This window comes from Telmatherina bonti (genome assembly GCF_933228915.1).
Source record: "Telmatherina bonti genome assembly, chromosome: 22".
NCBI classification, from domain to species: domain Eukaryota; kingdom Metazoa; phylum Chordata; class Actinopteri; order Atheriniformes; family Telmatherinidae; genus Telmatherina; species Telmatherina bonti.
In genome coordinates this window covers 15,829,028-15,971,595 of record NC_136631.1, presented here as the reverse complement: position 1 = coordinate 15,971,595, position 142,568 = coordinate 15,829,028, and the positions used below count along the sequence as shown (strand labels likewise).

Here is a 142,568-nt window from a genome sequence, read left to right as displayed (position 1 = left end):
TTTATAATGCATATTTATTTTTTCCTCTACCTGCAGCATTGCAGTTAATAATATGAAACATTTGTTTTACATTTTGTGCTTCCTCTTTTGCACAAGACTGTAAATAAAGGTGACATGTGTATATGGTTCAAAAACTGCAGCAGAGCTTGGACTTACTAACAACAATAGGAAGGGCAGAACGTCATAGGGGCTGCGCCAAACAAACTGACATGGTTATCTCCACCCTCAATAACATTACCCACCTCGGCTATTTTCACCTTTAGCTACTGTTATGTCCAAGATTACAAATAAAGCAGATGAAAGGAATAGAAAAGAAGAAATAAAATTATTTAGGGTGAACATAAATGGGAAAAAGGATGGCTTTTTTTCTGACAGTGTTTGATCTATAGATATATTCAGTCCTTACAGCATTTCAGGGGAGCACAGTTTGTCTTGCAGCCTTTCCGTACTCTTATTAAAGTGGAAAAGAGGAATCAGTCTCACATCACCTTTATATCCTTGGTCTGTTTCCCTGAGATCAATGACAGTAATTGGTTTGAAGTTGAGATCCCACAGCCGGACGCAGCCGTCCCGACCCCCAGTAGCGAAGCCCTCTTCACAGGCATTCATGCTGAAAATCCCTGACTGGAGGAAATGACAGGCTGTCAGTGAAGATCTGCACAGTAAATGAACAGCGACAGAACCAGTCCCAACTACAGCCCGCATAGTGCTGATGCTCAGCCAGGGCTTTAACAATTACAAACCTGCTACTCTGCTACTGTGCTCTCAAGATAAGATCAAACTGAGGAATGGGGGAGTTGCCATGTTTTATTTTATTATTATGGTAACGCTCTACTCAGTTTCATTTGTCTTATGGGTACAGGATGCACAAGGAGGACCTTTTCTAAAGCTCTAGATGGGCATTTCACAACACAAAAAGCTGGAATAAACATGTACTGTAGTTATTATCCCATCCCCCATTTGCCTACCCCCTTACCCAGCTGTTGATCCCATAGATATCATTTAATCCTGTGGAGCAAAAGGCTGATCCTTCTCTACTAAGCAGAATCAAATGAAGCAAATGTCCGTGGCTACAAACCTGTTTTAAGTTTATTAGATTTTAACTTTGATCCTTACATCAGGTGGGTGTGTAAAGGCAGCCTATGTAAAAGTGCATAAAAACACCCTACCATACAAACGTACCCCATGAGCTCCTTGAACTGTCCTCATTAGGTTGATCCCTTTCCAAACGTATATGTCACCATTCAAGGCACCTGAATATGTGACTTCATCCTTGGCGCAGGCAAGGCAGAGGATGGTTTGGAGATCTCCTGTTTTGCCAAAAACGCCACGTTTGGGTGTCAGAGCATTACCGCATAAGCTCCAAAACTGCAACACAAACAGAAATGGTGAAAGAGTGTTGTGGCTAATAATCCCCTGTGTAATCCTGTCCTGAAAGAGCAAATTGACAATTACACAGAATTTGGAAACAACCGAGTGTGAATAATCAGGTTATGTGTGTTTGGACACACACACATAATTAAAAACAGCCCTCAAGAACCTTGAGAGAAAGCAAAGTGAATCAAAATCAAAAGACCCCCTTTTCCCTGCATTTGATACTTAGTGCTCTTGCTGGGGGTCAGTGCTGCAACCACTTGATCAGCATGCACAGACAGACACACCGATGCAAACACGCAGGCTCATTATTTATGAACAAGGTCATTGGGATGCATGGTCACGCCTTCGTCTGAGGGCTAAATTCATCTAACACAGGAGGAGAGAACGAAAGAGAGACACTCTGTCTGCATGGAGATGAGATCACAGGGATGAAGCTTAGGGGAAGGCGTCTTGAATACTGGAACACAGCCGTCGGCATGTAAAACTGAGACACATTCATCATGGAAAGCAGCATGAAAACGGCAGTTCTGACACACCTACAGTGCATCTGAATCAGGGGGGGTGGTTACTGCTACATGAGCTGTCACTTCCTTTATTACACACATATTTGGAATCTTACACCTGCATATAAATGCATGTAGTGTTTGTTTTTCTTTTCTTTTTGCCTTTCGGTTTTTGCTTTTGTCACAACATAGGAATAATTGATGAGCGTCTTGAAAGCCATAACAAAATGAACGAACAAAACTCCTTGACAGCCACAGCCTGTCGCACACTCACTAATATCCATTGCCTTGACTGATAATGCTGCTTGCTAACAGGAGGGATCGATATCAGAGACGGGGATCAAAAGCTGATACAGCCCTGTCATCAAACATCTAAAGGCTTGTATGCAGTTTAAAAGAACTTATCAAATCTACAGCTCTTCACTAAGATTTGATAAGTTCTTATATTTGCATGTTGTGTGTGACATTGCATGTGAGGCCAGTGATGAAGGTTAAGTAGGTAAGATTAAAAGAGTGTTTGTTATCTAGGAGCATGTACATGCAGGTGGAAGTGTGTCAAGTGCTGGTTTGGTGCCAGGGGGTTTTGTTGAGCACCCTGTTGCGGAAGCAGTGGGGATGGATACAGCGTGACTGCACAGCCCTCTCTGCCCACAACTGATAAGGAAGTGAGACGGGGCAGTAGTTAATCCCTTCACTGCTGAACCAAGAAGAGATGGGGATGCTGAAGGTGGTTTATGATGAGGCTTAGAGAAGGACAACAAGGCATGTAGAAGAGAAGATACATGAAATCAAAATCTGGTTAGTAGTGTTTTCTCTGCACTTTTTTTCATATTTTCATATGGTACAGTGGCCCTGACACAGTGTAAGAGGTCATTGGCTTAATTACCTCTATTATAACATCAAGAAACCCATTTAAATTGTACTAAACAATAATAGTGCAGTATTTCATCAGCTACTGCTGCACCATCTTTTGCAGCAGCAGATTACAGTGACCCTGAACATTGTTAAGACACCTGCAGTGTTTTTGGTACCTTTGTTGGAAGTGGATTTCTTTAAAACAGCTGCCAACCATCCAAATGGTATCAAACTCAGCTCACCTCTGGGTGCAAATAATATTTTTGATGACCATTTTAAAAAGCATAGATACAACTGGTGATTTGTTGGTATAATTTTTGCACTGTTCAAAGAATACAGTGTATGAAGGTTTAGTGTAACTATAATTCTATTGGTACTCTTCATACATCATAGTAATCATCAAGCTAATACTAAAATTTTCAGTGTTGACATCATTTTTTAAACATAACGCAGGTAATCATTTGCACTTATTTTGCTAATTTTTCTCCTGGTTGGACTGCAAGCTGTCCAGGGTTTACCCCTAGTGGCTTGGACAGGCTTCTACCATACTGCGACTTTTGATTGGATAAAAAAGGGTTATAGAAAATGAATGACTGAATTAATTAACTAATGATGTGAAGCAAGTACTGTCTCTTAAACTGGTAATAAAATGTTTGACAGAAATATTTCACATAACTCATAATTTTCATCTCTTGAAATCTTCCTGTCAAAATTGGGAAAATTATGTGGTCTCTTGAAGTCTGGAAGTAATGTTGGATGGCGGTGTCTTCATCGTTGTTGCTGATGAAAATATATCTGATGTAACTCAGGCCGAAATCAGTGCTAAAGACAACACATTTTAATTAAGTTCTCTTTAAATGTACAAGTTCTTTTCCCCCAAATAAAACAGAGGCAACTCATTTTGCATCTGTGACATTTGTGTTAAATGAACTGTTGTGCAGCACATTGAACAAAAATAAGACAAGAAAGAAATTTGTATAGGAGCATGTTGCAGTTGTTGTAAACTAATAAAATGACCTAATGAGCTAACTTTGTGTCTAGCATAAGAAACATTTTACAAAGTAGTAAACTAGATTTTAACTAAAATATTACTTGGCTATCAAATTTCACACCCTGAAATTTATAATCATGCAGTTCACACTTTTCACACATGTTAATTCAACACATTCATTTTCTCATGCAGTGAAAAATAAAATCTGTATTTCTCCCCTACTACAGTAACATCTTTCAGTCCCTCTACTCTGTCAAAGGTAACAGCATCTGTGAGCTACTTGTACAAGTATAGAGTTGATCCTGTATTGCATTATACAGTGGAAGAAAACATTCAAGGCGTTCTATCATTTTGTAATCTTGATTTATGCAAATCCAATCAAAACACTGTATAGACATTGTATTTAACTTGATATGGTGGTGGTTTTTGGGTGATGCTGGGATCATGGATTCATCATTTAATCAGAGCAGAACAATTGTTTTGAAATATTTTAATGTTTACTGGGTGTTGAGACAAAGTTTTAAGGCCGCTTTTCAGTAAACAGTTTCAGGTTTGCTTTACTGTCTGACAAAAACAAAAATGGAATATGTTATACTGGAAGCTATATTGGGAATTTAGCTACATTAATGTACCGCCAAACCTAAGTTAAGAGCCATGGATCACATCCTTAAATGGCATCTCTGCTGGATTACTGTGTTGTAATAAAATGAATAAAAATATGCTCTGTTTCAGTAAACGCTGTATTACCGTCATAATAGTTACATTGAGATTTGATACCTCTGTCAATAAGGTACTCTGAATAAAAGGATTTCTTTGCAGATGTTTAAAATGCTTGGGATACCATAATTACAACAGCCAAGCAAGTATTTATGCTGGCGAAGTCATTTTTACACGTTTTCCTGTTTCTTTAACAGATCTCCCTTAGCAGGACACAGTTAAAGCATACACAATACAACAGCATAGAACAAGATAAGACAGATAACAGTCTTCCCCTCCAGATCAAGTTGACTGTCTTAAATCATTTTCAAATTAGGTCTAAAATAATTAATTTTCTTATTTATTGTGATTTCAGGACTTTTCTAACAATATGGCTTGCACAATGAAGTGAGACTTTTAAATAGGTCAGAAATCATAATTGATTATTAGATGGCAGTCCTTTAACAGGCCTCAAATAAGGAAGTGAAGGCTGTACAAAGTTAGGGTAGGGAATTATTAGGGCAAGGGTCTTATTATAGCCCTTAAATAATCAGCTACAGCGTGGCAGAAGAAGAGCAGACTAAAGTCTCTGTTGTCCTGAGAAAACACAAACAGCTATGAGAATCTGTGTGAGGAGGAAACAGTCCTCGTCACAGAGGTTGTGTTTCCCTCAGCCTGCTAGTGAGTGGATTACTGGGGCTAAATCTCCTGCATGCTCTGAGTGCTATAATCGCTGAGCGAGCACAGGCCGGGGGAGCAGATGTCACATGGTCCACAGGGTGAAGGCTGGGGAATTATGTGGGACAATTGCTGGATTGCCTTGGCATCAGAAAACCAGAGGGGAGGAACAGGGGATAGGAAGAAGAGGAGTAAAGGATAGACTGAAGGATTCAGCGGGGACTGGGGGTGGGGTGTAACGACTAGAGGGAATTTCTACGTTGTTGTGGGGGGGGGGGGGGGGGGGGGGGTAAAGTTCAGGAAGGAGAATTACTAAGAGAGGGGAGGCAGGTCAAGCTGGATTGAAATAAGTGAGTCATCGCCGAGATGTTATACGACAGAGAAATGCGTACAGTAGTCCTTTCTCACTGCATCAAACCCATTACAGTATACGGCACTGTTTAGCCTTGCAGAACCAGGGGGCATATTTCCTATCTAAGCACAAGTCATTCTTTCACCAATGTTTGAGAAATAATCCTCTGTGAACAGAACCACACATCCCAAGGGATGACTAGATGAAGATACCCCGCAGCAACTCATAGAAGAGTTATACATGTCACTTTTGTTTCTGAGATGGAGCCAGAAAGGGAAGTGGGCACAGCTGCAGTTTGTACAGTAGGTTTTCAAAAGCTGAATGAAAACAGATGAAAGGGAGGGGAAGACAGAGTGGCACAGTCACGGTCCCCCTGTGAAAAGAGAACATTTTCTCTCTATGCAGTGCAGATTACTACAAATTTTAGGAGAGACACTCTGAGTCATTCCATGTCCTACTTATGCTAAGTGCCTAATAACCATGGACTCTGGAATAAAGTGAATTTGCATAAATCTATTTTAGGACTTTGATATGGCTGTGAAGATAAAGTAGAGAAGGAAGAGAAGAAAGGGACATACAGCCACCAATTTCTTCAAACTTTCTAAAATTATAATGCATTCTGATGGTATGCACAAGAACTCCAGCAGCCTGGAGTTGACTTACAATCCCTGCATGTAAAATGACCAGAAAATGGCAGTACCTTGATATGTTTGACACCACAGCTTACAAGCTTGCTTGGCTGGTACAAATCCCATGATATGTCAAATATCTGTGGGAGGAAAGATACAACACATTAAACTATTGCTGGAGCACAAATTCCACAACATTACAGTTGACTTGCAATTATTAAGAAAAATGTAAATGGGGGAAATTAAAAGTGCGTGTTTCTGCATGTGTTAATACTGCCTGTGTTATAATGTGTGTGGGCTGAATAAGAAAACAACAGCTGTCTGTATTTCATCTTTTTAAAATTCCTTTTCATTAGCCGTGCAGCCTCTCAGATGGGCTCTGGAAAGCTCACGATCAATCAGACCTAACGTGTTTATGTCCCCATCGGGCAGGCACTCCATCTTGCGTTTATAGCTAATTGAGGTGGTCGATATTGAGCTTGTGACAGAGACAGGAGAGGAAGAAAGCATTTACCCTGTCTGTATGACCGGGAGCGGCTGCCAGAACCTTTCCTCTCCTCCAGTCCCACACACAGATTGTGTTTTTGGAGTCCAAGCCGACAGACACCAAACACTGCAGAGAGACCAAAGAAAAACACATCACAAATGAAAGAAATTCTGCTCTCTTACGCTCATTCCTGCAATTTAGCTACTTCCACAGTAGCATGATAGACCACAATGAAAGGGCTAATAATGGCTACCAAGCAGAAGAGAGCAGTTGTCCAGCCCCTGGCACTTCTACTGAGCACATTTGAGTGCTTTTTCTAGAGGAGCCACCTATAGCTGACTGAGTAGGCAGCATTAACAGCAGTGGAGCAGAAGAAGAGAAATCAGCTCTCATGAAACTCCTGCTCTGCTCTGTTGGTTGCTTTGCATGGCAATTGATATCCTCTTTGATCTGGTGAGAAAAAACCCAATATTTGGTTATTTATAGAGGTGTTTGGTGAGACATCCACACAGTTTTAACGTACATTTAAAAAAAACAAAACAAAAAACTTCTGCTAATGATGAGCAGAGCAGTGAAACCATGAAGGGTAAGTGGTACGGCTTTATGGATGTTCTGTCAACTAGTCCATCTAAACAGCTACTGGGTGGATTGCCAGTAAATTCTGTGACATTTAAGTTCTCCAAAGGACAAACTCTAACGAGCTGGTGACTCTCCATCTGGTGTGAGGTACTCAAACTTGGAAACAGAGACTCTGTCCAGTCACAAATATTTCAAACTCAGGGTGGTTCTTTTGGCTGCTGTGGAAATTAACATAATCTCACTTAAGATGCAGAAAGTCTGATTTGTTTATGAAAAAATGCTGATATTTTGCCAATATTTACCAATTGGTAGCATGAAAAGCACATTTATAAATTCTGTTCTCTGAAGCTTGGAAATAAGATATCGTATATGTTAAATCAATTTTTAGTCTTCTACAGGAATCTGTGTCTCTTTTCTAGGAGAGTAGGGGGGTCCATTTCTAGCATGATTTTCAAACCTTTAACACTAAACTTTAGGAATGTGTCCCACAAATCTTAGACAAAATGGACTAATTCCAGGCTTGGGGGATTGTCAGACAGACATGATTTTGTGCCTGTTCTTATTATAACAAACTACACATATGAGGACAGGGGTGGCCAAACTTATTTGTTTACTTACAACTTACTTTCTCGCTAAAAGAACTAAAGATTGAGTTCAAGGCTCTGATGGTATCCATCAGATGAGGCTCTGATCCATGCTTACCAGACAACTAAATTTGACCTGTATGTAACCTTCTAGGGAAACTATATTCATTAGCTATAATAATGTGCTAATATTAGCAAAGTGTTGAGATGCATAAAATGTACAATTGTAGACTCATATTATCTCATTTGGTTGTGACTTTGCCATTTATGAGCTACTTCTGGACTATTTTCTTCCGAGTAAATAAAGAGGACATGTTTAATTTAGCTGTTGGAACTTCTTGCTGAGGATTTTATTCTAAGGTCAAATTATCTTTTTCATAATTTTGGCACTTCTGCTTCTCTCTAGCACAAGATTTTGAATGCATCTTGTAAAATAATACTAGAGGCAGCTTCAAACTTTATCTGGACATCAACTTGTTTGGTTGATTTAGTTACTGTGTCATCCTGCTTCAGCTACTTTAGTAGATGGGCACCTACCAGATGTAAAAAACAAGCGCATGTTGGTCAAACTGGTCGTAAGCCATAAGCTTAATGGATGGACTTTCAATTAGGATTTTTAACATGACAAAACACCTACAAAGCTAGTATGACTCTCATCAAACTGAGCAGTGAAAATACGAACTTCTTAGCAAATGTCAACATGTCCATCTGGGATGGGTAGCATGGTAAATCTGCTATATGGTTAATTGGCATTTGGGTATTAATGTTATAGCATATGAAACTAATGTTAAGATGTCTGATTAAGTGGCTGTATATTCCTAGTTTTACTGAGGGTTAGCTATGTTTTCCATGTGGAAGTGATCTCTGCAGTAATGCAACTACATCTATTATGGAACCTCAACCACAGCACAATGTAGCATGTAGAAAAACAGTGAGAAATAGAAAGAAAGTGGAACAAAAGACATGACGTCTTGTACTTTTTGTACCAGACAATCCAAATGCATGCCCATACTGATATTTAATATCTGCAAGAGATGTCTCATGCATCATTGTATCTTTTTGGATATTGCCTTAATGGATGGACAGTATAATGACACCAGGGATTCCTCTGGATTGCCTGATTTCAGCCCTGACATCCCCTGATCCAGGAGGGGAGATGCAGAGTAAACAGAGCCGCTAAACACTGTCACATTCAATCTAAATCCCCAGCTCACAACCCAAACAGGAAAATAGCAAGGGGTCATGTAATTTCTTCAGTGAAAACATAGGAAGTTAATGTCAATTCTGAAAGCTCCTATGGGGAGGAAGAGGGAAAAAGTAAAAAAACAAACAAAAAAACACAAATACTACAACAAAAGAAAAACTAATCCAGTTAATCTAGTGTTCTGTATGGTATTGGCTTCACAGGATAAACTGGACATTAGGTGGGGCTGCCATGTGTGTCCTTTAGCAAGTACAAGTCTACAAAACTAGAAAAATATTCAACAAATTATTAAACGGGATGTCACATAAGTGTGTTAGTGGTTGTAAAATAATATGTGCTGCTTGCCTGAATGACAACTTCAGTTTCCCAGTGACATGTTAAAAGCAGAACAGTTCTGTGTGTAGCTTTCTAGTTAATATAGCTGCAATAAATGCAGCACTCAGAACAATAAACCAGTTAATGGGCAACATAAAGCCAAGTGTTCTTGAGTGCTGCTGTTGCACTCAGTCTGAACTTTTTCCTCACACTTTCAGCTTTTGCTGGAAATTCAGTACCTTCAAGCTGGGAGAGATTATTTCTGTTATTTAAAACTGGCACTGTTGCCCCACAGCTGTACCTGTCCCTCAAGGTCGAAAGCCAGGCAGGCGATGCCGTGTGTGTGCACATCCTTGAGAATGGATACAGTCTGCACAGTGTAGGAGTCCCATATGCATATGTAAGGCTCCTTGCCCACCTGTCCCGTGGCCACCAACACGCGCTCCGGATGTAGTGCGAGACTGTGAAGAAATAAAAAGGGGAGAAAAATATCTGGTGAGCTTTGCTATTCGCGTGCTTGCATGTGTATGCCGAGGGCAGACGAGGGATTCACCCTCCCAGCAGAAACCACTGGGATGAGATGAACACATTAAGTCTGGGTTGGGTCTGAACGCTGAAGCAGAGAGGCAGCTTGATGAGGTGACATGGTTCAATTAACTCAGTCATGCTAAAATGCACACACACAGCCTGGCTCCACTCATGTCTACAGAGCGTTCACAGAATATAAAAAGCATTACTAGTGAACATGTGAATTTAATTTTTCTTTCACGCTGTCCCAGCATCCTATCTACTATTCTCTGCCAATACATTCATTCAGGATTCCCTTCTATCACCAGGCATATGTTTGTAAAAGTGTTACATAATCCCTGCTTTGCCTGTACTCCAGCGACCCCCCCAACCGCAAGCATCCCGGCTCTACAGCTGAGCAACAGCCGGCTGTATAAAGCTGTCACTCCCTCCTTTTGCTCCACCCATTCTCTCAGCAGATCCCAGTCACGTTCACCAGGCGATTCCTCTAGCCTTGTCCTGGCCTATATATTTCATGCCACCACAAAACTCCCTCAATTATGATCTGACTGGCTCTGAAGCAGCTGCTCTCCAGAATTCCTAATCCAGGCATGTTTTAAGGCAGCACGTCAGAAGGGTTTAATTGGTTGGTTGGTCAGCATCAACATGCTGCATCTTATCAGCATACAACAAACTCTCACACTTCTCCTTCTTTCAGCCATTTACAATGTTAATCTTTCTGTCTGACTGGTGACACCTTATCTCCAGCTGAAAGGCATCTCTTTAATCCAAGGTGGGTTAGAAGAGTCAAGTCTGATCTTTGTCCTCCCTAAAGAATCCCTGCCATAGTATCACTTTCCCACCTTCTTTGTTGGACCTCTTGTCAACCAGGCACATTTCTCATCTTACTTTTTACGACTTATGTAATCAGAGCAAATAAGCTAAAAATAGCTCTCAGAGAAAGGAGAAAAATGATTGGAACAAAGCAGATAGACAAAGCAGAGAAATCCACTTTGCCGTGAGCAGGTACTGCACAACAAATTGGCTTGGTTAAACACTGGAACGGCATAAAAGATGATTACTGAGGTGTGAAGATGAAAAGTTTATTTAATCCGTGTTTTAATGTGTGTAGCATGCTGCAAAATGAATGTATTCGAACCAGCTACAAGATTTCTGTTTGACTTAAATTTTTTCATCTGAAAGCTTGCTAAATGCCAACACTAATGACTTAGCCTGCAGCACTCTTCCACAGTTCTTGTGTTTGATATAGGCTGTTTGCCTGTCCTCCATCTGCCAAATGCTGTAGAGCAAAACTTGCTACGTTAAATAGTGCAGCAGTTAAGCAGCCTGTTTTTGTGTAAATTTGAGCAAATAAACAGCCTCAGGCGCTGTTTTCCCAAGGTGAAGAGGCAAACATGCAGCACATGAGGAGTCAAAGGAAAAACGAGCAGATTCCCTTTAGAAATATGAATTTAGCTTAAAATTAATGAAAATGGATACATTTCATGGTTTTCTGATGCTCCTGAGATATTCTCCAGAAGTATTTTTTTTTATTAACTCTGACTACAACGGACTCAAGAGAAGCAGAGGATAAACACATTTCAGACAGTCTATACAACAGGGCATATCTCCCAGAATAATATTAGATGTTGTTAATCCAGTTTCCAGCTCCAAAAACTAAAAATAGCATTTTGAAATGAAGGTAAGCAGTTGAGCTCTTTATTAGATTTTCAATAAAACAAAAACAGAAGGGTTGAAAGAGAAGTCACACAGGTGATGATGCTCTTGCAGAATATTAGTGGGGATTTAGAAATGTTCTTTTCTTTTATAAAATCTTTGTCTGTGGTTCTTGAACTGGTAGATTAAGATTTTTCAGTTAACTGATTAGTCAACTTCGTCAAATAACCTAAAATATGTAGGGTTTTTTTTTTTTTTTTTTGGTGGAAATAATTGTGGAAAGAGAGTGCAGTTACTTCCAAAGCAGGCACTGCTACTTCGGATCAGAGCCTAGACATAATGCCTCTTACTTCATCTCTCATCTCTCCACCAAGTTTCATGAAATGTAGCATTGTAGGTTTGGTAAAATTTTGCAAACAAGCAAATAAAAAAACAGACATGCAAATGTTATGTAAGCAATTGGTCATTTTCAAGAATAAATTATTTTTCTTCTGGTTTACCCTTATTTAACTTGATTTTAAATTTTTGGCATTGTTGGCTTATCTGTTTATATTGCTTTAATTGAATATTGTTAGGCTGAAAAAAGTAATCATTTTGATCATGTCACTTTGGGTACTAGAAATATCCTCCAGACATTTTCCTCTTTAGCGTGTTATTTAAAGCACATCATTAAATTAGCCATAAAGATGCAACCCATGAAAAAATGATCATGTAAGTCCATCTTTTTTAAATATCAGGCTTTTATCTGTACTTTAACAAAAAATAAAATAAAAAAGGTACCAAATATTTTTTAGTGATAATTACCATTTATCACCATGTGATAGTTCAAATTGTTTTTATAGTGTAGTCTTCTGCTTTCTGATGTCCATTAAGAGGCATAAGATAAAAAAATCCTGTTGTGTTCCTCTGGATTTTGAACAAAGTTTGCACCACTTTGTGGTGCAAAGACACTGTATGTATTATATATGTCATGCTGGGTTCTTATGGGTCAAGAGAATAATTAGTTTTCTTTTCCAGTGCAAACAGGAAGTCATATATTCTATGAGATTCACAGTGTCTGTACATTAAAGATTTCCTGAAAACAGAAGATTCCTAAAATTTTGTGCTTATCAGTTTGGATAAAGTTCCAAAGTATCCAGAAATAATCAGAAACTTTGCATTATTCACATATTTATTATCTCTAATGAGGTAAAGTATGGTGTGTGGATATCCTCGGTCATTTCCAACCTGCGTGTGGTGTGTGGTTTCATAACACCAATTAAAACTGTCTGTCTTTTTAAAATCCTGCAAACAACAGTGCCAGTTTAGCCATTCTGCCAGAATAAGTAAATAAAGTCAGGAGGACCCTCATTGGGAAGACAGATTTGCACTTTAGAGACAGAGCACTGTTTTACAGTGAAGCCGGCACTGTCTCACTGCAATAATATGAGAACAAGCATGCTGGTTATGATTTGATTTTTGAAGAATCCTGGTAATGCACATCCAACCCTAGTCTGTTTTCCTAAAAATGTTGATGTTCTACTTAATAGTACCACAAAAGAAACAGTGATACTATGACATTATAGTGAAAAGTGGTGTGAGAAATGACAAGGATACATTCTGTATGTTAACACACTCACTGATAAAGTGAACTAAGAGTTCAGCATCACATCTACAGTTAAGAGCAGGCCGCTTTCTCAGCTTCAGTTAAAGTTTTTGGTATGATTATCTTTGCTATAATCTTAAACTTGTTTGAGTTTTTTGTTCATAGTTGGAAGATTGCAGAAAGGGAACATATACAAGTATAACACGTTGAGAGAAATTCTTCTGATTTCAGCTAAAAAGTGAGCCAAAAGAACAACATTTACCAAAGAGAACTGAATACATATGTTTGTATCTCACACTCACCTAATACATCAGACTCATCTCTGTCGTATTCAAGAAATTTGACTTTAACCAAGTTTTTTTTCATAACAGTCACAGAGTAGACCTGCAAGACTCTCTGCAAACCTGACACATTTACCGCATGAACTCTGCAGCACACAGACAAAAATGGAATTACAGCATCCCTCCAAACCAAACTCACTTAAACAAAACCAGCCTCAGTCTGGCATCTGCAATCTGCAATCTGTAACGTTGGCTGTGTTCCATCGTAAAGCTTAAAAGATGATTTAGTAGGAGGCAGCCTTTTATTCCCATGTCCAAAACAGTTGGTAACTTTCACTCTGACTTTGCAAAAACACATTACACATGAATAAACCAATATTTGGAATCTATGGAAATGCAATCCAGGTGCTGCAATGACAAATTGTTCCCAAATAGTGTGATTATTATCATTCTGAGTGGATGGTTTGAACATTAATTAGCTGGCAGCAGCTATATTTAGCTTAATAATTTAGATATGTTTAGCTGCCTGTAAAGATTATAGCATCACACAATATTTGTACTATGATCAATCTTATGTTTATCTTAGAGGACAAATTAATGCATGGGAATTTAGGATAATATCTCCATCAGCAAAGAATTAACACATTTTTAAAAGTGAATCGTTTAAATGGTAACAAATAGCCTTTGAAATATTACTATTTACCCCTATGAATATTTTATGAATAAGTAGATAAAACCAACACATTCTGATGTATGAGAGAACCATCTGAAAACAGCATTTTTTTCTTGAATAATCACTGAGCTTTGACTCTCAGTTTAATTGGCTTCATAAGGGGGGAAAAAGAAGGCTGGAAACTTCAAAGACTGAACCCATGAAACAGGGACTAAATTGTGAAGGTTGGCCCGCTTCTGTAGTCTTACCACTCTGTCCTCCCACACTTTTGTGAATATTTAATCATATATTAAATGCACAAACACACCTGCGCTCTGTGTTATAAGAATGATTTGCCATGCTTGAGAGGAAACTCAGTGGCTTTAACATATCAAGACTGATTGTCAGTGTGTATCTGCTTTGATTGTGTTCATGTGCACAAGCCAGGTTTGTGTGTTTAGTACATGTCCAGCATGTTAGCATGACTGCAAAAGAAAAAAACTAAACTCTGTAATTTGAGAAGAGTTTTGGCAGCAGCCCCAGGCTGTTTTATGATTCAGACTAGAAAAAAATCCATCTGGAAAAAAAAAAAAAAAAAAAAAAAAGAGTAAAAAAAAATCATCCAAAATTCATGTCACTTTACAAGCATTTCCCTTAGTAAGGTCATTACCACTCTGTGTACTTCATTTAATTTATAAAAATGTCTACAAATTACTGAACCCACCCCCCACCCCCAAATAACCCTTTGGTGGCTTTGTGAACAGTTTGTGGTTTCATTCTTTTATCTGCTCCACCAAATCAGATCAGAAGACCAGTTAAAGGTCTTCTGATCTGCTAGGCAAATAAACGCATGAAGGAGAAACCAGGGCAGCTATTAACTTATAAAGTAAAACACCAACATACAATAATCAAAGTATGCCAGCAACTAAAACAGATAAAGAAAAAGGAAGGAAAAATCAACAAAGAAGTGTCCAAATTGTAGTATCTTAATAATGTTTGAGCACTTATTTAGTGCTCCATCTGAATCCCTCTTGGTTAGAGGGTCGCTGAAAGCTTCATATGTATTCCTCTAAGATCTGACTAGACTGTTGTTTGGTATGTATCAACTAAACAAGATAGCGCAAGAGATTTTGCATTTAAAAACATTCATATCACTGCAGAAGGAGGAAAAAGGAAAAGAAGAAAAAAAAAGAACTTTTCAGCTCTGCAATAAGAAGATCAAGTACCCCAACTATATTGTGAGAAGAATCCTTCTGGGATAGATTCTGATCATTATTGCTACACTGTTGTGAAAAAAACTTGAAACAATAATTCTTTTAGGAGATCTCTTCCAGTTTGATGGTGTCCCAGCCTTGGGGACATGAGTCAATTTCAAGAATATGATGATATAAACGATACTATGGCTGCTGGCATTATAGATTTTAACCCAGTTCAATACCAATCAGAGAATTTAGACCAACAAGAAAAGCAGCATTCTCCAACACCATCAAAACATTGAACGACAGAGTATATCTATTGCAAGTATAAGCTTGATTTTTTAAAAAAAGAAAGAAAGAAAAATTAGCATTAATGCCAAGATGCACTGAAACTATTTTGATGACACATTGGCATAATTTAGGTTGAATTTTCTTCAAAGAATGTGTTTAAAAGACTTCACTTAAAGTCTAATTTGCCTGAAAATTTCAAATCCAAGCTAGAGCAGTGAGCTCAAATTCACTTACTTTGGTTGATTTATTTAGTTTGTAAATGCATGTTGCTTCTTTTTTGTTTTAATTTACTCATCAGAGCTTGGTGCTGTAAGCACCTCCTCCACCTTTGTGTTTGAACTCAGAAACTTCATCCGAGGGCAATGTAGGGTTAGTATCCCTATTGTGCAATTAATAATGAAGCAAGACCCCAGCTGACTACAGTTACAGTTTATGAAGCTAGTCATCTCCAGGCCAACCCCTGCACAGATGTCAACATGAGCACTGAAGCGGTGAACACAGATCATTGTGTGGCAGGATCATTACATACACGACTGGTTACTTTGCCACATTTTCCCAAAGAGCAGTCGCACCAAGGTTTGTCTTGCCATGCTGATCTGAATTACCACAAGCCAAAGGCAGGTTTCCTTCAAGGACAGTCATGTTCAGTTTTACTTTCCAGTTGAAAGCAAAGACAAGACAAGCGGCTGTGACTTGATTTAATAATCTATCTGTTTTATTCAGCCAGTAATGTCCATAAATTCGTTGTCAAAAGTATGTTTGTTTGCTTGGGAAATTTTCCTTAGTGTGAAATAATATTATATTGGATACATTTTAATTTTGAACTGTTAAAAATGTGTCAATCAAGCAGTCAAAAGATTTATCATGGGGAGTGCCAGCAGAGTTAGTGGCTAGTTGAAGCCACTGAAGTGTCTTTGAGCAGGACACTGAACCCCGTTATAACTGGGGAGATGTTGGTTCCTTGCGCTCCCCATGAAGCCACAAAATATCACATTACACCGCACAAGGTGACATCAGCATCCACAACATTACACATTTTTCTGGTGTAGATCGGGTGCTGTCCGCGGTGCTGAAACAAACTGTTGTGTATGGATGTGTGTCTCGTTACACTACCTTATAATGTCATCGTTGTGCCCCAGGTAAAATTTCTGCTTGTGTTCCCGGGTGTTATACACAACTCCCACACCGGCGACAAAATAGACAATTTCCTTGGCGGCAGTGTAGTACAGGTTGTTGCGGCACTGATGTCCCCGGTATCCGTAAACCCACTCCAGTCTCAGGTGGCAGTTAGGAGCAGTCCTGTCAGCCATGTCCGCACTTCCGTGCGTGTCTCTCCGTTGCTTTCACGTAGGCTCTCGGATATAGTGTCATTCACCAAAAATGATTTATTTTAAGCCCGCGTGTCCCATCAGTTCCTTTGGATTTCAAACAGTGCAGCGAGAGCGCTGAAATTTGGCATTTTAAAGGGTCGTGTAAATTAATGTACTTGCTGCCTAATAAGATTAAATCTATCTTTCTCTGTTTGAAAAGCAAGTTTCTACGCTGCTGTTTTCATAATGGAAGTCTACTTGTACTTCTTCTGCCCCGGGCTTCTGGTCCTCTTCGACACAGGTCAAAGCTCCTGTCAAATCCTACAAAGATGGAGCTGTACTGTCATTCCACAAGCTCCACCTACAATCATGACGTTACGGGCTTTCGTCCAATCATATTCTTAGATTAATAAGGATAGGCCAAAAAGCAGGACAGGACAAGACCGTCACGCCACGACAAATCGCACAGGATGATTTTAAACAGGAAAAATGAAAAATGAAAGAAGAAAAGTTGAAATTTCATAATTGTATAAGTTTCCAATCTGTATTTTGGAATTATGATCAATAATCACTTATAGTGATTTCAGTCTTTATAATAAAAATGTATTTGGCCTGAAAATTTTTATATAATTTGCTCAATATAAAACTGGTAATTAAACGAACCAACTGAATCTATAGGAGCTGTTTTCAGAAAAATATTTAGGCAAATGTGTACAACATACTGGAGGAGGATATCTTTGGCTGATGACATAAATATTACATTTGACCATATTGATCCCTTTTGGCCTGCTTTGGTTGTGTTATTCTTAAAATAATTCTTTGTTATGGTTTTGATGTTTCAAATGATGATGATATATACAATGTTCTTTTTTTGCATACTATTCAGTGTTAAATGTTTTGTTATGTGTCCATGGCTTTTCTAACCAGATTAGTGATTTATCTTGGATGGGTGAACTTTACAATTTCTGAGCAAGCTAAGAAAAAAAATGTAGCTTTTTATTCATGGACAAAAATTCTTGTGCAGATTAGTTAAAAACTGGGGAGTGATGGTCAAGAGAGCGAGGACTTTTGTTCGTGTGTTGTTTTTGTGTTTTCCTCATAGACCGTATACAGTCCATGATTTTCCTCCATCTCTAGTTTTTTTTTTTTTTTTTTTTTTTTTTTGTAGCCTTGCTCATTACAGGAAGTTGCAGCAGTGAATGCCGTCCTCTTCCGCCGTTGCTTAGCGACAAAGGAAGCTTGTCTTTGGCTTAATTTTAGCACCTTCCTTTAGCTATTGCTGACTGACTGTACATTTTTTCTTTGCCCTGCTTGTCACAAAACATGGAGATCGCGATGGACCCATTATTTCTGGCTTGGAGCTACTTCAGGAGGCGGAAACTTCAACAATGTTCAGATATTTGTACCAAAATATTACACGACAATCCCTTCGACCAGGTACTGTGGCACAGTTAGCAATGCTAGCCCAACATGCTAACCTGGAAATCCCACTTGTTTGCTAACGCAGAGCAGCTTTACAAGCTGGTCTGCTATAATCCCGATTAGTTGCATGTTGCAACTTGCTAATGTTGCATTTGCGTGTACTTATTTATTTCTCTATTGTTCCCATTGCACAATATGCTTCCTTTCACATCTGTCCTCGTTTGCATGTGTTGTATTAATTTATTCCTTGCATTTTATTTATCCTCATTTCTTATTCACTTTATTCTTTCCTTAATAACTCATTGCATTCTGTCTAAAGGACTCGTCCTTGCATATCTCAGAGGTAACCATGTCTTAACTTTATTCCCGCCACTTCTTTCATTTCTAATGTCTGTACTTAATCACACAGTAGGCATTGAACATTAGATCTACACGGCTTTAGCTGTAAAAAAAAACCCAAAAAAAAACATTTTTTTTTATGAGTAAAACACTGTGTTGTAGGCTGCATGGAACTTGAAAACCCGTGCCCTTACAGAAATGGTGTACATTGATGAAGTTGATGTTGACCAGGAAGGGATTGCTGAAATGATGCTGGATGAAAGTTCAATTGCACAAGTTGCAAGTAGGTTTTAACTCTTTTTACATTGTCGCCATGTCTTTTTAATTCAAATTTACATTGTGAGTATTTTTAAGTATATTAAACTGATCTCTCTTCCAGGACCTGGAACATCACTTAGACTCCCTGGGACAAGTCAGGGCGGAGGTCCCACTCCAGCTGTCAGGTATCTTATCTTTTGAGGCCTGGAGGATGAAGACTTATCAATGAAGTTTCGAACTAGCATATAAACTATTGCATATAATTTCTGTGAAGGTCCAGTCCCATTTTTCTTCTTTTTTCTCTTTTTATAGGCCAATGACACAATCAGGGCGTCCTATCACAGGATTTGTGAGACCTAGCACACAGTCCGGACGTCCTGGGACGATGGAACAGGCTATCAAAACCCCTCGTACTGCAAGCACCGCTCGCCCTGTCTCAAGTGCATCGGGTAGACTTATTCGTTTGGCAACAGTGAGTATTTCAAAGAAAAATATACAGTTTTGTTTTGTTTTGGTTTTTTTTTTTTAAACAAACCAAACACATTTTTTTAGTCTATTATGAATTGTTCATATTACAATCAATGTTGTCTTTTCTAGACTCATGCAAATATGCATATAAATATATATGTATATATATATGTATAAATATATATGTATATATATATGTATATATATGTATGTATATATATATATATATATATATATATATATATATATATATATATATATATATATATATCGTTTTTAAATTTAATTATTCTTTCGTTCAAGTATATTAAAAAATATAAGATTTTTGTCTCTAATGATTTCTTAAGTGTTCTTGAGCTTTTGCAGATTTTCTACTCGTAAAGCTTTTTTCCCCCCAAAATAAAATAAAATATACTATATTATATTGTATTATATTATATTATATTATATTATATTATATTATATATCAATATATTATTGATATATTATATCTCAATAGATAGATCTATTTGTTTGCCCAGATACTTTAAGAGATCATTGTCTTGCATCTATTTATTTTGAAATTTCCACTTCCTACTTTTGAGAACAAGAATTGATTTATTGTTGAGCACTAAATGGATTAAAAATGAACATGATTTTAACCATTTACTTTTTTTTTTTATTCAGGCTTCAATGTTAACTAATCCAGATGGACCATTTATAAATTTATCAAGACTAAATCTGGCCAAGTATTCCCAAAAGCCCTGTTTATCCAGGGTAAGACCAAATCTTTTCTTTCTCACAATTTACCAAAATAAATGTGTCTATACGTGACAAGCGATCAGCATTTCTCTTCACAGACTCTGTTCGAGTACATTTTTCATCACGAAAATGATGTAAAAAATGTAAGTGTTGCCTACATCTCCACTATGAATAAAAACCATATTATAATAATTGAATTTCATTTTATATAATACAAATATTTCATGTACAGGGTTTGGATTTGGCTGCTCAAGCTACAGAGCATGCACAGTTCAAAGACTGGTGGTGGAAGGTTCAGTTGGGAAAATGTTACTACAGGTCAGTGCAAAATATCTGCATTTTATTAAAGCTGCACTATTTATACAAAATTCTTCTGTCATCACCTCATTTAATCTCTGCAGGCTGGGTTTATACAGAGAAGCAGAGAAGCAGTTTCGATCAGCCCTCAACCACCAGGAGGTGGTAGACACATATCTCTATCTTGCAAAGGTAGTGACAAAGAACTTAAAAAATATATCAAGTTGGGGTACAATCATCAGTAATGTCTCTGAAACTGTAAAATGGAAGAATGTTGTGTTTGTCTATAGGTTTATCAACGCCTTGATCAACCAGTAACGGCCCTGAATCTCTTTAAGCAAGGCCTGGATCACTTCCCTGGTGAGGTCACCCTTCTTACAGGGATCGCTCGTATTCATGAGGTACAGTGTGCTACCATAGGACCCTCTCAGTCTTCAGTCAGGATTTAACTACCTAAATAAGATAAGTAGCCATACATACTGTCTCTGGTGTTGATTTTATTTCAGGAAATGAACAACATCTCCTCAGCTACAGAGTACTACAAAGATGTCCTTAAACAAGATAACACTCATGTGGAGGCTATAGCCTGCATAGGCAGCAATCACTTCTATACCGATCAGCCTGAAATTGCCCTGCGATTCTATAGGTCAGGCACACCTTATTCTTTAGATAATGATGTAGTGTATTTTTACAATCAGTATAATGAAATCTTGTGTCTTTTTCAATATGCTGCTTCTTTTACCAGACGACTGCTCCAGATGGGTGTGTATAATTGCCAGTTGTACAACAACCTGGGTCTGTGCTGTTTCTATGCCCAGCAGTATGACATGACTCTGTCCTCATTTGAGAGGGCTCTGGCCCTGGTAGCCAGTGATGAAGAGCAGGCTGATGTCTGGTACAACATAGGACATGTCGCTGTGGTGAGTTAGCAGAAAATGTCTCAGGATATCTGCTGACTTATGTGGTTGTTTTTTACATAGTCAGCAGCTAAATAATATGAGGTTCATACAAATGATGGTTAAGTTTTGTGTTCACAGGGCATAGGGGACTTGTCCCTGGCATATCAGTGTTTCAAACTGACTCTGGCCTTCAATAATGATCATGCTGAGGCCTACAATAACCTGGCTGTGTTGGAGTTACGCAAAGGCCATGTTGAACAGGTAAGAACATTTAAGAGAAACGTTAGAATATGAAATATTGGATCACAACATTCTCCTTTTAGACTATAGTTTGATGCACAATATATATTGTCATAAAATTGCAAATACCACACTTTATAGCTATGAAAATTAAAGCTTAGTTTAAAGTAAGTCTTGTATGCACACCTGACAATATTATTTATTATGTGGTCCACTACATCAGGTCTCATTTTAAGGTTACACTTGCATAGCATAAATCCAAGATGCTATATGAATAAAGAGCTTTGTAATAAATAGCTTAATGTTCATATCATGATATGTGACTGGACATGATAAGATGTTTGAGATGTTGTTAATCCAGTTACTGAGTGGACTAGATGTTTTTCTGCAGGCCAAAAACTTCAATCCGCTTTATGTGAGCCAGGAACTGGCTATAACCTCTGTTGTCATGGTGACACAAGCTTTAAAAAACACAAATAAGTACAACTAAGCAGTAGACTACTGAGGTGTACAAGTTTTCAAGGTTAGATGCTTGATAAAGTTGGTCAGATTAATTCAATATCCATCTACCCACCCATTTTCTTCATCTGTCCCCCCATTTTCTTTGCCTGCTTGTTGAAACTCTGTGTCCATCACAGTACATAATTGCTCTCACTGACAATATTTGATTTACATATTTGAATACTATGTACATAGAGTTAGTACTAGGTATTTTTGTGAGGATGATGAGATTATACTGATTTAATATTTTGAAAAGTAGAGCGGAACAGCCAAGCATAAATAGTTCTCTATGCCTTTTGATAAAATACAGTCCAGTCAGAAAAATTAATCATTGCAATGTATTTGATCCAGTCAAAGGCCTTCCTGCAAACAGCTGCAACCCTGGCTCCTCTCATGTATGAGCCACACTACAATCTCTCCATTCTCTCCGAAAAGGTAACATATTACTGAGTAATCCAGCCAAACATGCAGACATTATGATATGTATGCTAAATTGATGTTTTTATACTTGCTCAGATTGGTGACCTTCAGAGCAGCTATGCTGCAGCCCAGAAGGCTGAAGATGCATTTCCTGAGCACGTTGACACACAGCAGCTTCTCAAGCAGCTTCGAGAGCATTTTGCGGTGCTGTGAGGGTCCACTGCCAACAGGCATTCGAACAGAATATTATAAATGTAAAGGTTGGGAGTTTAGTCCCACTTGGAAATCAACACAAGGGCATTATTCTTTTATTATAGTTAATATATTTAATAAGCATTTTACAGCAATTTATATGTATTTGAATGCTTAGAGCCAGTATTTCAGCAAATGCTAAGTAGGTTTTGTATTCAATTTGTTTTCCATTTGATGATAAAAGACTGTCAACATGTGAAGCCTGGTATTTTTATGATAGATTGGTGATCTACTGTTTTAGTTAGTTAGCAATTGAACCACAGCAAAATTGTTTTTTTTTTCTTCAGAGAATAATTACGTTATTCTGTAGACCTTGGTTTCATTTCACAAATCCATTTCAGGAAGTAACTGCATGGCACATCCTTCCAAACTGTAAAGGGGTTGAGTTTGGGATACATAGCAACACAGTCGGCATTGTGCGGGTGGTTTGACTGTCTTTCCTCCCAGTACCTGTAAACAAATAAATACATTTCTTGAATCTGTTCCTTTGCTTGTAATTACAACCATGAAAAACTTACTAGTGTCAAAGATGATGCCAGGAATGGATGATAGCTGTTACTTTTAAGCATGTGAGTAAGAAGTCACAACAGTCTGCACTGCTGAAACATCCTTGAACTAATCTTCATCTTTACCCTTCAGTCAGTGTTGTTCCATCCAGCCATTTCCAGGTTCCTTCTTCTTCTACATCTCTCAATCCGATCCAGAAGCCATTCTGAGTTGATGGTCTTGAGTGGTCAAAATGGCTATTTACCAAGTTAATTATCGACATCTGACAGAACAGGAAATACAAACAAACATATTTTCTTTCAAAACTGTGATGAGAACTGTATAGTTTATCCAGAAATAGCAGTTTGTTGCCTAAAATGACTCTTACGTGTTTCTCTCTGCTGTCTATAACTGCCAGGTCACCTCCTTGCCTCTTGCAGGACTGTCTGGCATCCTGCCATGTTACGCGTGAAAAAGTGTCAGAAAACGGGAAGAAGTAGCACATGGAGTTCATCCATGTCCATCCAGATAAACAGTGTCTACATCCATCTCCTGTTGCCAAAGAGAAAGAAAGTATGATGTGTTGTTCCCTGGGTCACAGGAGCAACATGTGTAATGACCTAAGAAAATGGCTCTCACTTATCATCGGCAGGTGGGATTGTAACGCTGCAATTTCCATCTCTATTTTGTCAGCCTGCTTTTCGTAGTCTTTGTTTCTTCTGACCTGGTGGTTCAGCTCCCACTTTAAAAACTCTGATTTGGAGGTCTCTTTCTCCAGTTGTTTCAACGCATCATCACGGCTTTGGACAGCAGCGTCATAAGAATCCTGCACTTTCCTTAGCTCCATCCCGATGTCCATTACTATGTTATCATTAGTAAGCTTGTTGTCTGTAGGCAGTGTAGAGATTATGGTACAAAAGTGATTTAGCTAGCACATTTAAATTTAAAACCATGATTTTACTACATATTTTTCTTTTATTATAAGTAAAGTTAAATAACATCTCAGTGACTCAAACAAATTTAATGAATCTCAAGGGTGATGGTCAGTTTAAAATCAAAAGCCTGGGCAGACATTTTCTGAATAATCTGAAATATAGTTTTTTAAGTCTTTACTGCATTTTCTTGTTTCTCATCAGCTAACAAAAGCACTGAAATGATACGCCTTTCCTGCAATAAAACTAGCTAAAATGACAATATAATGTTGTAGAGGTGTAAAACTGAAACCTATCACAAAAAGCTAAAAGTATTTTGGTTGAATATCACTTTACTTTAATAATAGCAGCTGGTGTATTTTACATTAATAAAAATTCTAATTAGCCCCCTTTACACTAAAGTAAAATCTGTAAGGGTAATGCTTCTGTACAATTGGCAACAGAACTAAACATGGGTTGGCAGTCGGCCCCAAAATCCCCTGCAATACTGTCAACCTATAGAGCAAAGCTAAACTCTTTAGCTGTGTTATATGTCTGGAGGATCCATTAAGAGTTAAAAATATCAAGTTGTGAGTTACATTTGTCTCTTTTTTTACTTCTTCTTTTTATTTAATTCAGTTTCTATGGCGCAACAGAAAACACACTTAACATCTGGTCTTTCTAAAGATTTCCTGTCAGACTTGATCTTTCTACTTTCTCTTAATGCTTGAGGACAAACTAACTTTAGCTGCTAAATGCTCAGCAAACGTTCACATGCTCACTTTAGATGCTTTTAGCATGAGCAATGTGATGCATAATGGTTTAATCTTATTGAAAACTGCCACCTGCTGTGAATGCAGACAGCATCAATGAAAGCTGTGAGGATGAACAATAAATAATGTCCTCATGCTAACATCAAACCATCATGTGTGGTTAGTTGAGACTTGGTTGTCATTAGTCCACAATTGTGTCTGAACTATTTTCTTAAACCCAACAATAGTGCAAGATCAACAAGTCAGTAAAAAACTCTGAGCCTTGGATAATCTTAAACTGTCACAACAAATGCATTTTAGAAATCAGCTTTGCATTTAAAATGACATAATAGGTCAATTTAATGATGCAATATAATCACAACAGTCATAAACATAAACTTTCTTCCTTGTCTCACATCAGTTTATACACTCTCCATCAACTAAAGTACTGTTTGTTCTTTAAAATGTTTACAGTATTGTAAAATAGCAAGCTTTTTCTGGGTTGACAACGACTTACAATAGATTCCCAGGCCAATATTAACTGCAAACAGAATGACAGCGAGCACCGTCAGGCTCACTGTGAGCAGTTTGTAGTGATTCAAGATGGATTCTGGTCTTACTGTGGACATGGAAACTACACAAAAAGATGTAAATTAGTCCTCAAAAGAACAGAAACAACAGATTATTATTAGGCTAATATAGAGATCTTTAGTCTGTTATTTAACTATTACAGTGGTAATGATCAACTGCTGCGCTACACACACATTTTTTAAAAAAGTAATTAAAAACAAGCACTTATGTTAAAACAAAGCAAGAATTGGACATGGTCATGGTAATGGGTCATACATACTGTTTTACAATCTGACATGTTCATCAGTCTGTGTAACCTACCTTGCTCATTCTCCTGGTTTGAGCAAAGAGGGTCTTCATCCGCAGTGATATCCTCCTGAGAAACCAGTTTGTTATATGTGGCACCTAAATTTTCTCTGTCCTCCATCTTTGACTGCTAAAAATGTGACCAGTCTGACAGTCCTGTCCAGAAGAGAGTGTTTGTCAGGGCATTGCCCTACTAGTATTTGCATGAGTGAGCGATGTTACCAACCAAAAACCTTGTGCATCTGTTAAATATTTACAAGGAGGGCTGCAGGTGGATAAATGTGGTTCTGAGCTTTAAAAATAGGTTATATCAAATTTATTTATCTATACATTTTTCTTTATGATAGGCTTAGGTCAAAGTAAGGGATATAATTAGGCACCCATTTATATTTAGTTAAGATTAGAGTTAAGTCTACACAAAGTAAAAGACTTTGTGTACTTGTTTGTATTTTTCTGGATATGTGGATTTACTTGATCAAATATAAACCATAAAGATAAACTCACCCTGATTTTCTTCTTTAATAGTGTATTTCATAGTGATGTTAACATACATACAACATTAAAACAGTGATTGATAATGTTCATGTGTACTATCAACATAAAACTACACATTTTAAATTAATCATTAAAAAAAATTAAGGTGATTAAAGTTTTTTTATACTTGAGTTTTAGTTTGGACCAAAGATAAGCTGAAACAGAAACTTCGGCAACTGGTTTTGTTTTACATATTACACTGTAAAATGTAAAACAAAACATGTAAAATTACTGTTATCATAAAACTTTATTTAACGTTATAATTCTTTTGAGGCAAAAATCTTGTTGATCATATGAAGACTGATTAACAGATGATCAATAAAAGAAAATGAATTAATATGAGAATCAGATGTATATTATTAATCCAAGGCTGGGACATTTCAGTGTTACAGCAGCATCATATATAAATGTATAGAAAAGAGTAAAAATTAAACCATGAGATGCAAAAACACAAAGCACCCAAATATCCAGGTGAAAAATAGATGCAACAATTATGGTTATTAAATATATTGTGGTAGCAGCCTGTAGTAATTACATAACATTGTTTTTTGAGGAATCTTTTTCAATTCATGGGAAAAAGAAAGTATCATTTTTTTATCTTAAATGTTTGATCGAACTTAGATTTAAAAAAAAAAAAAAATGCAGAAACAGTGCACAAAAATAAGTACACTCCTTGATTCATACGTACTAGTTCATACAGCTTGAGTGGCATAAACTTGGAGTGACTGTTCTTGCTTACAGTCTTGCATTTGGACCCACTCTTCTTTACAATGTTTCTTTGGTTGATTGTGTTATGTTCTGTAGTTTGTGGTTTTGGTTTTGCTTTCTTGTTTTGTATCTTAGTTGTCGTTTTTGTAGTTATTTGAAGTCTAGTTTCCTGCTTTGCTTCCTGTTCATTAACTCACCTGGTCTCATTAGTTCTGTTTGTGTGTGTATACGACTTTCAGTTGCTGGATCATTGTATTAAACTTCTTGTGTAAATTCACCATGTTAGATCAGTTTTCCCTGTATTAGTTTAGTTCTTTGTGTTAATCTGTTCTTTGTGTTAGTTCTGCCTTCCATCGTTTCCTGGATTAAAACCCTCTTCATTCTGCATTCCTGACTCCCGTCTCCTTATGACAGATTGATGTTTGTGGGCTCTAATGAGCCACCAAAACATTTAATCAGACTGAGGTTTTGTAAAATCTTGACTCTTTCCATTTTCAGCCATTCTTTTGTAGATTTGCAGCTTTGCTTGAGATCACTGTCCTGTTGCATGAGCCGGTTTCACAGTTTTAGTAAATAATACAACCTAATGGCTAATGGCTGTAAGGAGCCTTTATCCTTTGTCTGCAAAAAAACTCAGTCAACAGCCTCCTAGTGTGCTTGAAAGTAGGCATGAGATGTTTGAGCACATAGTTCCACAAACTTTATGGTTTGTTCAGATAAAGCTTTGCAAACCTTGCGGCCATATTATTTTTAGGGAGAAGCATAATTTCATCATGTTTAACCAATGTTTTTATTTTATTTTTTAGACCACAAAATGTTCAGAATTCTAAAACTTTAGAAGTTAAACTTTCTTTTTCACATCTATAAAGGGTATATAATAGCAGATCAAACATCATTCTTACATCATAGAATCACTTATTTGTTTTTCCAGCTTGCAGAGGTACAGGTCAGAGCAACTCATAAAATTCATATTGATATGTGCGTTGTGTTGGACCTCAGCTTGAAGAGGTTGGTGCCTTTTCACAAATCCATTTATTAAGGGATTCACAATTGTCATCGTTCCAAGCCTTGAAGAAGTTTCTCCTGGAGGAGACTGTTGCACAATCCTCATTGTCATGGGTATCATTTGGCTCTCCATCTTTCCAGTACCTGTAACAAACAGTGGGTCACTTTACAGGTGATGATTGATTCCTCAGTTAAAGTAAGAGAAGGATAAGAAAATATTAAAAACTTGAAGCTCTCTTTTGTTCTGTATAACATGCATAACTTGTTTTTGTGTCTTACCAGCGATAGTCACTTCTCAGAGTGCTCTAACTGGAAAATCTGGGAAAATTTCTAATGAACAAGCTAGGCTAACAGCTACTCAGAACAGTAGAAAAGTGAATTTTGGAACCTAAAACAACTCAAGTTTAGATGTCTCATTGCAACCTGAGTCTAATTTTTAAAGCCTAATATAAGAAATTATACTTTAGATTAAGAGTCACCAACTCCGGTCCTCAAGGGCTACAATCCTGCAGGTTTCAGTGGTTCCCTGTACAACAAGGATCCTCAATCCAGGTCCCTTGAGGGCCGGTGTCCTGCAGGTTATCTAAGCGTCCCGGCGGCAGCACACCTGATTCAAATCAATGTGTATTTAGCAGACGTATGCAGAGCTTGTCTGAGCCAGAGTCTAATGTGTTCCAGCTGGGACACCAGGAAAACCTGCAGCACACTGGGCCTTAAGCACCAGGATTGAGGATGCTTGCTGTAACAGCCCAGATTAAAATTTAAAGACCAATAAGAAGTGCTCATGTTATATTACACTTGTATACTTTCAGGAAGTCAATTAACGCATAGTAACCATGGTAATCACTAAATTGTGATTATTTCTTTCACAATAATTGTACCAAGAATCTTCAAGCATGGCATCCATAAAAGTCATCTTTAAAGTTGATGTTGAAATCAATTACTGCCAGATATTGGAACAACAAAAAGATGTTGAACATGGATGAAAAGGTCCGACAAGAACAGCTCTAGACTCTTTGATTACATATTTTTCTCAGCATGTCAAATTCTTACCCTTCAACAAGGAATGTTCCATCCACCCATTTCCACGTCCTCTCCTCCTCAGAATCTCTCAGTCCAATCCAGAAGACTTCTCTATACTGGGATGGCTCTTGGTGATCCAACAAGTAATTTACAGTTGAGTTCTAAGAGATAATGTATATATAAAAAAATAAGTACAATACAAATAAAGGAAAATTTGTTCAATTCTACTTAACAGTTTTATTTTGTTTTTTTTAAATAAATATCAACAAACCTCTTTGTCTTTGCTGTTTATGATTATAAGATCTCCTCTCTGCATTTGGCAGAATTCTCTGGCTTTTTGCCAAGATCTTTTTTCATTATTGCCCAAAAATGAGAAGTAGTAGCATGCAAAATTCATGAGGATCCATCCTTCAGGACAATGTTTGCATCCATCACCTGTAGCCACATGAAACCAATATGTTAAACAGTTATAGTCTCACACTTTTATCATTTGTGAGCCATAGTAATTGTGAAACATGTCTTACTAATCATTGGCAGGCGTAATCTCAGTTTTTCAACTTCCTTTGTTGTTTTTTCAATCTCTGCCATGTAATCAGCGGTTCTTTTTGTCTGATGCTCAAACTCCCAGTTGGTTTCTTCCTGACTGTTTATCTCACTTTTGGTCTTTTTCTGGGCATCTTTCATGACTCCCACAGCGGTTTTGTAATCCTTCTTGAGTTTGGTCAGGTCTTCCCTGATTCGTTTCACATCATCAAATGTGAGGTGAGTATCTCTGAGGTTGTTGTCTGAAGATAAAGAAATAATGTCATCGCAAGAAAGTGTTCTTTCTTCTTGTTCTTCAGGATTCTTCCCTAAAATGTAGAATAAGATCTGACAAAAATGATTTTCTGTGCATTTCGGTGGTTTCTGGTACATTAAAAGTAATTTTGGGTTTCTTATTCTCCTCTAAAGCCCAAGCTTTCTTTTTAAGTTATAAACATTAACAATGACAGAAATTTATTTTTTTTTTTAGTTAATGAGGTCTTGTTTGTGAACAAAAAATCTTTGCATTAAAATTTCATGTTTGGTCAAAACTATATTCGTCAAATAAATCAAATTTATCAATTTGCAAATTGTGTTAAATCTTTTTGCTTAATATTAATAGACCATAATATTTCAGGTCATCACTATGCTCTCAGAAGTGCTGTGAACTAACAGAAAACAACAATTCACCTCGTGACATGTAAGTAACTCATATAGGAACATAAACTCACAGTGAACTCCCAGGCTGATGTCAACTATGAGCAGAAGAGCAGCTAAAAGTGCCAGTGCTAGTGCTCCCAGTCTGCAACGTCTCTCCGGTTGCATATTGAACATGGACACTGGACAATGAGACAATTTATCACAATCAAAATAAATCACTGCATCAAGCTACCATCAGATATTGTGCAGTTAATAATGACATGTCTCGAGCTTCATGTTGTTCCATAAGCTCCATTAATGGATGATTGAAAAGGATTGAACCAAATAGTAGAATAACCTAAACATGATTTAACACATTCAATGAGACATGTTTTAGAAGTCAGAAAATCAAAATAACCAACCTTTTAGTCGTTGCCAGCTTTGGTTTAGTTGTTGATAAGGACGACGTTCATCATGAAAATCCTCTTGACCAACCAGTGAATCAAATCCATCATCAAGGTTAAACCCTTGAGGTTCTTCGCTTTCTGTCATCGCTGTTTAGTTGAGATTGGGTTATGTGTGAGTGCATGAAAGTAAGCTGAGACCATCAGCAAATATGTGAAATAAAAAAGAAGAAAATCCAGTTAAAATAGCTTTTCGTAAGAAATAGGAAAAGAGAAGTGAAACTCCCCGCGTGATCTATTGAGTAAAGCTAATGTTCTTAGCCAGAACCATACAGGATGTGAATATGCTGAGCTGTAGAAGTCATGCAGAAAAAGTTAGTCTAAAATCAGACCGATTAAAAAGTTGAGATCTTTGTCATTTACCATCAGTTCTACATTCAATGTCTGACCTAAAGATGTCTAATTAACTGTCATTGATGGTATTCTGCTGATCATTTTACTCCTTTATTTAATTACTACAACACTCTCTTGGCATCCTCCAGCTTTAAACATGTCATTGTGGTTGCTACGAAGATAGTAACTCTAACCACTGATCTATGATGTTGCTGAGACAGAAACCTTGAAGGACTCCTTAATGAATTTGGCACATGAACAGTTGATTGACATCAGGTTACCAGATGATTTCTCTGTTTGCTTTCTCTTATAGAGATGGGCTAAAACTGACAGATTAAATAATTAAAAACTTGAGAAATGTTTAGATCATTGTAATTTATCACCAATTCTACATGCAATGGTCCAAAAGTCAGATTTTCAAAAGGCCTACTTTTAAATGGGTCTTATCTTTTTATTACCTGAAATAAGTTAAATGTTGTTTTTTACATTTTAAAAATTAAAAGAAGAAAAGGTCAAACCAAGTCTACATTTAGGCATATTGCAAGATCCTTGCAAAATAGCAACCGTCTTGGCAAATCAAAGCTCACAAGTGTTTCATGTAGCTGCAAAGAGTCAAAGTGAGTTCCTGTTTTGGGGAACTTTTACTTTTTTCTAATAATGTCCCAACATGCATGTAATGTTAGTTTGTGATCAGCTCACAAAATGGTCCTCATCCCACTAGCTGCTTCATCATTAGCCCCAAAAATGACTCAGCTAGATAGCTGGTAAATGTTTTCTTTTATTAAATTCCGACCCCCTTTGTCTCCAATAAATAAATAAATAAACATATAAAAGAGGCTATTTATATTTTAAATGAATCGGCTCAGAATTTCTTTCCACAATAATTTATTTGGACGCTCATTTACATCTTCTTTTGCATTTTGACTTGAGGGAGAACAGTGCTTCAGTCTATTCTGATAACTGTCTACTGTTGCTCAGTTTACTCCTTTATATAATTTCTGATTACTCTCTACAACACCCTCTTGGCATCTTCCAGCTTTTATCACATCACTGTGGTTGCTACGGAGATAGTTACTCTAACCACTCAGCCACGATGTTGCTGAGACAGAAACCTTGAGGGACCCTTGATTGAATCTGGTACATGAACAGATGACGGACATCAGGTTGCCAGATGATATCTCTGTTTGCTTCCTCTTCTAGATGTGAGGTAGAATTGTAACACTAAAGGATAATTAATGACAAGCGGAATCTGTTTTATTGGTGATGACACCCTTAGTGGGGCTGGACATTATTACCCTTAAAATGTTTGGTATTGTTTCAGGATCTTTAGAGCCCTTTGATTTGCTTTAAAAAAGAAAATTGAATGTCTGATAGATAGAAAAACCAAGAATAAATCCATTGGAGAAGATAACAGCAGACATGTTTAGTGCTGATTAAAGATATGAACCAAATGGGATGCATGATGGTGGAGGAGCTGTATTTCACAAGTAGTCTGCTATTTCAGACAGGGCAGTGATGTAATTTTATTGATTATATAAATACCTTGACACTGAATTAAAAAATAAAATACATAAGCATCAGAGACAGACGTTCAGTTCAGTGTAAAATGCTGAAAGAAATGTTGAAAGTATCTTTTGTTTTTATGCTGCTGAAGTATTTATTTATTTAGTTGGGTGTCATTTCAAGTGTCCACAGTTTTCCTTTAGCATTTTTCATCAAAGCAAGTTTCTTATTCAATTATAGACATTTCTTCATCAGGCTGGAGGCCTTATCTTCTCATCTAACAGGGCTTATCATTAAGTGCAGTTAAAAAAGGATAACATACAACACTAGACTGTAGATCAACATCATCATGCTTTATTTTGAACGTTTACAGCATCTTTTTTTTTTTTTTTTTTCATCTGCTTGGACGTACTTATTTAATCAGTTGAAACTCTTTTCACATATCCACTTTTTTTCACTTCGAACACAGTTGTCATCGAAGCGAGTCTTCCAAGGATTATAATTACTATAGATTGCAACCCCACAATCCTCTCCATGATGTCCCCAATCGTTTGGTTCTCCATCCATCCAATACCTTAAAAAATGAATGCATTTAAAATAGCTGTTCAGTGTTATGTAACTGATGGATAATCTGAAGAATAATTGTGCAGATCCCACCTTTCTTCCACCTCTGTGACATTATTAATCCACACCCATGTCCCTTCTGACTCTGTGTCCCTGAGGCCAATCCAGAATCCGTGTCGCCAGATATCACGGCCAACTCTCATATTGTCAATTGTGCCGCTCACAAATTTCTGAACAAGAACACAGGAGAACTTTTATTTAGACAGGCAAGTTTGGCAAGTCATGTCCATAAACATTTAATACACAACAATGTTTCTGCTTTCTTTTAACTGTTATTTTGCACTACTTGTTTTCAACCCACCTGCTCCTCCTGGCTATCAATCACAATCAGGTCAGATCCACGTCTGATGCAGTCGGCTCTGCTGTCCTCCCAGTTCTTATTGTTAGTCTTGGACTCAGTGTAAGAAAAGAAATAGCAGGATGAATTAAAAGGAACCCATCCAGACTGGCATTTTCCACAACTTCCCTCTGAGAAACACAAGATTTATAGTCATTTCAGGCACTTTGCTGTGAATTTATTTGTTAAAATAATTCAATAAAATATGACAGAGCTCTGTCTGACCCAAAGATGATATGTTGGACTGCAGACTTTGCTTCTCTGCTCTCAGCCCTTCGATCTGTTTTTGATAACCATCATTGACAATCTTCTGCTGCTCAATTTGTTCCTTCAGTTGTGCATAGTTTTTGATTGCTCTGTCCAAGGCGCTCTTGGCCTCCTGTTCAGCTGTGATCACATCACTGTGGTTGCTGCGAAGTTCTTCAAGCTCACTGATGAGCTGCAGTGCAGCTGAGTGGGAATCCTGAGAGGAACCCTGTTTGACTTTGGTACCTAAATGGGTAAAATCTTATCATTAAAAAGTCTACAAGAGAATGTTAAAGTCTGTCAAAATGTGAACAGTAAATTGTAGCTAAACACACGGTTCACTCTCCTGGTTCTTTCTTACTTTAGAAGAATATGAAAATCAATCTTTACTGTACACATACATGACAGCTTGTTTCTTTGGTTGGGCAATAATTGTAAAAAATAAAAAAATGAACTATCTATTAACTTTTTAAGCACTTGAGTGAAAATTTTCTTATTTAACCTAATTTAACCTTTGTCAAAATCCTCATAATAGGGAAATGAAACTTTCTTTTTTACTTACAGTTTACACCGAGTACAATAGCAGCTATGAATAATGCAGCGTTCAGCAATCCCAGACACAGAATTAGCACTTTGTAATTTGGAAAAGTGTTTCCACCTGTAATAATAGTACATAAAAGTAGGATTATTGTACACGAAGTGTTCTCTTGTCCAACAACTCTTGCTATGACAAGTTATAGGAATCAACAAAACTTGGTGCTTGAGGTCTGCTGTCCTGCAGGTTTTAGATGGCTTATTAAAAGGCTTTTGCAGAACGTAACTAAGCTGTTAAAGATTTCTTTTATTGGCATCAGGTATGTTAAAGCAGAGAAACATCTAAAATCTGATGGTTACTGGACCTCAAGAAGCAGATTCCCTGATCCCTGGTACACATTCCACAAGAGTCATTTCCTAAATGTGTAGTTTGTGGTCAATATATGGAAATTTACAGCTAAAGTTTGACTTAACAGTTAACTTCAATTAAGATTTAGTTGTACATTAAGGTTATTTTTAAAATGTGTTTTTTTATACAAATCACTCCCTAATACTGACAGAAATGTCATTTGTTGTCACCGAATCAGAAATTGATTAAAAATTGAAGGATCATGTCAAGACATTTTCCTGTAGAAGAAAATCATACCCTGTCCAAAGATTTTATAGCGGAGGTGTCCAACTTCCTTGTCATTTGTCCAGGTCTTTAAACTCTCCATGACTGTTGCTGGTAATGCACCCTGATTCGTGCTTGACTGCTCTTTAATACCCTAAGGCGGCGGACTGAGGAAACTGCGTGGGTGTTTCAGCTTCACAAGCGTTTGTGACTTATGGAACACCATCCTTCCTCAAAATGTTATTGTACATTTGGACCTATTTTTAAGAACTTTTCTTAGAGTAAGATGCTACAGAAGCTGAGAAGGGCTGTGCATGACTACAGTTATTTTATCTATTGTCATCTTTAACCCTTTCATGCATAGTGGCCATTTAGTGGATGCATATTTACAAGCTTTTTCTTGCATATTCATAAATGAGTATGGTATTTTTGTAAATAAACCACTTCAGTGGACGTTAGAGAGTCATCCAAAATGTTTCCACTGACTGGAGAGTAAATAAATATATGATATAATTCAATATAATGTAATTATGCAAGTTTGTCTTTGCGACAAATAAGAAAAGAAAATGATACAGCTATATTTTATACAAGATTTACATAACATAATTATGATTGTATGATATCTTATGAATATTTTATAGAATACATTAATATAAATCATTAATCATGATCAATTCTAAATATCACTAATAAACAAAAAACGTATTATTACATAGTCTGCAGAAGTAAAATACTGTATTTAACAAAAGATATTGCATTGTTTTTTATTAATTCATACATGAAAGGGTTAAATGGTGTTTTAATTTTCATAGTTTTCTTGAGATAACAAGGAAAAGTTTTTGTTATGTTAATGGGATAATTTATCTTGTTATCTAATGAAAGCTAAGTATGTTGTCTTTCCAGGGTTCTTACCTTCCACTTATTCTTACTCATTTTTAACCCACCTGTTCCTCCTGGCTATCAATCACGTCTGGTCAGATCCACATCTGATGCAGTCGGCACTGTTGTCCACGCAGTTCTCACTGACAGTTTCGGACTCAGTGTAAGAAAAGAAATAGCAGGATGAATTAAAAGGAACCCATCCAGACTGGCATTTTCCACACCTTCCCTCTGAGAAACACAAGATTTATAGTCATTTCAGGCACTTTGCTGTAAATTAATTTGTTAAAATAATTCAAAAGCTGATATGTTGGACTGCAGACTTTGCTTCTCTGCTCTCAGCCCTTCGATCTGTCTCTGATAACTTTATTTGATGATTTATTGATGCTAACTTTCTTCCTTCAGTTGCACATAGTTTTTAATTACTTTGTCCAAGGCACTCTTGGCCTCCTGTTCAGCTGTGATCCCACCACTGTGGTTACTGTGGAGTTTATGAAGCTTATTGGTGAGCTGCAGTGCAGCTGAGTACGAATCCTGAGAGGAACACTATTTGACTTTGGCACCTGAACAGGAGAAAACTCAACATCACAAAATTACAAGGGTATGTTAGAGTCTGTGTCAAACTGCGAGCAGTAAATTCTAGCTAAACACACAGTTCACTCTCCTGATTCTCTTCTTACTTCAGAAGAATATGAAAATCAATCTTTGCTGTACACATACATGACAGGTTGTTTCTTTTGGTTGGGCAATAATTGTAAAAAAAAAAAAGAAAAAAGAAAGAAAGAAAGAAATTGAACTACCTATTTACTTTTGAGCACTTGCGGGAAAAATGTGTTGTCAGCAATTTACACTTGTCAAAATCCTCATAATAGGGAAATGAAACTTTCTTTTTTACTTACAGTTTACACCAAGACCAATAGCAGCTATGAATAATGCAGCGTTCAGCAATCCCAGACACAGAATTAGCACTTTGAAATGTGGAAAAGTGTTTCCACCTGTAATAATAGTACATAAAAGTAGGATTATTGTACATGAAGTGTTGACTTGTCCAACAACTCTTGCTATGACAAGTTATAGGAATCAACAAATCTGGTGCTTGAGATCTGCTGTCCTTTAGATTACGTTTTTGGCAGTGTTGCTCTCTACACAGTTTGCTGATAAAATTATGACAATTGGTCTTTGTTGTAGACATGAACAACAGCTTTTATAATTATTTTCAGTAAATAGAGAACACATTCTAAAAATGAATTTGCTAATATTAATTTAAATCTGAATCTTGGTTTCAGATATACACTTGTAGTTTTGTTGGGCAACAACTGTAAAAATGTTTAAATAACCATAAACTGTGCATAAGCTCATGATGGAAAACTGTTTAACCAGCAAATTAATCTTCTGTAAAATCGCCATAACCTCCTGACTACCAGGGGAAAAAAATGTGTAACCACAAATGTCCACTACGGAGGACATTGCTTAAACTTTTAAATATTGTGGTAAAATATAGTTATATTTATATATGAAACAATTTTATGTGTTTATAAGATATTCAATGAAAATATAACTTCAAATTCCAAGTAAAGCACAAAGAAATTTCAGAATTTCAGCACAAAGAAAAGTGTTATGCACTTTTGCTCTTCCCATAAAACATGCTTGTTGCAGTGGAGGCCATTTTTCTTGAAGAGAGAAAGAAAGTTCACAAAGCCCCACCCCCACAAATGAGGTACCATTTAAAAGCACTAAATGTCCTCTTTAAAAACCAAAAGGTGTTCAGTAGCATTCAGGGAGATGAAAATATTTAGGTTCACAAAGGTCCTCCACAGAGGACAAATTTGAACTACTGGTAGTCAGGAGGATAATCCGGAAATGAAACTTTCATAAGCTGTCATACTTACAGCTTACACTGAGAACAGCTGCAGCTGTGAAAAATGTAAAGATCAGCAGTCCCAGACACAGAATTACTGGTTTGAAAAACTCCATCCACCTGTGATTTTGGTGCATAAAACAGGAATGACTGTCTATAAAATGTTCTCCTGTTTTGCTAGTCTTGCTCAGTCTCAGTATATAAGCATGCCAAATCAATTTAAAAAAAAAAAAAAAAAAGGTCCATCCATCTATTCATTTTCTGCCGCTTATCCAAGGTCAGGTCTTGAGAGCAACAACCTAAGCAGGGAAGCCCAGACTTCCCCCTCCCCAGCCACATTTGCCTGCTCTCTAAAAGGTGTTCCCAGGCCACTCGAGAGATATAATCCCTCCTGGGTCTTCCCTGGGGTCTCCTCCCACAGGGATGTGCCCGGAACACCTCACCAGGGAGGCGTCCAGGAGGCATCTTAACCAGATGTCCAAGCCACCTCAACTGGCTCCTCTTGATGCTGAGGAGCAGCAGCTTTAATCTGGGCCCCTCCTGGATGACTCACACTGTCTCGCTTGACTTGCATGCATCTGTATCTCATTCTGTCAGTCATGATCCACAGTTCATGACCATAGTTGAGAGTAGGAACATAGATCAACTGGTAAATCGAGAGCTTTGCCTTCTGTCTCAGCTCCCTCTTCATTACAATAGACAGGCAGAAAGTCCTAATTACTGCAGACTCCGCACAGATCCGCTTGTCAATCTCACGTTCCACCCTTCCCTCATTTGTGGGAAGACCCCGAAGATAATTGAACTCCTCCACTTGGGGCAGGACCTCACTCCCAAACCAGAGAGGAAATTTCACTCTTTTCCAGCTGAGGACCATGGTCTTGAATTTGGAGGATTTGATCCCCATCCCAGCTGCTTCACACTCGGCTGTGAATCGCTCAAGCAATAGCTGGAGATCAAGGCCAGAAGAAGCCAACAGGACCATGTCATCCGCAAAAACCAGAGACCCAATCCTGAGGCCACCAAACCGGATCCCCTCAACACCTTGGCTGTGCCTAGAAATTCTGTCCATAAAAGTTATGAAGAGAATTGGTGATAAGGGGCAGCCTTGGCAAAGTTCAACCCTCACTGAAAACGAATCAGAGAGCCCACCCTGAATCCCCCAGCTCTGCTTCTTTATCAGAAGATATGTTGGTAGGATTGAGGAGGTCTTAAAAGGATTCTTTTTACTGACCCACAACATCCCAAGTTGAGATTACCAGCTAAGGTCACAGCTCCTATCCCCACTGTACACAGTGTTAACAGAGCACTGCTACCCCCCTCCTGAGTAGCCGAATGGTGGACCAAGATCTCCTCGAAGTTGTACTCCATGTCCTCGCCGAACTTTTCCTATGCTTAATCTCTAAAAGGTCAATATATTAACATTTCAAATCTAAAAGTGTAAGTCAAAAGTTACTATCAATCAGAAATTTGTACATTTAACATATTCTCAAATTGAAAGTTATTCATTCACTTACGATACAATACTGACAAAAGTGTCATTTGTAGTGGTCTAATTGGAAAGCGATGAAAAAATGCAGGAAATTATAAAGACAACATAAGCCACTGCAGAAGAAAATCATACCCTTTCAAGATATTTCACATTGGAGTTGTCTGTCTTTCTTGCTATTTGTCTCTGCTTTTATACTTTTAATGACTGCAGCATTGCTGTTGTTGAACTCCTTTTTTATATCCTGAAGCGGAGGCAGCTACAGATAGTTATTAGATCACCTTTAGTCTGCTTATATGCAACACTTTTGTCAGTGGTTCATTGAGAATCTTACCGAAAGCTTTTATAATTTATAAAGTTTATCATTCTTGTATGAGTATTTCTTGACCACCCTTGAGGAAACTATGTTTAAATGTGTCTTCACATGGACCAGTTAATGAGTACATTCAGTGCAGTGAGAAAAGAGTAAACTAACAGCAAACATAAGCGATAACAGAGGTAGTGGAGAGGTTTTACAGGTAATAGGACAAACAGAAGCAAAGGTACGTTCAAAATAATGAAAAATGAGATTTCATTCAGCTTAATGTTTTTAAGTTATTGATTTTTGCTTCAAATGTTTTAAACTGTTAAACTGAAATAATGCTATCAGTTTTTCTAACATCATTAATACAAGTGATTATTTCTATATTATTTATTTTGCTAACACAGATAAATGTGGTTTATTTAAATCATCTAGTTTAACACAAAGATACTACATGGATGGTGAAGAACAGTCTGAAGCTTTTTACAGGCTAATGTAGCGATTTTCCAGAGTATGGAATTTCACTGGTGCCATTATACAGTATTTCTCATAAGTGTGTTGTTTGTAAGTAAAATACACACTGGTTGATCATTGAGTGAATGTGTATTTTTGTGCAAACAACTTCCAAACAACTTGTGTAGCAAATGCATCGAGTATTTAACTATAAGGCAAGGCTGGCTTTCAATATGTCATTACTGTTGTGGAAAGAACAGGTCCGTGAATTTTTTAAATGGACTTTTCATCTTTTCATTTTCATGGGCATGATAACCATGACAAATGAAGCAAAAAAAAAAAATAAGACCAACAAAGCATTTTTCCTCATAATATATATATATATATATATATATATATATATATATATATATATATATATATATATATATATATATATATATATATATATATATATATATCATTAACATTTCCACACGTTGGTTGCCAACTGTCTGAATTAACTCTAAGGTTATTTCATTGAGTCTCATCAGAAGATCATTGTACTCTTCCTAACATAATTCAATGGAGACAAGCCCATCAGAGTAAAGGAGGATGATGAGCAAGTAGCTTGATGAGACACTCTCTCAAGGGGTTTTGACACAGGCTTTAGCAACAACTGTTAATCCAAAAAGCTGGTCACTATTTCAACAGGTTTTACTTTTGTCTGTGTAAACACTCAACACTTGTGTGGTGCAAAGCACATATAACTGCATCTGAGCATCAGACAAGGATGGGGGATTAAAGAATAGCAAATCAATGATGGAACATGTACCCAGCACTGTTAGCATTAAAGTGTGGTTTGGGAGCAAGTTTACTCTTTTGTGCCCCAAAGAGAACCTTGTATAGGCTGGCTATACTGAGTGCATATATCTCACCTACACACTCGGCTGAAGATAGCTCAACAAAAGTGGTGTCTTAAGTGGGCACTTTCATTGCCCCCCTACCGTTATCCCTCAATTTGGCAGGTTGAAATTGCTGCCTAAATACACCTTGATAGTAGAAAAAGCTTTCCCTCTGTCTGCCGTATCCTACAGCACAACTAGTATCATAGTTATAGAGCACTGAAATGATTTCTTTTTTAATCAGAGCACCATTTCTATCAAAATAGACCACTTACACTCAAACAGAAGCCTAGACATACTCTGGCTTGTGCCACTCATGTACCACTTATGGGCCAGGCCCCTCCAGCAAACCTCTTTGGGCGGGAGTGAAAACATTTCCCTGCACCTAAAAGCAGTTACAGAATAATAAATAAAATGAAAGAACAATAACAAAGCAATTGTCTGTCATTATAATGGCCAACCCACAGTAAATCATTATTAATTGGTTATTTTATGTTTTAATTGTGCAATTTTTTTTAACATAAAATGTCAATATATTAGTTGATTTACAGTATTTGTATACTATTAAGATTTTAATTGATCGATTTGATCATATTAAAAATATATGTATATATTATGTGCTATAATATTATAACTACATTGATAATTCAGATTGATTAAGTTTATTTCCCAATTCTTCTGGTAACTCAGTTCCATCAAATAATAATTATAATTAAAACCGCAAGCGGTGATATAGGCCCTCGCACCATGGCGCCGCTCGGCATAATGCCACCGCCTCCCCTGCCAACATCCTTCACATGTCTCTCTCAACCTAAAGTGCAACCAGACTGCACTTCAGGCCATTTAGGCCTTATGAACGGTCACTTCCTGTCACCAAGGGGCGGGGCTAATTTATCATCTAATTATTGACATACAGAAATGTGAAGGACATGACTGACATCATCTGTAGTGAATTTGGTGCAGGTTGGTTGTTTTTTGTGGGAGTTATGTCAGTTTTCCTTTTCATTGCATCACATCTGCTTTGCTGCCCCGCCTCTCCTAAATGATATCCCCTATCAAAAGAAATAACACAACTTTTAATCACACATACCTCTTGAGCATCCTGACTCATTTGGGTTAAAGTTGGACAAATTTCTTAGGAGAAGTTCCTCAAAATGCATGGCAAAGAAAATGACAGAAATGACCCCAAAAATGGCACCTTTTTCAAAATGGCCAACTTCCTGTTGGATTTAGCCCATATGTCCAAGAGACTTTTTTGAAGGTACTGGGAGGGTCTACAAGTGTCCCGAATCATATCCATGTCAGTCAATGTAGTGGGCGGGGCTGAATGATTGAAATTTTTTAGGGGGCGCTATGGAGCCATTTACTATCTTTTCCATTATATGGTAATTTTATTTTATTAAGGACATAACTGTCATGACTCATGGCAAGTATGGTGAAGATCAACAATTTCATGGCTTTGTTACAGGTACTTCCTGGTTCATGATGTCAGACACTTGTTGTTGCCAAGGGGTGGGGCTAGTTCATTGTCATGTTATTGCACTGTATATTTTGTTCATCATGGGACTGGCATCAAATGTGTCAATTCCTGTGCTGATATGTTGTTTTATGTGGGAGTATTAGCAATAAGTCTTTGTTAATGAGACATAAAACTTTGAGGGCCCGCCCCTCCTAAACTAAATCTTCTATTAGAAGAAATAACACAACTTTAAATCACACATGCCTCCTGAGCATCCTGTGCAAGTTGGGTGTCAGTTGGACAATATCCCTAGGAGGAGTTGTTTAAAATGCATGGCAAAGAAATGACCCCAAAAATGGCACCTTTTTCAAAATGGCCGACTTCCTGTTGAATTTAGCCCATATGTCCAAGAGACTTTTTTGAAGGTACTGGAAGGTTCTCCAACTGTGCTGAATTTTATCCATGTCAGTCAATGTAGTGGGCGGGGCTGATTGATTGAAATTTTGTAGGGGGCGCTATGGAGACATGCTCCATTTATTCCATAATGTTTCAATGGGGCTAAGTTCAGGGCCTTACTGTCATCAGTCATGGCAAGTATGGTGGCGGTCCAAGGTTCCATGGCTTGGTCACAGGTACTTCCTGTTTCATGGCGTTGTACCGCCATTCGCCATGTCCCGTTTAGCGTAGCGACTTGAGGTTTTTATTGTGGCATCATGAAAGGGTTTGACATGTTTTGGAGGAGGCTCAAGTGTTTGGGACCATTTGCTTAGAAGCATGACCCTCAAACGTGGAAAAAACCACTTCCTGTTGTAAGTGGGCGGAGCTTAGGTCTACACCAGCAATGGTCACATTAATCTGTTCAGGACTGATCCCTTATTAATCCCTATAAGTTTTAGGGTGATCAGATCAAAATTGACAATTTTATAGTGATTTATGATGTCACGCCGCCGCATGGAACTTCGCCATGGCGTCACGGGCACGCCGTGCAGCGTAGAGCAACGTCCTTTATAAGATCTCTTCACCAACATGTTTTGTGATGCCTGAGTGAATTTGGGCCATGTGGTGTCCACCAAGCCAGAGTTATGGGTGTGTGAGCAAAAAACAACACTTTTGACCTCCAGGGGGCGTGGCTATTTCATAATCAAAATATTGACATATAGAACTCTGTAGGAGGGGACTGCCATCATATCTAGCAAATTTGGTGCAGAAATGTTGCTTTATGTGGGAGTTATATCCGTTTAATTTTTCCTGGCGAGACATCAAACTTTGAGGACCCGCCCCTCTTAAACTAAGTCTCCTATTAGAAGAAATAACACAACATTGAATCACACATGCCTCCTGAACATCCTGAGCAATTTGTGGCTCAGTGGGATAAAAGCCCTAGGACGAGTTCGTTAAAATGCGAGGTGCTAAAACGCCAAAATATTGACTTTGACCTAAAATGGCCGCCTTCCTGTCGACATTTCACCATGACATTAAGAGGATTTTTTGTTTGTCCTGTCATGTAGATCATGTGTATGAATTTTCATAAAGATTACCGACATGCAGTGGCGGGGCACCTAAAATAGGTGGCGCTCTCGTTCAGTTTCGCCCAAACATTCTGGAGCACCTCAAAATATCAAATTTTTCGTATTCCCTTGGGGGGGTACGCAAAATTTGGTGAGTTTTCGAGCACGTTCAGGCCTCCAAAAAAGCACGCGAAGTGTCCGAATAAAAATAATAATAATAATAATAATAATAATAAACACTGCAATTACAATAGGCCTTCGCACCGCCAAGGTGCTCGGGCCTAATTAAACCAAAGTGATTACAAAACAAAAGAGGCATGTGTTCTTAAAATGAAATCAGCTGTTCGCTACAAGTTGATAAAATACCTTCCAAAAAAAATACAACTACAGCAGATCACATATTTCATAGATTTATTCAAAACCAAAAGACATGGAAAATGCATTTTAACATGGAAAACTGCTGGGTTTGCTCTCTGCATGCTTATGGTCCAAAGCTAGTTGAGCTTCTTTTCACATAACCATTCCCTCTCCACCTTGCAGTCTGCATCAAACCATGAGAACCTGCCGTTGGCATGGACACTTGCTGAGCTGATTATTACACAGTTCTCCCCTGATGCTCCATAGTTGTTGGGATCTCCTGGAGACCAAAACCTAAAGAAAAGTTCATCTGTTCATTCATTTTCCTAACCGCTTAGTCCAACTAAGGGTCACAGGAAAAGAAAAGTTCAATTTATACATTTAATTCAGAGTGATTTCAGGTTTTTTTTAAAATGTTATTAATCTCATTCTGAATCTTGTAAGTTTGCTTCTTTGCAGTAAATGAAAGACTTGACATCAATGGTGAAATTTGCATTCAGAGGTAAATAAATGATTCATGATTTTGCAGAGGAAATTTGCAAAACATTCAAAATTTCAAACATTTAAAATTTTAAGAAGAAAAGCTATCAAACTGTTTAATAGATAGAAAACAGTGACAAAGGAGCGTTTAGCTGAGCTAAACAGTGCTGTTGGTAAATGTAAACAAACAGAAATTGTGTGCTTCTGGTGAGCTTCCTGCAATTACGGTTTCTTTTGTTGGGTGTGGTGCAAAGCCACACCAGCAAACTAACTCTTGTAACACATTGCACTGCAAGTTTTAAAGCGCTTACCCGTCACCCTGCAGAGTTTTATTATTAACCCACACCCAGGTGCCTTCTGTTTGAATATCATTAAGGCCAATCCACACGCCTCCATATTCCCAAAATCTCGTTGACCAGGGAACTCTTGGTATGTGCTCGAAAACATTTGCCTAAGAAAGTAAAATTTAGAGTAAATCACATCTTTTTCATTTTTACTGCACCTTTACTGTGTTTATAAGAAATGCAGGTCTAATGAAGAAATCTTGTGCGTCAGAAATATGAAGAAAAACTTTGTCATTTGGAACTAGGCTTTTATTCATTGTGGTTCCAGGTATTTATAACTCATTTAAAGCAATATAAACTTTTGCAGATTTTCACTTATTGAAGTAAAAAAAAAAAAAGGCTAATTTGACATCCATTTTGTATCCTGTCTCTTCTCTGAGCTCTCTTCAGCCTGTAAAAGGCAGTCCAGTGCTGAGTCATCTTCAAAAAATGTCTTTCTTTATATAGCCTTTTGTCAGGAAAGGGGTGGTCAGTATCAAATAAGCATTTTACAGGTCTGAACTCTCATTTATCTCTTATGCTTTCTTGTAATATCTTTGTTTTGTCTTCAAGAATAGCTTTTCAAGTTTCTTTAGGAACATACAAAGATCTTAACATTTTCACTGCCTTTAGTTCAGTTTGCTTTGGAGATTCTACATTTTCAGTAATGTTGAGTATCACACTCAGCCACTTCATTGGGACCTGTTGCCACTTAATATCGGTACAGTTTTTGTGTACTTTAGCATATATAAACCATTTCTCATTTTTCCCTTTCTTAATGACTTTATTACTTTATGACTTTTAGGCAGACAGCCATTCACTGAGATCATCTGTGATGAAGCTTCAGTTGAGTCAATTTTAACCGTTTGTGTTCACTACTGTAGATACCTATTTAAAGGTTGTTTTCTAGTATATTAATAATTAAGGATCATATATTTGTAATTTTGACAACACCCTGCCACTCACAGAAGAATAAACAAAGAATAAAATCAACAGGTTTCTTCTCCCAGTTGAATGTTTTTTCTCATTTACCTGTTCAGACATCAAATTCAAGTTGAGTCAAGTTTAAACCTTATTTATGTTTGTTTTTTGTTTTTTAATGAAATAGTTCAATGAAAATCCTAAATCTGTGTTGATACCTAAAATTTTACCAGGACTAAATGTAGTATTAATGTTCTCACCTGTTCCTCCCAGGTTTCAATCACAGCCAGATCGCCCCCACGCGTGATACAGTCCTCTCTGCTTTCTGTCCAGTTCTTCCTGGTATAGGCAGTATGTTTAGCATAAAAGTAGCATGACGTGTTTCCTAAAAACCATGCTGGTGGGCACCGTCCACAACTTTCCTCTGTTAAAGAATAATATAATTAATAATAATTACCAAATCAGGAAGAAAAGATTTGATTCCAAATTAACTAAATGGTGAAAGCAACAGACTCACCAAGATTAGCCTTTTCTGTCCACAGGGTTGTTTTCTTTGCATTTTGAGTCTCAATCTGCTTCTGCAGAGTGTCACTGAGAGTTTTGTTCATTGCTAAGTTCTCCACCATTTGCTGATAGTTCCTTTGCTCTTTCTCTAATGCTTGGTGAGCCTCTTTCTGAGCTATGACGGCTTCATTCTGCTTTATCTTGAGTCGCTTTACCTCTGAGATTACCATTTGTGGTGTTACATTGTACATGATAGGCTGCTCACTGGTTTTAGCACCTGTGAAAAAGAGAGGAAGTATTTGGCTGAATGCTTGTACTGGCAAAGTGACACAATATGTCAACTTAATTTTGCTGAAAAAATATTAAATTAAACCTAAGAGAGAGAAAAAGTTAAAGTACTGTTTATTTCAGTTCACTCTAAATAAACTCTAAACTTGTGGGATCGGTTGTACTCACAGTAAATCCCAAGAACAACAGCTGTTAATAGCAGAACAGTGTTCAGCAGTCCTAAACAAACAATAACCAGGGCATACTTTGGAAGACTTTTGGACCCAATTCTGACCATGTTCGCAGATCCTGAGCAAAAAGATACTTCATAATGAAATCCACTTGAAGTAAAAGTTTAAGTAAAAGCATTCAGATAGTTATTAAAGGGCAAACCTACCTTTGCTTCTTCTGCTTTTGTTTTATGACCCTGGTTTTCTGGGGAGTTTTTTCCTCAAAAATCCTTTCAGTGTGTTACAGTGATCGGTGTGAGGTGGGTACACTGTCAATATTGCAAAACTTGCTTTCTGACCTTGTGTGACTTTGAAATCGGTTCTATAGGGTTTTGTTTGAAGAGTTGTTTTAGAAAGCAACTTCTGTCCTCCTTTTGGACCTTACACGACCACCATGCAGAATTTGCTCCAGCAGCCACTAATTTCTCAAGTTATTATTGAATCACGGTGACAGTGTTGAGAAAGCTTCATATTTGAAACAGCTCAGTACATGTTTTATGCCTTTATGACATAAATTTTTAACCATAACCATTTTTTAAGAACATGAAGACATGCCTTATTGTAATGGGGCACACTGTGTGTCAACTAAAGTGACAATGATATTTGTCAGAGTGCTATATAAGGGCAAGAAATGTAAAAAAGAATAATGTTGAGAACTGAATTTGCAAGAAGATTTGGATTTCATCTGTGCTGTTTCACCTCTTCAGAGCTTGTACACCCCCAGTTCCAGTGAAGCTGGGATGTTGTGTAAAACCTAAATAAATGAATACAATGATTTGCAAATCCTTTTTAACCTACTATATATTTGATTGAATTCACAACAAAGACAATATATTTAATGTTCAAACTGATTCAGCTTTTTTGTAAATATTAACTCATTTTGAACTTGATGCCCCATGACCCTGAATTGGATTAAGTGGTTGGGAAAATGAATGAATGAATGAATGAACTTGATGCCTTCAGCACAAAAACAGGACAGGGGCATGTTTACCACTGTGTTACATCTTGTTTCCTTTAAACAACACTCAGTAAACATTTAGGAACAGAGAACACTAATTGTTGAAGTTTGTAGTTGGAGTTTGTTCTTATTCTTGATGTAAAACTTGAGTTGTTAAACAGTCTGGGGTCTCTATTGTTGTATTTTCTTCTTCATAATGTGCACACATTTTTAGTGGGAGCAATGTCTGGACTTAGCTTGGATGTCAGCATGTTGTTCCAATACCTGTATGTACCGTTCAGCATTAATGGTGCCTTCACAAATGTGCAAGTTACCCTTTTAAGCAATGGGCACTAACACAACATCATACCATCTCAACTGCTGAGTTTAGGCTGATAATAATGCAGAGTCATTTTCCTCTTTGGCCTGGAGGACACAAGGTCCATGATCTCTACAAAAAGAAATTTTAAGTTTGGACTGGATGAACTTATGACAAAGAAAGACCACAGTCCAATGTCTGTACATCTACAGCTCCTTAGCACTCAATGTTTAAGCAGAATGAAGCAAACTGAGTCACAAACCAGATACAGCTGCCCTGAACTCCAGGGATAACTATCCTTAAATATGTTGTGTCCTCATGTGTGGCCAATCGGGAAAAAGCTTGCAATGTTGTCCACCAATCCTGAGCCATGGTAGTACAGGTGGAGCCGAGGGAAGGCAGCCAATCATCTGTGGGCTCCGGAGTTTCTCAATTTGCATGAGGCCCTGCAGATTAGCAGACTCAGGGCCATAACAGAACTATATTAAGTGACAGTGGTTTTCTGAAATGTTCCTGAGCCCATATGGAAATATCATTACACAGTTATGCTGTCTTCTCAATACACCGCCACTCGAGGGATCAAAGATCATTTAATGTTGGTTTTCAGCATTGCCGCTGATGTGCAGAGATTTCTCCAGATTCTCTAAATCAGGGATCCCCAGCCCTGGTTCTCGGTGTCCTGCAGGTTTTCCAAGTGTTCCTGCTGGAACACACCTGACTCAGACTCAGACAAGCACTGCACATGTCTGCTAAGTACACATTGATTTGAATCAGTGTGGTGCAGCAGGGACACTTGTAAAAACCTGCAGGACACTGGTCCTTGAGGACCTGGATTGGGGATCCCTGCTCTAAATCTTTTTAATGATATTATGGACTGTAGATGATGAAATACTAAATTTGTTGCAAATGTTTGTTGGGAAAAGTTGTTCTTAAACTTTCTATTTGCTAACATAGTTCTTTACAAAGTAGTGAACCTTGCCCCATTATTGCTTGTTAACAAGTGAGCTTTTCAGAGATGCTCCTTTTATATCCAATCATGAATCTCACATTTCCAGATAACCTGTGTCGTGGAATTTATCTGATGAAAAATAAATCTAGAAATCAACCGTGTTCTGTCCAATTTACTGATGATGCATAGTTGTTGTGGGCGAGAGATCTCCCGAGCTCTGACCCTGCTCAAGGTGTTACAGCATTCTTAGCGTTCGTTTAGGCATACACAAATAACCTTTGCCTGGCAGCACAAGTCAAAACAACTGCCAGCTAGGAGAAAACAACAGTCGAAGCTCAAACAGGTCTTGAACTGAACATTCAGTTTTATGCAAGAACCTACTAAAGCAAGCTTTCTGAATGACTCTAAACTATACAGAATATATATTTTGTACTACATAAAAGATCTTTAATAAAGGAGAAACACATTAAAACTATGCTATGTGTATCATTTCCACCACAACCTGTACTGGAATATATATATATATATATATATATATATATATATATATATATATATATATATATATATATATATATATATATATATATATATATATATATATTTATTTATATATATGTGTGTGTGTGTGTGTGTGTGTGTGTGTGTGTACATATGAACGTGTGTGTGTATTTTATTATATTATATTATATTATATTATATTATATTATATTATATTATATATTATATTACAATGTTTTCTTCAGTTTAAACATTAAATGTCTTTGTAGTTTATTCAACTATATATAAGATTTGAAAAAAAGATTTGTAAATCCTTGTACTTATTTACATTTTACATAATCTCCTAACTCCATTGGATTCTTGTCTTCTACCCCCTAGTGAATACCTTTTGCACTACAACTGTTCTGATGTATAAAACGGCAATAAATGTTTTTTTGTTTTTTTAAATATATTTATTCTAAGTATGTAAACACAGTAAGGTGCAAAGAAAGGAAAAGATAATAATAACTATTGGAAAAGGAGTGAGAGGGAGCTAAGCTTATTGAATCCCATTCCTTTTTAATCATATAAACTGATTTGTTTCACATCCTTAAATGTCCTTTATTACAATGTGTAATAAAGGACAATTGAAGAAAAACAAAAACAAAGTTAAATAAACAGAATAAACTGGAAAACAAGTAGAAAAGAAAGGAGAACGCAAGGAATGACATAACTTATATACGTACATATATGAACTATTTATTTATTTATTACATTTTAGTGGTTAAATAAAGACTTTTAGGATTAAACATTGATAATATTCTGCCCATTATTTTTGTGTCAATTCTCTGTGGATTAATCACAGATACCAAAATATATTAGAAATCACTTTCCATAGAATTATAACATAAAATAAATAAAAAAAAACAGGTAAGGTTTTGTTTTTGCTGGTAAAGTAATGAAAACGTTGTTTCCTTTGTCTTTTGCTGTTTATGTCGTGTTCTCTCTCTCGCTCTTTTTAAACAAATACGGAAATTACTGATTTTGGGATAAGTTAATCAGTAACTGAAGCGTCATTTTCAGATTTAAAAAAAAAAAAAATGTTCATGCCTTCAACGTGTTTCTGTCTGTCTCTGCGGTGTCATGTTTTGTTGTCATTGGAAAGAGTTTGACAGTTTCCGGGTTTAAGCTTCGGGGAGTGATGGAGTGCATGTTGGAGTTTTATTGCACTCGTATCCATCTTTTGCTCCATAAACGACTTTATTGTTTTACATGCATCAACCAAATCTTTTAAGGCGGTGTGGAAATTACCAAAAATTTCAGATTGTTTTAGGTATTTCATGTTGCTAACTTATTAGCTAAGTCAAGCTAACAGTCAAAACCACAGACTAACGTTCCCGGAAATAATGAGTTCTTTCCTTTCAACATAAAAGACACTGGGCGGAGTCCTTTGGAAAAACTTTTATTTTGTAAACAGAAAGAAAAGTTATCTGGGCGTCGTCATTTCATTGTGTCTTATTGTACGTTCAAGTAACTACTATAGTTGCAGGCATTTTTCTACGTTATGTATTTCTGACATTATGTATTACCAGTGGGTTTGAGGAATCTGGTTGGACTCGTGGACGTTTATTCTCACCCGGGAGAAATAGCATGTTACACGTGTTCGCAGTTTTGTAGCAGTCTTTCAGAAAGTCTTTTCGTTGGGCCTTTTCAGGTTATTTCCATCCCTGCCTCTGGCTAACAAATCCCTAAACAGAAATGTCACTGGAGGACTATGAGAGACATTACGGCTCGCTGAATTCGGATTTGGGAAGCGGCTCTCTGGTCAACGACAGATCAGCTTCAGGCACGTTTAATGGCGAAGAGGAGAAGTTACATTACATTCCTATCCGGATCCTCGGGAGGGGGGCGTTTGGTGAAGCAACTCTCTACAGAAGAACTGAGGTAGGTTGGCTACTATTACTTATCAGTGTCATACTTTTTTTCTTAACCCAGAACACATGCAAAGTGTAATTTTCCAGTAAATATTCTTCAAATTGATGATAACGCAACAAGGGATTCTTTAAAATGTGTCTAAAATGAGGCTACAGTTGTGCTCATGTTTATTTATACCCTTTCATTAAAGAAGAAGAAAAAAAAAGCTACCTGTAAAAATAGCTGAAATTGACTAAAGTAATAATAAATAAAAAATTTATGAAAATCATTACATTATTTTCTAATTCTGATTCAATAGAAATACTTTTTTTTTTGTTTGTTTGTTTTAAAGCAAACAAATATGATAATTTATTCCATATTACATCACTCATAAACTAATATTTTGTTGAACAATCCTTTAATGTTTCCGCTACAGTCAGGTGTTTTCTGTTCCTCTCAGTCAGACTTCTGCACCTGTGGACAGGTATTTTGTCCCACTGTTCAACAGAAAAGTGCTCTAATTTTTCCAGGACCAATTTGTTTCTTTGTTTGTTTTTTTTTTCTTTCTGAAACTCAATTAAATGAAAAAACAGTGTTCTATATTACTAATTATATTTTTGCAAAGTTTTAGTTATTCCTTTTTTAAGTCTCCATTTATTTGAGTGACTGTTGTAAATTCAGCCTTTTCTTTACTGAAAGGGTATGAATACATATGAGCACAACTGTAAATACCTTGTTGAAATTTTCCCTTGTTGCTCTCAGGTCAAGTTTTAGCGTGTATCTGATAAGCTCAGTTCCTTACTGTTTCTCTTGCTTCGCATCCCTGACATTTCTTACACAGTAAGTGTGAAATTCTTCAGTGAGTTGGAGCTTCATCAACTTCTCAAGCGTTGCTTCTTAATCCATTGTTGTAATTACTTGCACATACTACCGCAGTAAAATTGTTCAGCTGAACACACCCCTGATTGAAAAAAAGTGTGTGCTTGAATTCTGTTAAGATCATGGAGCACGAAGAGATGGTGAAATAATTCTGACCACTGATGTGTGCAAGGTCTACCATGCGCCCTGATAAAGACCAAAAACACACAACCACAACACAACAAGCACAAACAGCTGATTCAATCTCCATCTGTTTCCTCCACATAGCTCAAATCTTGCTAATTTATTTTTTTATTTTCCTCAGATGGCTTGGTATCACATTAATGATATTTTACAACCCTTTGTGGTAACTTTGTGTTCCACTTTAGTCATGTATCTCATTTAATATGCACAATGGTCTTGTGTTTTGTTGGCTTGTAAGTTAATTGTTCTATAATCTGAAAGAAAGAACTAATATGGATTCTTATATCTTTTTTTAAATATGTTTTATTTTATCCCACAGGATAATTTACTTGTGGTATGGAAGGAAGTGGACCTGAACGCTCTCTCAGAAAAGGAGCGCCGAGATGTCACAAATGAAATAAGCATCCTTTCCATGCTGGAGCACAATAACATCATTGCCTACTTCAATCACTTCATGGATAAGAACACGCTGCTTATTGAGTTGGAGTATTGCAATGGTAAGCATATAAAATTTTGCGGTCTCTTCTGTGGACCAGTTTGGTTGCTGCTAGTCTGTGACACCATACAAAATAAATTTGTCATCTCAGGAGGGAATCTATATGATAAAGTCGTCCAGCAGAAGGGGAAGCTTTTTACTGAGGAGGTATGATTGTGTCATTTGAAGCTATTTTTACACATTTTAAAATTTTACACATGAATATGCTTTATTATGTACTAATCCTCAACATGTTGCTGTAGGTCGTTATTTGGTACCTGTACCAGATTGCTTCAGCAGTGGCCCATATTCACAAGGCTGGAATCTTACACAGGTAAGAGGCTGCAAAACTTTCTGTTTTCTTTAAACAATAAACTTTAAGACAAGCTTGAATACGTCAGGTTTGTAATCAGTTTTTTTTTCAGAGATTATAAAGTTTTTTGTTTGTTTGTTTGATTGTGTTTTTGCAGAGATATCAAGACTCTGAACATTTTCCTGACCAAAACAGACCTCATTAAGCTGGGCGACTACGGTCTCGCAAAGAAGCTTGGATCACAGTTCTCAATGGCAGAGACTGTAAGTCCCTCAGAATTTTTCTTAAAAACTGTCCTCAGATACTGAATTGATCAATCATCTGTTCATTTGCGGAATCATACTGGAAGAGTAAATTTAGGATTTTTATCAATTCTGATTTTAGGTGACGTATGTTTATTTAATGCAAATCTCAATTTTAAACCCAGAGAAAAACATGTAGTGTTTCTTCACATTTTCTCTCACAAGGGAATTAATCTTGTTACGTACTTCATGAGAAGCAAGAACTTTTTTTTTCTTGTTCTCAAGGCCCCAATAAGAAAATGACGTCATTTTGTTTTGTTTGTTTTTGACACATCAGGCTAGCAGAACTTTTTTCTTGCGGGACTCTTAAGGAGTCTTGATTGGTCGGACATTTGAGGTGGGCGTGGTTAACACGGAAAAGCACAAAGCGGACAGTTGCCGATTCTGCATTTATGCTGTTGCAGATAAAACGGATTGTTTTGATAAAACTGCTGATCAAGGTGGTGAGAAAGTACAAACATTTTTCCAACATGTGGCATTAAAACACACGGACCGCGTGCACGGCCACGGACATCCGCCCCGCTGCGGACGAAGTTGCTCATTAAAATGAAACTAGAAAAGCACTCAGAGAGCACAAACCTCTGCCAAGTGCAACGTTAAAGAATCCTTCAAAAATTCCTTTATTTAATATGAGATCCAGATCACCACCAGAATTGAATCAGTTCTTCTTTTTCACATTTTCAACAACTCTTGAAAATTTTATGAAGCTCCGTCCATACCTTTTTGAGTTATCTTGAACACAAACAGATAACCGCTGGTAAAATAAAACCTCCTTGGCGGAGGTAACAACCGGGTTCATTGCACATAAAAGCAGACATCGCCCCCCGCAGTGATCCCACCTCGCTGCAGACATGCTTCTTATGGAGTATAAATGGACCTGACAAAAAAGAATCTTTTTCTTGTTCTTGCAGCCTCTGTTCTTGCTTCTCTTTCTTATCTAACAAGCTTTAAAATGTCTCTTTCTATTGGCTGTCCTTCTCTTTCTTCTTTTTATAATGTCCAGTGTGTGGGAACTCCATATTACATGTCACCAGAATTGTGCCAGGGAGCAAAGTACAACTTTAAATCTGACATTTGGGCCATGGGTTGCGTACTTTTTGAGGTTTTAACCCTCAGAAGGACATTTGATGCAACGGTAGGTTTTCCAAGTTTCTTGTAAGCAATTACACACATTTTTATCACTCAGATTAGACTTTTTTTCTGTCCACATGAGCAAATCTAATATGCTCTCTTTTTCTGTCCAGAACCCTTTAAACCTTTGTGTGAAAATAGTTCAAGGCAATTGGACCATGGAAGTCAACTCGGATGATTATTCACCTGGACTGATTAAGCTGGTGTATGAGTGTCTTGATCAAGTGAGTAAGAGGAATAATCAGACTTGTTGGAATTGCTCCGGATAACACTGCATAACCGTGCAGTAACAATCTGGGTCTTTAATACTTGTGATATTTGTGTTTTAGGATCCTGCAAAGAGACCCACATCTGAGGAGGTTCTGGACAGGCCTTTTATCTCCTGCTGCAGACAGTAAGGGTTTATTAAATTCTTGAATAAAAAATTGTCCTTGTCGTAAAGGTGAAACACCTTTTAGACTGCTTCGATCTCTGTTAGGGAACTTGAGGATCGAGTTGTGCTTCTGAATTCAGCAATGAAGAAACCAAAGTAAGTTACCATATTACATTTTCGCAACATATTTCCTTTTAGTAAGATTATGTCACACATTTATCTGATATTGTGACTGTACTACAGGCTGAGTACAGTGACTGAGACCCCTGTTGCTGTGGTGACTACACGTTCAAGAGAAGTGTATTTTTGGGGGGGAGGTAAATTCACCCCTCAGAAAATCGATTCATTCAAAGGAGGCAGCGGCGCCCAGCATGTTTGTGCAGGAGAGAGTCACTTTGCAGTGGTGACGGTAGAAAAGGAGCTGTTAACATGGGCTGTGAGTATTAACAGCATCACTTGTGAGGCACATATACTGAACCCAGCTGTGACTATCCTGCATTACAAAAAACTTCACACCTTCAGAATGTCCAAGGCGGAGCAAAGATGGTGGGCCAGCTGGGACATGGGGACCAGGCTTCATACAGGCAGCCGAAGAGAGTGGAGAAGCTCCAGGGGAAGGCCATCTGGCAGGTGGCATGTGGAGCTGACTTTACGGCCTGTATTACTGGTAGGTGATGAAAGCTTCCCTGTTCAGACAGGATCTAGAATGTGTAAAGATGCAATGACGATTCTGCTGCTTCTTTTACAGATGAGGACCAGATGTACATGTTTGGTTCAGACTACTATGGCTGCATTGGAGTAGAGGGTCAGATGGGGAATGAGATTTTGGAGCCGGTGCTTTTGGAGTTTTTTGCTGAGCGGCCTGTCTGCCAGGTTTCATGTGGAGACCACCATGTGGTGGCGCTGACTCGGAATGGCGACATTTACTCATGGGGCTGCGGGGAGTATGGTACGTAGGGTTTCTACTTTTTGTTGTTTGAGCCTGATGTTCCTTGGCTTGTGCTAGATTGTTTTTGCTTTTTGACGCCACCAGGTGGAGACAGTGAGTCTCAAGTATGCACAGTTTAATTTCTTCAATCCAATTATTAAAGCATTTTAAAATGTTGTGATGAAAAATGTTATGAAATTTAGTTCAATGTGGTCATAAATGTAATTTTTTTACCATTATTCATATTAATAGAGGAAGTAAAATGCCATTGCTGTGCTCAAATTATTTATGTTTCTTGTTTTTTCTGCCACAGGACGTCTTGGTCTAGAATGTGAAGAAGATTTTTCTTCTCCAATGCAAGTAAGGCTCACCTCTCTGTCATATAGGGTTTTTTTTTACATATTCCAATGGCAAAACATTCCTGTTTGTATATCTGTGGGCTTTATTTCCAGGTGGAGATTCCTAAAGGCGCCAGCATCTTGTCTGTGTCATGTGGCAGTGATGGGACCTTCTTTCTGACAAATACTGGCAAGGTTTTAGCATGTGGAAATAATGAATTTAACAAGCTGGGTTTGAACCAGGGAATCTCTGGGCTTAAAAACCACCCTGGAGAGGTATTCAGCTATGTTTAAGAATAATTTGACAGCAGATTTTAAGTGATCCAACAGGATTTATGAGCCCTTTTCTTTCTTTTTTATGCTTATCCAACAGGGATACCAGGGGATTCCATACATCACCACATTGACCTTGGTGAAACAGCTGTCGCGGTTCAAGATCCAGGTCATAGCTCCAGGAAAAAGTCACACAGCTGCCATTGATGGTACAGCAAAAACTTTTACTTTTTTACTTTTATTTTGTAAGTATAATTGATAGTAGTTTCTAACAGATGTCTGATCCCTGGCTTTGCAGAGCGGGGTCGTCTGATCACCTTTGGCTGCAACAAATATGGGCAGCTTGGTGTGAAAGACTTTAAGAGGCACCAAGGAGTCCAGGTACTTGTTGGACCGTTTGGTGGGAAGATAGTGACCAAAGTTTCTTGTGGAGATGGATTCACCATTGCAGCCACTGAAGGTGGGAACATTATTGTGGATTTCTGACAACAGTAATACGTTTATAACACCTTGGTGTACCTGCCAGCAGGCGTGTCATACTTAACATCCATCTTTGCAGACAATCAGATCTTTGCATGGGGAAATGCAGGAAATGGGAGACTTGGGATGCCTCCTGATAAGGGGTTTGGCTCAGAGGTTTGCCCCGCCATGCCAAAGCCAATATTTGGTTCCCTACACCATGTGCCTGACTTGTCTTGCCGTGGTTGGCACACCATTATCATCATGGGTCAGTCGTCATAAAATTTTATTGAAACTGGTACCATAAAATACTAAAAAAGAGACGAAAAATAATGTTCTTTTTTGTATTTGTAGAAAAAGTGCTCAACTCTAAGACCATCCGTTCAAACAGCAGTGGACTGTCAATTGGTAGTGGTAAACAACTTTTATTAATCACAGATGAATGTGTTAATGAACTTGCATTGCTTGATGATGAAGCTATGTGATTGCGTGTGTGTTTATTTAGGGCTGGGCCAGGAAGAATCTGCATCCTCAGTAGATCTGGACACAGATCCTGGGTCAGAGACAGAGTGTCGAGACAGGAGTCTTGGGGGCACTCGGGAGGTTAACACAGAGGACTGCTTCATGAAGCCCTCATTCGAGATGTCAGTGACAAATCAGACTGGGGACAGCTCCTGTCCTCTCTGGCTTAGAAAGGTTTGTTACTGCCAAAGCAGTTTGAATTCACCAGGGAGCACCAGAAAAATGTAACATCTGGATGTTGTCTTGCATCTTATTTATGAAAACTCTCATCCAATAGGAACTTGAAGATGCAGAGTTCATCCCGATGCCAGAGGAGTCTGACCCATCCATTCATAAGCAGCCCTTCTCTGTTACAGAGAGTGTTACTCTGCCATATGAGGAGCTAATAGAACTCAAGGCAGCAGCAACAGCAGTCAGCAAAGGCCTATCAGTAATGCAAATATAACTGTTGTTTGCACCAGTGCGGACTCAGAATTATGCGCTTGAAGTACTCATTCTCAGTACTGTTCTGCATACCCTGCAGAACTACTCAGCTTGTGTATTCAGCCTTAACTTTGACTCTTTTGGCTCTGCAGACTAGACGAATGAGCAGTGATAAAGTCAATGGGCTGGAAGTGGGTGATGTCTGCAGAAAAGGAGAATCCGGTGCATGCTGCAAAGCAAGTAGTGAAGTGGCTCAGGTATAACATGCACTCATCAGTGCAACATCATGGGTTAATGAATACACTCCAGAGTCACAATGACAGCCAAGTAAATTTATCTTGTAGCTGCAAGAAACACTTGCCTGTCAGGAGATGAGAATTCAGATGCTTGAAAAGCAGGTAATGTTTAGTTTGTTTTTCTTTTTTTTTTTGCATAATCTATCCACCTCAGCTGCTGTCGATCAGTTTGCATCATCAGCTTGAATTTCTGCCGTCTTCAGGTTGGTGAGCAGCAGCGGGAGAATGAGAAGCTCTGGGCAGCAATCAGTCGCTTAATGCTACAGGAAGCGGGACCTGACCGGCACGGAAGCCATAACTCGGAAAATAAGTCCGGAGAAAAAGGAGGAGGAGGAAGGAGAGGTGGATTCACAAATCACGGAGGCCGATCTGCTGGAGCCAGTGTGTGAGATCTTACCTGCAAATACCTTTGCTATGAAAAATAGTGTCAAGAATCTTTGCCCATGTTAAATTAAACACGCTGGTCATGTGCAAAGGAAAGATTCTCACAGAGTTGAAGAAAAACTGCATCCTTTTACCCATTCAGACGTTAGATTAAAATTTTTTATTTGATTACTAAGTTGTATGATTGCACCTTGTTGCCAAAGTATCTTGTAATACATTGCACTCTTCTTTTTTGGCTGGATGTCTAGCTAGTTTCAGTCAACTGAAATGTTAGCCAGATTCAGCATTAACCATCAGATTTTTTAACAAATCTGCGGGACAATATGATCACAGTGTTACACTGTACATACAGAGTCAATGTGTTAGCTGTATCATTAACTGTTCATGTTGTATGCCTGGGTTCTCTTTGGGTGGTACTCTGTCCCACCATATAAAGACATGCATGTTAGGTTAATTGGCCCCTCTAAATTTTCCTTAGGAGTGAGAGTGTGTATGTGTGTGTGTGTGTGTGCGTGTGGCCTTGTGATGGACTGGTGACTTGTTCAAGGTGTACCCTGCCTCTTGCCCGATGATTGCTGGGATAGGCTCCAGCTTCCCGTGACCCTGGCTAGGCAGTTAAGAAAATGGATATATATATATATATATATATATATATATATATATATATATATATATATATACACACACAGACATCAATAATACAATTTGCCCATTTTATTTTAAATGAATTTGTGTGAAACACAAAACTACTGATTAGTTTCTCAGTTACTTTCTGTCCTTGCCTTCTTTGCCGCTTATAACCTTGTAATGTGCAGCGCAAGTTAGTTGTTCCTTGTGACGCGTAGACACATGAAAAGGTTTTATCATTTATAATGTAACTGACCCCATAGCCATAATGTCTTTTTTTATTTCTGGTTTTTAAGTATTTTTATTTTATTTGGCACTTCCTGAAATGTTTTTGTTTTTCTTTTTTGTGTGTTTACCATTTAAGAATGCTAAAAGCTCTTCTGCTTCATTATTTTTTTATATATATGTGTGAGATGTTGTACTTTTTTTTTTTTTTTTTTTTTTTATTGCATGTGTGCATACAGTATCCAAAGTATGTACACCTCCCTGCAAATTTTCTTTTGGAGATGAGGTGGAGGATTCGGTTTGTGAGATAACAAAAATAAAGTATAAATCAGAATGTCTTGAATTCTAGCAAAGAGGAAGGTAACGTAACCACCAACTGGATTAAGTACAGATCAGATTCCTTTTCTTAAATAATAGAATTGATGCTGAATGTTGATGTTGAATTGAAACAAACTAGAGCAATGTGCTCTCAGACTATCATCGTAATTTTAGTTTTTATAGGAATTTAAGCCATTTTTGTCAAGTAAATAACTTTGAATGGTACAAAGGGGAAATGAGCAGCCTTTAGTACTGTAATACAACAATTGTAGTTATTTCAAGGAAAAAGGTTTTTTGTTTGTGGCTTTTTTGGTGTTGAAAAAACTCAGCTGGATCATTTCCAGCTTCCCTGGCACCAATAAAATACTGTAAAATTAAACTGTAAAAGTTACTGCAAGCAGTTCTTAAAGATGTTTTGCTTTCACCCTCCTGTCCAGATCATTTAAAATCATCTGACACTATTAGGTGTTTCAGCATTTACAATCCACCACCTCCATCTACTACTTCCCTCTGTTTTTGGTCATTATCTTATTGATGAATATTTGACAAACTAGTCTTGTCATTCTTTATTTACCTTTTCCTCCCAGCTTTAAAAGCAAACAGCACTACCTCACTAAGACCCACAATGTATTTCTCCTATAAGGCATCAGTCTGTGTTGTTGATGGCTTTTGCCTGAACAAGGTCTGTAAAGAATCAACAAAAGTTGGTGACAACAGTAAGAATTGTTTGCAACAACTTTTAAGTCCAAAGTTATTTCCATTGCAACAGAGAAAATATCAGATATTTTTATGCAAACTTAAGAAATGCTTATTAGTTTGTTTTTTTTTTTTTGTTTCATTTGTACCTTAAGCAGTTTTTCTGTTGTCTTTCGACTAAACTTGGGCTGCATAAATTTCTACAGTTCACAACTTGGGAAAAGTCTAGTTTTCTGAAACCTTAGATTGGTACTTTTTATCTTCACAGTATGTGTAAAGTCAATATTCAGACACCACGAATTGTCAGATGGCTGTCTACACCAACACCGGCAGTATTTTCATGCAGTTAACTTCAGCAAACTGTTAAGAGCTCTGATTAAGCTCAAAACTGTTCTTTATGGAGAAATCTTTATATTGTTTAGCATATGAATAAACTATTTTTCACAGTTAAACTATCTTTATATTGTAACAGTTGTATACCTTTTTTCAAAGTCACTTTCTGCTTTTTGTTTCTTTGTGTACAAGCCATAAATAAAAGGAACAGCTGTCTTTTATTATCCTTGTTTAATCGACGGTTCTATCAGGCTAAACTACCATGTTCCGCAAATAATTTTATTTAATGGTGTAAAGATAGAACAGATATTTCTGTTAAGAGAGAAATATTTAAACAATAACATATTCATAAGGGGTTTAATGAAAACTTTTAAGACTTTATGACAGTATGAAGGTAATAGGTGCCATATGATGTGCTGACACCTTAAGATCTGCTGCATCTTGTCTGGGTGATCCCATTTTGATCGGTTGACCAGCTTGAAGTTGACCTTGGGACTGCTTGTGTTCCTGGTAGTGTTATCTATTTTTCTTCCTCTTTAAAATCTGAAAATTGAACAGAAAGTTCTTTTAAAAAGTTTCAAACAATATTTCATTGCTTACACATGGCATAATTTTATGCATTACCAGATTAATGTAAGTGGTCCCTTACTTTTTGTTTGATTTTTAAAGTGAATGCATGTGAAATGTCAAAAATACAACTTTACATTTATACAAGCGATCAATAACTCAACAATGTACTTTTCAAAGAAAAATATCGGTATAAAGTATAATCGGTCTTACCTCCGGAGTCTTGCTTCTAGTGTGTGTTTTGAAGAACTCTTCTATCTGCGATCCTTTAGATCTGTGAAAGGAGGAATTGTAGACTTGACGCTGTGATTTTACGTTTTTACAGATCTGGGTATGTTTCTCCAGTCTTTCACTTCTAAAAGTCCTGTTGCAGAAACTACAAGGAAGAAGCTGGTGGTTGTCATCTGGGATACTGATGAGTGCTTCGTCTGCTTGCTTCTGTTGACTGGAATGAGAAGAACTGGAGACAAGTGGGAGAGTTGATTCCTCAGACAGTTTCCCTCCTCTGCGTTCGTGGTTTTTAAAACCCTGTGTGTGAGCAGATTTCTGAAGGATCTTCTGAGGCATCACTTGTTGAACATTGTAGGTCCTCCTGTCTGCTCTTTCTTTATAATCCTTCTCTTTTGTCCAGTCTGTGTTATTTAGAGAGGGCTCATGTTGTTTGCTGTTATTTATCTCACCCATTTTCCAGATTCCATGGCCTTTCAGATCTCCTCCTTTTATTCTGGAATAGTTGTTCGTTTCCTGCATTCTTGTGTTGTTTGGCACTCCATTCATTTTTTCCTCATGGATCACATGAACACCTTGTGGTCTTTCATCTTTTGACTGAAGCATTTCTGCACCTTCCCATCTGGCCTGTTGTACTTCAGAGTTATTCTTCATTCTGACGTCAATCCTTCGAACTTGTTTATTAATCTTTTGTTTAAAATTGCAGTGCCTGCTTTCCTCTACCGTGTCTCTGCTTCTGTCAGTCTGTTTTTTCTCACATTCAAATAACTCTGTTTTTGTCTGAAACTTTCCCTTTTCAACCTGTGTCCTACATTGCCTCTCCTCTCCATCCCTGTGTTGGTCATTTGCAGCAGTGTCAGCACTTTGGGTCTGGATTTGCCTTGTCTTCTCTCCAACTTTCCAAAGCTTTCCCTGTAGCATAAGCTCTTTTTCATGAATTGCTCTGGCCATCTGCAGCTCTCTGTTAGATAGTCTGTCCGAGTCTTCTCTTGAATACAAGAGTCCAGTGGTCTCTTGAATGCTATTTGAATGACAGTCTTTGGATGAGATATTGCCACTTTGCTGGTGTGACAAAGTGACTTTCTCAAACTCATGCGATATGAATGGACCTTGTGTCTGTGAAGATCTTCTGTGAATGACAGGCTTATTTGGAAATGGGAGGTCCATTACATCTACTTTCCTATTGGACACACAACTAAAATGCAGTGTCGTGCTGCCTTTCAGGACTGCGTCTTTTTGTGTACATGCTCATGTTTTGTTGCCGATCATCCCGAATCCTGTGTAAAGGTCAAGGGAAAACAAAGGGGGAAAAAAAATAAGGTAAGATCCTTGAAAAGGGAGGAAAATGCACTGCTTGACTTTCAGGTTTAGGCAATGCCTTGAAAATTTCAACTCCTTTGGGTCCATCTGCCCACATGCTATGAAGCTTCTACCAATTAACTCTTGAAAGCACATTAAGCTTAGTTGTTGGGCATCACCTTATCCAACCTTTCAGGTACTGTTTGGGACTTGTACAAATAACTAACCGCTTAAACATCTTATAGGAGTGTATGATATGATAAACTGCATCAAGTAACTAAGCACTTCTGGGATGGATGGCAATATACATCCCAAAGTCAAATAGAAAAAAATCTTAATTCTGGTGAAGTCTTGATAAAAAGAAGTTAAAATTAAACAGTAACATTCTAGTGACTATATCAAGGGTAAAAATATTTTTGAAAATTTAAGCCACTTACCAAAACGTTTACTCAATCTGTCTCGTAAAAATCTTTTTTAAAACCCCGTTTTTACTTTAAGATATGTCGAAATTAGGGTTTTCTCCACAGAAATTGATCCAGAAACCCGCTGTCTCGTGTTTACATTTGTTGCCTAGAAACCATCGTCACGCGTTTTTTTTTTTTTGTTTTTTTTTGTTTTGTTTTATTTAATTTAAAGAATTGCATTTAAATTACAAATATAAATAGCAACAACATAACTTATAACTCGAATTCAAAGGCAACATCACAGAAAATTCTGGTTTTCACAGCTTTTGAATTTGTACAAAATTTTAGGGACTTCATACGCATGTTGACATTTCAAAGGAAAACTGATGTATTTTTTGTATGTATTTTGCTTTGCAAATTTACTACAGTGTATATGAACTTTAACAAGTAAAATGAAGAGGTTAATGACAAATCTTATTTTTAAGCGAGGTGATAATTAAAGCAGCCAAATAAAACATGTTCAGGCTTCATCTTAATTTGATATTCCAGTTTTCATGCTGAGGTAAAAGTTAAAGTCATTCCAGACGATTTGACAATAAAAATACCCCACAAAAAAGATCTGCTTTCTGACAGAATTACACAAAAGCTCTACATTTTCGATTAAATCTTGCCAGAGAAAACATTACTGGATAGCGGCTACGGTGTATTTTCAGAGACACTTGTCGCACTTTGTTGGCAATAAAATATTTTCTGGGTCATGCTCATACCTTTTCTCAGTCTATATCAGGATATTCATTGTTCTAAACAAAAACATCCTGGTTTACCATAGACTGTTTACTGAGAGGGTGTTTACCATAGTGTTTACAGCTCAAATGGTCTCGCCTTGTGTGCGCTGCGCTGATTGGCCAGAGGACGTCACTTCCGGAAGTGGAGAGCCCGTATGTTTTAAAATCCAGAGCTTTCGTGTGCAGCTGGTGGAGTTACGAGTTAACAACAGTATTAAGGTGAATGTATCAACAGAAAAACCATTCATTCACACAGTATGAATTCCGAGCTTAAAAAAAAAAAAGGTATTATTTTTGTGTTACAAAACGCTCCCACCTGAAATGAGTTTGTTAGCATAGCATATTGCTATAACGTAGTCCGTGTATGTGTACTGGATATGATGGGCACCAAAGGATTTCTGTCCCTCTTTTTCTAGGTCCACAATGTCCAGTGAAGACCTAATTTCTGTGGATTATGAAATTTTTGGCAGAGTACAAGGTGTATTTTTTCGGAAATACACTCAAGTGAGTTTGACATTAATGGTCAGAAATTACACCTGCTTCGACAATTAAAAACAACCTCAACAACCCCGAGATTGTCTCTTAATTTAATTATCTTTAAGATCTTACTGGCTCCCAGCTTTGTGTGTAAATAAGTTAAAAGTAGACGAAAGTTTGACCTTGCAGGATTATTGGGCTGAGAGGGTGGTGCCTCATGATATATATAGGAGGTGCTGCCTTCCAGGCTGTTGGTCTGTCCAGGGAAAACTTGGCAATTGTGCAGTGATCAATGTTAAAATAAATGAAAATGTGAATTTCTACCACCCCTTGGTTGGAAAATGGTCTTATTCTTCCTTCTGGATATGTCGTCGTACCACACTGACACAGGTGCTTTGGAGGAGGAATGTCCCTAAAACATGTAGGGTAGGGGGGCCTGAGGACTGGATTTGAGAAACACTGAGCTAAACTAAAGTTTGTCGCAGAGCTATTAGATATAAGATGACAGGTGTGCCTGATACTGGTGTTGAATCTCTTATTTGAATTTAGATGCTAAGATTGATCAGCTTTCTCCTAAGTGGTCAACAATAGGGGGCCGTTATCCTTTAGTGGCATAGGATAGTTGTCTTAGGAATTATGTTAGTTTTTCTGTGGTCTTTCTAACTCCTGCCTTTATTTCTTCAATAAAAATCTCTTTTTCTTATCCAGGCTGAGGGGAAGAAACTTGACCTAGTTGGTTGGGTACAAAATACTGGAGCAGGAACCGTTCAGGGGCAGCTGCAAGGTCCACGCAGCAAGGTGAAGGAAATGCAAGAATGGCTGAAATCCACTGGGAGCCCCAAGTCACACATAACCAAGGCAGAGTTCAGTAACGAGAAGACAATTGACAGTCTAGAACATTCATCATTTAACATAGTAAAATGAAATAACTGGTTGCATGGATCTATAAAATTGACATGGTAGGAGATGTTTAATTTATCTTATCTTGTTTTTTTATTTGATGGGTTTACAGAAATAGCTTAAAGTTGAGCTAACAGTACTGTATATTTAACTTCCGTAAACCTTAAAATTACAATTAAAAAAAAGGAAAATTTCTTCCAGGGCCTTGTTGTTTCAGTTTATTGGGTTTGGGTTTATTGGGTTTTTGCATGGGTTTGTATAAACTACTTGAAAAGAATATAAATCTTTTTCCTGCTCCGCTACTAGAAAAATGCATATGAAAACATTTTTTTTGGCATAGACAATAGTTTGACTTTAATAATAGAGGATTTGTGATAGGAACTCCACATGCCTTGATAAGAAAAGTAAATGCCCTTAAATTACATTGTTCTCCAGCATTCTTAGCTTTTTATATTAGTTATGATGACCCTTCCTGTTTGATTTCTTGCTTGTGTTCTCACGCAAATGTAAGTCGCTTTGGAGATAATTGTCTGCTAAATGACTGTAGAATAGATTTATTATTCACTGTCATGGTGCCATGTCTTACTGGTGCATGTTGATTGAGTTATAATCAAAACATGTCTGCCGTCTCTTAAAAGGCCTATAGGCAAATGGAAAGACAACAGAAACTTAAAAACATTGATTGCATACGATGGTGTGGCAACCTGTCCGGATTGTATCCTACCTCATGCCAGCTAACAGCAGGGATGTGCTTCAACTTTCCTGTATCCTAATTGGCCTAAGTTGTACAGAAAATGGATGATCATTCATTACTTTTTTTAATATTGTCATCTGCTGTACTGACACCTTATGCTGTACAGTAGGTGGCGGTATGTACATTAGCACATACAATACCATTTTATTTCTCAAGCACTTTAAAAACAATGTAACAACTGACTAAAGTGCTTTACAATAAATGTAAAAGATAGTGAAAAGAATAAAATAGCACAAATTAAGAGCATGAATTAATTTAAGCAAAGATAAAATAAGATAAAAACAGATACATATTAACACATGAAGTGTGGCTTGAATACAAAAGATAAACTAAAATAATTATGCTATGGGAAACGGTGCACGTAGGAATGCTTGTGGAAATTAACTAGAAAAATCTGGGAATTTATTCAGTTAATTTGGTAGTAATAAAAAAAAAAAAAAAAGACAGACTACTTTAAACAGGTTATACCACTAGCACTACACAAAGAAATGGTGCCTGTTATATATGTGTTGTACTGAAAGTCACCAGTACGTGATGCTGTGACACTGGGTAGATGTTTGATACACAGGACAAATAAAGTTTTATGCGGTCTATACCATAGACATCATATATATGATGTCTATGATCTATACAGTCTATCTACCTCATGCTGGCTCTGAGTCCTATCGTAGACACATAACAGTGCCAATTTTTTGGCTGTGACGACACTGGCTGTGACGTTTGACTTTCCAAGTCGATTTGAACGACTCATTTTACGTCACTGATTTAACGCATGCCTTCTCTGGATTGGGTCGGTGTCATTTTATCAGAAAGCATTCATTGGATCACTGTGGATTGGATTGGTCAATGGTTGCAGGAGGCGGGACCAGAACGTTTATGTTGATTGGTGGCTGCAGCTATGGCGGTTACAAGATTGGTTTACAGAATTATTGACAGGTGGCCGCTAAAATGATGTAATCTAACACCAACCAAAAGATGGCAGTATTATCTTTAGCGGGTTGCAGTTAACGAGTAAGGTCGTCTCTTTTTGTTCCACGTTGACTGTAAACAGCAGACTTATTTTCGCTACTTTGAGAATGCTAATGTTTTCAGCCCAGTTAACAAACCGTGAAACGACTTTAAAGTATTTTGCTACCAGAATATTTTCGATGGCTTTCGCATAACCAGTTAGCATCATGCTACATACGTTTGTTAGTTTACAACGCTCAACCCTTCAGACGTCGATTCAGTTTTAACATGGAATTAAGTCAAGACAAGTTAACACACACAAGCAGAGTTGGGGGAAAAAACAGAGAAATAGCACCATGATCAAGTGTTTGGCCGCAGAGGTTCAAGGGAGGCTTCGCACCGGTGTTGCCATCCCCTCTTTACAACAGTGTGTAGAGGAGCTCATCCTAAACAGCATCGATGCCGGGGCTACCTGTGTAGGAGTCAGGATGGACACGGGGGCATTTAAAGTTCAAGTGATCGACAACGGTGCTGGGATGAGCGGAGAAGATCTGCAGTGTGTGGGAAATCGATACCACACAAGTAAATGCAGCTGTTTTGAAGACTTGGACAACCTCAGGTGGTATGGTTTCAGAGGTGAAGCCTTGGCAAGCATAGTTTCTTTAGCTACTCTTGTTGAAATCTCTTCACGGACCAGATCGTCTGTTAAAACACATGTTAAACTATTCAAGGATGGAAAGGGCTCGGATGTCTTCGAAGCAGAGACTGCTAGACCCTCTGCTGGGACAACTGTTATCATTTGTAACTTCTTCCACAACATGCCAGTTCGGAGGAAGAGGCTGGACCCAGTATTGGAGGGTGAGAGGATCAGACACAGGCTGGAAGCTATTTCCCTGATGCACCCCTCTGTGTCCTTCACTCTGAAGAATGATTGCATTGGGTCCATGATGGTGCAGCTTCCCAAAGCTAGAAACACTTATCACAGGTTTATTCAGATACATAACCTTGCACGAGCAGAGAAACTGGGGGAAATCAGCTACACACACAAGCAGTTTGAAATCATTGGTTACCTCGGTAAAGAGGGTCATTACAATAATAGCTTACAATTTCTATATGTAAATGAAAGGTTGCTGCTAAAAACAAGGATCCACAAGCTGCTAAATGTCCTCCTGCGCAGATTGAGTTGTTCAAACCAGAAAAATGAAAGTCCAGATGGACAGTCTATCGCCAGGAGTCCAAAGCACAAACGAAACCATGAGCTCTATGGTGTATACATCATCAATATAAAATGCGCTTACTCAGAGTATGACATTTGTCTTGAGCCTGCTAAAACTCTTATAGAGTTCAAAGATTGGGATGGGATTTTGTTATGTTTAGAAGAAGCAGTGAACACTTTCCTTAAGAGGGAGAACTTGGTGTCTGTGTTTTCTCAAGATGACTTGGACTCTGTGTCTCCAAAACTATTTAGTGCTGAGAAAACAGCTGGAAAAGAGGACAGTGGCAAAGCTGGTCAAACAACTACTTCTATGCTGGACTGCAATTTTGGAATGAAACTTGCATCTGAATCTGTTCATCGCAAAAGCACAGATGATGGTGTTTTTCAGAAGTCTGATCTGATGGTATGCAAATCAGATCAGCCTGAACATCTTGTGCCGAAGGAGATATTAAACGAGATGGAAAATATACCACAGTGTTCTGGGGAGCATGCATCTTCCAATATAAGTAGTAAAGAAGAGTCAACAATCACTGAAAGTGGTGAAGGTTCAGAAGTTGTACATATGCCAAATGGACAAGAGCTCACACAATTAAAAGAGCAAGAGACACAGTTGAGCAGTAATACCTCCACTGATCCCCAACATAGCCTCATCCAACCTGATTTAGACAACACTGAACAAGGAATGGCATGTACAGGCAGCTATGAACAGACTTTAGCAGGCGACAAAAAGATCAGTTTGTCTGATCCATACATTCACGACTGTCTGCAGGTACAAGAGCCGTTCCAATGCAGCCGGCCAGTTTTTCAGGAGCGTGATACAGCAAAATGCGAGGGAAAAAGATCTGTTGCAACAAAACACAAAATATCACTGGAAGCGAGCCAGGACAGGTCATCTCAGGTACTGTGCAGAGGCTTTGATGCCGTCATCCCCTCAAAGATCCCCCGTGCCACTTCTTGTCAGAAATTGTGGACAGTTATGGAGCTTGGATCTCTGGACAAATTTAGAAGAACGTATGTTAAGTCCAATGAAGTGAGATTAGTATGTCCTCATTTACAGAACAACTCAAGACCTCCTCAGACAAATAGCTTTGCTTTAATCCCAAAGAGCACATCTGCTTCCCAGGACAACCATCAGAAGAGTCAGGTCCAAGACATGCACGAGGAAAAGGAAAAACAGAACATCTTACAAATCCCAGCAGTCTCCTCTGCAGACAAAGCTGAGAATGGAAGTAAAATGTCTTTGGCAGCTAAACTTTGTCATTTAAAGCAGAACAGGCCAGAAAATTCAAAAGTCTCACTACAGATGTCCAGGAATACCTCAGAAGACGAATTAAGCCTCAGCAGTGGTAAACAGGGCACCGAAAATGGCAATGACAGTGAGAATCCCCAAGACTCTGACGTGCATGGTGAATCAGTCTTGGGTTGCAGCACTAAACCTCAACTGGCTGGGAATGAAGAGGGTTCAGCATCAGGTGACTGGCTCCATCACTATGACACATCTGTTGGAAAGGCTGTTTATGTCAACAGAATAACTGGACTCAGCAGATATGAGGACCCAAGCAAAGAGGAAACACAAGTACAGTGCACATCTGATGTTACAAATATGGCAGTTAATGTCATCTCGGAGATGGGTAAGTGAACACACTTAAGAGCATATCACATAAAGACTGGAAATAAGATTTAAGGATACAACAGTAGGAGCTTTTATATCAACAGTTTAACTGAGGAAGTGGATCAGTTTTATATGAACTACATATTTCCCCTGGTGTTTATTTTAATGTCCCCATTTCTTGAACTGTAGGGATGGAATACAGATGTTACCCATTTCGGGTGGATCTAGTGTTACCTTTTCTGCCTAAATCCAGGACAGAAAGAGTGATTAGCTCAGGGACTGATTATAGAGGTACCACAAAAGCACATCAGATTGTTGGGGCCTATCACTCGCAGTGTCAAAATTGTATAGTGTTTATATGTCATATAGTCATATCATCCTGTCTTTTCTTACAGATTATGCTGGTGAGAGCTCCGACTCTCTTTCTTCATTATACTCTAAATGGAACAATCCAGTATTTGTACGCCCACCTATGGTAAATAGAACTTCATTTAATATTAAGAGACATATGCAATTATGTTTTCGGATTTTAATGGTACTGTTATAAACTTATTTAGATTATACTGAAGTTGTTTCATCTTTCACGCTGAGTTATGATTCTCCTCTGGTGTCAGGTCGGCGTAGATATCTCCAGTGGACAAGCTGACGGACTGGCTGTAAAGATCCACAACATCCTGTTTCCATATCGCTTTTCTAAGGCCATGATTTACTCAATGAAGGCAAATGAATGTTTTGGTTAGAGTCACATTTTTGGCTTTGACAAGTTTGAAAGAAGATAAATGTTGAACTGTTGTGCATTTTTCTTATAGGTTATTCATCAAGTAGATAAAAAGTTTCTTGCGTGCCTTATCAATACAAGAGATGAAGAGCCAACAGTACACAGTGAGACTGAAGGTATGGGCAGACACACTAAAGCTCTGTTTTCAGATACTTTCCGGACACTTGGGCTTTGAATTTTGTGATTTTTTTTTTTTTTTTTTAATCTTACGAAATCTCAGGAAATCTGCTGGTGCTTGTGGATCAACATGCTGCACATGAGAGAGTCCGACTTGAAAATTTAGTTGCAGGTAAAAAAGGGAAATGTGATGCATAACATTGACATTGTGAAATGTAAAAATGACTAATGCTGTGTTTTTGTTTTTTTTACCCAGATCTGATATTGAATCATTATCTATGTTCTTCTGTAGATTCGTATGAGGATGACCCAGATGCCCTCGGGGAGAGACGTCTGTCATCATCAACCATTTTGCCACCTCTGGAGATCAGTGTAACTGAGGAAGAGCTACGGCTGCTTAGGTGTGGTTATCCACTATGAACATTGCTGCATTGTAGCTAAATTCAGCAGTCCATACAAAGCATTATTTACAATTGGCTTTCAACTATTTGTGGTTTAAAGAACAATACTTACCCAACATAGCCAGAAACAGGCTCATTGTTAAGTTGTGGTTTTTTTGAAGTACATGCGACAATTGTACCTGCACTGTAAAGTTTATATAGTCGCAGTGATCAGACAATCATATGTTAACCTGACTTCATTTAGATCATACAAAAACTGTAAATTACTCCAAGAATGGATGGATGATAAAAATGAATCTGCACATGCTAAATATCAACACCCCAACATGGACCATTAGTAATGTTTTCATCAGCTCCCATACATGACACACATTTTATTAATGTCTAGGAATGATTGTATGTTGAAACTACATATGAATTACAACTGAATTGATCATGTAGGTGATATTTTGTTTCCTTACTTGGAGCGTTGTGTTAATGAAGCATTGGTGATCCATTTTTTTCACCTTGTTCTTGAAACAGCTGAATTTGGTTAAGGTTAAAGAGATTAGTCGGATAACTGCAGTGATGTGGACACCAGCAAACTTGTCATGGCAGTGATGTTAAAATTGATTGCCAGATTTCCTGCCAGGCCTTGATTATTGTTATTAAAAATCTAATTTCAGGGTTCTCTTGTATGATCGTCAATAGTTTTGCATCTTTCAGAAATGAGATTAAGAGTTCCAATCTTACTGCTTCTTTTTTAACAAGGTTATACGGCTGGACTCTGAGGGACTTCTTTATTTGTCATTTCTGATCTACCTTCCTGGATGACCTCACTAATAAAGATGCACCACAGCTTACATCATCAAAATCATACCAAACCATATTTTTATCTCAGAGCTAACTCGAGATTTTTTTCAGTGTTTTTGGTTACTCCTGTTCGCCAAGCAATTCAGTTTTTATCAAACTACACCACATGGATGTGAACCTTTTAAGATTAATGCATACAGATAGTCGAAGTCAGCTCCTTTTGTTTTGATCAGAGCTTCTTTTTAATTTCTTGTTGCAGCAGATATAGTTATACCGACATCGTATAAACTCCTTCCCGCAGGTCTTGTCAGACACATCTGAGGAGTTTGGGCCTTGAAGTTACGTTCTCACAGGCAGCAACTCAAATGGTGTTTATAGGGAAGGTACCGTTGTGCTTTATGGAAAAAGAGAGCAACGAGCTGAGGCGGGGGAGACCATCTGTTATCAAGGCTATTGTTGAAGTAAGACCATTTATAATAGAACGAGTTTCAACAAGTAAGGACTTTACAGTTCTGTTTTTCCTCTTTTGCCCTTCTCTTACATCAGGAGTATCTTCAAGAGCAGATTGAGGTAAGGATTGAGCGTGTCTTGGTGCTGAAAGCGTCCTCTGAAGCTGAAGTTGTATGATTCCTCTTGTTTTCCTGTTTCAGTTACTTCGTTCTGCAGGCAGAGTGAGAGGAACTTTGCCTCTCACTGTTCTGAAAGTGCTCGCCTCCCTAGCATGCCACGGTAGAGATCAATGACTTTTCTTCTGCTTTACGTTTAATCTCTTTGTAATGACAAGACTGAAATTTTGCTGTCTTTGTGTCTGTCTGTGCTGAACAGGTGCCATCAAATTCAATGACTCTCTAAGTAGAGATGAATGTTGCAGCTTAGTTGCGTCCTTGTCCTCGTGTCAGCTACCCTTCCAGTGTGCCCATGGTCGTCCCTCCATTGTTCCTCTAGTAGACATCCTTCATTTGGACAATGAGCAGAAGGTACCAGAAAGTGTCAGCACAACCATACATGACATTAGTTATATGTTTTAAGGTTATGTACAGCTTTGCAATGTGGTCGTAACTAAGCATTCTCATTCCTGCAGGATTTCCAGAAGCCTAACCTACAAAAGCTTAGAAGAATGCAAAAAGCATGGGAGCTGTTTGGGAATAGATAAGTGGGTGTGCATTTCATTTTGCTGAGTTTGTTACCGGTGGATCAGTTTGACTAGATTTTCTCAAATTCCTAAAACTCAAGCTAAATAATTCATTTTCAGATATAACAGTAAATAAGAGTTTTGTACCTGGAAATAGAAAATATCTAATTTGACGTGACAAAACGAGCTGAGGAGCTGCAGAATTTGGAAAAAGCGTATGTGACTTAAGACACTTCTTTTATTTCTGAAGAGAGAACTGCCGCAGTTTGCTAAACATAATAGAAGTAAAATATTTGTCTTTTTATCTTTATTAAAGGATCTTTTAAGAAGGCGTTACGTATGTGACTTTTCTTCTTTCTCCTTATTGTCTTAGATGTCTTTATAAAGATTCAATTCAGTTTCATGTATAGCAGAACTAATGGCTGAGTTCTAAACTTGTTCCAGAACTACATATTTTTGGGTTGTTAGAGAGGATGTTTAACAGGACAACATGACCTAAAAAAAATATGTAGCTGTGAAATTTATCTGTGAGATCAGTTTTGTTGTTGGAAGAAAAATGTGTCAGACTCAACCAAAGTGTTTTTATGCAGCACTCGCTGGAAGTTCATGTTGACCATTAGGTGCGACGCAGCCAGAAATACTCGAGAAAAAATTACATCTGAAGGTAAAACTGTTGGGTCATATTTAAACCTGCTGCTGGACAAAATAGAAATAATGCAAACTAAAAAAAAACAGCAATCATCAGATCAACCTTTTGCTGTTTGACTTCGTTTTGTTTGTTTGTTTCTTCAGGTAGTTAATCTGTGGAGGCATGTTGAAGATGTTCTGTCTGGTTTTCTACTTGATTCAATTGACAAAGCATTACAAGAAAAGTTCAAATGCGTTAGTTTCTCTGTAACTTCTTTAGTGTTTCAAAGCTTCACGTTTAATACCTTCACCTCTGTTTTGTTGTTCTGTGCCTCTGTTCTGTGCATTGCGTTGAGTTCGGCTTGTTCGTCTGGGAGCTAGTACTTAATCGCTTGCATAACTTGCTAATTATATTATTTAACAGAAAAAATATTGTAAATCAGTAAGATCAAGGTAGATTATATTTCATAAAGAAAAGTAATTACCGATAGAGCAGGGGTGCCCAGCTCTGGTCTGCAAGGACCACAATTCTGCAGGTTTTCCATGTATCCTGCTCCAACACACCTGACTCAGATGAGTCAGTCATTGTGCAGCACTTTATAGGCTGCTGGATCCACTTAATGTGGGCTAAATGTGTTTGAACAGGAATACATAGAAAACCTGCATGACATGGGCCCTCGACGACCGGCTTTGGAGACCCCTTCTCTATAGCATATGTTTCTGAAGTAAAAGGCAAACTGGAAACAGGAACTCGCTTTCTGAAGAAATATCAATGGTACCCAAAGTTTGATGTCAGGAAAGAATTCCCTGAGGGTTCTGGATATGTCTCAGATGTCTGAACAATAAATTTACGGGTCCTTAGTCTTGCCACGACGTTTGCCTTTCTGTATTTAAAATTTGGTCTTGAAGTTCAACTTTTTTCTTTTTTTTTTTAAAAATTAAATCTTGCATGTGAAGCGTAAATAAAATGAACTGTTTGTTTTGGTTAAATAGCTTCTTGTAGATGCAGTGGGACATTTGGTCATGCTGTTAAAACCTCTTCCAGCTTTCTGTTGTCTTTGTGTTCACCTCTGACTGCACATTCCTGCAGATATATTTTAATAGAAACGTCCTTGAAATGACAACTTCCAGCAGCACACATATCAGAAGGGAAATGTGGTGTGTGGACATCTCACTGCTGTGATGGGAGTAAATGATGATGTTGCTCCTCAGCTCCTTACAGTTGACCCCCTCCTCTTCCTTCTCCCCCACTATTCCCACGTGACTTTTCCGCCCCCACATGTCCAATGGTCCTCCTAGGTTGGATCGGGGACTGGGACAAAGTGGGAGGGGGGGTTTTGCTGTGATTGGTGGTTACGTGGAGGGTAGTTTTAGGTAATTGGAAGGAAGGCTGAGGGAAGGGTGGGGTCTTTCCCCTCAGCTGATCCAATATAAAATCTTTCTAACCATCTCTCATGTAAACAATTCAGCAGAACTGGATTTTGTCTGCCAACAGTCCTCGGTTCTCATTTTTTGTCAAGGATACGTGCGATGTCTTTGCGTCAAGTTGTGAAAACACATAAGGACGTGTGTTTTGTATAAAGAAAACATCAAATAGGAGGCGATGACTCAAAAATCAGCCTTATCTTTTTTTTTTAATACTCGTGTAAAAATGGTCTAATTGACCTTGATACTAAATATAAAAATCCCCCGGATCATTTATTCTTGATCTCACAGACGAAATGTCATTAAATGAACGCATACGAACAGTTTGCAGTCATCGCCAGGCAAATAGTCGCAAACAGGAATGTTATGAATAGGTTCAGGTTTTTCTTCCCACATCGCTTTAAAAAAAAAAGAAAAAAAAAGAAGCTGATATTTATGAATGGGATTGAAAGCTGACGTTTTGCGCGCGAGCGTTTACCGAAATCGTGGCCACATATATTATCTAAATTATCTAAATATCTCTCATGTAAAACACTTTTCTTTATTCTTAGAAAAATGTCAAAATACTGATCTTATTGTTTGAAAATGTAGGCATATGTAGCTGCCAGTCTGACGCCCCCTCTCCTCCGCGGATGGTACAGTCTTGGTTCATTCATAAAATTCAAGCGGAGCATAAAAGGAGGGGCTTGCATTCTAGTCGTCCAGTTACCAGGTATATACCTGGAGAAAAGACCCCATTCGCTCTGCCCATCGGAAGGCCACAGTCATATTTGTCATTGATCAGGATTAGTCTTTTTCTTTTTTTTCTGCGTGATGTATCACAACAACCAGACACCTGATATGGATTCAGTCTCTCCCACCTTGCGGACAGAGTCTCCTGTCGGCACACCCTGCCAGAAGACGCCAGAGGAGGCGAGCTCTCCAGCTTCCTCCCCAGAAAGCAATGCAAAGGTATGAATGGCTTTGTTGATCGTGGATTCGGCGTGCAGACCCGGGGGGGGGGGCTCCCTGTTTACAAGGGGGGGGGGGATTTTGATTAACTGAATGCGCCTAATTTTAACCATGCGTTCTTCATGGATTTTACATTCAACTGGATTCACATTTAAAATGGGTGAAAATGGGACAGAACAGCGCTGTAGGTTGGCTTGTTATGATTCCCACGTCCTGGGACCAATTGTGAGCATGTCGATGCAGTGGTTCATTGAGAAAAATAAATCCATTCAGGAGACTCCTCAGCATCTCCTTGTTTCTGACGTCAGTGTTGACGTCAGAAACAAGGATAAAGTCAAATATTGATCTGAAGAAAGCTATTTCTGGAATGATAGATTTCAAGAAAATATAACATGCAGGCTATTCTCTTGTTTTCAACTACAATGACTAAATGATTTGTTGCTTTTCATGATTTTCATCACAGTAAGGTCTATCAGAAAACCTCTAACAGAATCCAATAGAATTTTCTCTAATATCATTCTCATTATCTACTATTTCCATTTTTTTAGGATGTCTCCCAAGACGGGAACGCTCAAGACATACCATTTGTTCCAACAATTACAGCAATATCCTCTACCCCAGATTTTCAGTGGATGGTCCAGCCTACGATTATTACATCTGTCTCCCCGTCTCTGGGTAGCAAACAAGCCAATGAACCACAAAGCTCTCAACAGGCAACACCCAAAGCAGGCGGGAATAAAGAAAAAAATGCTGTCAGAAAGGGGAAAGCAGAGCAGGTAGGTTAGCAAAGATTAAGTCTGTCTGTGATTGGATCAAATGTTTTATATTTACATATGTCAGTCAGAATTTCTTGGGTGCAACAGTGCTATTATGCAGGTTCCTTTAATACCGTGCACGAGCTGTGTGCCTTCCTTAGGCAGTCAATTTATATTCAGGTCACAGCAAGTCTGCAACAATGGTCTATTTTTAGACGCATTGCAGCGAAACATGCTTTGGTCGTTCTACAGAATGGATGTAATGACTTAGGAGATGAACTAGCTGAATTCTTCAAGTTAATAACTGGATTTGTTCTTTTACATCCCAGCTGTCTCCTGAGGAGGAGGAGAAAAAGAGGATAAGAAGGGAGAGGAATAAAATGGCCGCAGCCAAGTGTCGCAACAGACGGAGGGAACTCACAGACACACTGCAAGCTGTAAGTAAACAGTGATGCATTTACTCAGCTGTTATTTTCACCTACTGCTGCGTATTTTCCATGTGGATGATTTTGGATGTCGATGTGTCCGAAGGAGACAGACAAGCTGGAGGAGGAGAAAGCAGCCCTGGAGACAGAAATAGCCAACCTCCTCAAAGAGAAAGAACGGCTTGAATTTATCCTTGCCACACATAAGCCAGTTTGCCAGATGTCAGAAGAGCTCGAGTCTACTTTCCAGGAGTCCTCAGAGTCCCCAGAGCTACCGCCCAGTCTAGATGAGGACAGAATTCCAGAGGATGGCATCCAGGAAGCTCCTTCGCTCCAGGACATGGACATCCCCAGTGATCCGTCCACAGCCATCTCTGGGAACTCCAACATCTTACTGTGTGCCAGTGCTGAAATCAACATCTGCGATCTTGAGCCCTCTTTGGACATTAAGGAAGGTCTTCTGGACAATATGTTGCCCAGTTTGGAGGAGAAAACTCCCATGGAGACGGCTCGATCTGTACCAGACATCGATCTGAGCAGCTCTCTTGGGGTGTCGGACTGGGAGACATTGTACAAGTCTGTTTCCAGTGACCTGGAGCCACTCAGCACTCCTGTTGTGACCTCCACCCCTACTTGCAGCAGCTACCTGTCTGTGTTCACATTTGCGTGCCCTGAGCTGGACTCTCTCTCAGAGGGACTAGACACCCTTAAAGGTGGAGGAAACAAGGCAGAATCTGCTGATATCCTTAACTCTCCAACTCTTCTAGCCGTATAATGCGTAGAGGGGATGTGATCAGTCTGATCTCTCTGTCTCTGGTTTTTTTTTTTTTTTTCTGTTTGCAGGTTCCTGACTTTGAAATGAAATAAACGTATGCCTCAATATGCTGTAACACTTCAAGGTATACATTCATGTCTTGTGTGTGACTAAACAAGCATATAAGCTTTGTCCAGATACATAACCAAAAGAGCGATGTAGCTAAAGGCATGGCTTTTAATCAACAGGAGGGACTGACGTTTCGATTTTAAACAGAAGCATGCACAGAAAATCCAAATCATTTCCAGCGCTCATGAATATATATATGATCTGTTACTAGATCTAAAGTGTAATGTGGAATTTGATGTATCAGTATGGTTTTGTGTTTTTGGTGTCAGTAGTGTATTGATTGCTGTAAATGTATTTACAAATTCATCTATGTTAAGTACTCGCATACCTCAATGTCATCTACCGTGGTTTGACCTCATTGTTAAAATGTTGAAAGTTTTCCATGAAAACATCAGTGCTAAATAGTATATATCTTATCAAGATGTAACTTATGATTTATTTTTTTACCTTTCAGATTCTGACTTATTTGTTAAAAATTTAAAAAGAAGTAAAAAAAAAACAAAAACAAAAGAGCATTGATTGCTTATCTATGCTGCTGAAGAATGACAATAAATCTACGTTCACAGTATTTTCAAGAAATGATTTTTTTTTTTTTTTTTTATTCACAGATGGATATTTAAGATCTTTTATATGAATGTTTATTGGATTAGTTATGAGGTTATGATGCTTCAAAGGAGACTATGAGTTTTGCGTTCAAGCAGAGGTGATGCGGCTTTTACCATTTTGTTTTAATGGCTTAAACTTTTGGGAGAGATTCAAAATAGATGAGAACATCTGAGGCACATTAGTACCGCTGCAGCAGTATGCAGCCTCGGTTTCTCTATGGGAGGAGCAGTGCGACTTCCCCACTTCTACCCCCACTATGTACTTTTTTACATCCCTGCTTACGTTTGGCTGGCATAGCCTAATTTCCGCATTCCCAAATCCTCCCAGATTGGGATCACGTTTTTTTTTTTTTTTTTTTTTTTTGTTTTTTTTTAAGTCGGGCTGATGCAACGATTTCCACTTTTTAAAATCTACTCTCGACCCTCGGCTGACCAGAAGAAAGGACATTTGTTGCACCTGGGATCGAAGTCAGGTCGGTAAACAAAACTTGGTGAGCCGCAGAGCTCAGTAATCCACATAGTAAGCAGCTTGTTGGCGCGACGCGCATCGGACGCAACCAGCACCCAGCAGGGCTGATGTTTCCGCTAAAACAGCGGCTTTGTCGCTTTCTCTGGATCTAAGCATTGAAAGGAAATCTGACTTTATGCTGAACACGCTGCATCTAGGATCATCGTCTTCTGCTCGCATGCTTGTCTTACATGGATCATAGCGTGTACAATTCAGAACAAAATGTTCTCATTTTAGTCCGGTGTGACATTCATATTAGTGCTGCGCAGCGATTCTTGAAAGATGGTTGATTTGAAACAGTTTAGGGGCAAGAAATCGGCTTTGATAAACGCAGATCTCTGATGGAAAGAGAAAGTTACGTAAGATAATTGCCGCATCGAAAAAAAGAGAAAAACTTCCGCTTTCAAGTTGACCAATTCAGCATGCAATGTGAGCTGCCAGGAGATGACTCCACATTTATGCGTAACTCATAAGTTTCACTTATAAAAATGGCCAATGGCGACGTCTCAGAGCTCAAAATAAGTTAAGCTTTCTTTAACTTACAAGATACTTCCGACTGCTGTTTTACTAATATTGTTATAAATCATAAAACCAATGTAAAAATAGTTCAGAGCTACTTTGCTGGACCAAGTTGTCAGGTGGCTTTGAACTGAATTTAATATGATGTTTTAATGGTCTCTTTAAACTTAACACACACAAATTACAGCAAATTAATTTGTCTAATTTGCCAATGTCTTTTGAGCTGTTTATGAGAATAAAGGCTTTTTTGTTTGTTTGTTTGTTTTAGCAGAGTTCCACTTTGTCTTCTTTAAGTCTAACATAGGGAACTGTCAAACTGAAAGTTATTTATATATAAAATTTACATAACTTGCAAGTTCATGTTCTTCCTAAAACTAGCCAAATAACGCACAAGTTCCTTAAATTGATCATGTATTTTCAGGGATGATCACAAGCCAAGTGAATGTTTTCTGTTGTAATATCAGTTTTTCTTTTACTGCAGGATAAAGGTCTCGGGGTAGTTGACCTTAGAGTAGTTTTTGGCTGTGTCATGTGGCTTGGAATTCTGCTGAACTATTGTAGTAATTTCCTGTGCATTTGGCTGCTTTACACACATCTCAGAGATTGTTGTGTTTGCCCTGGACATTTAAGCGTGCATTTATTTGGTTGTGTCCACATTTTCCAGCACAAAACAGGAAAAACTGTTTACAGTACGCACTCATATTCCAAAAACAGTGTCATATTTCCTTTTTGTTCAGCTGAACAAGACATGTTCAGTTTGGTTTCACCTTTACCAGACCATGACGTCTGCAGTCACATTCCAGTACGGTTACATGAGGTCTGCTTCAAAGGAAATCAGAGTGAACTGGGGTTTTTTTTTTTTAGACAATAACTGTCTTCAGTTTCCTTGGAATAATTATTTTTTTTATTCATTAGTCAGCTTTGTGTTATGTCATTCATTATTCTTTTCATCTCTTGTGACTGAATGGGGTAAATTCTTGATAATCCTGTGTGAATTTCCAGAAAAAGAAAAATGATAGTAAGTGAAAGACCAGCAGCCTCAGCATCCTGCTGTAACAGAGCAGCAATTCATCGCCGGGCGGGAAGTCAGACTCTTAGAATGAAACCGTAAACCTTAAGCAAATGCCTTCTTGAGGCATTTTAGCTAACTACATTTAATATAACACACATCTCTTTGTTCTTGATATGTTAATGTTAAATAGCTTTAATCTACATTTAAAAATGTCCTGAAGAGTAGAGTATTACGTTTTCCAATGATCTGCACTGGTTGCCATCTCGGTCTCCTATTTTCTTCCTCTGTCTCCCATAGCTGTGGTGAAGACCAAGTCTGACACGATGCCAGGACAAATCCCAGATCCCTCTGTGACAGCAGGCTCCCTGCCCAGTCTGGGCCCACTAGCTGGGATCTCAGCCACCACACTGACTGACAAACTCAAATTTGGCGACCTCCAGGAGTTTGGGACAATGCTGTCACCCCTGCACTTCCTGGACAGTCTGGGGAAGAGATCTCTGGTCATCAAAACAGAGGTATGGGACATATTGAACAAATGGCAACTTCAACACATTTTCAACCAATCGGATGCATTGATACATTTTGGGTTTTATTCAGATTAAATGCTTTTTCTTCTTGGCCAGCTGCATTTCCAATGCATGGTGTACAAGTCTCCACTACCTTGCAAAGGTGTGGATAATACTGTGTCTCCTGCGAAGTTTCTTCTCAAAACATGCATTAATGAGATTTTAAGCTTTTTGTCTTGTTTACCTGGTGTGTTTTTTTCTGATTGCAACTTTGATTTAGGTGCACTTTTTGTGCAATAACACATTGCAAAAGAACCAACTGGACTCTCGTGAGATGATGAGATTTATTTTACACACTTTTTAAAAAAATATATTATATGTATTCTCAACTGTTCCCTTTAAAGCTTATTGTATGTTTTTCTTCTGCACTTGTTTAAATGTGTCTTTTTAACTTTTTAACTTTGAATTTGTACATTACTATGTACAAACACGTCCAAAAAGCAAATAAACTATCTAAATCTGGACATAATCTTAATCCCAATTGGACACAGTGACTATGAGCTTTATGAACTATAAGCTTTAGGTTTTTGAGATGCAGATGTCAAATAGCAGACAATTAGTCTTTTATTTAGTGCAAATATCAAATTAATGCTAATACAAATACTTAAGATGTGGGACTAGTTTTCTGTCATTTATTAAGGAGTAGTAACTGCAGTGTGGAGCATATAAAGTTCACCATCTTATCTGATTGTTTTTATTTTTGTTGTTGTTTTCTATGCTGTTCTATAGAAAGATGAAGAGGAAGAGAGGAGGAAACGGAGGCGAGAGAAAAACAAAGTGGCTGCAGCTCGATGTCGGAACAAAAAGAAAGAGAGAACAGATTATCTACAAAAGGTGAAACAAACCTATACAGCCTTTATTACATTATTTCACATTTCTATATATTTACACTTGTAACAGTAAAATAATCCTCCCTTTATTTCTTTTAGGAATCAGAAAGACTAGAGATGTTAAACTCTGACCTTAAAACCCAGATTGAGGAGCTGAAGCTTGAGAGACAACAGCTGATCCTCTTGCTTAACCGTCACCGGCCCACATGTATTGTCAGGACAGACAGTGTCAAAACCCCGGAGAGCGAGGTGAACCCTCTGCTGCAGCAGCTGGAGGCCAAGTGAAAGAGCAGCAACTTCCTACGACTTGCTCTTGAGAAGAAGTAGCAACAACTAGCAGCACTTACAGTATGTTCGTAACTTGGACATGGAGGAGATTAACCAGTCAGTCCCTCCTGACCTGAAACACAGAACGCTACACTACAAAAAGTGGATCTAGTGACACTGTTCTGGCACTTCATTTGCCTTCCCTTGCTTTTCCTTTTTTATTATTATTATTGTTGTCATGGTCATCAGGGGTCCAGCTACAATCTGTATGACGTTAAAAATGAAAGCTTATGGGAAAATGACATTCCATAATGTTAAGATAATGTATTACGTTGGATTTCTACTATTCTTTAGGTTGGTAATTAGCCAGTGAAGGATTGCTTTCATACACTTGACGACAGAAGAATTACCAATGCCAAAAGCACAACTGGTGAACTCAGTCTTTTCAGTGATTTACAATCTTATTCATGGTCCTAAAAACTAAATCACATCGGATTAATGAGTTTCCAGATTATTGTGTTTCAGAATTTCAGTAACTGTACATGGCCTTTGTAAATGAGTGAGATCATGCAATCATGCAGTTGATGGTCAAGATATGTCAATGTAACCAAATTTCCATGGATTTTGTCCCTTTTGTTTGATTTCACTGAAGAAATTATACACATTTTATCTGAAATTTAAATGGGTTGGTGTAATAATACAGTTTTGGAAACATGTAGCATACATCATATATTTGGTGGCTGATTGACTGCACCCCTTTATTGTGTGTATCATTGTATTGGCGCAGGCGTCATTTATGCTCCCACACATATATACACACACACAAATCTATCTATCTATCTATCTATCTATCTATCTATCTATCTATCTATCTATCTATCTATCTATCTATCTATCTATCTATCTATCGTGTGTGTATACGTGTGTATGGAGTGTTTACATTGTACTTTTTTCTGTTACCATATTGTCACAACCAATTATGTTTGCTTTAAAAAAAAAACAACTTTTGTATATGATGTTATATAAGCATATTAACTACCCGTTTCCTTTATATATTTCCTAAAGAAATAAACTTGTAGTTCCTTTTTTTTTTTTTTTTTTTTTTTTTTTTTTTTTAAAATAAAAAAATGTTTAATTTGACTCGTTTGGAAGCGCTCATGACCAAAGTTTGTGGTAAACACTGCCATCTTGTGGTGTTAAGCAGCACAACAGTTATAATCCCCTACGAATTATTATGTAACTACTTCTTCAGATTTAGCACATCACATAATATTTGAAGTATCTAACCCTCAATTCATTACAGCATATTAATGGATGCATTACAACTTATGTAGCTTATCTATCTGGTTTCTCTTACTCCCCCCCCCCCCTTTTTGGGTTTGGTTTAAATAGTCCACAGTCGTAGTAGAATAGGCTACTGAGAATTTTTTCAGAATTTATTTTCTTGCTATAACCAAAACCTATAAGCAATCGCTTTTATTAGGTGGATTTAAAGCAGCAAAGAAACAAAGCGCTCCTTGTTCTCTTCTGTAGAGGATTAAAAACTGAGACAAAAGACCTACCAGCAAATATTAAGTATTAGCTGGGATATATATATATATTTTATTTAATTGTAGTCCTCTGCTGTTTTATGTTGACTAGTAAGGCTGTGTTTTGTTGTGAAGCTCCGCGAGCCGTCCTTGTCATTTCTTATCTCAGCAGCTGGGTGGAGTAAAAGTTAGTCCAGCTCTTACCTTCTCAGGAATATTCTCAGAGCTTGAGTATTTATCGAGCTTCTACAGAGGAAGCCAGACATGTGGGAAGAACCCGGTTCTTGTAAAGCCGGAATTCAGCCAGGTCCTGTTGTGGTTGTCTGTAAGGGGCAAAGGAAAGAAGTATTCCTGTCAAGTGATTGATTTTTAAGACGTCACGTGCAGACGAAAGTGATACTTGGTGTTCTTCATTTTTGCTTAGTTCTTGCAGAAGTTGTTGTTTCCACTGGTATTTTCTGCTATTTTTGAGCATTCATTGGAGCTGAAACAGGAAAAAATGGAAGACAGAAGCGCTCAGGACAGCACTGAGAACAGTCCGCATCTGGGAGACAATGCTCCAGACTCCACAGTCCAAATGGAAAGCAGCGGCATCCCAAATGGGGACAGCGGCTCTGCGCTCACTACGCGCCTGTACAACAGGCGCTGGGTGATAGTGTTCCTGTTCAGCTCCTACTCTCTGAGCAACGCTTACCAATGGATCCAGTACGGAATCATCAGCAACATAATTATGAAGTTCTACAATGTGGATGGCTTCTCTGTAGACTGGCTGTCCATGATCTACATGCTCACCTACATCCCTTTCATATTCCCAGCGACCTGGATCCTGGACAAGAAAGGACTGCGGTTGACAGCGCTGGTTGCAAACGCGCTCAACTGCGCAGGGACATGGATAAAAGTGGCTAGTGCCAGGCCTAACCTCTTTTGGGTGACTATGCTGGGACAGTTTGCAAGTTCCCTTGCTCAGGTCTTCATCCTCGGGATGCCCTCCAGCCTTGCGTCCACCTGGTTCGGCGCAGATGAGGTTTCCACCGCCTGCTCAATTGGAGTTTTTGGAAATCAGGTGAGTAGAAGCAAATGTGAAGAAAATAGGAGTACTCATGAGTTTGTTTCGTTTTCCTCTTTTATTTTCATTTAATTTGTGTGTTTATTTACATCAATAACCTGCGTTTTTATCAACATCAACAACCTTGGTGTAAGTTGGTGTAAATCCTTGGCTGGATATGGCGATAGAAATTTCTCTGACTCCAAAATCCTTGACCCAGAACTTCACAAGAAATAACACCAAACCTCAACTTTGAATTTATTTCTTTATTTGCTCATTTAACTTAATTCTGTTATTAAATAAAGTTGGTCTAAATCTAAATTTTTCTTTAAATACTCTCATATTGCATTTGGTTAGTTTGGTTGCATGTTCCCAACAAATGTGCAACAAATACACATCAAAACCTTTACAGGATTTATGTGTCTGTAGAAGTTTTTGTTGTTGCCTCCTTTGCCAAACTGGACAACTGACACTGTCTTCATTTGATGTTTTATTTGTGTTTTTTACCGGAAAGATATATATTGTTTGGTGACTATACCAGACTGAAGTGTAATCACTGTTCATTGTCCTTATATAGACCTCAGATATTGAATGTTTAGCTGCATAATAATTCACACCACACAATTTTTGAGTCTGACTTTCTCTAACAAATACATCTGAGTGGCTGGGTTGGTGTTGACCTGCACAGAGTCACTGAAAACACGTATTTCCAGTGTATTGTCTGAGTGCGTCTATACTTTTGGAGCATGTGAATGTGAGTATTTGTGTGCATGTGCACACGTGCTACAGCTTATCTGCATAATTCACAGTGCTTACCTTGAAAAAGCTTATCAGGGTTCATGGATTTTTCTTACTTGTGAGTACATTTCGAATGGACTTATTGTCATCGTCGGTGTTCAGTGGTGGAGGAAGTGCTTAAATAAATGTACAGATGAATTAGACTTTCTGTTGTTACACATGTGGTTAAAGTCACTTCTAATTATTTTATATGGTTAAAATGTCCAGGTCCCTTCCAAACAGCCACAAGATACAAATATAAGGCTATGCTGTTAAAGAGATACTAAAGGTAAACTGTATACATAATTCTGTCATGTATAGAAGAAATCCTGATTTGGACCTTGATATAAAGACTCTTTCCTAAGAAATTCCTGGCATTAACTGGAAGTGTGAGAAACTGTTTCTGAAGTAAGAGGTAGTCACAGTGCAAGTAATAGAGGTCATGAGGCCACAAAAGCAAATATTAAGGAGGAACCAAATACAGAAAGTGTGCCACAAGGTGAAAACCATTCATAAGCCTTAGTGCATGCGATGCTTCCAGTGGCTCATGGATCACTCATGTTGTTTGTATTTATGAAGTAACAAAAGAACAAATATGCCGGATCAAATATGGTCAAATTTAGCCATAATTTCTTGAAAATAAAGAACTGGAATTTTCTGAAGTTACTGAGTTATTAATATTATCATGGTCAGATGTAATGACCACTTGAAATTTGAATGTTTTTACAATAGTGAGTAATGAGTAAACTGGTTTCCAAGAGCTGGGGTTCAACAGAAGGTGAGGTGAACCTGAGATGGGAGGCAAGTTGATGGTTCACTGAGGGGAAACAGAGAGGTAGTTAATGGTGTCCAAACTGGTGACAGAGTATGTGATGTAGTCCAGAGAACTACAGAGTTAACAAGAGATTCAGACAAAATGGTCCAGAAGAGTAACGCTGGTGCCAGCAATGGTCAGCATATCTGAGAGCAAAACTATCTTGACTTACAAAGACTGGTTGGAGGCAGGGAGGGGCTGTCGATGTGAAGGCATAAAGTTGAAGACAAATCCAAGGCGAGGGGTAAAGCTAGGGTAGAGTTCTGTGAAGAATAAAAACACTCACTTTTACTAGCCAGTAGACAGGCTGGTAAAGACACTGGATCGCTGGGCAAATGGCAGAGCTCCATCAGTGCAATAACCACTCTGCTCACCAGGGACCAGAGTTCTGCTGTGATAAAATGTATAGTTTTTGTGCTAAGCTACTATTAGAAAATAGACAAAATACTCAAAGTACCAATGGAAAAACAACAACTTCCAGAATTCAGGGCTTCATTGTTTGAAAAACATGATCAACCTGATATTAAAGATGAACTTATATCGCTTGTCATACTAATTTGTGCAATAACATTCTCGCACCAAAATAATGTGTAGCCTACTGAGATATTTTACAATTTTTAAATTTGACAATTTTATACCATTTGGCCCCACAGAGTTTGTGTATTTTTAAAAAAAAAATGTAACTAATATAACTAATTTGATTATACTTAAGTAAAAAAGGCTGAAATGAATGATAAAGAGTTGTTAATCATACAACTGAGGTCTACAATCGTATATTTTCAAAGAAAACACGACATAAAAATGTCGTCAAATGCTGAGGTTATGCCTTAGGGTCACGTGACATTAACGTTACCCGCTATCACTTTACGAAGTTATCGCGTCATTTTGTCACAATGGTGAGTAAAAAGCAATAAATCTTAATCAACAAGTAGTTATTTTGAAATTGCAGCATGATAAAATAAAAAAATCTTGATAAAAGATTATTTATTTATTTTTACAAATATAAAAGTAATCGCTTAGTATCAAAGTTGCATCGCATTCCGCTTGAACACTACTTTTTGTAATTTTGATGAAAAAAAATGTTTTAGAAAAAAAGGTGAAATTACCTTTTTTCCCCACAGAAACAATATTGTCAGTGGGAGAAAGTGTGCGATGGTACAATGTCTTGTTAGCCGATTCTGGAGCTGAGCTAAGCTAGGCACTCCAGTTGCCCCCCTCATTTTTATATATTTTATCCAAGCCAGGATAATGAAATAACATAATAACTTTATAAAATATTTATAAATAATATTTAAGTCTGATTAGAGTGATGAAATGTTGATGCTTCTCTAAAAAATGGTGCCTCCTGTTTCTTTTTCTCAGCTAGCATGGTGCAAAATTTGTTAACAACTGGTAAAGAAAATTTAGTGAAACGGTAAAATACAATGACAGTCCCCCCACCCCCCCACCCCCATCGCACACAAATTTACTGTTCCTTCTGAATTTTCATGCCTTTTATTTTAATTTGTATACTACTCAATCCGGTTTTCAAGAGGGTTTTAAGATAGTGTTGTTGAATGTAAGTTCTGGTTTTGGTTTAGTTTAAAAATAAGGACAAAACATGATTGCAGTAAAATCACAATATTCATATGACACAATATCTAGACATTGTCACAGTATATTTACAATTTGACTATCTAACTATATTTTACTAAACATGCAACGTCAGATAGTGAGATTTACTTCTCATTTGGGGAAAATATTCCTGGACTTTGGATGCTTATTTTTAGGGAGGCAGCCCAGTGGGAAATGACGTGACCACTGTCGCCATCTTCTGCTGGTAATGTGCATTTATGCAGCTTACTTTTGATTTTGTATACATGTTCTCCGACAACAGGTATGTTTTTTTGTCACAGTTCTTTTGACAGCTCTAATTTTTTTTTTATAGGCATCTTGCAAATTAATATAAAATAAAAATTCGGTACATTTATAGATAATACTTTGTTGATTCTCTCTTATAAGACGCCTTTGATCGCGTTTAGCGTGAAGCCCATGTGTTTCAGGTTATAACAGTTTAATCATAAGATAATTTAATGATCGGTCTACCAGTTGTGGTGAAACGCGTTATTGCAGTGTGTTTTTATGGAAATCACGCGTGTGCCAGCGAGGCAACCTCGTTTATGGGCAACTACTGTGCGGGATGTCTGCGCACTGCCGGTGAATCATGACTCAACTTCATATTTATTTGAGAGGATCTTTCCTCTAAGACGGGAATGATTAGAAAACATGGCGTACTTTTGAAGTTTAGACAGGGCGTTTGGCCTTTTTGTTTCTGTTCACTTCCTCCATTCCTGATTTACTCAGAATAAAGTAGCAGACGAGAGACTGCCCGGCAGCCAGCGGAAATTTCCAGTGGGCTTTAAGCCACAACCACTATGGATATGTCCAGAGCTTCAGGTTACTCATTAATCCATAGCATCTTCCACTAGATTGATTGAAAGGTTGTTATTACGTATTTAAAAGCTAAAAAATATTGTAATAGCTAAAAATCAGATTGTTATTCTCTTATTGTACAATAAAAGCTATAAAATAGTTTTTAATGTTTATTTGCAAGGGTCCTATCTAGATTACATTCATTTTAATTTAATTGATTAGATTAATTTAGTTATCAATATTAATCAATTGTTCAGTCCCTCAAGCCATTTTTTTTAAAGCAAATTTACTCAGAAAAATAAACATGCTTTGCTAAGGGTACTGATTCTGTAAACTATGATTAACAGTGACAAGATGTATTTATATGCTCGCTGTATTGAAATTGAACTAAAACTGACTTAATTCACATTGGAAACATCCCAGGGGGCCATATTGTCTGAGTTTTCAGTCTCCTCCTTGACCTTTGTGCAGTTGCTGACCTCATTTAAGTTTTGCAGGGCTTGTAAAAGTTTGAGTGCTGGTTTTCAGAATTTATATTGCTGTTCATAACAAAATAACCACAAACAGAAGTTAAAACCTGTTTCATGGTTGACAATAAGTTGTATCATCTTAAGTGAGTTTAACAGATTAACATTTTCTTTTTAGAAGCCCAAGGGTATTAATTCTTCTTTCAATGATTTACCCCAAATGCTTCCATAGAATATTTTAAGGTGTGAGATTATTGGGTTTTCTTGGTTTTTTAATTTTCCTTAGAATTCACTGCAACATAAGCCTAAAGCTGGATTGAAACTGCTCTCCAAATATAATTCAATTTCTGCAAAGGAGTTTTACTTGTTTTGAGTAAACAAATGTAGTGTCATGTGCAGAATCTAATACTTACTGTAGTGTTAAATGTGTACAAATGAGGCAGGACTCCTCCCTGAAGGATGTGTTTGTTTAAGTATTGCTGGACAGTAAAACTGGGCTCCATTCGAGTTGCTCTCTGCTGTCAAAGATTCTTTTTATTTATCTTTCCAGCTGTTTGAAATTTTCTTGGTCATCCTTTTTATATATAATTTCTCTATTGCTTTTTTGAACCTTGAAAATAGCTCAGTTTTGTAGCTTTCTTGTGCTTCTTTGGCACTGCTGATAGGAGTCCCGGTCTTCTGATTATTTGGATAGAGTTTGTGGAGTCAGACTTTTTGTGTACTTTTGAGATATGCATTTGCATTACATAGCATTTCCTAAAAGACTGTAAGTCAATCATAGGTCTGAAAGATTATTAAAAGTTATCTAAATGCTCAAACCCATGTGGGTAACCAAGCCTTTGTTGAGTGCTTATTGTCTTTCCTCTGAAACAGTAAAAAACTAAGCTGATGAGCAAATTTTTGAATAATCTTATATTATTTAAATATTGTCATTTGGAGATTGGTCCATTTTTGCTTGCTTAAAAGTTTGATGTGTAGGATATCTAGCAGTTAGCAGCTCAGTATATCCTACTGTTCCCCTAAACCAGCCACAAAATATGCAACAAGTCTAGTTTATAATCTCTGAGACCTCTGTCTGTAGTCATATCATGGTCATTATTTTTATTTGCATTGAATGTAAATATGTATGAACTACATTCATATTCTTAATCTAAAATACTTTTTCAGCTTTTTGATGAACTTGAACTACTTGGTACACTTAATTCCTTGTGAACTTTATCTCTTACGTGCACATCTAAGTAAGCATGTGTGTCATGTGCTTAACTTTAGCAATAAAGCCAGTTTTCTCCTGTTAAACACCTGCTATCTGATATTATGTTGTGCTTTACTCTGACCTAAACTGGAAGGAGGAGTTTGAAATGAGAAGTAAAACTAACAAACGAAATCAACCACATGACTGAAGAGGTATTGAATAACAGCGCACGCAGACAAGCACTGCCACTGGGAGAAGCAGTCAGGTATGTGACTGTTGACTTAGATCAGAGCCATCAACTTTACTTGTCATATCGAAATTGCTCTCTAAGTCGACCTTTTCTAAATCAGCAAGAGTAATTGGTGATAATCTCCTTTTTAGGCTCAGCAGGTGAGCTTGTTTATCGTCAGCATTTAGGAAATTCCTGCTGGGTGGGAGGGGCTAGTCAGGTAAAGTGCCATGGTTTATACAGAATCCGCATACAAGGAGAACTTTTTCCTCTTCCTTCCAGCTGTCAAATGCAACAGAAGTCCGATTGGAATCAGAAGAACTTCAGCTGGAGCAACATGAGTTCTCAGGACAAGTGCTCGCATGAATGGATTGACAATACCAGGGACAGTGGTTGCCCTGTAAGGAAAGAGAGCGCTAGTTTTGGAGAATACAGACACCACCTTCCTTTGGGAGACAGCAACGACACCTTGGACAATTCAGTTGCGGATGAGGCTAACCTTCTCCCACTGATGGAGACCAGGTTGTACAAGCGGCGATGGGTTATGCTGTTCCTGTTCAGCATATATTCCATGAGCAATGCTTTTATGTGGCTGCAGTATGGTATCATCAGCAACATCTTCATGCGCTTCTACAAAATTGACTCCATGACCATTGACTGGCTCTCAATGATTTATCTCCTCACCTACATCCCTCTTATCATGCCTGTCGTGTGGACACTTGACAACCGAGGTATTAGAGACGTTGTGGTGGTTGGGTCAGCCTTCAACTGCATTGGGGCCTGGATAAAGACTGGCACAGCTGATCCTAACATGTTCGCCATGACCTTCTTCGGGCAGTTTGTGTGTTCAGTGGCCACAGTTTACATCCTTGGCATCCCATCCAAACTTGCGTCCCTGTGGTTTGGGCAGCAGGAAGTTTCCACCGCCTGCTCCATTGGTGTACTAGGAAATCAGGTGTGTCTCTTGTTACATGCTACGTCAACAAACATCTTTGGCATTGTGTTATTGTGTGGGAGTTATGCACTTTTTACGCAACTCTTGCATATGCATGGTTGTGGGAAAGTGATAGAAATCTCCAGTAACTTTAACAATCTTTGCAGTATATCTGAATGATTTAAGCTGGAAACAAAAAGCCACATGTTATGACATGTCAGTGTTTGACATGTGACTTATCTTCTCTGTTCCTCTGTTTCCAACCTTTTCCTGAGACAGCAGGTTTAACAGAGTTAGCCATCTCTTCCCCTGTAAAAGGAAAGTTATGACTGGTATCCACCTGCAATTTCCAACAGCACTAAAGATCTGATAGTAAAGAAGCTAAGCAGAACCAAGCATGCTTACAAGCTGAGTTTTACTTCTGTTAAATAACCACAATGTTTTGTTTTTTTTTAAATTGCTTTTTGGCATACATGAGAAGTCAAGGAATAAAGTGGATTTTGTTTTAAAAATAAATAAAATAGATCATTTAGATGCTACATTTAGCATATGCATTTTTTAGTTTTAAATAGAAACATTTCTTATGAAGATGTTTTATGTTAACATCATTAGCATTTACATATCAGACAAATGGAAAGATGCACACATAGTTATGACTCAGCTGCAACACCACTCCCCCAGTTTGAATTACCTATTTAATGATTTCAGGGTATAAAACAATAGCAGGTTGAAGTAACAGAAGTAAATAGATTACCAGTAATAGTAGCACTCGTTCTTATCACACTAAAACAAGGAGACATACTGGTTTTGTCTAACTATTCAAGGTGATTTTCTTCATGTCTGTGTGTGTGGTTTGTTCTTTCTAGCCTGGGGAAATTGCTGGGGATGGCGGGTGATTTCTACCGCTTGAACCGTCTGCTTCTCAACAAGTGCCCACGGCTTGGGTAAATTAAATGTACAATCAGATTACAGACAGAATCCTGTGTCTATTGCATGATTGCCAGGCTTGCTGAAAGCACTTAAATTATACAACACTTTCTTGATCATTTGAAAACACAAGCAGACTTCTGGTAATGTCTCACACCTCCTTTAAGTTATATTTTTGTAACATTTATCTGGAAAGCCAGTCAAACTTGCAGAATATACAATAAATATGCAGTATTACAAAGCGAAAAGATGTAGTTTGTTAACAGAGGAACACCATTTTAAACCCCTTGTTGCTACTTGAATACATGACTAGAGGAACAATCTGCCTTCATAATTCAGTTAAGGTAAAAGTGTTTCCTACTTCCCAGGCTATAGAAATAAGTATAAGCACTACAAGTTATATATAGGCTGCGAAGATGCTTTGGGATCTTATTGTGCTTATGTTATGTACAGTACATCATCAAAAAGCACCTTTCCATTTTATGCTTTTTTTTACCCCAGAGGGTCAGCTGTTTTTAATTCATCTGAAACGTCCGCTTTCACCTGTGTTAGACAAAGAACGGCATACCGGTTATTGTCATGCTTGATCTTGCTTTGCGTTTTAGTGTCGCTCCCTAGCAGAGCAGATAAAAGGATACATTGTGGTTGATGTTTACTTGCTCACCATGACTTAATTGTCTTGGCTTTTGGTAACTAAACAGGATTCTGCAAAGTACTGATGTCTCAGTAGTTAACATATCCCCATGGACATTCAGAAATACTTCACATGAACAAAGCTGAGGCAAGATTTTCACAAAGGCCTGTGATTCTAAAGATGAAACAATTACTCACCAGTAACTAACTCAGGTTGCATGTTTTTTTCAAGTTATTAACATGTGCTGTCACTAAAATAAGGATGAATTGAATATCTTCTGTTTACTTTGAATGTTTAACAGTAATTGCACGAAGATGCTTCTGGTCAGTTTTATTGGCTCTTGTGAATGTTGCATAATGTTTTCTCTTACACAATAACAACAGAGTGAGTAAATGCTTGTTCAAGCTGCTCATTTGGTGTAACATCAGAGTTGTAAAGCTTCTAATGTATGCTGTGAGGATAACAGGAGGACCTTTTTTTTTTTTTATCATAGTGGATGTTACATTGTCGGGATGACTGAGGGGTCTAAGATGTTTCTGTGCTTGAAGTTCTCAGACGCTTCACAGGTTTGTTCCTTTTGAAGGAACATGTCTCTTCTCTCACCTTTCCCTTTAGAGTGGAGGGACCTCGGCTGATGTCCCTTCTGGAAAGTTCTTAAGTATGAGGAAGTGGGCACTTCTCCTGTGGTATTCAAATTTGGAAAGTTTCGTCCCCTTCACCCATCTATAAACAATCCATTGAATTAGGGATGTACCGATCCACTTTTTTGGAGTTCTGATCCGATACCAATATCTGAAATTTGAGTATCTGCAGATACTGTTTATGTGAACATTATTGTGACGATGGTTATTATTGCTTACAACTGTTTAAGATTTCATTAGGTTGTCATAAATTACTCATCCTTTCTGAAGTTACCTCACTAAAACAAATATAACATTACAGATCTAACAATTTCAACAAGTTTTAATTTGATTTGGCACATTTTACCTAAATACAACTATAAATGTGTGGTTTAGAAACAAAGATCTAGCTTTTAGTGTAACAAAAAATGTCACATTTGAACATTTAAGGCATTTATTTCTTTTAAAACATCTCCGAAGCATGTCATTAAACACATCTGCGCTAGCTTGACTAGTGTGGTATAAGGTATCTGTTGTGGTATCGGTACACTTTTATTAATACAAAGTACGAGTACACATGCTTGGTATTAAGCCGATACTAATATTGGTATATAAGCATCCCTACATTGAATTGTTACCGATAAAAGAAATTGGTAGGTGTGTTGGGGTTATAAAAATTAAATGGATGTAATTTCATCTTAATACTAGCTGTTTGTCCCCACAAAGATAACTATGTACATCTGTACTTTTTAATACCCAACTTGTTAATATGATGTTAAGCTATTCATTTAACAAGCCCTTTGACAGGATTATAGTCATACCACCACATGCGGTACATGAGCATGCACTTCAAATGTTTTCCAATAATGGGTATTCAGTCGCTCAGAATGATGCCCAGCACTCAAACACCAGTCAGGTGTAACCCTTCGCTGTTCTTCTTTGCAGGGCAGCACCTTGTTCATAAAGTCTAACTTCTTTTTTCATTTTGAATTCTCTACCTGAAATTTTCACCACTTTTTTTCATGACCTGGGCCATTTGAAACCTTTTTGCTTGTGTGTGTGTGTGTGTGTGTGTGTGTGTGTGTCGCCGTCAGCGACAAGTAGTCTTTTTTTCTTCTTTTCTTTTAAATTTTGTGACTTTTATCTGCAGATGGGTATTGCCATTGGGTTCCTGGTTCCACCCATTCTTGTGCCCAATTTGGATGATGTGAATGAGCTGGCGTATCACATCAGAGTCATGTTTTACATCAGCGCAGGTTTGGCAACCCTCATCTTTGTCCTTGTGATTATTGGTAAGTCTTCAAGGGAACATGGTTCTTTAACCACACAGATTCAGAGGTTGCACGAGCTGTCAAGGTTTCATCATCCAGCAGAAGTCAACTGCAGATCCCTTTTAGCAATAACAAAAATTTCTTGCTATTGTCATGAAAATGTGTGAAGCAAACAGTGATCTTGGTCTCTATTATTGTGGGCTGTGACATGCCTCCTTTTTCCCGAAAAGGATTTGTACTTTCTTATTACATAACATGACAAGTGGCTATCGGAAAGATTTTTATAACATTAGAAGTCAGTTTTTGACAACTATGATTTACTTTTTTTATATGGTTGCCAGGCTCCTTAGCCCGCCCTCATAGGAAGCTGAGTATTCCTGAGATGTGCTTTCTACTGTTCAACAGACTGGCAGTTCACCAGATGAGCAGCTGCAATAATTGCTATAATTGTCTTCTGTCTGATAAGATTTGATTTGACACATTACGAAATACAAGCAAGAACTCAGGACGTCATAGAGGCTCTCTACAGCCGCTCTATTAAATTCTCCTTTCACCTCCACCAGCAACTAAAGCACAGTGGCAGTCAGAGGCACAGTGAGAAAGAGTCCTTTAATAGTCTCTTTTTCTGATTAGCGTTATGAATTGATTGACAAAATGTAGAAATCTGGAGTAGAAAAAAGTTTGAGATTATTTTGGAAAAGTGGTATACATACATACATATAGCATTTTGACTTTTTATTAATTGCCGTTAATTATCCGTCAGTCAGTCAGTCAGTCAGTCAGTCAGTCAGTCAATCAGTTCGTATTAAAAGGAGATGACAAAATGTTGTCATTATAAGCTCAGTCAGAACTCACATCTCCTACATGATCCCTTAATGGTATTGTCCAATTAAAGTCACATAGTGAGTCACTTTTTGACCAAAGATTCGCAGACATTCTTTTTCAAAGACCAATATTTAGACTTCAGTTCTAAATTTAAAGAAAATGTAAATTTAAATTTACCTCTCCCTCCCCTCCTAAGCGAGAAACTATGAGGACTAATAAAGGCTTGGGGAAATGTTTTGGACAACAGGAGTAACTTAGCTGTGCAACATGGCAAACTGATAGAAATACACACTGTCTGATTTAAATGGCTCATTATTGGTTAAAAGAAAGCACTGCTTATCATTTTCATGTATTGTACACAAGTCTTTTCCAGTTTTGAATTTTTTACTTCTTCAAATATGTCACATTTCCCCTAAATTCTGTAAGCAGGAGCATAATAATGGTTACATATTGGTGATTCGCATACAAAATATCGTCCTTGTTCAAGACTTTTTAAAAAACATTTCCATATTTATAGAATTTATTTAGATTTTACAAGAGTTTGAGTTCTAAGCTATGGCATTTACTTTTGAAATTTTTTATTTAAAAGTTTGCATTTTAATAAGGGAAAATCTGAAAAAAAAGTCTGTGAAACAATTTATAAGAAGATTGTAAAAGTTTATTGAATGAAGATGCAGATAACTAAATTGCATGTTGACAGAGCTTAATTGTAGATCATCAACTGGCTTGAAAACTGTAGCTATGATGATGCCACTTCTTTGGCACTGCTTTATCTTATCTTGCTGTTGTGAACAAATAGGCATACACACTTACAACCATATTCATATGTAAGTTTTAGTTTATCTTAAATAACACATTAGATTAAAGTGATTGTCCATTCCAGCTAACAGGAAAGCTGACTGTATGGGACCACGTGAAGCTTGATGAAATGCTAGGTTATATTATAATATCTTGTGTCCTAAACATCCAAATGTAACCAGAAATACTGTGTTTGTCATGCAGTGTTTCAGGAGAGACCTGAGATTCCTCCAACCCAATCTCAGGCTCAAGCCAGGAACACTCGGCCAGATGAGTACTCCTACACGGCCTCCATCATGAGGCTGCTTCGGAACAAGCCCTTTATGCTCCTTGTGATCAGCTATGGTTCGTTCCCGTTGCTTTAATTTGTTTGTTACTCCATACATACACTAGTAGAACAGGATATTTTTATGTAATAACATTTTTTTGTTATTTTTTTTCATCATATGTAATGCTAAAAAACTAAAAAAGGTGCTTAAAATGACTTGTTTATTGGGCTCAAGGTAACAATTAAGCTACTTGTTTTGTAAAAAAAAAAAAGTACTTTTAAAAGGAGTTGATATTCTTATACTTCTCTTTCATAACAGTGTCCTAAATACATAATTCTGACATGCTCATCATCCCACTCAGTAACTTTGTACTTTAATCACCTACTCAGGATTGGATGATGTTGCAATATTAAGGTGAAAGGTTCAAATTGATTTCTGCTTGTGGCGCTGCTCATCCATATTTCGGGAATTTCCCAGTCTTAATCAGCAGCTGTGCATGTAAGAATGTGTCATACCCTTACAGCACACTATGTTTGCATTGCATTGGTCTAAAGGTCTTTGAAGATGTGTCATTTTTTATGTAAAGGTCATTATTTGATAATGGTTGTGGTAATGACAACAGTTAATCAGATTTGATACTAATGTAAAACTTTAGCAACGACTGTTAATTTTAGATTACTATACTATTCAAAATAATGCTGATTGATATATGTTACATTTATTTATTTATTTTTTATTAATTGTTTTAACCTGTCCTGTCCATCAACTCAGCATACAGAACAGCAATCTGTGTGCCATATTTTTGCCAGACAGATTTTCTCTGTCAAGGAAGACATGTCGCGTATAGGGCTTCCCTTGGTATTCTGAATATTTTTATATATTTTATATATTTTATATGTTACATTTATGCATTAGTAATATTTATTGCCAAGTGACACCACCCTACGTCCTGGTTATCCCAAAACACACAGAGCCTGTTTTCTGTTTGTTTTCTGCAGGGCTTAACGTTGGTTGCTTCTATGCCATTTCCACACTGTTGAACAGAATGATCATCGAACATTATCCGGTAAGCTGCTGGAACACATTCTGCTCCGTTGTATTTCTATGCTTATTTGTTTTGTTTTTCCCTTTCTTCTTTACTTCTATATGCACTATATGAATAACCCAAACCTGTAAACATTTGTGTTGTTTAACCCTTAAGTTTAAAGCTCCAGTGAAGTTAACCCTAGCACAGATAACAGGAGTCTGGGATTCTGGTTGTAATTGCCCCAGGACAAAATGACTGATGGATTAGAAGAGTCTTATATGGTTTTTAAGACAGAAATGTTAATGATTTTCCTCTCAGGGTGAAGAAGTGAATGCTGGGAGAATTGGTCTAACCATTGTGATTGCTGGCATGGCGGGGTCCCTCATATGTGGTATTTGGCTGGACAAAACCAAAACCTACAAGTAAGATCTAATTTTAAAACGCTGTTTCCCACTGATGTGTACAAGAGCAATACCAAGTTAACTTTCTTACATTTAGAAGGCATCAAAACCAAGAAACACTGAGGACAACCAAAGTCAGTGGGATTCATCTGCTAGAATGTCAGCCTAGCAGATATGTCAGTCCAGGCCAAAAAAAGGTGAACCATTGCAGATTGGCATTACCACTGCAAAAGATTTAACCTCATCCTTTTATTAAATTATTAGATTGGATTATTATCTAAACATTCGAGGGCTGTGACCATATGCTTTTGTCCTGTTCGATTCGATTCAAATTTTCTGGGTGCCCATTCGATTTAAATTGTGATTCTCACAATTCTTAGATATTACTGATTGTTGTAGATTAAAAACAAAAAAGTGTAAAACTTTATTTTGTTTGTCATTTTTCTTGGTTTCAATTACAAAAAAACAACACAGTAGCTAGACCATCATTCTGCTGCTGTAATGCCCAAGAATACAAGTAAAAAGATAAATAAAAACATAAAAAATGACAACAATTTTATAATAGATTAATTCTATTAATTTGAAAAAAAAAATTGTTTAAAAAATCAATTTTAAAATTGTGAAGCAAAAAATCCCGATTTTCAATTTTTTGATTCAATTTTCCCACCCCTAAAAGGTTCTGAATCAAAGCATCATGAAGATTTAAAAAAGGTGGAAAAATGGCGCAGTCCAGCCAAATTGGTTTCTTAGAATGGATGTGCTCCAACATCCACATCTTCAGAGCAGTAGCTCTGATTTAAAACGGTGAATCCTTGAATGAGTGCTCTGAATTGTCAGCTTACAGAAAGATGCCCAAGTGCATGAAAGCTTTTGCTCACACGAATAAGAATACAGTGGAACCGAGGTTTGTATGTGACGTCCCTTTCTGATTATTTGAACTGACAGACTAATCTCGCCTACATCTCTCCACTGTATTAAATACAGAAACACCAGTAGTACATGACTGTATGTAATTATACATACTGTCCTCATTTGAATGTAGTTTGATGTAGACTTTCATTTACTACTTTCTGTAAAGTAAATACCTTCCTGTTTTACCGCTGGTGTTACACAGCTTCTTGTGTTATGGTGTGCAAACGATTGTGACAAGGGAAATTCTCGGCCCTCAGATTCCTTACATGCCAGTATGATGCTTTGCTATCAAAGCAGTTTAACTCACATTTATGTTGGAGATCTTCACACTCTCATTGTGCTTCGCTAGACAATCACAGGATTTTGCTATACAATAACAAAAGTGTTTTCAGCATATTTTACGCGTGACTTTACAAGACACAGCTTCATCAGAGTAAACTTGTTTTTGCTGAAGGTTTCAGTGGTGAGTTTTGAAGGACCCGCACTGACTCTGGAACATTGTTTTGGTTGGTGTTTTGCAGATTTCTCTGGACATTTCTATTTTGTTATAGTTTTTATAGGTTTTCAGTGGATGTTTGTTTTTCTGTCCCAACAATTGATGATGTTCTTCCAAAATGACTTTAGGAACTAAAACAGATAAAGATAGTTCCCTTCTGTTAAAACCAGTGGTGCCAGATGTGTTGAAAGTGATAGCTTTTTGCTATATCAAAAATTCTTTTGCTTTTACCAGCAAATGTTTGATTTTATAAAAGTAAATATAGAATTATCAGATGGTGATCTTTTTAAATATTTGTGTGCATTTACAGGAAACCTTTTGAAATAATACAGGAATATTTTCCTGTTAATCACCTTATACAGGCTTGCAGCAAACCGAGCCTCAACATGCATTACATGACTCAGCCTTGAATGTAAATTTAAAATCGCATTAAGTGATTAGACTGCAAGTTGTATGTGAATATATGTGATAATTATTCTGTCTGTAAATTTTAAGCTGATATTTCTTTCTCCACAGGCAGACCACCCTGGTTGTATATATCCTTTCTCTGGTTGGGATGGTGGTATATGCCTTCACTCTCGGCCTGGGTCACCTGTGGGTTGTGTTTGTCACGGCTGGAGTTTTAGGGTAAGTAATCATTAATCAATAATTGCCACCATTGAGATAAACATCACAGACACAGGTCTTTAAAAAATCTATAAAATCTGAAAAAAAACCAACTTAACTGTGGCATAAAAAATGGTCATAACCAACCAGCAATTGCTAACCACGTGTGTTATCTGTTCATTTTGAGCAGTAACTATTCTGACATGGCTGCTGTTTCCCATGTTTTGACTTCATAAAGCTTTAATAAAACTGCTGTTTTAAAGTGGAAGTATTAAGGCACACTTTTTAAGATATTTTGGCACTTTCTACACGTGATTCAGAGACTATTCTTAAGAACTCAGATTAACATTTAAGATAAATTAAGTCAGAAGGGCTGTCATGCATTACTGAAGGCTGAGCAACTATTTATCTTGAGATGGGTAATGGAAGATAACCCAATGGAAAAGTTATCTATTTATACTGGAGATATTGGAATTGACGAGATGATTATTTTAGAAAGGTTTTTGTCTGTACCTCAGTGCACAGCAGTGCTTTTGAGATTTTATAAACTTAAATAAATGTTACTGTCAGTTTAGTACGATTTATTTCTTGAGCAATGATTATAATCTATGTGGTTAACTGGGAAGTAATGGTATTTACTTTCAGTCAGTGGTGTCAACGTGTGAGTTCCCTTTGCCTTAAGAAAAAGAAAATGTTTAACACTCTTCAGATTAATAAGAATGTTGGATTTGTAATAAACAGTCTCACAGCTAATGCACAGATCTTACAGATCTTACAGACATAGATCTTACAGATCTTTCTTCATAGTTAATGTTTTCAAAATTTCTCTCACATGGCAGCAATTTTGCTTTGTCAAAGCAAAGTTATTGCTCTATTTAATTCCCCACTCCAAGTGTTTGGTTTCCAAAAGTGGTTGCTTTTTATGGTAAGCTGATTACAAACTGCATAACTAGTTTCCATAGCAATTCCACAGCCTGGTATTAATTTTTAAAACCCAGACTAACACATTATGCAGATACTTGTCCTATTTTTATTTCTTTGAGGCTGTTTCTCAGTTATTAACATAATTAAGGCGTGAACTGTGACTGAGCAGCTGTGTCAATTTTGTGTTTTAATTTTAGCTTCATTTCGTCTGTTTGTAGCTTTTTCATGACAGGATATCTGCCTCTGGGCTTTGAATTTGCTGTGGAGCTCACCTTCCCAGAGTCAGAGGGAACCTCATCTGGTCTGCTGAACTGTTCAGCTCAGGTTTGTCCCTGTTGGCTTGATTCTCAGGATAATCATGCACATTTGATCACAAAAGGTTTTGCTTTGGGATTTTGAAAAGTTTTGTAAAACTTGTTTCAGATCTTTGGAATCATTTTTACCATTGGTCAAGGAAAAATTATTGATAAATGGGGAACTTTGGCTGGAAACATTTTCCTGTGTATCTTTCTGCTAATAGGAACAGTAATGACAGGTAAGATATAAACTTTATATTATGACTCGGTTCTTATTTTGTCTGTGACAGTATAAAAACATTGATATTTTGAGATTTTGCAACCTTTTGCTTTGATATACAGTCAGAATATTAAAGGGAGATGTGTTTAATAACAGAGCTAGTTTGCTGAAACCTTAAAACAAGTTCTTTCTCATGGGTAAATGTTGCCACCTTATGGCGTATTTAAGAAATACAATTGCAGTTGGATAGAAAAGATGGCTTTGATTTTCAGAGAATTTTAGAAACATTTTTTCTGCTATGAAATCTCATAGCATTCTTATTCACTGACATATATGCTATCTGTGTTTTTCTACATTCATTCTCTCCATGCAACCTGCAACTCACGGTATTAAAAGTTGCATCGACTTCAGCTCACAGCACAAAACTCAGGGTAATGCAGCAGTGATTTAACTTACTTGACATCTAAATTGCTTTATGTTTATCACAGGACTAATAAAATCTGACCTACGACGACATAAGGCCAACCAGCAGTCTGAGGTGCAAAGAGTGAGCGTAAGTATATCTGTGAGTAACAAGGGGTCAGATATTGGATCTTCACATCCTGGTGGAGAGGGAGGGTGGTAGATCCCTCTCTGGCTCTGGTCTGAGTCTACTCTGCTGCAGTTTTCTGCTGGCTGCTTTGTGGCTGTTGCTCGCACTGCAGCAGACTGCTAACTGACGGCAGGGGTTTCTGCTACACAAGTAAAAACTTTCATTCTTAAAGCTGGGGTAGGTAATCTTCCTCAGAGACATTTTTTACTCTGGCTGAAGTGGTTTCTTGTCCTGATAGTAGTATGTACATTTTGTAATCATGAACAATGAGAAATACGGACCGGTATGGAGTTTTTCATTTCTTATAAAAAAAGCCTTGGATTCCGAAAGGAGCAAAACCGAAGGGGAAGAAGCCAAGACAGGGTGCCGCTTTCAAATCTTGCCAGCTCCTAACATTACCTACCTCAGCTTTAACTGACCAAAAGTCCAGTTTGCTCTCAACTCTGCTTTGTGTGACAGCTTTCCAACTAAATCTAACAAAGATGAATGTTTTATTTGATATACTTTTTGCTAAAAAAAAAAAAAAATAAAAAAAAAAATGGAAATACATAGAAAAACAACACTAATTTAACACTTTTTCTGCATTTTCACATGGGTGCACCTGACAGCTGTTGGATATTTATTCTATTTTAATTGGTCAGAAAAAAGTAAAAAAAAAAAACATGTGACAATAGACTATTATCTATAAAAATATATTCAAGGATAATGTTATCAGTCTCTTTAAAAACAAGCAAAGACATTTAATCCTAAAATAAAACTTAATGACATCCAGCTGCTCAAAATCACCCTTTGATTTTTGAAAATGAAAGCTAATTTAGTTGAAAGCTTGCCTCCCACTGTGTGTACTCTGCAGCTCACCAATTTCATTTTTAAGCAAAGCTCTGGTGCTTTTGCTGTCTTTCCTGATCCTTTTTCTGTTCCTAATGCTCCAGTTATAACAATAAAAATGCAGTTATATCTGAACAACCAACACTTCTGCACAATTATGGATATTTAATAGACCACAACTGCTTTCCTTGTTCCATTTCTTTTAAATAGAAGTTATAAATAAATATTAAATTAAAACATGAAACAGTATTATGAAAGTTTTCCCACAGAGACCCGTGAAAGTATCTTTAGTGGTCTAGTGGACATTCTGCAGGGAGTATAGCTGGGTGTGTAGTTGTTTCTGGTCCCACTGGTGGTGATGTGGTGGTGAAGCATAAGATCATCCTCGAGGCCCCTTCAGAGCTTTGATATCCAAGCTATGATTCCAGCCTACAGGCTCCATCTCATCGGTGCAGGACTATGGGGCCACAGCGTGCAGCAGCCCCTGGCAACGGCAGACATGACATTATCCCACATCTTCACTAAAACCAAAATATACACCTGACAAGGTAGGGGCACAAATCAGTAAAACAGTATCCCACCGAAAACTGCATAATGCACAAAAGTAAAACTATCTCATCAATGTTTTTATTTAAAAAATAAAAAATTAAAATAAAATAAAACAGAAAATTTTACAAGTAATGAAACAACAAACTATAAACTTCATTGTTTCTGCCTGTGCAGTAAAAGAGAGTTTAATTACTTTTTCAGTAAGTTATTAAGTTTTTTAAATATTGGACTGAAGTCAACGTCAGGTTGTTATTAAACAACAGAATGCTGTTTACACACATAAATTGACTTCCTGTCACTGTGGAATCACTTTCTCTGTGATCTCGACCTTCTCTAAAACTCAGAAAATAAACTGACATTTAAGAAATGTGATTCATGGTTTTTGTCTTGTTTAAAGCAAATCAAATTTTTCAGTTTGACATTTGCGATATATGATTGGTACTAACAGTGAGATTTTACTGATTATTTATTAGTTTAAAGATGTTCAACTCTTTTGCATAACATTTTTGGTTGGTGATTTGTTGTCCCTGAACAACCTGAAATCTAATCGTCTTTCTTTGTGTAATCCAGCAAACAAACTCTGACAAGGAAGAAGACATCTCTCCACCTGAAATCCTGAAGGAGAGGAAGTTATAAGGAGGACAGGTGTATTTTGTGTGGAAAAAAGCTACATTAAAAAAAGTGATATGTAGCAATTAAATAAGAAAAAGTTTTACTGACATCTACATGCATAAACATGCACAAGTGACCACAAAGTGAAGCGGTTGTGATCAGTAAGTACACAGAGATGCAGTTATCATACAGAACTGCCCGATTCCAGGCTTTATTAAATGAAAACCAACAGATGTGCTGCACATGTGATGCACTGCACAGAAGCAATGCTGCAGAAATCCAAAGTGCAACTATAAAAGAAACCACCTTTCACATGGAAAAATGCTCTTTGAGACATTTGAAGTAAAAGCTTTTTATCCAGTTAAGGCACTTTTTGTCTTCTAAGTGCAATGTGGGCTACCTGCCCATTTATTGACTCCAACTACTACTGCAGTTTTTAGCTTAATTCAATGTAACTGAATTGTTTTCCTAGCTTATACTATTTCCTGTTGTCAGCGTTAATGTATCCTATGTGTTTAATGAGCAATATTTAAGTGTGTTTCTGAATATTGTACCAATATCGTGAAGGTGTTCATTTGGTTGTTCTGATTTTTAGAATATGCATCCTTAATGCAGACTAAGAACTGTGATATTGTTCCCTGTGTTGGCCAATCAGGTCATGTCTCAACCTGAATGCCATCTGGGATTATCTGGAAGTATCACTTCTGAATCCTGCTGATTATACTTTGATTGATGCTGTGCATCTGAGTACACTTTGGAAGGTCAGTTTTGTCCTCATTTTACATAAGTGACCTCAACGAGATGACATCTAGTGTTAAATACTTGGATCAACATGGAAGACCATCTGGAACACAAAGAATGTCAGAACAGCTCAAAGCTTGTTGGGTGGACAGGGCAAATCAAAACCTTTATTTTGCACATAAAACAATTTTTTATGTATTATTTTAGATTGCAAATCTGTTACTGAGAAACATTGCTCAAGGTAACTAGTGTTTGTAGTTTCATTACCATCTTTTACCTCGTGTTATTGTAATTTACATACTAAACTCCAGTTCTGTGATTGTGAGAGGTGAACGGTAATATTTCAGTGGCATCTTTAGATATTGTACTGTCAAATACAATTTACTAACCAATTTCTTGTCATTTTGTATGTTGTAAACCGATTCAGGTGATAATAAATATTTTTAGACTAGCAGACAATATGGGGTTTTCTCTTGCACTAAAGACATGGACAGATCAGTGAAATGCCTTTTACCACAAATACACAGCGTGTATTTCTAAAAGAGACTCAAAATACTCAAAAGATATGAATCAACCATATATATATATATATATATATATATATATCTTGACATACATTTACAGTCATTTTACCTTAGACATCCATTTTACATATTTTGTTTTTTTTTTGTACCCCTTTCAGTATTTATGCTCCTGTTTGTTTTATTATGTGTATATACACACACACACACACACACACATATATATATATATATATATATATATATATATATATATATATATATATATATATGTATTATATACATATATATATATATATATATGTATTATATACATAATAAAACAAACAGGAGCATAATTACTGAAAGGGGTACAAAAAAAAAAAAGCAAAATATGTAAAATGCATGTCTAAGGCCATGTCTAAGGTAAAATGACTGTAAATGTATGTCAAGACTTTCTGCAGTACCCAAGTTTGAATTAGTGTCTACTAATACTACAAAATAACTAAAATGCCAAAATAAATTAGGTAATTTAAAAATAACACCTTTAATCTGAAACAGAACAGGGCACAATACAAATCAATCTTTTTTACAGAAATAACACAAAAAATACAACCACAAAATCCATATATCTGCATAATGTTGAAAAATTACACATCATTCTCTTATTGCTGATAGAAAACATCAAAAATTAAAATATCTAATTGTCAGAAATATGCTTAAAATGTAAGTAAGCGTCAATTCTCAAGGTCACAGGGTATAAAAGCCTTTCACAGTTCAGAACAAACAGCTGCATATGAAACCATTTTAAATCTTGAACGGACCTTTGAGCATTGGTGAATAAGTTATTAATAAAAACATGATTAGAAGGTTGTAATCTGTCAAACTAGATCATAATCGCATTTTTAAAAAAAACTCAACACAAACAAATTAAAATGATAAGAGTGGTCTAATTCCCTGGCATGTAAAGTCTTATGTGAAGGTGAATTTACACAAACACACACACAAAACAAAACAAAACAAAACAAAAAAAGAACAGTCGATATTAACCACAGTAGTGTAACATTTGAGATTGTACTGGCAACCGTAAAAATCGAGATGTAGATGCAAATGTTGCTGTTCTAAATGTCACAATACAACATAAATGATATGAGGGATCAGTCCATGAGTGTGTGCTGGTGGTGGATTCAGTGGATTCATTCAAGAGGACCCTAGTTTCGCTTTTTCTGTCGAGCTCCCACCTCCTCCTCAGTCTCTGGAAAACACTGGAACCCAATAAGCATTCCTATGACGGAGAAACCTGGAAAATCATAAGGTTCAATTAGTGTCATAATACTTTAAAACGTTCCTACAAAAAAAAAAAAATCAAACATATGGATTATTTAATGGGGTAATTACGCTCTTTAAAGACTAGTTCATTGTCTTTTGTATACTGGTATGTATTGTTGTGCATATACACTGCTCAAAAAATAAAGGGAACAGTAAAGTAACACGTTGTAGGTCTGAATGAATTAAATATTTTCATTAAATATTTTGTTCTTTTCATAGTTGCATGTGCTGACAAATCACAAAAATGATCAATTAAAATCAAATGCATCAACCCATGGTGGTCTGGATTTGAAGTTATACTCAAAATTAAAGTGGAAAAACACACTACAGGCTGAGCCAACTTTGATGTAATGTCCTTTAAACAAGTCTTTGTGACCTCACTACAATTCCTGGGCATGCTCCTGATGAGGCGGTGGATGTTTTCCTGAGGGATCTCTTCCCAAACCTGGACTAAAGCATCCACCAACTCCTGGACAGTCTGTGGTGCAACGTGGCGTTGGTGGATGGAGCGAGACATGATGTCCCTTATGGAACTACTGACATACTCCAGCCACATGAGGTCCAGCATTGTCTTGCATTAAGAGGGACCCAGGGCCAACCGCACCAGCATATGGTCTCACAAGGGGTCTGAGGATCTCATCTCGGTACCTAATGGCAGTCAGGCTACTTCTGGCGAGAACATGGAGGGCTGTGCGGCCCTCCAAAGAAATGCCATCCCACACCATTACTGACCCACTGCCAAACCGGTCATGCTGGAGGATGTTGCAGCCAACAGAACGTTCTCCACGGCGTCTCCAGACTCTGTCACGTCTGTCACATGTGCTCAATGTGAACCTGCTTTCATCTGTGACGAGCACAGGGCACCAGTGAAGAATTTGCCAATCTTGGTGTTCTCTGGCAAATGCCAAACGTCCTGCACGGTGTTGGTTTGTAAGCACAACCCCCACCTGTGGACGTGGGGCCCTCATACTGCCCTCATGGAGTCTGTTTCTGACTGTTTGAGCAGACACATGCACATTTGTGGTCTTCTGGAGCTCATTTTGCAGGACTCTGGCAGTGCTCATCCTGTTCCTCCTTGCACAAAGAAGGAGGTAGCTGTTTTGCTGCTGGGTTGTTGCCCTCCCACGGCCTCCTCCACATCTCCTGATGTACTGGCCTGTCTCCTGGTAGTGCCTCCATGCTCTGGACACTACGCTGACAGATACAGCAAACCTTCTTGCCACAGCTCGCATTGATGTGCCATCCTGGATGAGCTGCACTACCTGAGCCACTTGTGTGGGTTGTAGACTCTGTCTCATGCTCCCAGTAGAGTGAAAGCACTGCCAGCATTCAAGCATGACCAAACCATCAACCAAAAAGCATTGGAACTGAGAAGTGGTCTGTGGTCACCACCTGCAGAACCACTCCTTTATTGGGTGTGTATAAATGTAGATCCTGACTATATTTTCAAAAGGACCCCAGGATGCAAATAAATGACTACTTACTTGCAACAATGAGAGGTGCCATGACTCCAATAGTCAGTGGTGCAGTTTTGTAGATGAAAGCTTCAGACAGAAAGTGTCCCAGCGCCAGCACAAATGTCCATAAGGTGATGTGATACAGCCTGCAGACACGGAAATTAATAAGAAACCTAACAAAAGAAAGAAGATCTCTAGGACTTTAAAAAGCCTTACGCTCTGTTCTGGATATCTATGGCACAGGCACAGCGGATGATCGAGGACAGTAATGTCCAAATGCCAAATGTTCGCGCTTGGAGACCATTCACTGTGGATGTGAACGAGAAGAAGAGATGAGGTAAATTAAAAGAAAAGGTTGTAATGATGGAGCCATCCAGTTTCAGTTATTCAAGGCCATTCAAAGAAGGTTAAACCATTACCTGAGCTTATTAGATGTCAATACTGTATGAGCTGCTGGTAGCTTGCACAGATGTGCACGCCTTAGCATTACTTTAATTGTAAACATTTATATAGGTTTGCATAATCACCGCAAACTGCTAACAACACTGTCAGCATGCTTCTCACCAAACTCTGGGGTGCCCGTGTAGAGTTTTTCAGAAAGGAAGCTGTGATCTCTGAAACTTTGAACAGTGTTTCCCATTGCGATGACGGACACCATCACCAACCAGCTCCGCAGGACGTTCAGAAAGCGACTCATCTCTTCAGTCGGTAATACTCACCTGTCAGAAAGTGCGTCTGTTCATAGTAGGACAAACGACGTTAAACTACAGGTTAATACACGTTGGATCGATTGAACAGATGCATATATGTGGATATCTTTGTGTATATGTAAACCGCTGTACACCTGACCATCTGTCAGCTAGCAATACGTCAATAATTCAAATGTCGACGTAGGCTAAAGCTGCAGCCAACAAAAAAGTGAAAAAATTACAAAACAAATACATAGCTTGCGCACATATTTACCTAGCAGTGTGAACCAAATAGTTGTGTTACCATGTTCCCAACAAAAGCGCAGAAGTACCAACCATGTAAAAACCAAAGCGGGACCGAGTCTAAACAAATATATAGATGTACGATGTACATGCAATGGTACCTTTAAATCTTGGCCTGCAGAGTTAGCCAATGAACAACTCTAAAAGATGGCTTCATTTAATCGTACCACTTTTGTGATTGGCCCTTCAAATACTTAGAAAACCGCCCTTTTCCATTTAAAACCAATGAAAATTGAGCATTTGTGTTCTCTTCGGATGGTAGTTTGCTTGTATGGTGACGAAGAGTGTATTTGAAGCAAGATAGTTATCCGCAGGTGACTTGCCTTTGGAGACGGAAAAGCGTCCTTATACCGTTACAATAAAAGCCTATATTTTAAAACATTTACTTGCAACATTTTAATACTATATGAACAATGAAACAACTTTAGAAAATACGTTTTCATTAAAAAAAAAAAAAAAAAAAGTGTAATGTTATATAAGATAGGCCTATAACGTATTTATCAGAACCAGAGTGATCAGAACTAGAAAGAAGTAACACCTAATCTCGCTATAACGTGACAGTATTATTGTAAAAACCTGAAAGGTACCACGTTATAACGTCTTACAATGAGAAAAAGTAGATAATATAAATGTCTAATTTACCTAAAGGGGCTGAGTTTAGACTGCGAAAGATTGTGCCAGTCCCAATGGTGCATATAGCCTTTAATTTTTACGTCAGTTTTCAGATGACAGGTAGGCCATAGGCATAACCACTGGTAGGCTACGTGTTAGGCAAATGCAACACACCCAGATAAATGCATGCACAGCCTCACTAAGCGTATAACAGTCTCTTTTCTATCACAATATATAATTGACAAAAAGAACTAAAATGTTTCTGCTTGACGAGAATAATTTAAATTAAAAGAAGTTTTCCTCCAATATTTCCAGGTAGCAATAACATCCGCACACAATAGGCTACGTTGTCCTCACGATAAAACTGATGACATTATAACGTGGTACCTACATTTCACGTTTTTATAATATAAAGTTATGACGTAATAGGGTCACTTTTATTTTTTCAGATTTTGTGACTGACGACATTGTTTAGGACCTAGAGCAGCGCGAACTTGTTCCCTGTCCTGCAAATGATAGATGTTTCCCTGCTTCAACACACCTGATTCGAATAAGGAGTCACTATTAAGAGCTTCATAAAATGTTTGATCAAATTGATGGAAATCAGGTGTCTTGGATGTGGGAAACATTCAAAACTCACAGGACTGCTGTCCTCTAGAATCAATGTGCCTAACCTCTTTTTTTTTTTTTTTTTTTTTTTTTAGAGGGTTCAGAAAGAAGTATTTACGGTCTTTGAATTAGCATGTTTATCTAGTCAGAGCATCATTAGCTTTTTAAAGTACCAAAGTTTGCAGTTGTCAAGCATGTATTAGTTGTCATTTTCTTAGCACTCGGACCATTACTGCCATCTTGTGGTAGCTATAACGCACCACGGCCAGCTGACAATAAAATCAATTCTATTTTCCAAATCAAGTTGATAGATAAGTATGCGAAACCGTATGCGATCATTCCTGCAGTTTTTACATAAGATAACATGCTTTGTTTTTCTGAGAATCATGAGTTGACCTTGAAAACAAGTGTTCAGCACCTTAACTAACAGGTAATTGAAGAGTTTTGTAGATGAACTTGCCACTATGATCAAACTTTTGTCTTTGTAATTTTCCACATTGAATGTGCAAGTCATGATTCACAAGAGTAGTAACAGACATCCAGAGAATGCAGAAATCTCTTTGCTTCAGAAAATCCCATATAATTACTTGGACATCCCTGCTTCTCTCTTAGAAAGTGGAATTCTGCAGGAAGAGATGCCGATCTGATGCAGTTGGTCAAAGCACAGCCACATTCTGATGTTATTTATCATCTTTTTTGTGTATTCATTTCTATAATGTCTGGTTGTTTTTATCCACATCAGACAGACAAACCAGCAGCATCTTGGCGTCCACTTGGTCAGCGATGTAAGTGATTTTAACCCTTTAAACTCATCCAGAGCCCATTACCTTTTTCCTCAAGTGGTGACATGAGAGATGACCAATGAATTTAATTTGAAACTGTTTAAAACCATAAAGAAAGTTAAAGTTTGAGCTTTTTTTGTGTGACCATCATCCTTCATGAGCTGATAAAGTCCAAAATGTGTGTGTGAATGTTTAAAACACAGCTAAGTTAATGGACTCTGTGTTTTGAGTTCAGTTGACCTTTGACACTTTTCAGTCAAAGGTTAAGACTAAACCTTAAAGTCTCAAAATTATTTTGAGAAACAGTAATGTATTTTTCTCTGTTCAGCCTTAAATCACTGGGTGTCTTAGGAAAGCTTGGGTGGTCTTGACCCATAGGTTGGGAAGTGCTGCTCTAAATATCCCTGTCAGACTAAAATAAAGCTAAGTTAGCAGGTTTGGATGTACCGACCTATGTTTGTGCACACAGGGAGATGATGTTACTTAAAGCATATTATGTTTGTGGTACATTTAAAGTTAGATTGTTTTACAGCTGCAAAAACAGAAAACAAACTTTCTTAATTAAATTACATCGCAGCTTTGGTTTGTTGTTGAACACTGCAGTCCAAAGATGATGCCAAACTGAGCAGAAACCATATGAAAGCACAACGAACAATCAAAAATGACTAAATAAATAGCAGGATGCATAATGTTAAATTCGAACTGACACACAAATCCACCACATAAAGCGAGTACACATCAGCACTAGACCAGAAAAAGAGAGGAAATATCTGATCTCTCTGCTAAGCTTTGCTCAACGGTGTCACTGCCAGACTCAATCAGCTCTTTTCTTCTCGTGTCTGAAAAATTCCTGCTAATTTATATCTAAGTGCAGTGGGAGTTAACTGTGTGCATACTGACATAAAAAAAAAATGCAGGGAGAACTCAGGCAGTCCCTTGGCTGGATGTTATCTGTGTGTGGGGGTGCTTTGATACAGCTGTCTTTTGAAATAAGTATCTAGCAGACATTAATAAGCTCTGCGGAGTAAATCACACACTTCCAAGGCCTTGGCTCTTGGAGGAGCTCAACAAGGTTCTCTTGGAAAACATATGCACGATTCCTCTTCTTCTCAGGCATTTTTATAAAACAGTGGAAAGAATGACAGCTTGATATTTGGAGAGAAGAAAGAAATACGTTCATCTCTTTGGTTTGCTTTTTCTCTGAACTGCAGCCAGCACTGAGGTTACTCTACACCCCACCCCCCCTTCCAATCTCTTCTCTACTTCGCCACCTGGACTACATTTCAACCTCATAAATGACCCATCTCCCACCACCAGATTGTGTTTTTATAGGCTGTTATTGAGGGTTGACCTGCTATGGCAAGCGTCGCTGAAACGTCTCCTCATCTGATTATTCTTTGATCTCGATGATTAACCGCAGTGTCACGTCAGCTGTTTGGAATTGAGTATTTAATGCTGTTGTGTATGAATTAGCTTGTAGTCTTGTAACCTTAAGTCTGTGATAAAATGCTGCCTGCATGTTCCTTTTTGTGAGTTCATCACATTGTCCTCAATGTGTTTTGTTTCTTATCAGCAGCCAAATGAAATGCGAATCGGTGAAGCAGTCTTGCAGTGCTAATATTCCACTGTATGAGAATAAATTTGATGTGGGGCTTTACATGCAGGTAACAGCATTCAATCCATGTTTTATATACTGTATGTGTACAAAGGGAGCTTGGCAACAAAAGATGAGTACTTGTGATTTTTAAAGAACTAATGCCATGGTTAGCAATCTCATATGAACAGTAATCTATCACAGCAGAAGTAAATTTAAGGAGGAATACACATGCTGTAACATAAAAGTTTGTTTTTGCTATAATTCTTAACAAAAAGCCCTCAAAAAGAAACAAACTGAGACTATAGTGACAAAAAATCTGGATAAAGTGGTCTAAAAACTGAGCTGATATAGGTAAACAGGTATGGTTATTGAAGTATGATGAGGGGCCAGGAGGGTTTTAGGTCTGAACCTGGAGGTGGTTTTCTGTGTAGGGTTTTCTCTGTGTTTTAGCTCTATACTTTGGTGTGTCCAAAAGCCTTAATTTTAGCTCATCTGACTACATATCTGTTCACAAGTACAAGCCAAAAATCAGACACTAGGTGAGTAAAACACATGTCCTCTGCTGTGACGCTGAACTAGATAAAGCATGGGAAACTCATTGATTGAGGCAATGGTTTTTCTTAGACAGGAGGACAGATTAGTCACACATGGCAACAACTACATGCTATGTACAGAGATAATAGGATAATAGCTACCTGACTCAAATCAGCCTCAAATCAGCATCTTTGTTTGTTGTTTTGCAGTCTTCCAGGTTGTCTCTTCACAGATTAAACTATATTCCCTGCAAAAAGTCTTAAAAAAATGATTAATGAAACCAGAGTTAATTTTCCTGTTTTTCTGACCACACAAGGAGTTTCAGTTTAATTTCCGTTCATTGTGGACTAAAATTTTGCTTCTTTACAGTGACATCCAGTGGTTTTCTACAGTTTTATGTTCCTTTCTGTAAATGCTTTTGCTTTTATGAAAATGGCAAAAACAGTTTGAAAAAGGTAACCTGCAGCTTAGTTTAATTACTCACTGAGAACCGTGAAATTTATTTGTTATAGATAAATTCAGGGAAAGCATCTTTATTTCCCTTCTATATTTGACTGAATTACATTATTTATACTATCTTTTTATGTATATATATATATATATATATATATATATATATATATATATATATATATATATACATATATATATATATATATATATATATATATATATATATATATATATATATATATATATATATATATGTATATGTATATATATATATATGTATATATATATATATATTTTTATATATATATATATATATATATATATATATATATATATATATATATATATATATATATATATATATATTTATAAATGTATCATTAAATACTAGCTTTTATGTCTGAATGATTAATGTATATAGAGAATCAAAGAAAATATATTTCGCAATGTTTATGTATCTTGAATTTCAGTTATGTATTCCCTCTTAAGTCATTTTTGCAAGTTTTTTATTGCCATTGGTTCCTTGTCTTTTGTGTTCTTTCTGTTTCCAGAAGAGGGCATTCTCGCCTCTCTGCTCTTTCTGCTGTGGAGTGTGAGGTACTGGCCACTCTAAAACAAAGCACTCTATTGTTTCAGTTCTAGGATGTGCTAATCAAATGTTACTGATTGTGTCATTGTTCAAAGATAATTTCTGTGGGCGGCTTTATGTAATTGTGCTACATTTTTTGGGTGCCGGTGTTCAGCCCTCAGACCAATGATTATTTACCAAACCAAAAGCGGTCTATGATGAGACACAGGTAGGCCCAAAGCGGGTGGATGATTTATGGAGTGACTGGCTGCTCGCCTCGCTCTGATAGAAGTATGCGCTCATGCTGGAAACAGTGTGCCACTGCCCTCTTATTTGCTGGCTTCGTTATCAACTGTGAGCTGTAAATCACAGCCAAATCCTGAATCCTGCTTTTATCTCCTGACATTCCTTTGGTGGTGTTGGTATTCAGGTAGATGGTGCGTGCCAAAGAATTCTTATTATTGCACATGTGGCATCCACTCCTCTCAAACACTTCCAGAGATTAATCTCTTCCCAAGGCACCCCTGTTATTCAGTCAAGTGCCAGCCTCATGAATGTGGAAGTGGAATTCTATCTATTTTCTCTCGTGCATAAATAAATAAACACTGCTTACCCACAGATTTATTGTAGTGAACTATGATCAGACTCCAACAAACATCAAGAGCACATATTTGCATCTCTCTAACAGCAGTATACACAAAACAAGCCATGTTTAGGTAGGTAAGCCTCATGAAAGCTCTGTAAATGTAGATTGAATGTGTGCCGTTACGGGAATCCCATTGACTCATCCCCTTACTGCAGCTCGGGTATTTGAAGTTCATTTTTTCCTTTTCATCTGCAGTGACCCTGAAGTTGAGGATTATGGGAACAAATGGAGTATGACTGCAATGTGGAGGTATTTGAAGCCAAAAGGAAAGAACACCACATGTATGTCAAATATTCACCTTTTATTTTGACTTTAGTGTCCAAGATTGTCTGAATTTAAGCACATTTTAATAGTTTTTTCATTCATTCATTTTCTTTACTGTTTATTCCAGTTCAGTGTCATGGGGAAGTTGGAGTCGATCATAGCCATTAGCAGGTGAGAGGCAGGATTCACCCTGGACTGTTTGCCAGTCCATCACAGCTTAATCATTCTTTCCTTGATTAAATCTTTTAGTCTTTTTTAGATGTTTTCTTCTTTGCCTTTTTTGTCTGTTCCAGGTGTGAGAAGACAAGTCAAGGACTTCCTTATCAAAACTGTGCTGAATGCTAAACAACAGATAGCCAATGCCTGGAAGATGATTGTTCATCATAAAGACGGATTGCTCTGGTAATTATCTCAAATTGATACTGAGATATTTTTATTTAATAAAAACACTACAACCCTTCTACTAAAGTTATATTAACTGACAATCAAAGATTGTCCAATGGTTCCTCCATACTATTTGCCCTCTGAGCCATGCTCAGGTAGCAGACAGCCATTCCTCAGTGTGGAGCCTTCCTGCCTGTTGCTGCTCTTCTGACTGGCTGCCCGGTTGTGGAGGGCCTGTTGACTGAAGAAAGAATTTGCTTCCTCTCCTCTGTTGCCATTCAGCTCTGTCTGATTTAGCCTGACTGTTTTCTTGGCTAGTCTCGCTTAGCAGCAGGCTCGTGTGAACTCCATTTTGGAACCATTACCCGTGTTAGTGTTGGCACTAATTGTCTGCGCTCCTTCTCTGAGTCTGGCAGCATTTCTGAGATTTGGGGTTTGAAAGTGAGTACGTTGGCCTTGCCTCCCTCAGCACCAATGTCTCTTTTTCACTCTTTTTCCCTTTCTCTTACTGTTTCTGTTTGTTTATAATTCTCCCTCTCCTGCTCACACTCTCTTTCACCTCTCACATGTTAGAAAAATAAAGGGCTTGCAGTTGTGACAGGTTTCCCGGGACATAACCTTCTGGTTGGAGGTTGTTTGTGCTGCATTGGGTGCGTAGGAGCATGGACTCAGTCAGAAATTCGCCCGCATAAAGATGCAATCTCCACCCTCAGCATCTCTGCTGAGTTGAAAAACCACATTAACACAGGGTGCGAATGTTGACCATGCAGGTATTTACAGTGTGGCTCACCAAGCCTCAACCTGGCTCTGAGAAACATAAAGAGACAACGCGGTGACTTAAAAGTTTGCAGAAACCATTTGAAATGTGCTATGTTTCTTCACAAATAATGAACAAAATTATCTGAAGACAAAACCATTTTTACATATGTGATATGGATTGTGGAAGTTCATCATAGTGTAAAAAAAGAGGAAAAAAAGAAGGAATAGTTGATGCAAACAAGTATTAACTAGAGAGTTTATACTCTGCTTGTCCACAGTCAGACTGTGTACAAACAGGATACAATTGAGACTATTTCGGACTGAGTGAAGTGGTCTAACAGCAGCTCATGACAGGAGCACCTTCTAGACGGTTAAATATATTACTCACAATGGGGAATTTGAAAGTCTTTAACGTCAGGAAAACGCTCATTTGTATGCAGTGGCCATGAGGGCAAAACCACTAGGAAAAAAAAGAAAATATAGCCTTTCCGAAAAAGGGGTTCATTTAATTTGGTAATCACAGTGGTGGTAGTATATTATGGTAAGAACAGCAACAGTAAAAGATAGGTTTTTATTTTTTTGCCTTATGAGTCGATACCAATTACAAGAAATGGAACCAATTTTGCAAATTGCATCTGAGCTGGGAAAAATTAGAATGATGCGATTTACCAGCAGTTTCCAGTCTAATTAAAGAATAAATGCGTGACACACTGGCTTCTTTTTAGATATGGGAAAATACAAAGAATATTCAGACAGGAAACTGAGGACTCTCTCCTTAAACCTCTCATGGGTGTCCACTGCGGTTTTTTTTTTTATTACTCTTTGAGCTTTGTTTCCAGTTAGGAAAATGATGTCTTCAACTGAATTAAAATCACCAGCTCTGTAGCCAGCACTGTCACACTTTGGTGACACTACACACCCTAACTAATTAGCAACAAATTAGTCCATAGAAAAAGAGTCTGAATCATTAAATTTTTCTGAGACATTCAGAAGATTGCTTCAGAAGATGGCCTCAGATTTGCCTCTCCACTGCCTGGAGATCTGCCTGCTGCAATGATGGATTCTCAATTACACCAGAAAATTAAGAAAAATGCCAGGCTCTCTGTCAGTGAACTGAATCTGAAGTTAAATCGTTTAATCCAGCAAGACAATAATCCAAAGCGAGTTCTTACAAGATGTCATAAATTATTCTATTGAAGATGAACAAGGTTAGTGTTTTGGAAGGACCAAGTCAAAGCCTGAATATAATCCACTAAAAGAATGTTGTAAGTGAGCAAGAAACTTAGAAGGAATTGGCTGAATTGATTTCTTCCTCTTCAGTGTGAAGGACTAATCTACTGACTTGAAATGTTTGAGATTCAATTATTTCAGCTAAAAAGGATCAGATAGGAAAGAAGCTTACACACTGCATTACAACATTAGTAGCATAATATCCATGTCTATGAAACTTTTAACAGGAACTTTGGATAAACAAAACCATCTTAAGGTGTGATTCTGTGTTGAGCAGTAAATATCTAATACAAACCTTTAGGTGAACACATGAAGTGAGAGAATCTAAACTGGAACATAAACACTCACTTCTTGCTAATAACTGCATTTCTCTAAACTGGCTTTGTTAAAAAAATCCTGGTGCATTAGCACTAAATAAATAAGACATTTTTTAGCTTTTCAAGTTTTTTAAGTAGGTGTTTACAGTCATACCAGTTCAGTATTGTAGTAGAAACTGAAGTCTATAAACCTGCAGAACTGAAGCAATTAGGCCCTGCACTTTTGATTGAGACACATAATACATTGTGGTCTGCAGTGAATATGCCCATTATCCTACTTCAGCCATATCCATTTACTGTTGAATTTGGTGTAATTTTGTTGTCTTCAGATGGCCTCAAGCAAGTTAATTACAGCATTCATAGTCTGTCTACTGGATTAAGTTTCCTAAAAGAGACACTGACGGTTCCACAGAACCACCCTCATCCTGTCTCTCTGTTGATCATGTCTTCCTCAGTGTGGTCCCATTGCATGCAGACTCCCTCTCTGGGTGTGAATATCGGTACAGTATCAATACAGGGACATGCTGGAACCCATGCAAAGCATTATTTCACAAAACATACCAGCTTGTAAGTTTATTCTTGCACATATTTCTGGCTGTTTGTGTTCCTTAAATAAAGCCCATCCAAAAAAACACCTGCAAGTCATATTCTCTTAACCACATTTGGCCCCATTCCTCCTGCTCCTCTTGATACTTGTGCTTGTTGTAGCCTTCTACCCCACAATTTACAACACACTGAGCTTTCTTTCTGGGCTTCAGCAGCTGCCAAATGGTAAACAGGTAAAGCATCAAAATGCACAGCAGTCAATGTGCTGATAAAAGCAGCCATTGTGTGGGTTTTTTTTACACAATCTCTGGCTCGTCTGGAATGGAGTCCAAGACCATAAAACACATTATAATCTTAATTTACTGCAAATTGTTCCCTACCATTTTAATGTCTATTAATGGATTTAATACAATGTTTATTGTTTTCAAATGGGATTTCTTTCCTTTGCTCAAATTGCACGTGTATCTAAATGGGCATACCATAACAAAATCTTTTTATAGCTCTGTAATGTCTCATGTGGGAAGAAATAAAAACAACAGATTTTTTCGTTTTTCATTGTAAGATGTGTATTTGAGTGTGTGTATGTGTGTGTGTCTGCGGGGAGAAAATGCCACCCATGCTGCTCCTACCGCTGCCGTGTGATTAATGGACAGGCTTTTTTGCTGAGAGATGCTGATTACGAGATGTTTTGACTAAGATCTGATTAGCCAAGCCAAAGGCCTATTTTATTACACACAAAACATTCCACTTACTGGTCCTGTGTTCCACCGAGTGTCCCTCATTAAGTGCTGAGTGTGGCTGGATGTGCTGTCTGTGCACCACTCTCCCTGTTTTACATTTGTCAGAAACTCCCACACTTCACTGTGGTGTGGGGTTAGTGTGACTGCGACGACAAGTTTAGCTGCTGCATAACAGAGTCTTTTTAAGCAAGATTAATGCTTTTAGTCCCATTGTCACAGTATGAATGTGAAGTGTTAACTGGAACTTAAATTTGTTGTCCTCGGAGTGTTTTCACAACTGTGGCTCCAAGCCGATCTGTTGTACTCCTTGAAACAGCAGGGAAACAGCTTAGCAGTCATGATTTATCTTAGAATGATGCGAATGTAATTCAATTGTCCTCGCCCATGAAGAAAAAACACATTTGAAGGATGCTGTTGTTATTGTGGGCCACCAGGCTGCGTGGCCAGGGTGGGGATATCATTATTTTTGGGCGTTTGTCCCCTGTGGTAAATTTTCCAGCAGCACCCCTCCTATAATGAAAAAAGCAAAATGCTCTTCATCATCCCTTTTCTCTTTTGTGTTTTTTATCCCCCCCCCTCCCCCTTCCTTTTTTAATGGGTGTGCTGTGGATGTTCACCGCCTCTCGTCTCCTTGTCTGTGATGCTTGTTGTGGGATGTCTGTGGGCCCATTTAAGAGTGCTCCCCCGGCAGCGGTCGAGCCACAGAACAAACGTGTCTGACACTGAGCCGCTCGGCAGGCTTGCAGGGCATCAGCGCCGTCTGCTCCTAATTGGGGGAAAATTCATGGCACATGGAGTCTGCATGTCGGAGGCTGGTGAAGTGGTGTAGCACCTCCCCATTTTCCCCATATTGTTGTGGTGCCACTGATGAGGCAGTGCAGACCAAAGACATGTATTCCATCTCGCTCTGTTCGCTAACTCTGATGGATAATGTTTTATGACACACACACATGTCTGGTTTGTTTTGGCCATGGGGATTCTCCACTGACACATTGCATTCCCTAGCCCCCTCACCCAAAGTTAACCATCACAAATGAATGCCTAACCCTTACTCTTACCCAGATTGAGACTAAATTATTGTCTTTAAGTTTAAAGGAAATCTCCATAAGTAACATTTTTGTCCCCATAACAAGAACAAACTCTCCACCTTCCTTGTAACCTCAGTCTCTCAGTGTTTTTCTATAAACTGGATCAAATTAGAAAAGCTAGTAAGGGGAAAAAAAAGAAAATCTGCTAAAATGAGCACAGATTGGTAGTGGGGGTCCAGTCCATCTTGAGACTTAAAAGATGGCAGTAGCAGCTCATGTTGCAGCTCTTGGCTCACGGATGTATAGCAGGCTGCATTTTTAATGGTTTGGACTCAATGACACTACCATACGTTAAACTTGCAATGCATGTAGTATACAGTATAATAACCTGGCGATGGATAATCACATTCAGTCTGACTTTTATCTCTTTGTTTCTTCACAGGATAAAATAGTAGTTTAAGAAAGTTAGCTGGTGTACAGCTGTGCTTGTTAAGAAATATTCATCATTAAAATTCATGCCAGATATTATTTTTCATCTTATGAGCCTACTTACTACTTTTCATTTCATGTTCCAGAAACCAGTTTGATTGTTTTGACTTTGTGGGCGGTGCTTTATCCTGCTAGAAGTAGCCATCAGAAGATGTTACACTGCGGTCGTAAAGAGATAGACACAGTCACCAACAATACTCAGGTGGGCTGGTTTAGTTGGCACTAAGAGGCTCAAAGTTTGCCATTAAAATATCCTTGTATGATCCTTTTCCTTAACTACACCACCAACAGCCTAAACCATGGATGCAAAATAAGACAATGACCCTAACATCTAAATGGCAGCTGAAAGACTTATCAGGCCAAAAAGATTATTTCCTCTGTCTTCTACTGCCCAAAAAGATGACAAGAGTGGCACTCAGTGTGGTCTTCAGCTGGTGTTGCCCATCTGCTTCAAGTGTTGATGTGTGTTCAGAGATGCCATTCTGCATTGGTTGTCGTTACATGAGTTACTGTTGTCCTTCTATCATCTGCAACCAGTCCGCCCATTCTCCTCCTGACCTGTGACCTCAATATGGCATTTTGATCCAGAAATCTGCCACTTACTTGATATTTGATCTTTTTCAGACCATTCTTTGTAAACCCTATAATTGGCTGTGAAAGGAAAAACCCCATGTAGATCAGCAGTTTCTGCAATACTCAGCCCATTTGGAACAACCATGCCACATTCAAAGTCTATATAGTCCCACTTTTCCCCCATTCTGATGCGCAATAATGATAATTATCAGTTGCTTGTAACTTTTGAAAGTGCTCTTACTTTATTTATTAATTTATTTTCTAACTTGTCTTGCCCAGCATTAAAGCAAGAAGAATGATGGTCTGGCTCCTGTGTTGTGCTGAGCAAATTTGCTTTGCTAGGAGGAGCTTTATAGATATAAAGATCCCCTTGATCATTTGAATTTTGCTTTTATTTGTTTGTTTATTTTGAATAAAAGTTTGTTTAAAGAATTTACGTAGTACTGCTGGATCTGACCTCATCTGACCTCTGATCTAATGGGTAATTTTTCTGGCCCTGCAATTGACTGGCGACCTGTCCAGGGTGTACCCTGCCTCTCGCCCAAAGACTGCTGTAGCTCTGAGGTTCATCCACTAGTGGGGATTTCATGGCTAATTTTGTAGGAAAACTCTCACTCGAATGGCAGCTTGAACTTAGCTAATGTGGCGAGTAGTGTTGCTCAGCTGTAAGTTTTTCCAAAACATTTTGGGAAAAATGTGTACTTGAGAACTTTGGTTCCACGTCCTATTCATCAATCTTTGTCTAATATGTTCTGTATGTGATTTCATTCACTGGACATATCATTGGTTCTGTAATAATTCAGAGTATATACACTACTCACAAAAAGTTAGGGATATTCAGCTTTTGGGTGAAATTTCACAACAAGCCTAAAATGCATTCAAACCTGTACAGGTGAACTTAATGTGATCTTCTCTAAGCTTTTAAATGCACATGTCCAACTGTTAAATGTTTCAATAAATTTTGCACAAGTTGCTGTTCTCTAACAAGGAGCTTAACGGCAAAAATCACGGCAGGTGTATGATCCTTGAATTGACCAATAAATGTCCTGGTTCAATTAGAGCTGGTGTTTAAACAGTTGTCCTCATCATGCTGTTCACATTTTGACATCATGAGACCAAGACGACACCTAACAATGGAACAACAGTCCCTTGCCACTGCAATGCTTCAAACAGGACGTTCTCAGACAGAAGTGGCCACTGAGCTTTGAGTGTCACAGAGTGTCATCAGCAGGTTGCAACAGAGATATGGAGAGACTGGAAGAGTCACAGAAAGGCCTAGAAGTGGACGTCCTTTGGCCACATCCCGTGCTGATGACCGCTACATTGTGAACACTGCCCTGAGAAACCGGATGATAAATGCCACTCAACTCCAGGCACGTTCAAGAGAGGTGAGAGGCACCCAAGTGTCACGTCAGACCATTCCAAACCGTTTCCATCAGCGTGGTCTGCGTGCTAGACGACCTGCACGGGTACCTGACCACACCACCAGGCACAGGCATCATCGTCTTGCATGGGCCAGGGAGCATTTACGCTGGACGAGGAACCAGTGGGCCTCAGTGCTGTTCTCTGATGAAAGTCGATTCACACTGAGCAGAAATGATGGCTGGCAACGATGTTGGAGACGTCAGGGAGAGCGCTATGCATCAGCCACTGTTGTCACCAGGCGAGCTTTTGGTGGTGGCGGTGTTACAGTGTGGGCAGGGGTGTCCACTTGGTACAGAACTGCCCTACACTTTGTGAATGGTACAGTGACAAGCCCATACTACCTGAATAACATCATTAATCCAGTGATTGTGCCCCTACATGAACAGCACAGGCCTAATTTCATCTTCATGGACGACAATGCTCCTGCTCATCGAGGCCGCATCATCAGGGAACGGCTGTTGGAGACTGGTGTACCTCAAATGGAATGGCCTGCACTCTCTCCAGACCTGAATCCCATTGAAAACCTGTAGGATCAGCTGAGCCGTCGTGTAGAGGCTCGAGACCCTGCACCCCAGAACCTCAATGACCTGAGGGCTGCCCTTCAAGAAGAGTGGGATGCCATGCCTCAGCAGGCAATAAGTTGCCTTGTGAACAGCATGAGACGTCGTTGTCAAGCTGTAATTGATGCTCAAGGGCACATGACGAGATATTGAGACGTTCAAATTTTTTGTTGTGGTGTAACTACCATTGTTGTTAGCTTTTGTGTTGAATGAATTTTTTGAGATGAGGAAATCAGTAGTGCATCCTTCTACTTAAATGTCTTACTTTTATGATATTATATCACTGTAGCATGAACATATTGCATTTTCCATAAATTTCACCTGAAAGCCAAATATCCCTAACTTTTTGTGAGTAGTGTATATGAATGATTATGTACTGACTTACAAGCGATTTAAACAAAGATACCACATGAAATGTTTTCACACTGGTACATGATAAAGCTTACTTTTTTAGTTCTTAGTTCATTTTAGTGCATTTGTGTACATCACATTATTGTGAATATAGTTAAAGAAGGTCATTTTATAAGGCCACAGATGCTTTACCATTCACTTAAAGGATGTTTGACATCTCTTATCAATTAAATATTATTCAGACATTGACTTAATTTTTCTTCCAAAATAAATAAAATGACTTAGCGATGCCTGATTAAATATTTTAACTATTAATAATGGATGTGGACACACTGTCGTTCTCATTCTGTCCAACTATGACCTGCTCAATTTAATAAGTTTTAACTGTATACTCAGTTCAGTTTTATCAGTGTGATGTTAAGTACAATATCAGGCCACTGTTGCCTGTCATCCTGGCTTTTGTATGCTTAACACTGGCATTGACCTGAGATGCTAGAACAAACAGTGTTGGTTATTGCAGCTTTGAAACCTCCACCCCCCCCCCAAGCCTATTCTCAACACAGTCTGTTCTTTTGAAGTGCCATTAGAAGGATTTTTCCTCTGGCTCGTTGGCTAGGCTTTACCCTATCCCTGTAAAAGACTGTGGTTTCCCTGCACGCTGCTGCTGGGGCCGACGGGTCGTTGGCTTATTGGGTGACACTCCCCAGAGCAGTGTGAAGGTCTTTCATAGGTCGACTCTGCTTCAGTCAGTCATATATCAATCAGTGAAATGAGAGAGAAAATTGGGATGAAATGGATGTTGTTCTTTTTTTTTCTTATGCTGGGAACTTCCTGACCACTTTGTGAAAGGCTTATAATGTGTCACTCAGTGCTGAGCTTGTGCTGGAGTGAAATACTCTATATACAATCCATGGCCTAAGGCCTTCTAATTCCTCAGATTTTGCCACTTGGGACACCTTCACATTTCCAGCTTTACACTTTGGGTCATGTTTCTTCAGTTTGACATGATTTGAGCTTATGATGGAAGTTTCTTTTTTATTTTATTTCTTAAGGATTATTCCTTTAATGTTAATAAGTGTTGACTGTTTTGTTAACCTCCCCATGCAGAAGAAAGTGTTTAAACTCACATAAGAAGTTAATTACAGCCACACTTTGTTTTTGATCAACTGACTTAAATGAGCTCTATCATGACAGATTAAATGTGTATATATCTATACTGCAAACTAGACAATCCCACAGTAGCAGGATTGGTTAACTTTTTTCCCTTTGAACAACTGTGTTGATTACAGGCATGTAATTAGTGACAAAAAGACAAGGTTGCACTGCCAAAATACTGCATAGTGCGCTCCTGACATTGATACCCTTCTTTTTTGGAGGATTTTTAAAAATGGATCCTGTCTGTCTCTTCTGGCGGCTCCATTTGCAGCCAAAATCTTTTTAATTTGTTATGTTTCTCCTTCAGTAGAGCCGTATGGTTTTGATGTGCTCATTGAGTCCAACCTCAAACCCTGGTTGTTAGAGGGGAACCTTTCTCCCTCCCCGCCTTGGTGAGTGATGCAATCCTTTAATTATTTTATTTGTTGTTTCAGGAGAATCTTACTGAAGACATTCCAGTTACCCTGCCATCTCAATTAAAACATTAAAGCTCATACACGAGCAAAAAGAATAAATATCCCTTGGTTTATTAAAACCTAACTGTGATGGTCTCAGATGACACATGTTGCTGTGCTGTCTGTATTTTCCCGCATGTATGAGGATGATGTCTTTGACATTGCCTAATAAAGGAAGAAAATCTCCTTGTGTAAAGTAATGCACCCTTAAATTTAAAGATAAAAGCCAAAGATAGCAGACATGTGTTTACTTGTGGGAATGTGCATGTTGAAATAATGACTGAAAACAACTTTTATTTTATTCTTCAGTTTTCCATGATTGTTTGAACATTCAGGGGTTTCAAATAAATCCACTCTGACCATTAAGAGCTTTAGATACTTTGACTGAAAAAAAATCTAGAGGAACAGATCTGAGATCTTTTATTTCAATGTGATGAAATAAAGAAAATTGGGTTTAAAAGTGTTGTTATGTTTGTTCTGTTATTATCTTCAGACATTGCTACTGGATTTGAGCTGATAAAGTTAAATGTTGTTTAATGTTTTCCTGCATTCCACAAGTTGAGTTTGCACAAACTGCTGAAATTAGCTGCATGCCGTGAAACTTGGCTTCATTGTTTTGAGAAACAACCACAGCTTTCATTAATTAACATTAAATTACTTGAGGATGAAATTGTCAACACAGACTTTAGTTTTTTTTCTCAGTCATTCAGCCGAAGCCCAAGGCATAGATCAGTCCTGTACTGTATATGTAGCAGTGTTTGGAAGAGATGAAAGATATATATCTCTGTAATATCTTCTCCCTTCATAATTACTGATTTCTCAGTGAGAAAAAAAAGCTGAGATGTAAAACCCAGTGTCTCAAACCTGTTAGAAAATTACATTCAGAGAAAGATGCAAGTAAAAAATATGGGAAAAAAAGAGACAAAAAAAAAAAAAAAAATCCTGTGTGTTTTAACATAAAATAATCCTTTACTTTATCTTTATGACTATCCACATTATACACCCAGTGATGACCATCACCCAATGATGAACCATCTAAAGTGGCACTGAGCCATTATGTCTATCTGTGGTCTCAGCCTTCTGATATTAAAGAAATGGCCATTGCATGCGTACACGAGTGCATATTTTTGTGCATTTTAGCGAGGACCACGCTGTGGCTTGAAACCCTCCCCTCCAGCTCATTAAATGAAAGAGTAGAATCATAAATTGCCAGTTATCTTTGGACTGAAACGTTCCTGCGGGTCTGGGGAATATGAGCAGTGGCATGTAAAACACAGCACATCTATTATGTACCAAACAAACTAAGTCGCTGTTGGCTGATAACACTTGGGCTGCCTCCCAGACCTGTAAATAATGACAGCATTCCATTAGCATTTGTTTTCCGCCTGCATGTAGCTGTCAGCTCCATGTCACCCATGTTTGCAATAATTGCTGTGTTCAGGCAAGAGTGTGGCAGGGGCCTGATTTTTACCTGATGGCTTGGATGAGGGTGAGCAAACAGCCCCAAGCTCAAAGCTGTCAGGGGTATTCTGTGACCACCACTTAGCCCTGGAAAGAACTGAGAAACACAGAATTATGAACATAATGCATTTAAATAGTAAAATGGGAAATTGTAAGCTGTATAAGAAGTTCTACAATTGATCTGAAAATTTACCACTTTAAAAACTGGTTAGCTTAGCTTAGCTTAGCTGTTCTCTGTGCCCCCTATATCATGTTAAAGAGTTGATGCAACATGTGAAGAATATGAAAAACAGTGTAAGGTTCTTCTGTATGTTTACATTCTGCGTGTGTGTCCATCCCCTCTCAAGACAGCTTAACTTCTACAGAGTCATCCTGGACAAGCACTCGTCAGGCGTAGGGCGAGGACGTGAATGTGCTTCCAAACATCAACATGAAGCGCTGCACTCATTCACCCCCTTCATTGTCAAACATGTTTCTTCATTCCCTTGTTGTTTAGAGTACATTCCTGCCACTGCTGTTGAGCCCTGTCTTAGCCTCATGGAAAATTCACTGTAATGCAAAACAACTGCTAATGTAATTACTGTGTTTGAGTGACATCAGTTTGTAAGAGTTACACTCTGTACCTTATTGTTTTATCAGTTCTAATCAAATGACTAATGTTCTCTCTGAGCCTTGTTGGCTTAATGATGCCACAACAGCTAATGCACTTGGCTCCACCACTCGACTACTGCACCAAGTTTTGACGCAGCGGTGCTTGAAGAAGTATACGAAACCAGACAGATTTCTGCTCCGCCTTAAAATGTGTTAAGGAGCTTGTTTAGATCAACAGTAACATGTTTCACTGTAGGGTGTAAAATGGTTTGTATGTTGTCTCCTTCCTAAAGGTTTTTGTGATGCAATGTTTTCATCCAGAGATGTTTTTTTTTTTGTACTTAGCACTCTGCTTAGTTTTGTTCTGACTCATATATATTTATCTGCTTTTGCCTTGCCCCAATGCAATTCCCTGATGTCCTTTACATTCCTGGACAGTACTGCTTTTTGCTGATTTGATTAAGTAGCTTTACAATTTTTCATTCTGACTGACAGATGACCTTTATTGATTTCAAATGCTTTAATTCCTATAAAAACTTCATTACATTAGTAAACTGGCCACTATAATCAAATGCCTCGGATACTGCAATGCACCACTTCACCCCACCAAGTCTGAAACTTGGTTGCACAGTCACAGTGCTTTAGCTGGGCTGGAACAGAGGCTGTTAAAGAACATGGGGCCTAAAAAGAACCTGTCCTTTCCTTTCAGTCTGATGAGGAACAACAGTTGAGGCTCTTTTTTTTTTGTTGGTGGGATTAGGGTTTGTGACTTTTTGGCTGCCTATGCACACCCCCAGCCGCGTCAGGAAAATTAAACATAATCCCTCTGCCATTTATATGACAAATTTTGCATGTGATCCTGTGGGCTTGTGCCTCGCTATCTGGCCCAAGTTCCAAACTGCATGCCAAAGTTGTCAGTCATAGAGGCAGCCATAAATGCCAATGCATTGCAAAAATGCTCTATTTCTGTCACAGGGAAAAGAAAGAAGAGGGCGGATCTGGTTACTGCTGGTGTAGTTTGCACATTTTTCATTCATAAATGGAAATCAAATGTATAAATGCAAATCAATTATATACTAAAAGTGAATGTTTTTCTGAAAGGTTAACTTTTTTTTTTTACGAAAAATTAGGGCCATTCTTTATGGCCCCCAAAACAAAACCGTTAATTCTGATTATGATGAACACAATTTGTTTAAACAGAATGGTATTATTATTGTTTCTTTTTATCCTTTAGCTGCAGAAATCCACATAAACTGGTATAAACAGTTGGTAATAACACAATATACTCAGGGCGTAAGAATAATACTAACTTAATTAAAGATTATTAAAGAAGTCTTAATTTGTTTTCCATTTGTAATTTAGATAAAAATCTTGGAAAGTACAAAAGAAGAGGATGAGAAATGATCAAGTTTCATAAGGACCTATTTCAGATAGGTGCTTTATGGGTAATCTGATAAAAAGAGGACAAGTAGATCACTTGTAGACATATGACTGTAGTGTTACTCATTACTACAACAGCCCCCAGTTAGGACTGGCATGAATTCACGGATCCCTCTTAGAGCCAGATTATATAGCTTCTCCTGGATAAAACTGCAAAAACTTTCAGTAACTGAGAATTTATTGTTGGGAGAATTCATTAAACATATGTGTTATGTTCCAAATATGATTCCACAGTGATTTTTTTCTGAAATACCCCTCTGTAGAGAGGAAATTTACTTTTAGTCCAAAAGTTTATATTCCTATACAAGGATTTGCTGCCTGATTAGATTGCGGCAGGGATGTGATATTTTTAACAGCACAATGTTGAGCGGTTTGGGAAAATGTTGCCACATTTAATAGCAACTGATTCTATAGTACATCTTTCACAGAGACCTAGTCTTAACACATTAGCCACAAATAAGGAGGTCAAAGCTTGTTGGGGCCTCTGCTTTTTATGATTCTTATAATTTTCCTATTATCTGCTTTTTCTTTTAGTGCATATCTGAAGTCCAAGACGTTGATGAACCTCATGCTGGCAAAAAGACTTTTCCATGGAAGGTAAGCATTTCCATTGTGGTTGGAAGTGGGGAATAAAACTCTTTAACCATTTGTGGAAACGCCTGGATTCTAAGGTTGTGTTTGTTTGATCTTGATAAGCAAGGGGAACAACAAAAAAGATGCGGCAATCAACTTTTCCAGCATGGACTCAATGTCTATGTGGCATTGTGGTGTTTATTTGGTTGCAGGAAGGAAAAATTGTTAAAAATGAGACAGACCTATTTCATTGACTTAAAACTTTGTTATTATAATAGATTTTGCTTTTGGATTATTTGATCTAAAACAGGTTTTAACCACAGTTTTGACTGTTGGATGGTATTAACCAGGAATCTTGTGCCCCAGATAAGTCTTTCCTTAATATTCCATACTTTTTAGGTAACAAAATTTAGGAATTGCTGTTGCTGTGAGACCAATGTTGCTGTTATTTATTTATTTGTTTTGCTTTGGACCATTTAGCTTCTACACAAGCTACTCCCCCTTGCTAATATTTTTCAGAACTGGCTTCTAACTTACAAGCATTTTCCTGCTTTGTAATTGTTGCTGATATTCATATAAATCATGATTGCTGCTGTTATTACCACTGTGTTGACTCATCTGGCTCTGTCTTTCAGGAATGTGAATGGGAATGTGCAGCTGCAGGTGGACGCCGTCCACAGTTGTCACGCTGTTCAGTGTGAGAGGAAGCTGCTGTCTCTAGGAAAAAAGACAAGCCAACGCCATCTGACTCATTGCACTGCTGTGAGGATGAAAACAAACAAACAAACAAACAAACAAACAAACAAACAAAAAAAAAACAGGTAGACCTAATGTTTTCTGCCTCAGCTCAGAAAACTGTGGCTGCATCTGGTAGGACAACAGTACATGTAAATGCACTTTTGGTTCCAGTAAAAACTCCCCAGTGTCATTATAAGGTTGGCCAAATATGACTCGGAATGAGTTCATTTCTTTGCAGCAACAATAAAGAACCTATTTTGAGTGTGTTTTCATCCAAAATACCAGTGATGCAACTGACATTTGTCTTTCTTTGCTCTGGTGCGTACCTCTGAAGAGGAATCCAAGGCCTTCCCGAATGAAAACGGCAGTCAGCAGGCATACGAGCGTTCTCGGGAGGCAAGACAGGAGGTGAGAAAAAACCTTTGAGGCTTTGGTAACAGAGCAAAGAAAACAAGTGGCCACACCACTGGAGCACCACCACAATGGGGCTCTGTCCAGCTCAGAGGCAGACATGCTGAATGCCAGCCCCACAGTCAACCTGCTCAACATCCTTCAGCAGGGGTGGGACCTCAGGTCAGTCTGTGTTCTGGACTGCTGCTCATGTTGGCTGCTTACACCATCCTTCATTACTGTATTTCCATCTCCCTCGCATTTGCAGTCTTCCCCCTTTCATAACAATAATTATGAAGCTGCTAGAAAGGATGTGAAGAACTTTAAGCTATCCTCACATTTTTGTTTGTTTATATTTTCTGCCTATGGGACTACATCAAAACTAGAGAGTAAAATATAAAATTGAGGTTGACCTGCAGTTTTTCCCTCCACCATTCAGCTTCTGATGCTCTGAAAATCTTATTCTATTGATTTTAGATGTCTTTGAGACAAAATGTCACTTTTAAAAAACAAAATAAATAAATAAAAATAAAAGTTTATTTTCCTTAATGGTTCATTTCAGTTTAAAATGCAAACAGGTTTTCACAATGCTCAGGTTCATTGTGAGCCTAAAGGATCACATCTAATCTGCAAATCGAATGTATTTTTTTTCCAATAACCTTGTAATTAAACTTGGGTTATGTAGTCTTTCAGGTCTGCACCACTTACAGTCTCAATTTACTACAGATTATACAGTTTATTTTTTAACTAAGCCTATAACAGGATTATATAATATTTCCAACTCTGATGAGTTTTGCAAGTGACACATCATACAACATACTACCCCTGTGATAGACTGAGCAGTGAATGAACAGCCAGACAAGTTGGAAAAAGAACCTTTTGTTTGTTTTATGAACACACAAAATAAACAGGCAAATTGACATGCCGAAAGTTGTCAGACTAATCAGACTCTCCTCAAAACAACTGGTAGAAAACAGGAGAAACTCAAACAACTGATTTAATAAATATTACACAAAGAATTAAGAACTTAGTGACTTTCAGCATATAGGGTGTCTCTGCCGCTTTGCCACCTCTTTGTTTCTCAGTGAAGGGAATGGAGCAGAAAAAGCTGAAGTAACTCATGAACAGAAAGAGAAACTGTTAAATCATCTCAGACAGCTATGAAGCAGTTTAGGTGGAGGTTTTTAGTTAACTATTAATACAGAGTAAACTTAAATGTGCACACTTACTTCAGTATACAGCGTTATTGCTGTGTAAACTAACCCTAAACAAACAAACAAAAAAAAAAACTAGCTGCATATTACTTTGTACATTAAATTCTATATCTAAAGAGAGAAAAAAAAAAAATATATATATATATATATATATGTGTGTTATGTGCCCTATTGTGGACTGGCGACATGTCCAGAGTGTACCCTGCCTCTCGCCCAAAGACTGCTAGAATAGGCTCCAGCTTCCCTTAATTGGACGAAGTGGTTTGGATAATGAATGAATGAATGAATGAATGAATGAATGAATGTTATTTGTAATGTGTGTAAAGTCTGATGCTGGTTAACACATTTCTGTAGTTGTGGATGTAACCATCACCGTCCCCTTTACAAATAAAAAATGTTGATTTCACTGATGTCAACGACTTCTCTCTTGTCATGACTTTAAACGTGTGATTGAAAATATAATTTTGGAAGGAATTGCAATAACAAGTCTGACTTTGTAGAAATTCCTCAGAGCTTGCTGGGATTGTTGACAAAGCCAGGAAATTATAGCTCAGCATATCACTGCTTTCGTTTCACAAGTTTTTTTTTTAAGCATTTTTTTCCAACTACAATTTGCTGACAGCACATACACCAGGTTATCTCAGGCCATAATGACAGTTTATCAATTTAATCCTGATGGATGACAAGATATGTGTCAACAGCTGTTATCTGAGATGATTACATGCCTGTTTTTGTTTGTTCTCTTTTTTTCTATTCTTTTGACAGCAGATGGATCAAGTCCAATCGCTTGTTCTCTGTTGTGGCAGACTCCAACTCAAAATAACCATCACATATCTATTTATTTATGTTTTTGTTGCAGTTTTCATGTAATTTTGAGCTGTATTACACAAAAAACTCCAACAGTTAGAACAAGTAAAACAGAAAGAAAGCAAACTAAACATTGTGGCGACACAGCTCATAAACAGATGAAGCTCTGATTCCTCAAGGATCCCATCGGAGGCACGTCTTACAAAGCAATGGAAAAAAATGACAGATATGAAAAATGCCAGTCTACATACTCAATGTAAATACAAAACTCAGTCTTCATCGGTCATTGTGTGTGAGTTAAGCCACGCTTTGACTCACAAAATGGTTGCAAACTATTAATTTACCCCTTCAGTTTCCTCTTTTCTCTGTCTCAAAGAAATCCTGCTGCATATGATTGCCCCCAACCACAAGAGCAGAAGTTCCTAACAGACAAACAGCAGGAGTCAATGCAGTTGCTGAACCACACCAGCACCTCAGAACCTCCACATCTATTATAACATCTATTATATAAAAACATAATGCAGTGATGTGGAAGTCTCACAAACCAATGCTTTATTCCCCATGAAATATAAACAACGTACAAGCTGTTGACGATGAGACATTTTAACATTTTATGTATCAACTTATTTTGGATTTGATGGCAGCAACACGTCACAGGAGGGATGAAACGGGGCAACAAAAGACTGAAAAAGAAACTGGTGCAAATTGAAAACAACTGGAGGAGCGTTTCATATATAATAAAGTGGCAACAAGTCAGTGAAACAGCTGGGTATAAATGAGCATTTCAGAGAGGCAGAGCCTCTTCTCTGTAAAGAGGTTTACCAACCTGTGGAACGATTTCACAAAAAAGCTTCTTGGTGTAAAATGATGAAGACTTTAAAGATCCCACCATCTAAGATGTGTAATATCATTAAATATTCAGAGAATCAGGAGGAATCTCTCTGCATAGGACAAGACCCGAAGTCAAAACTGGATACATACATGATCTTCAGGACTGTGGAGCCTCTTAGGTGCAATGATGGACTCTATTAGACATCCCCACATGGACTTGGGGACCCTTTTAGAAATCCCTCTCTATGTTATAAGTGGCCACAATGCAAAATTATTGCTATCTTCTCTGGGCTAATGCTCATTTACTTTGATCTGAGGCTAGGTGGGAAGCTGTCAAGGGATCATATTTATCGACATTTAAAATTCTTTTTGGATATTTTGGGTGTTGTGTACTGCAGACTAAAGAGAAGCAGGACCTTCCAGCTTGTCATTAGCAGACAGTTCAAAAGCCTGCATCTCTGATAATATGATATACCGTTATGGTCTTTGGCATGGGCAACTTCCACATTTATGAAAGGGTCTTTTTTATAGGCTCCATCAAAGTACACAGAGATTTTACAGCAGTTTATGCTCCCATCCAGTCAATGTCTCTTTCAGGGAAGACCTTGCAGAGTTCAGCAAGACAAAGCTAAACCACCTACTAGACCCATCACAACAACATGGCTTCCCAAGAGAAAAGTCCAGGGGTTGAACTGATTTCACTGGATTACTTTCCCTTACAGAGTCTCTGTTTTACTCTTCCAGCATAATTTTGTACATCCTAAAGTTTCATCCTGTGGAGTGGTGTTGATACCTGATATTATCTGTCTATAACTTTGTATTGTACCATCTTGACATGGAGCAACTGAGAATTTAGCAGATGTCATTTTATTGTCAACCTCTGTTTTATTTACTCTTGATCTTTGCAGTTTTTTTTATGGATTTTCCCTGTCTGCTTTGCCTTTTCCTTTTGAATTCAGATAAGTATAGGCCCACCTTTTTCTTCTCTAGCGAGCCCATCAAAGTTGTTAGCAGAGAACTGGGCCAATACCATGCCAGCTTGGTCAGAGAAGGACAACCAAATGGTGAAATTTTAAGCATTATTAAATCTTTTCCTGATAATCAAAAGTGGTTGAATACTCTGGGGCAATGTTTCCATAGTGTGCACTGTATTTCCCTTATAATTAAACTACCACTCATGTGAACTATGGCTGAAGCTGAAATGTGTTTGAGACATTTGTGGCCACATGGAAGGAAAACATGGGCTTTATAAGTGAGTCTGATTGGAAAGTCAGCTTGTTACAGCACACATCATCACCACATCATTACCACCATCATCATCATCACTGACCTCAAATGTTTCAGGGACATCAATGTAGTTTAACAAGTTTCAACCACTTCAGATCTAGAAGTTTTATTTCAGGAACTGAACCTCTTATTTTAAATAAATAAACAAATAAATAAACAGATAAATAGTAGGGCCTTAAGCAGCTCCTTCAGTAACAGACGTAAAAGGTGAAGGACGAAGCGCTTCTGTACATCCTTCATACCAAACACCATCAGGCTGTGAAATGCTGCACTATAATTCTGCTATTGCCACAAACATTTTCTCATATCTCAGTAGCCCTGATGTTTACTGATGTTTCATCATAGCACTGATGTCTACTAATGTCTTGGCAACACACTTTATTGCCTTTTTTCATTCCTCTAATCTAATTATATGGTTAATTAATATTATCTATATATTCATATTCTCTGTCTTATAACACCTCACCACTGCACATCAAACTGAGTGAGGCAAAGACTGTTTCTTTTATTTTTCATGTTATTATTTATTTAACTATTTATTGTACAAAATTGTTATTTAGGTCTGGTTTTTATTCTGTTGTTTTAATGTCTCTTACTTTACACTTGAACTGCTGTGATAGAGAAATTTCTCCTTCCATGGATTATTAAAGGATCTCATCTCATCTCATCTCATCTCATCTCATCTCATCTCATCTCATCTCATCTCATCTCATCTCATCTCATCTCATCTTACATAAAGATCTACCTTCATAGAATTACATTTTATAATTGTATATTACAGTTGCGTGGAGTATCACTTGTGGAGTAAAGCGCAACAGATTTGCTCTCACAACCAAGTAAAAACTGCAACCTTTTTCCTGCCACTCAACTGAATATACACTACAAAAACAGTAGAAGAGTGAAGAGAAGATTTGTCTCAACCACAGTGTATTTGAAGAGTATCTTGCTGCAGCAAGGTTAGTGAATTTTGATACTTCTGTTCATTCACTGCTTAGTTATGTAACTAATGCTACTGACAGCAGCGTGGTCTCAGTCTGGTATACACATTCATCTCCAGCCTTTTTTTCTTTTAATTTACAATGAAAAAGATCTGGATGAAGTACTGACACTCTATACAGAGAAAAATAAAGTGTCTCCATAGGATCTAAAGTCTGAGGTGCTAAGAAAGACATTTATGAGAAAACTTTCCCAGAAGGTTTGGACAACAGTGAGATTTCTGAATGTGAGCTGAGTCTATTTTTCTCTTTACATGTCTGGTTTGTGTTTAACTTTTGATCATTCAAGCACAGTAAACAAGAATTGTTTATATTTTAAAACACTAAAGAGAGAAGGGAAAGAAATCTGAGGTGAAGAGCAGGTCAGCTTCAAATGATTAGAGCTCATTGTGGGAAAACAAATGTGTGTCAGAACTGAGGAATGGCTAACTGATGATAACAGAGCTCTGGCTTCTTTCCCCCTTTGAACAGCTCTGCCTGTGTCCAAAGAGGATTCCAGCGCTTCAGAGTCTTTGCCCGTCCACAGGGAATGTCAGCAGTGACCCGGACATTGAGCTCACCGAGAGTCAGTCGTCTGTGCTGGCTGCAGACCAGCAGGCAGAGGTTACAACAGGTAACTCTCAGCCTGATGTCCGGTTGTCTCAGCACTCCTCCAGTTTCCCCCTGACTTTAGACTGCACACATTCAGCTGCAGCACAGCATTCCTTCTTCAGGAGCTTCTTTTGCTCCCGTTCCCACATCCGGCTCTGGAGCAACCTCCTCAATCCCAAGTGCCATACACATTTATAGCCAGAAGTTCTCTCAACCCACATCTGCCGGCTATGGTAATCTTACTGATCTACAGGCCACATTAAAACCAAATTCCCAATAATGTCATCACTTTTTTTCTTGTGTTTTTTTCAGTGATCAGGGGAAGCATTTCCAGTAAACTCAAGTCAGACTCAGTAGGGTTGCAATCTGTCTGTTTATGCCCCATTTAACCAGCAGGCTGTCACCTCAACCCTCCAAAAAAGGGGCTGGTAAGCAGATCATTCACTGCTATGCCAGCTCCGGTCACATCAACCTGCGACACGCCTCATAGGTTCATTATGGTTGAGAACTCCACAGCTTCAACTACTTTAAGTTAGAATTTATGCTGACTCATTACGGGACTGTAAGCTGATATGTGTAATGTTTCATGTACAAGAGAAGAATCTGGCCTCGCTGTGACAGCCTCTCGCTGTGAGGTCTTTGATTTTTCTCCTTGCTGATGCGTAAATCTGGCTCAGACCCCATACTGATGAGCGGCATCTAGCTGTTCTTTCTTTGAGCAGACCTGTTGGAGCCAGAGGGTCTGCTGCCTCGTACTGCGCACCTTCAGCCCTGTGCTTGCCTACAGTCTGTGGGCAGGGGTTGCTGTGGGGGTGGGTCTGGAACTGCAGTCTGAAGCTGGCTGGCCTAAACAGTGGTGAGCCGCATCAAGCCTCAGCTCTGTGTGAGGTCTCATTATCAGACGCATCATGGGGGGGGGGTGATTTCTGTTGATATTTAACAGGCAGCCCTCTTTTTTGTGGTAATTGATGCTTATAAATAGAGGAATGTGGCAAACTGGCACTGAGCAGGGGAGTGGCAGCTTGGCTGGCTCCATCACCACCTTGTCCTATGTTCCTCAATGGTATGGACTTCAACTTTGGGAGGCCCTAAATCTTTTCTCCCTCTTCTTCCTCCTCTGCCTTACTGGATTTTTTTTCTGTCAGAGTTTTTGTGATGGCACCAGACCACACAGACTGCAGATTTTATGGCTTCCTTCTGACTGTACATTACTCTGTCTATCTGAAAAGTGTTTGCTGTATTTCTTTTGGGTAGTTAATCCAGGACATGGCAGCAGCTTTGTAAAAAAGTCCAGTGTTTGGCACTTAAAGGCTCAGAGAACGTTTAAGTTTTTTATGGCTCTGATTTTAGGTCATTAAATCACTTGCAAGGCTAAATGGAGAACTTTGTAAACAAGAACAACACTTGGGTGTACGGTTGACCTCAGGGTTTAAGTAATTACTCACTCTTAGGCTTGGCCATATAAACAAAAAAGAAGACAAATTGAGTTAAACCAGATATGGTCACCATAACCATCATGGTGTCATGAAGTAATACAACAATATAATGGTGGATCTCTCCAGTACTCCTCTGTACAGGGGTTTTAAAACAGCCTTGTAACATGTTTAAAGGTCAAAAACATGTGAACATGGGAGCTCAATGAGCTTGATGGAGGAGGATCTTTGCTGTAACTTGCATCAGAAGATATTTTTTAATGATATATGCATTATTCACAACCACATGTGTTTTATTTCCCAGTTCAGAATAAGCACTTTGTGAGAATATGATCACTCTACAATGACTTGTTAACCAAAGCTGTAGCTGTTCAACAACTTATAGAGTCTTCTTATGTTTCCACATCGTGAAAGGCTTGGCAGGGCTACAATTTTCCCATAGGACATTTAGCACACAGGAGGAAATAAAGTAAATAAAATGCCACAGCAGTGTGATTAATTTTTCCAATTGATTTCACTGCACAGAATTCTCAAGAGAGTACCGAGCAGCATGTAGGTGCATTTGCAGCAGAAGTGCTGATGTGGTTGCATAGACATTTGACTTGAGGAGTCATGATAACTGACTTTGTTAAGGCTGGAGGATGGGGAGGGGGCAGATGGATTTAGTGCTAAACAGAGACTAGCTGTGCCATGTGCTGTGTGTACATTTCACAGAGATATAAGAGATTGATGGAAGGAGGAACTTCTGTAGCTTTAGAGTGCTTCACTGGTAGTTAAAAGTTTAGCTGAAGCTACTTAGCAATGAATCAGTTGCTGAGCACTTTAATGCAGTAAGTGTAATCGCAGTACATTTGTAATTCTGATGTCGAAACAAGCTGAAATGTCCATTCTGGTTTTTCTTCTGTCTCTTTTAGTTTTGATTTGAGACACTTATATAAAGTTGAAAATGCGTAGACTTTGTCTTGCACAGCCATGATAACTAGACTGTCAGAGCTCCTCCTCTGCCAAGGGAATGCATATTTTTGAATAAATAAAAGCAATCAGCATTTGCACCTTTGCCCATGTGCCATTTCCTCACCATGTGTGACACTCAGATGCAAATTTTTTACTTGTCTTCTTGGCTACAAAGAAGGATATCAATAAAAATGCTCTCTGTGGGATTCTTTAAAGTGGCTTTGTGAATTGTCATCATTAGGAGCTAGATTTACTGACTTTCCAACCCCATGCTTTATAGAGCTAAACTGCAATATCTGAAAATGGCTTTCTTACAAAGACTCCTTTAAATGTTGCTTTAAGTTTATATTGCTCTAAAATAAAGGTAGCCTTTCCTTTTTAGGTACATTTTCCAGAACAAACAAACTTCCATGCAGAGGTTTGACACAAGCTCATCCAGCTGTCCTTCATTTTCAACTCAATCACAGCATCATCCAGGTTTGTGCCATCCAAAAGGAATCGATCAGGAAAAAAAGCGGCAAATTTCTCCATCAAGTAACTCCAGCCTTGCAGGTAAAGTTGTATATTTACCTCTAATGTTATCTGATATGTGTATAACTGCAAGTAAACAAAGGCTCCATGCAATTTATAACACATTAAATTACTTGTGTGGCAATTATTGGCTCCAGCTTGTAGAAAGAGGCAGGGTTCACAGGAGCAGTGAGTTCAAGAGGACACGGCTAATGCTAATGAGAGTTAGAATATGTGTGTAGTGGACTGCTCTCAGCTTTTTGGCCGTGGGGTGTATCTACATGTTCAGTAAACAACCTCATCACAGGCCTGATTTCTGCCTGAACGGTAAACAGAACGTGGTTCATTGGAAGGGCCTGGGCTCTGAGCTCCATTTAAATCCTGTTTGGTTTGGAGATAAGCTGAAGAGTACAGAAGGAAAAATAAAAGGAAAGGGGTGAAACTGGGCTCAACTGCCAGCTATTTCCCTCACTTATTTTATGACTTTATTACTACAACATCTGTACAAATTACACAGGAACAGCAAACCTTTGTGATCAGGCCCGATTGTTTGTGTAAAGCACGCTGTTGCACTCGCTGAATGGCTCTCCACATTTGTTTAATGTGGAAGAAGAAAAGACTGAACTGAACTAAAGCACAGGCAGGTTTCGTAGTGAATTATCCAAGCTAATTCTTCCATGTGACCTAACTCATTCACCCCAACTTTGCAAGTCTGCTGGCATGATACACTGCTGACGTGTTATATTCAGTCATCTTGCTGGCAAGCAAACAGTTAAGAGGGCAGGGGTACAGCCTATGGGTTGCATAGTATAGTGAGCCGGTTAGGTGCTGTGTTTGCTCCTGTGTGTGTGTGTCTTCCTGGCAGTTGCTGTGTTTACCCTCTGCATGTGGAATTCCAGAGCCCCCTCACACTCTCCTCTGTCCTGCATTTTTGTGGTCGACCAGTGTGACAGGGGAGAGTGTGGGAAAAACGGAAGCTTCAGGACCAAAAATGCGCTGATGGAAACAATAAAAAGAAAGAATAGAGAGATAGGAAAAGAAAGAATGACAGGGTAAATGTAAACTAGGTCCAGAAGAAAGGAGATGATTGTTTGCAGAGAATGGAAGGGGTAATAAGTTGCTTCCCCATTTTTCCAGCGCTCGTTTTAGGGGCAACTCAATACCTCTGTTATTGAGGCACATCTGAAATCTATCCCTGTCTCAGCCCAAGCCCCTCCAACTTATAATAGAATCACTGTGCTGGGTGTGTTCGAACAGTTCAAGGTTATGCAGCCCTCCAAACACTTTCCCCTTGCCAACTGTAAAGCTATTGTTTGCTATAAATTTACCAGCATTAACTTTGCCAAGTTTTCCCCTGCTGATAATCACTGACAGTTGAATGTGTTTCTTAGTATAACTTTTGGTCTTGTTTAGACTGAAAAGATTTCTCCAGTTTCTAAGCCTGGACATCAAAATCTTCACTTTGATCTGAAAGTGTTAACTTTTGTCCATGATTGGCCCAAGTGTGCATTCATGTGCATTCACTGTTAAGTGCAGCTGAATAGACATTGGCAAACCTTCCCCTTTCCATGCCTCTGGTTTTAAGTTCTGCTGCCACCCAGTACAGTCGCTTGAAGCAAACATTCAGCTTGTTGGTATCATACTCAGCAGGGCAGGGCTCTTTTTGCTCTATCAACATACCATGACTGCCAACTTGAGGGGCTGCAAGAACTAAAAGTGGTATGACTTCAGCGAGGGCTTTGAAAGGAGCAATTTGTAACACAAATAAATGAGCCTGTTTGGTATTTTGTTTGTAAGATTTGGTTAGTCGCAGCTGTATCTACGGAAACCCGGACTGTCGTGTGGCATTACTAATAGGGTGACAATTACAGCAGCGCCATTAATGTCAGCCTCGCTGCTGCTTTCACTCCCTATTAATCAGCCACAGCAGTACTTATTTTCACAGGATGCTGTATACACACAGAAGCTGTCAAACGTGTGTTTATGGTTAAACGTTATCCTCTTTTGGTCAGTCTGAGTTGCATTAAGACAAACTAACTACCTGATTGCACAAAGAAAGTGAAGCTGCACATAAGCTATGTTTACACAAGAACTTCAGCTCTGTGTGAACAGTGTGAAATGTTCGACTTTAGGCTTATGTGTCATCTGCACATACTGCATGTTGAGAATCAGTTCTCACCTGCAGTGCTTCTGGCTGCTGTTTGACTCTTGAAGTGACAGAGTGAGAAACTGTTGACAAAGAAAGTGATGTGAAGAACCCAGAGGTCAAGTTTTTTTTCCCCCTCCCCTCCTCTCAGTATGAAAGGGGCTGCTTCCTGTCAAGGTATGCCATGCTTAAAGTGGGCCAGTTCTATTTGTGGTTGTGTAATGGTATGAAAGAACAACTGTGCAGCCCCTTACAAGGAGGCAGTGTGTACCCTCATTACCTTATTAATGCTCCTTTGGCAAGCTGCTGTTCTGGGGCGAGAGGTTAATGCCAGCTAAGCTTTATTTATTGTTCCCTCTAAAAAATGCTTAACAGCTTTAATGTATAATGTTACAGACATGTCTGTTCCTGCTTCATGCTTCAGTAGGTTTTATAATGGTTTTCTCTGTGAAAACACCCTATATGAGGTCTGATTATGTAAAAAGAGTTATTCAATGCCTTTTCTACAATCGTCAGACTTGTGTGTGGTGCCCCGTAAGATAATTACATAGCTATATATGCTAATCAACTTGTACACACAACTTACTTGTGCAATATGTTCCTTTACTGTCTGTAACATCTGCACACAGCTCTACATAGTCAGTAATCCCAACAACACTTTTGCCACTGTGATAATCACATCACCCAGGACAAGGAGCAGGAATTTCTCCCCTTCTTGTCACAATAGCTCTCGAGAGGCACTCAGTAAACACTTAGCTTCTCTAGCCTCTACTGACTGCACACAAAGAGCAACTATTTTGAATTTAACCTCACTCTGCTCCTATTGGAGGATAGCTCAT

The 142,568-nt window shown here is 38.1% G+C and overlaps 11 protein-coding genes across 20 annotated transcripts in view; 7 read left to right on the top strand and 4 right to left on the bottom strand.

Annotated features, from left to right (window-relative positions):
* eml5 (EMAP like 5) overlaps nt 1-16,749 on the bottom strand; it is a gene marked incomplete at both ends in the record, with an annotated part of 38,446 nt that extends 21,697 nt beyond the window's left edge. For all 3 annotated transcript variants that reach the window (XM_079262747.1, XM_079262748.1, XM_079262749.1), the window contains 6 exons: nt 489-624; nt 1,183-1,368; nt 6,153-6,221; nt 6,596-6,694; nt 9,552-9,711; nt 16,553-16,749. In XM_079262747.1, the coding sequence (XP_079118873.1) occupies nt 489-624; nt 1,183-1,368; nt 6,153-6,221; nt 6,596-6,694; nt 9,552-9,711; nt 16,553-16,749 (847 nt within the window). The remainder of the gene's footprint in view (nt 1-488; nt 625-1,182; nt 1,369-6,152; nt 6,222-6,595; nt 6,695-9,551; nt 9,712-16,552) is intronic.
* Nucleotides 16,750-18,071: 1,322 nt separating this feature from the next.
* Nucleotides 18,072-22,547, top strand: ttc8 (tetratricopeptide repeat domain 8; the record flags this gene model as incomplete). Of its 5 annotated transcripts, XM_079262484.1 has the most annotated exons (15): nt 18,073-18,186; nt 18,491-18,514; nt 18,673-18,793; nt 18,890-18,953; nt 19,081-19,240; nt 19,903-19,992; nt 20,076-20,120; nt 20,210-20,295; nt 20,379-20,466; nt 20,565-20,675; nt 20,781-20,920; nt 21,020-21,194; nt 21,312-21,434; nt 22,266-22,349; nt 22,431-22,547. In XM_079262484.1, the coding sequence occupies 15 exons, from the start codon at nt 18,073-18,075 to the stop codon at nt 22,545-22,547; spliced, it is 1,542 nt and encodes a 513-aa protein (XP_079118610.1). The 5 variants fall into 5 exon arrangements, with proteins under 5 accessions (XP_079118609.1, XP_079118612.1, XP_079118611.1 ...); XM_079262483.1 differs by lacking the exon at nt 18,491-18,514 and having other exon boundaries at nt 18,072-18,186; XM_079262486.1 differs by lacking the exons at nt 18,491-18,514; nt 19,903-19,992 and having other exon boundaries at nt 18,072-18,186.
* Nucleotides 22,548-27,484: 4,937 nt separating this feature from the next.
* LOC306773037 (uncharacterized protein) lies at nt 27,485-30,636 on the bottom strand. The gene is made up of 6 exons (XM_079262732.1): nt 30,465-30,636; nt 30,135-30,242; nt 29,406-29,666; nt 29,153-29,316; nt 28,912-29,042; nt 27,485-28,002 (listed from the first exon to the last, which is right to left on the bottom strand). Exons 1-6 carry the CDS (start codon nt 30,592-30,594, stop codon nt 27,849-27,851), a joined length of 948 nt encoding a protein of 315 aa, XP_079118858.1. The 5' UTR covers nt 30,595-30,636; the 3' UTR covers nt 27,485-27,848.
* A 2,063-nt stretch (nt 30,637-32,699) lies between these two features.
* LOC306772976 (asialoglycoprotein receptor 1-like) lies at nt 32,700-34,835 on the bottom strand. The gene is made up of 6 exons (XM_079262648.1): nt 34,730-34,835; nt 34,112-34,207; nt 33,529-33,795; nt 33,268-33,434; nt 33,000-33,136; nt 32,700-32,916 (listed from the first exon to the last, which is right to left on the bottom strand). Exons 1-6 carry the CDS (start codon nt 34,797-34,799, stop codon nt 32,763-32,765), a joined length of 891 nt encoding a protein of 296 aa, XP_079118774.1. The 5' UTR covers nt 34,800-34,835; the 3' UTR covers nt 32,700-32,762.
* Nucleotides 34,836-50,506: 15,671 nt separating this feature from the next.
* nek9 (NIMA related kinase 9) lies at nt 50,507-59,422 on the top strand. Of its 3 annotated transcripts, XM_079262730.1 has the most exons (24): nt 50,507-50,624; nt 51,006-51,235; nt 52,587-52,764; nt 52,855-52,910; nt 53,006-53,076; nt 53,213-53,318; nt 54,361-54,492; nt 54,602-54,712; nt 54,818-54,882; nt 54,967-55,017; nt 55,105-55,297; nt 55,384-55,528; nt 55,610-55,810; nt 56,103-56,149; nt 56,242-56,403; nt 56,501-56,609; nt 56,699-56,860; nt 56,960-57,127; nt 57,214-57,273; nt 57,365-57,555; nt 57,659-57,811; nt 57,957-58,061; nt 58,149-58,202; nt 58,304-59,422. In XM_079262730.1, the coding sequence occupies exons 2-24, from the start codon at nt 51,050-51,052 to the stop codon at nt 58,487-58,489; spliced, it is 2,892 nt and encodes a 963-aa protein (XP_079118856.1). In that variant the 5' UTR covers nt 50,507-50,624; nt 51,006-51,049; the 3' UTR covers nt 58,490-59,422. The 3 variants fall into 3 exon arrangements, with proteins under 3 accessions (XP_079118856.1, XP_079118857.1, XP_079118855.1); XM_079262731.1 differs by lacking the exon at nt 50,507-50,624 and having other exon boundaries at nt 50,827-51,235; nt 57,214-57,267; XM_079262729.1 differs by lacking the exon at nt 50,507-50,624 and having other exon boundaries at nt 50,827-51,235.
* A 4,692-nt stretch (nt 59,423-64,114) lies between these two features.
* On the top strand, nt 64,115-65,910 carry acyp1 (acylphosphatase 1, erythrocyte (common) type). 2 transcript variants are annotated; one of them, XM_079262733.1, is made up of 3 exons: nt 64,115-64,185; nt 64,383-64,470; nt 65,152-65,910. In XM_079262733.1, exons 2-3 carry the CDS (start codon nt 64,390-64,392, stop codon nt 65,365-65,367), a joined length of 297 nt encoding a protein of 98 aa, XP_079118859.1. In that variant the 5' UTR covers nt 64,115-64,185; nt 64,383-64,389; the 3' UTR covers nt 65,368-65,910. The 2 variants fall into 2 exon arrangements, with proteins under 2 accessions (XP_079118859.1, XP_079118860.1); XM_079262734.1 differs by having other exon boundaries at nt 64,121-64,251.
* A 1,189-nt stretch (nt 65,911-67,099) lies between these two features.
* On the top strand, nt 67,100-73,280 carry mlh3 (mutL homolog 3 (E. coli)). The gene is made up of 12 exons (XM_079261574.1): nt 67,100-69,892; nt 70,063-70,164; nt 70,269-70,348; nt 70,488-70,592; nt 70,683-70,767; nt 70,872-70,940; nt 71,061-71,169; nt 72,263-72,422; nt 72,508-72,531; nt 72,612-72,690; nt 72,787-72,938; nt 73,043-73,280. The coding sequence occupies exons 1-12, from the start codon at nt 67,402-67,404 to the stop codon at nt 73,112-73,114; spliced, it is 3,528 nt and encodes a 1,175-aa protein (XP_079117700.1). The 5' UTR covers nt 67,100-67,401; the 3' UTR covers nt 73,115-73,280.
* Nucleotides 73,281-75,748: 2,468 nt separating this feature from the next.
* LOC306772159 (protein c-Fos-like) lies at nt 75,749-78,051 on the top strand (the record flags this gene model as incomplete). The annotated part of the gene is made up of 4 exons (XM_079261573.1): nt 75,749-76,096; nt 76,645-76,872; nt 77,181-77,288; nt 77,383-78,051. Exons 1-4 carry the CDS (start codon nt 75,959-75,961, stop codon nt 78,049-78,051), a joined length of 1,143 nt encoding a protein of 380 aa, XP_079117699.1. The 5' UTR covers nt 75,749-75,958.
* Nucleotides 78,052-78,981: 930 nt separating this feature from the next.
* On the top strand, nt 78,982-83,507 carry LOC306772337 (jun dimerization protein 2-like; the record flags this gene model as incomplete). The annotated part of the gene is given in 6 exon segments (XM_079261770.1): nt 78,982-79,029; nt 79,031-79,139; nt 79,142-79,237; nt 81,101-81,318; nt 82,099-82,203; nt 82,299-83,507. Coding segments are annotated over 6 exon segments (762 nt in total). The 3' UTR covers nt 82,485-83,507.
* A 987-nt stretch (nt 83,508-84,494) lies between these two features.
* flvcr2a (FLVCR choline and putative heme transporter 2a) lies at nt 84,495-104,014 on the top strand (the record flags this gene model as incomplete). The annotated part of the gene is made up of 12 exons (XM_079261572.1): nt 84,495-85,058; nt 88,401-88,450; nt 91,214-91,886; nt 95,197-95,338; nt 97,145-97,285; nt 98,208-98,275; nt 98,555-98,658; nt 100,562-100,672; nt 101,794-101,899; nt 101,999-102,110; nt 102,580-102,644; nt 103,940-104,014. The coding sequence occupies 12 exons, from the start codon at nt 84,495-84,497 to the stop codon at nt 104,012-104,014; spliced, it is 2,211 nt and encodes a 736-aa protein (XP_079117698.1).
* Nucleotides 104,015-106,577: 2,563 nt separating this feature from the next.
* On the bottom strand, nt 106,578-109,740 carry erg28 (ergosterol biosynthesis 28 homolog). The gene is made up of 5 exons (XM_079261800.1): nt 109,663-109,740; nt 109,264-109,434; nt 108,916-109,006; nt 108,727-108,845; nt 106,578-107,213 (listed from the first exon to the last, which is right to left on the bottom strand). The coding sequence occupies exons 2-5, from the start codon at nt 109,394-109,396 to the stop codon at nt 107,125-107,127; spliced, it is 432 nt and encodes a 143-aa protein (XP_079117926.1). The 5' UTR covers nt 109,397-109,434; nt 109,663-109,740; the 3' UTR covers nt 106,578-107,124.
* Nucleotides 109,741-142,568: the final 32,828 nt, after the last annotated feature.

What these genes read in the sequence shown, in the direction of transcription:
- LOC306773037 (XM_079262732.1), bottom strand. Translation starts at nt 30,594, where the DNA reads ATGACAGAAAGCGAAGAACCTCAAGGGTTTAACCTTGATGATGGATTT. An exon ending in AAGCTGGCAACGACTAAAAG is followed by an intron (nt 30,243 to 30,464) that starts GTTGGTTATTTT and finishes CTCATTGTCCAG; the next exon opens with TGTCCATGTTCAATATGCAA. An exon ending in CATCAGCCTGGGAGTTCACT is followed by an intron (nt 29,667 to 30,134) that starts GTGAGTTTATGT and finishes CTTTATCTTCAG; the next exon opens with ACAACAACCTCAGAGATACT.
- LOC306772976 (XM_079262648.1), bottom strand. Translation starts at nt 34,799, where the DNA reads ATGGAGAGTTTAAAGACCTGGACAAATGACAAGGAAGTTGGACACCTC. An exon ending in TATTGTACTCGGTGTAAACT is followed by an intron (nt 33,796 to 34,111) that starts GTAAGTAAAAAA and finishes TTACCCATTTAG; the next exon opens with GTACCAAAGTCAAACAGGGT. An exon ending in TTGATAGCCAGGAGGAGCAG is followed by an intron (nt 33,137 to 33,267) that starts GTGGGTTGAAAA and finishes GTTCTTGTTCAG; the next exon opens with AAATTTGTGAGCGGCACAAT.
- nek9 (XM_079262730.1), top strand. Translation starts at nt 51,050, where the DNA reads ATGTCACTGGAGGACTATGAGAGACATTACGGCTCGCTGAATTCGGAT. An exon ending in AGGAGCTGTTAACATGGGCT is followed by an intron (nt 55,298 to 55,383) that starts GTGAGTATTAAC and finishes TCACACCTTCAG; the next exon opens with AATGTCCAAGGCGGAGCAAA. An exon ending in CACCATTGCAGCCACTGAAG is followed by an intron (nt 56,861 to 56,959) that starts GTGGGAACATTA and finishes CCATCTTTGCAG; the next exon opens with ACAATCAGATCTTTGCATGG.
- acyp1 (XM_079262733.1), top strand. Translation starts at nt 64,390, where the DNA reads ATGTCCAGTGAAGACCTAATTTCTGTGGATTATGAAATTTTTGGCAGA. An exon ending in TTTTTCGGAAATACACTCAA is followed by an intron (nt 64,471 to 65,151) that starts GTGAGTTTGACA and finishes TTTCTTATCCAG; the next exon opens with GCTGAGGGGAAGAAACTTGA.
- mlh3 (XM_079261574.1), top strand. Translation starts at nt 67,402, where the DNA reads ATGATCAAGTGTTTGGCCGCAGAGGTTCAAGGGAGGCTTCGCACCGGT. An exon ending in TTATCAAGGCTATTGTTGAA is followed by an intron (nt 72,423 to 72,507) that starts GTAAGACCATTT and finishes CTCTTACATCAG; the next exon opens with GAGTATCTTCAAGAGCAGAT. An exon ending in CGCCTCCCTAGCATGCCACG is followed by an intron (nt 72,691 to 72,786) that starts GTAGAGATCAAT and finishes TGTGCTGAACAG; the next exon opens with GTGCCATCAAATTCAATGAC.
- erg28 (XM_079261800.1), bottom strand. Translation starts at nt 109,396, where the DNA reads ATGAGTCGCTTTCTGAACGTCCTGCGGAGCTGGTTGGTGATGGTGTCC. An exon ending in CACGGGCACCCCAGAGTTTG is followed by an intron (nt 109,007 to 109,263) that starts GTGAGAAGCATG and finishes TCACATCCACAG; the next exon opens with TGAATGGTCTCCAAGCGCGA. An exon ending in ATAGATATCCAGAACAGAGC is followed by an intron (nt 108,846 to 108,915) that starts GTAAGGCTTTTT and finishes CCGTGTCTGCAG; the next exon opens with GCTGTATCACATCACCTTAT.